Raw genomic sequence first — 131,735 nt, 5'->3', positions numbered from 1 at the left:
CCCTGAAAGTACTTCTAAAAAGTTAGTGATTTTTATGCCCATTTCAGTTTTTTTTAAGTTTATTTATTTATTTTGAGAGAGAGAGAAAGTGCAAGCAGGGGAGGGGCAGAGAGAGAGAGATAGAGAGAGAGAGAGAGAGAGAGAGAGGGTGAGAGGGAATCCCAAGCAGGCTCAGCACAGAGCCCGGTGGGGGGCTTGAACTCACGAACCGTGAGATCATGACTCTGGGCCAAAGTCAGACACTGAACTGGCTGAGCCACCCAGGCACCCCTGATTTCAGTTTCATTTTAAAAAAATTTATTTGTTTTATAAATAAACAGCTAATCAATTCTCTATGTAAACCCTCTCTCTTTTTTAGAAAAAATATTGATGTCCCTTGTGCTCTGAGTGTATTATTTGGAAGACTCAGGAAGCAAAGCTTACCTCTTGGAGTTTTCATTATCCATCAGGAGGGACTTTATAAAGAAATGCAAGGGGCTGAACTCTTGTATCCCCCCACCCCCAATTCAGATGTCCCCCCCCACAAATCCCCAAGGATGGTATTTGGAGGCAAGGCCTTTGGGAGCCGATTCAGCTGCGAGGGGGGCGCCCCCATAAATGGGGTTAGTGCCTTGTTATCAAAAGAGACACGATGAGATGATCTCTCTCTGCACCCCGCGAGGACGGGGCCAGAAAGCGGCATCTGGAAGCCGGGAAGAGGGCCTTCGCCAGAACCCAGCGAGGCTGGTGCCCTGAGCCCTTCCGGCCCCCGGAACCGTGAGACAAGGTGTTTGGGTAGGCCACCTCCTCTGCAGCCTGGGCTGAGATGGAGAACATGGCCTGTAATTGTCAAAGCTGATCCCGCGTGGTCTGCGCCAGTCTGGCCAACTGCGTGCGACGCGCGTGCTCACTCCATCCTGGGGCCTGCTCGGACACCTGTAGCTCCCGCAATCCCAGGAGTGCCTCTGGAGACCCAAGAGCCAGCTCTTCCGACCACATTGGCTTCGCGATGCCGTGGCTCATGCGGGGAACAAAGGGTGTTCAGCAAAAGAGCACTTCCAGCGGCAGCTAATTAAACCGAGAAGGAAGCCCAGGGGAGATGAAGGAGGGACAGCATTAATCCAGAACCTGGCAGTGACATTGGCATGCATAGATGAGGCCTGGACCCCAAGGGCCCTGCCTCAGATGCTGCTTTCCTGATCTCTTCCAGCTGGAAGTAATCTCCCTTTGGAGCTCCCTCAGCACTTTATCTGCTCGTCTCTGGGGCACTTATTACTGTCTGCCTCCAGTGAGTTATTTCTGAACCTGCCTTATCTCGCCTCTTGGACCGCTAGCGTCTCAAGGGTTGGGACTGTCGTAAACACCTGCTATCTTCCTGCCGAGGGCCTTTGCACAAGGGGTTATCAGTTAGCTGAATCCAGTCCTTGTTGCCTCCGACTCTGTCCCCGGATTTCGGGCCCGGCGACTTCCGCACCAGCAGGCTGGCGCCCTGGAAATGGGGCAGCGTCCGCACGGGCTGCCATCTTGGAAACTGAAAGCCCCCTGGAGGAAGTGCCCTGGGACGGCTGTGGTGGTTTATTGGCCCCCTTCGCCATTCCTGCCGTGCTCCGCACTGCTGCGTGTTCAGTGTCTTTCCATCAAGTACTCCCCCCTCTGCTGTGTCTTCTCCCAGCTGATGGTCATTCTTCCACCTCTCCTTGTTCAGTGCTCACCTTGCTGGACACTTCCTCTCCCTCAACCTCCCGTCTTCTTGGCCAGGCTTCTCCCACGGGGTCCGGTGGCCCGCTATTCGCTGGACGTGGTGTGTGGTTTTTAGCCTTCATCTGACTTGCGTGTCTGTGTATTTCACCCCGCTGATGACTGATGACTGATGACTCTCTTCTGGAAGCCTCTGCTCCCTTGGCATCCTCATCAGACTCTCCTTGTTCTTCTCGGACGGCAGCATCTTTCCTACTCCTTCTCTGAGTCCTTTTCCTGTTCTTTTTCTTCAGCTCTTCGTGTTCTCTGCCCATTGCTCGCCTCACACGCCCAGACGCTTTCTTTCCTTCTGCAGGGCTTCAGCCACCACCTGGACGCGGACACCCCTCCAGCCTGCAGCTGCGGTTCTAGCCTTTTCCCCGATGTCATTTCACATACGCGTTCCCGGTCGTCCTCTGTTTATTGCCAGAAGCTCCCCACACCCTGGTGTCTGAGATGCAAGTGAAGACTGACCTTCTGGCATCTCCCGCCACAGTTAATGACCCCCCGCCCCCACCCCGTCACGTGGCTGCCCATCCTGGACTCGCCTCTGTCCTCGGCCCCGTCCAGTCCAGTGACCAGGGCTCCGATCGCCCCGGCGCGGTCAGGTGGGCTACGCTGTGTGACAGGTGGCCCGGAAGCCTCAGTGGCTCCCCGTCTCGAACATTTGTGTCTTGCCCGCGTGCAGTCTGACGTGGGTGGGGCACGACCCCAAGCGGCTCGCCTCCAGGTAGCCTCTCAGAGATTGTTCCAGCTCTAGGCCTGCCAGCTGGAGCCCACGCCTCTAGGATTGCTGCGGAAGGGAAGGAGCACGCCAGGGGACCCTGCCAGACGCCGGGGAAAGGCTCACGTCACCTCTGCCCCATCCCACTGACCAGAACTCAGCCCGTGGCCCCCACGCTCCCTGCCAGGGGAGCAGGCGATGCGGTGCCTTGTGTGCTCGGGGGAGGAGATGAGCCGGTGCCCGCGGCGTCTCCTCCGCCTGCCGCCCTTCCTTCTGCCTCTGCCGCCACCCTCACGGCCACGGCCCTCGTCTCGGCCCGTGTCATCTCTACCCGGACCCGGGGGCACCCCTTGCGGCAGCAGGAACGTCTTTCTCTTCCGCGGACACCCCCGCCTCCTGCTCACGCTCTTGCGGAGGTGCGACTCCCGTGCCCCGGGGCCTCCGTCCATTCTCTCTTTCAGCATCGACCCAGGCGGGCGGCTCTCAGCCCCTCCGCTCTCAGTTCCCACCGCCGTCCCCGACGCAGCTTTCTCTCCAGAGGCCACGGGCTCCTCGCGGTTCCCCAGATGGCGCGCTGTCTTCTCAAGTGCCCCACCTTTGCCTCCCAGCGGTCTCTCTTCTGGAAGGTGGCCTCGGATCCCCATGCCGGAGCCAGCCCACAGGTTTGCGTGCTCCGCTGCGGCCGAGACAGAGGCTCTCTCCTCTGGGCTTCCAGAGCCCTTCCCAGCCATGTAGGCGGACGCTTGTTGCGTTTTTTTTTGGGGGGGGAGGGGTCATCGCTTCGCAGAGAATCTGACCCTACCCGCTGACCGAAGGTGACCCGGGCTTCTGTGTGCCAATCCCCGTGCTCGGAACAGCGTCACAGGTTTTGACTCACTGGGTCCTCACGAGCACCCTGTGCGAGAGGGACGACTGCGGTTTCTATTGAAAATCATGGTGGGGAACCTGAGGCACAGAGAGGTTTGGGAACTTGCCCCAGGTCACACAGCCGGCAAGCGGTGGAGGCAGGTTGGCTCCTAGTCCGCAGGTGTGGCCGCGGCCTCTGTCACCGACTGAGCTCTGCGCTCTTTGCCCACAGAAGGCCGGTCGCTGACGTTCGGTCAGACGCACACGTGGGCGAGTTCTGTTTTTGGGTCATCTTCAACCTCCCCCTCTGCCCGCCTCCACCCTCGCGCCTCTCGGAAGTCTCCCTGTCTTCACTTCTTGCTCCGATCCTGTAACTTAAGAAGTAAGAAAATAAATCCACGAGACTTTCATTATGTTTTATTCAAATAGATGAACGGTCTTGTCTTAACAGCGGGCACCCCTCCCCTTAGACGGTCGCCTCAGGGATGTCATCGCCGCCCAGAACGTTCTGGAAGGCTTCTTTGGGGTCTGGTTGCAGAGGTAGCTTACCGGTCACACAGAAGGGCCATTTCCATGACTTGAGGATCGCCGTCTGCACAGTCTGAGCGACATCCTAGGGATTCTCCCGAATAGATGTTACTAATTAAACGTGCTTCACCCAACGTGTCGTTAATTTCAGTAGGCGTGCCCAAAGTGATGTGCTTTACGGTTCCCATTCCCTAAACGGCTGCCATGTCATGGAGCAGCCGAGAAGGGCACTGTAGTCCTGTCCCGGGGCTGCCATAACCAAGACCCCAGACTAGCCGGTTTGAGCAGCAGAGATTGGTTTCGTGTGGTTCTGGAGGCCGTAAGTCCAAGATCCAGGTGTCGGCCGGGCCGGTTCTCTTGAGCCCTCTTTCCCTGGCTTGTGGACGGCCACCTTCTCGCTGTGTCTTTACTTGGTCTTCCCTCTGTGTGTGTCTGTGTCCTAATCTCCTTTTTAAGGATACCAGTCATACTGGATTAGGGCCCACCCATATGACCTCATTTTACCTTAGTTGACTCTTTGAGAGCCTTGTCTCCAAATACAGTCACATTTGGAGGTACTGGGGATAAGGACTCAACATTGGAGTTTTGGGGCAACACAGTTCAGTCCACAGCAGGCAATGACCGAAGCTCGCGTCCAGCACCTCCGTGACCTTGGACCAGGTCCCGCCTCCACGGGTTTCAGTCTCCTCATCACCCGCGTGGGGAGTCAGACTAGATCACCCTGGGTCTTTACAGCCTCAAGGTTCTGCCATGGCCACTAATGGCATCATGTTAGGATGACACACAGCTTTGGTGCCACAGGCACCACCAGGGCTTCGGCATTCAAGGCCACCAACCCCTGGTGTGCTCTGGTTTCTCAACAGCTGATGACAAACTTTGTTATCTCTGTTGGCAAGCTAAGCATTTCTCCTGGGCTCTGAAAGCCACAGACACCATCTCCGCTGGAAGCATCCCCAGGGAAACACTGTTCAGGCTTTTCTGGTCCGTTCGGTCCTGAGATAGAAGACCCTGATCACCCACCGAAAGAAGGAAGGAAGACGTCTGGGGCCTTCGGAACGGAACAAGGGCACTTTCTATCCGGGGTAATTCTATATACATGCACTGGTAAAGATCACGGTCAAAGCAAACCAACCAGTGAAGGAAAAGCAGTCAGCAAGGGCAGCAGGACCCTTCTCGTGGGTGCCAGGGCAGACCTCCTCAGTCACAGTTGGCTTTGGCTAGCTTGGAGCCCGTCCGCAGCTTTCCAGGTCTCTGGAGTCAGCCAGGGTAGGTGATGCTCCACAGACGAGCCTGAAGCTTGCAGCCCATTCTTCACTGAGTAGCACTGTGGCAGGCTCCTGTAGGGTATGCCAGCCCCGGTCCTGCGTCCTAGGGCAGCAGCTGTGTGGGACCAGCTGGCCTCCTTCAGCCAGCGGGGCACTGACGGGGAGATAAGCAGGTATGGGTGGGAGGAAGGGGCGCTCTGAGCAGGACCAGGTTCTTCCACCTCGAGTGGGATCTTCATCCTTCTGTCCACTTTGAGAAGCTGGTCTGCAAACCTAGCTCCCCGTATTCATGCAGGCAACCAAGCTTTCCAGATTTCTGTTTCCTTCTCCGAGACATGGCAACACGGACGCCCAGGAGAATAGTCGTGAGGCATGTGATTTCCCACGGGGAATGCTGAGCTCAGCGTGGCGGTCTTCACGATGCACATGGACACCCCACTTGGGGGTGACGCGCATTCTCCCTCCCACCCCCTCCATCACGCTGTGAGGTCAGTGCTGCCCCTTTCTCTTTACACGAGGGATACTGGAGAAGCAGGGGTTAACGCCAGCCCTGCCGGGGTCACACGGGTGGGGGTGGGGTGGGGGGAAGGTTGCGGGAAGAGCCTGGCCTGGGCCCCCTCGCGCTGCTCTGACCTTCTGCAGCTCGGGGACCAGGCTCCATTCACGGTCCCAGCGCTCACGACGGTCCTGCAGAAACCCTGCCTCCGGCCCTGGACCGGCTTGTCAGACGTTGGAGCCTTTCCAGAGCCATCACGGGAGCCTAGAGGGTTTCAGTTCATCTGAGCGCGCCATCGCGAGATCCGAACTGACGTGCTGCGCAGGGGTCTCAAGATACAGCAAAGACGTGGCCTTATTGAGGTGTCTTCTCTTTACCACACGTGGGAGACCATTTCTGCATCATCTGCCTAAAAGAAACTTGCTAAAAACTCAGACTGATTGTTACCCAAATCAGGCCAAATTATTTGAAGCTCTGGCGTATTTTCAAAATTTGCGAAGGCCCAACATCCTTCTCTTATTGTAGGAAACAGTGGAGTGGCCACGGGGTGTAAAATTAGGGCTTATGAGGGGTTGACCAGGCACAGGGCCCAAGAGGTCTGCCTGGACTTTCTCATGCTAATGCAGGCAAGTGGCTCTAATGGCCTCAGGATGGGTCTTCGTGGGGGAGGAACCTCCCATAACGTCTATCTCCTCAGACTTCTTTCTTTCTCGATTGCCTACCGGAGTTGTCATACCAGTTAGGGAATTCTGTGTGTGGTGTTGTCACAAGGAGAGGCATTCAGGGGGATTTGTCCTTGATCTTCCCCACAGAGGTGGATCCCTTCCCAGGACAAAGGGCAGGTAAACAGAAGCTTAAAATGCACGTGACCTCGCAGTACCCAGTTCAGGCTGACAGGCCTGCGGTGGGCGTAGCAGAGTTAGTTATTGGGACAATGACACCATGGCACCATCATTCCCGCAAACATGAGGGCTGCCTCCTCTGCGCCGGGCCCTGCGCTCCAGTCTGAGAACGAGTGACTTTGTCTGGGGCCGATGCAGAGAGCTTAACCCCATGTAGGGGATGCCATGGTGGGCTCACTGTTCCCGTCCATCCGTCCAGCTCTGTGCTTAGCTTATCCACTTCCTCCAAGTGAGGACTCTTGACCCCTTGCCGGACTCCAGTGCACGTCCCTAACCTCTGCCCATGCCACCCACTTGCCTTCCCACTGTGTTCCAGATCCCGTGGTGACTTCTCTTGGGTTCCTGCCTCCTTTTCTTGCCTCGCCTTGGGTTCCAACGCCCCCATCCGCCGCCAAGCGTTGGTCCAGCTGACCCTCTGCCTTAGCCCTGGTAGCTCCCTCTTCTGAGAACTTTCCTGCAGCCTCGCCATCCCAACAGCCTCCACTGGTCACCTCCACTGCTGTCCACTCTCAGGCCGTGCTACTCAAAGATGGCTTCGAGGGTGTGGTTTCTCACAGTCAATCATGACACTGACTTTAGGTTTCTTTTGGAAAGGGCCCCAGGGGTGGCCAAGCTTCCTGGCTGGCATCGCCAGGGCTCCAGGAAGCACCCGCCCCCATCACGTGCCCCAGCACTGGGGGTCACAGGACCAGTAGCCAGAGGCCTGGGCTGCCGGCCCTCCCTAGCGCCTCCCGCCACAACAATCCTTCTGCTCCCCAGGCCCAAGCCCCCAGGCCTACAAGCACACCCACAGAAAGCGGGGCCTTCTCCATGGCCCGCTCTGTGCCTCAGTTTTCCTCCAGAGCAGCACGGCACTGCAGCAGACCCCGAGTGGAAAGAGTGGTTGTTGGCTGGCAGTCAGACGAGTTTAAGAATGACGGCATTTTTTCTTTACAAGAAATAAAGGAAAAGACTGTCTTGCTAAATCAACAAAGCTGCTTATATTGCTGTGCATTTGGCCAGGCAACTCCTCGTTGACTTGTGATGGGTTTTGGCTCTTCCAAACCCATTTTCCTCTGCAATCAAGACGATTTATCATTGAAAGCATTCAGCGCGTCGACGGCCAGGTAGAGGAGCTCACCATCGGCCGGCAGGGTGGGTTGCGGACACGAGGGCAGAAATCACCCCGGGGGTCTCGGATCCCAGCCCTTTCCTTCTGTGGCTGAGTGCTGGGAGGCCTCGGCCCCGGGAGAAGGGCTCCCCGTTGATGGTGCCTGGTGCTGGACAAGAGCTCCCGCTGAAGGACTCGGCCCAAGGGGGACGCCTCACTGATGTCCCTTATGAACGATTCTTATGCGAGATGCTGTCTCTGGTGGCCCCTCCTTGGGAAACGTGGAAGGGCTCATGGAGAGAGGGTCCCACTGTAGCATCTGCAAGCGTGGGGGACGTGCCGGGAGGGAAGCAACGTCCACTTCCCTCTGCCACAGTCAGGCTCGCAAACCTGGATGGATACGACCAGGCATTTCCTAAACGCAACCAAGAAAGAGTGGCTTTGAACTTTACGGGGCATCTTTATGGCATCGCTCATCACGGCGCTGGAGAGGAAATGGCATTCAGAATTTCGTTTGTGGGCAATATAGAACTTAGGCGTCTGGCTTGGAGTCACACAGGCTCAGCGAGGGAGGTGTAGGCTAGAACTGGGCATCTCCTGACCTCTCCTCCTGGTTTCCCCCGCTCTCTGTGTCCCTGAACCGATGGCCCATCTGGTGGATGTGTTCATACGTGAACGACTTTTAGGCGAACTGGGGGAGACTTGTTCTGTATGCTGCTTCGGAGCAGAAAGCTTGACCATCTGTGCGAAATCACAGAGAGGTGACTTCGAGCCCGGCACAGAATCCCATCAGCACCGCCCCGGAGCTGGGGGAGCCGCCTTGTGGGGTGGTGAGGGGGGCTCCTTTCTCACTGGGGGTCGCCACGGGGGCGGCAGGGCCATCTGCCAGGAGCACTTCGGGGCCAGGGCTCCTGTCGGGGGTGGCAAGCTGGACCCGACCAATGTCATGTACACCCAGTCTGTCCCAGAGCTGCCGGCCCGCCGGTTTTCCCGCTGTCGTCTCTGTGGTTAGGTTATTGAAGCCGACTTCCCTCCTGGAGTCAGTTCTGGGTTAAATGGAAGAGAAAGTAAGGGACCTTGCCCTTCAGGGAAAAGTGTCTCTTGTTCACCAGGAAATCTGTCACCTCTGGTCCGTGGCAGCCTGCCTACCTGGCGCTGTCACCTAAAGGTGACGTTGGGCCAGGACGGGCTTCGAGTGGAGGTTGCAGAGCACCAAGTGACCCGAGAGCAGAGGCAGAGCTTCAGAGGGTCACAGGGTTGGTTACCTGCTCACAGCCCAGGGTAGTCTGCTGAGAAGAGCTGACCTGAAACTTTTCTTGGACAACAGGAAGGGATCTTTGCTCAAAGCTGGAGACAGAGGACAGCGCGTGGACGGGCTCCCTGCTGGGAGGCCAAGAGCAGCACTTGCATCTGAGACACTGGGCTCCCGAGGTTACTCAAGTCCAGAGGGTAGGTTTATAATAATAATAATAATAGTAAATTCAGGTTGGGCAATTCCCGCTTGACCGTATATCCTAATCGCGGATTAGTTTAGTGTATGTAAACCTAGTGTTTGTAGACATAGTCTCCATTTTCTTGAAGCCAATGTGATTTTTTTTTTTTTTATCCCCAAAGCACCAACGGATCTGAAATCTCTGTGTGAACAGTGCCTTGTGTTATTAACTCAAGGAGAGGGCATTCCACTCATTCTCTGCTGAGGTCATCTTAATGCCTCCCCTCCCCCCCAGTGCAAAAGGTGCTTTTATTATAGCACAGGGACAGGACCCATGGGCAGAAAGAGCCACACTGATCTAAATGCTTTTCTAGTGGCTGTTGGTGGGAAATTCAACAGTACTAGGGGTAAGAGTCTTTGCAACTACTACCTGGGTTTATCTCTCTCTCTCTCTCTCTCTCTCTATCTCTCTATCTCTATATATCGATATCAATATAGATAGATAGATAGTTGAGATGTAATTCACACACCTTAAAATCCACTCCTTTAAAGCATGTGATACAGTGGTTAATATATTCATACAATTGTGCAGTCTTCATTACTATCTAATTCCAGAACATTTGCAACATCCTCTGAAGAAAATCTCTTACCTATAAGCAGTCACCCTTCCTCCCCCCACACCCTCCAGGCCCTGGCAACCTGGCAACTAATCTACTTTCAGTCTGTGTGGATTTGCTATATTTCCTATAAGAAAATCATATAATATATGGCCTTTTGTGTCTAGTTTCTCTCACTGAGCGTAATGTGTTCACGGTCCATCTGTGATGTAGCGTGTCAGTTATTCATTATTTTTTTTTTTAATTGTTTTTTTCAACGTTTATTTATTTTTGGGACAGAGAGAGACAGAGCATGAACGGGGGAGGGACAGAGAGAGAGGGAGACACAGAATCGGAAACAGGCTCCAGGCTCCGAGCCATCAGCCCAGAGCCCGACGCGGGGCTCGAACTCACGGACCGTGAGATCGTGACCTGGCTGAAGTCGGACGCTTAACCGACTGCGCCACCCAGGCGCCCCAGTTATTCATTATTTTACTGGCAGAGAATATTCCATTTTGTGGACATACCATATTTTATTTGTCCATTCATCAGTCGGTGGACATTTGAGTTGCTTCCACTTTTTGACTAGCATGAATCTGCTGCTGTACACAATCCTGTACAAGTTTTTGGGTGGACCGATGTTTTCAGTTCTCTCAGCTAGAAACCTTGCAGTAGAATTTCTGGGTCACAGGCTAATGAAGTTTAGCTTTTGGAGGAACCGTGAAACTGGTTTCCCAAGTGGACGCACCATTTTACATCTTCACCAACAATGTCCGAGGGCTCCTAACTCTCCTCCTCCTCCTTCTCGTCACTTCCTATTGTCCATCCTTTTGGTTCCAGGATCTAGTTGGTGAAAGGGAGTTTCTCATTGTGGTGTTGATTTACGTCTCCCCAATGACTGATGCCGTTGAGCAACTTTTCGTGTGCTTATTCAACATTTGCATGTCTTCTTTGGAGAAACGCCTATTCAGATCTTTTGCCCATTTTTAAGTTGAGTTACTTTTCCTTCTATTTTTGAGTTGTGAGAGTTATTTGATGTGTTCTGGTGCTATCCCCTTATCAGACCCATGATTTGCAAATATTCACTCCCATTGTGTGGGTTCTTTTTTTCATTTTCTTGTGGATGTCCTTTGTCACACGAGTTTTTAATTCTGTTGAAGTCCAATTGACCTATTTTTTTCTTTGCTTGTTTGTGCTTTTGGTGTCACCTGTGAGAAACCATTGCCTAATTCAAGGTTATGAAGATTTATAGCTATGTTGTCTTCTAAAGAGTTTTACAGTCTTAGCTCTTAACTCATAGGTGTTTTTATGCTTAAATTACTATGTTCAGCTCTGGGAACATGTCTTCCATTTTCAAATAATTTTTACTGTATAAAAGAAAAAAAGTTAAGAAATTAAAATTAAAAAATATATATATATTTAAAATTTTTTTTTAATGTTTTTATTTATTTTTGAGACAGAGAGAGACAGAGCATGAGCAGGGGAGGGGCAGAGACAGAGGGAGACACAGAATCCGAAGCAGGCTCCAGGCTCTGAGCTGTCAGCACAGAGCCCGACATGGGGCTCGAACTCACGGACTGTGAGATCATGACCTGAGCTGAAGTCGGACGCTTAACCGATTGAGCCACCCAGGCGCCCCTAAAAAAATATATTTGAAAGAAGAGGTATCAGACTGTAAGATCGATTTTTGTAATTCACTTTTTATTCATCTAGTATATCTGAAACATTTCTCTACATCATAGCTTTGATTTGAGTGTTCTGTGGTTTGGATAGATATGTTTTGTTTTATCCTTTCCTAGATTCTTCTCATCAAAAAAATGGAAGTAGTACAGCAATGAATGTATGATAATTTCCTTAGAATAAATACTCAGAAATAGTTTTTAAAGAGTAAACTCCTATTTCCAGCATCCTAATAAAACAAGTATAACAACGGTTCCCTGACGGAGAACATTCAGGAACAAAATAAAGGACAGTTAGATAGGTTAAAAAAAAAAAAATGAACTTAATACTGTGTTCATTTTTGAGAAAGTGCCTTCTTCACCTTGTCTAATATTCACATATTTTCTGTAGATTACCATGCAATAATACCAAGAAACTTTTATTTGTTACTAGTTATCATTTTAATCACTGTGTAATATTCTATTGATTTGATGTAACATAATTTATTTTTGATGTACAGATGTTGAATATCTAAGTTGCATTCAACTTTTAAAAAAAAATTTTTTTTAATGTTTATTTATTTTTGAAAGAGAGAGAGAGAGACAGAGTGTGAGTGTGGGAGGGGTAGAGAGAGAGAGAGACACAGAATCTGAAGCAGGCTCCGGGCTCTGAGCTGTCAGCACAGAGCCCGACGAGGGGCTCGAACTCACGAACTGTGAGATCATGACCTGAGCTGAAGTCAGCCGCCCAACCGACTGAGCCACCCAGGCGCCCGCATTCAACTTTTAATAACTAGAAAACACCACAGTGAAACATATTTGATATCTGTGTGCACAGAATTTTTTTCTTCTGATTCGTTTCCTTAGGGCAGGTTCCCAGCAGATTGATTTCAGGGTCAAAGGGTTAGAACATTTGGAGGGTCTACATATGGTTCTGTTGCTTCTGGAAAGGGTTATAACAATTTTTACTGCCTTCAGGAGTTTATGAGAATCCAGTCACCAGGCAAGCACACCTCCACTCCGACAAATGTTTTAAAATGTTTCAGCAAAGAGTCCAGGTGAATGATTCTTGAGCTAGGGGAGGGCAAAATTACCTTCTATTTTATTGCTATTTTCAATTTTAAAATTTAAATTGAAGAACGATTCTTTGTGGACTGCATATTTCACATGCCTCCCTTTCTTGTTTGCAGAGAATGAAGTTTCAAAAATTATCTTTAATAAAACAATATATGAGGCTATGCTATATTAGTAGGATTGATGTTCACGGTCTCTGAACTGTGAAATGTTGAAAGTGCACAGAGAGAGATATGACATAGCTTCTAAGTGAAAAAAAAAGCCTATTTTTTTTTCATGCAGTGTTCTTCCAGAGACGAAGATTCTCCCCATTTTATTGTTTTGTAACCAGCCCACGCCCTCCCATCCCCCACGATGGCTATAGATGGCTCACCATCACTGCCAACGTGGATCTTTGGGGATTTCTGAGTGTGACGAGTGTGAAAATCATTTCGCAGTTATTGTAAATTCCCTCAGCTGCCTGGGTCCTCATCACCCGAGGGAGGTGGATTCACCCGCTGTGTGATGTGCCCACCTCGGCCACCGGGAGGGCCGGGGACTCAACACCCAAGCCCTTTAATGAGAATCCGCTGCTGCCCTGAGAGCACTTGGTGCCTCGACTGTTCTGTCAGTCGTTTATAACGATATCATTTCCTTGGGGCAGGTTAGCCCAAGAGGGTGTTTGTGCTCTGTCTCTCAGAAGCAGAAAACCTGCTCTTCTGTGGTCGCTGTGGGACCCTCCCATCAAGTCAGGGTGGTTTGGCCACGTCAGCCTGGTGGGTTTGGAGGAGAAGTGGGGGGTGGAGGAGGGGCGCTGCTCCCGGGGGAAGTTGGTGAGAAAGCAAGGGGCTTTCTTGGAAAGTTCATGACAGCCGAGGGCAGCCTTCCCTGTCTGTAGAAGCCTGTGAGGACAACCGGTGCGTGTTTGGTGACCGATGCTGCTTTCTCCGGTTGTTGAGGCAGCCCGGATCCTTTGCCTCTGTTTAGAGGCGTGTGGAGGGGAGGGTCCTGGCCCTAGGAGTTTTGATGCTGAAAAATGGCTTTGGTGGGATCCTGCAGACCTGACTGAGGAAGAAAACTTTTCACCTGGAAACAGATATGAGCCCTGCCCCCGGGATTGGTCCCCATGAGCATGGCGTCTCCCTGGGAGATAGCGAGTTTCTGGGCTGAGGTGACCCAAGGGCACCTCCAATCTCTCAGCCTGTCTTTCACTTGTGCACCTGTGTCTGTTTGAGTCTAGGCCCTCCCCGTTGCCCTGGGTGGACTTGAACTCTGGCTCCCCCCACGTGGTCTGCCGCGGGGAGAGCTCGTGGCCCAGTTCTGGACTCTCTGAACCCGGCCCTCCCCCACCTAGGGGGCGGGAACGTGGGCCTTTCTGGTTCTTCCTCCGGAGTGGGAAAGAGCAGGATGTGTTTTCCTACAAACCAGCTCACGTGTAGGCACGTGATGCCTCCGTGGATCCTCCTTACCCGCGCTGGTGACAGCAGTGGCCAGAAGACTGAGATGGGCTTCTGGGAAGGCTGCCAGGAGGAAGCAGACACAACATTGCCGGGAGAGTTGACTTGTCTCAGACTCACACCCTCATATCTTGCAGATGGCACCATGGCCCTGGCTGTCTCCCCAGTTAGAGACCACTGAAACCCCACACCCTGTGGGTGACCCTGTCCTGGCGTCTGCCCTGTGACACCTCTGCCCACCCCTCCCATTTCTGCTCCCACCCTCCGGGAACCCTCTGGGTTCAGGCCTTCATCATATATCGCATAGGGACTCCCTTCTTTTTTTTTTTTTTTTTTTTAAACGTTTATTTATTTTTGAGACAGAGAGACAGAGCATGAACAGGGGAGGGGCAGAGAGAGAGGGAGACACAGAATCGGAAGCAGGCTCCAGGCACTGAGCCATCAGCCCAGAGCCCAACGCGGGGCTCGAACTCACGGACCGTGAGACCGTGACCTGGGCTGAAGTCAGACGTCTAACCGACTGAGCCACCCAGGCGCCCCGGGACTCCCTTCTTAATGAAGGATGCACATTAGCACTTTTCTCGTTAACCGAAAGAAATCAGAAGAGCAGGGAGAGTGGTCCCCCCAAGCGCCTTCCCTGGGAACCAAACTCCGCAGCTCGGCATCCGGCCTCCAGAGCTCTGAACTGTGTCTGTGAGCATCTGCGATTTATCTTGACTTATTTCGAGCATCTGTTAGCAAGATGTGTGCTAAGGTATGAGAAAAGCCTAAGAGAGGTGATTTTGGGAGTCTGGGAAAGCTCAACAATTTCTCCATACACATTAATGGTAATTGTCTCTTCGCTTCATGCCGGTTTAGCTTATGGAAGTTTTCGCAGGAAGGCTTTACTTTCGACAGCAGGGCAAAGCCGTATTTCCGTTGTGTTTTATATATTGCACGTTTATCACGCGTAGTGTGTTTACCATGTATTGTATCCTCATGGAATATCGTGTAGCCATGGTATCTCGCATACTGCGTATCGACTGTGTACCGTTCGTTCCTCGGATGCCGACTCATGGCCATGCGGCAGGGCTCGCGAGTGGCCTCTGTGTCAGGGCTCGCCAACCCTGTGCGCCCCGTGTGTTGGGCTGAGTGGCTGTTTTCCATCCAGCGAAGCCTGTTGCATTCACCTGCCCTGGGTCACGGGTCGGGTTACGTTGTCTCCGTTAGGCCTGAGGGTCCCCGGCCTGGGCCTCCCTGGCAACTTCCTTGCCTGCCTGTCGCTCCTCCTGGTTCTTACGTTCCTTGACGTGTCTGCTGTCTCGCCTTCCAGGCTCAGCAGAGACCTGCCTTTTCTGCCAGGATCAGCTGCAGGTCTTTTCTGGAAACGTGCAGGCAGTTACACAGCACGGGATGGCTCACACAGCGCCTCGGTGGACTTGAGTCCATTCTCTTGACCGTCGTCCCAGGGAAGTCTGGTTGGCGTCTGAGGCGGCCAGACTGAGGGGGCTGAGGTTGGCTGGCTGGAGCAGGGTCACGCAGCTCCGGTGAGGCGGGCTGGGGTCTGACCCATTCTTCCGCCTCCAGAGCCAGGCGATTCCATGGCCCCTGGGATTCACGGAAAGGTCTGCATTAATGCCCCTGACTGTGGAACGAGATTTATCTCCATGACCCTCACTAACCTGCTAATTGTGCTCGGTCTTTATGGGCCACTGGGGACATTCCTCTGAACTTGATTCTCCATGTGGTCTTTATCTCAGTCGATTTTAGCTTTAGCTCTGCTAAAGGGATCCCGTGGGGGATCCCTCGTGGTCCTGTCCGGTCCTCGATAACCTGCCGACGTGCTGGGGCTCAGGGCTCAAGAAGGGGAGCTTCCTGTCGCGCCCCGTCCTCCTGTGCAGCGGTTCCCCGACCTGGAGATCCACACCTCACCCCTCCACCCGCAGCCTCCCTCCAACACACCACAGGCGTGGTGCCTGCAACCTCACTCATTCACGAGCACACATGGCACTCTTCATGCTCATGTGCTTGTTCACAGTCACCACACACGTGCTCACACCCTCATTGCACAGGCGCTCACACCAAGGGCCAGTCACGGTAAACACGCTCACGCACAACCACGTACCACATGACGCACCAGTGCTGGTGCGCCTGTGGTCCACACCTTGACACGCACTCGCTTACCTTTTGGTCACTAATTGGTCCCGGAAGCGGGGGACCCCCCCCCCCCCCCAGCATGCTCCAAGGATGCTCTGTAATCCAGGTTCCGGAGGAAGCCCCACTGCCCTCTTCTCCAGGGCCCGTAACTCCCAAGTGCCAGCTGTCTCCAGATAATCAGGTAGTTTTCCTGGTAGACTGATGGATGCATGCTCAAGGTATCCTTGTCTTTCGGGTGAGGGAGGGAAGCGGGAGAAGGAGGAGAGCTGACACAGGAAGCAGGACAGCCCGCCACACTTGGGAAATGCTCCTGGCAGTGCGTGAGGTTCCCTTGGGCAAAATTACGACTTTAGTCTCCGATTTGGGCATTGCCCCGCCCCTTCCCGACGCCTCCAGTTAGTCTGAGCGTTTAAATTCCTTTTCCTTATCGAGTATTGCAACTTCTGGACACATGACTGCATGTAGTTTGGCGAAGGTGTCAGTGTGTGTGCATCCCTGAGGGCATGGGTCTCCGTGCAAGGTGCGTGTGTCTGTGTGTTTGCCCCGTGTGTGTGTTTGGCCTTGTGCCGGAACTATTTGGGAAAAAAAGAAAAGGATTCTAGGGTGTCTGATGAAAAAGTTCCCGGTGTGAACACTCGGGAATACTCAGGAGCTGTGGAGTCGTGGTGTGAAAGGTTGACCCCTTTCTCCAGGCTGGCGCTTCACCCTTCTGACTTGGTCTGTGACGATCTGGAATGGGCCACGGGGCCTAGGATGTGGTGGGGGCCCAGTGTCTTCTCCTGTCCCCTCCCCCCTGGCTTGGAGGAGTCTGGGGGCTGCAGTGGGGGCTCCTGTGGAGCTAGGGGGTGTGGCATGCTGAGGACTGGGCCCAGGGAGGAGGCGAAGGGCCAGTCCCCAGGGATGAGGCTGAAAAGTGTGTCTGGAAACGAGGCACAGAGCCGGGCATCTGGGCTGCAGGCCCCTGCGCAGGACCATTGGAACAGCGGGGAGCACACGGGTGGGCTCTGTGCAGCCCGAGGGGGAGCAGGGAGGAGCGGTGAGCGGGGAAGTGGGTGTCAGCAGCATCCACGTGGCCAGATTGCCGTCTGCACCACAGCGGGCGGGGTGGGGGGGGCGGGGGTGGCGGGGAACCCCTCGCAGGGAAATTCCAGCCCAGAAAGCAGGCACAGAGAGAGGCTGCAGGAGGTGAGAGCCGGGCGCTCCCAATCCGGGGTATGTGCTCACTACGCTTTGCTAGAGAAAAGAATATTTGGAAACCACTTGTCCTGGGAAGGATGAGAATTAGCTTCTAGCACTTTCGAATTGGCTTGCTGGCCGAATGACTCATCGGAACAGATATGGGTGAGGAGAGAAGGGACACGTGCAAGGGGAAAATTTCTGACGTGGGGTGGGGGGTGAGCTTTTCGCTCACAAGACCGTGCTCAGCAGCTTAAGTTTGTAATCAGATGGGAGGACGTTGGGCATAGAGTCGCTGAAGGCAGAGTGTGGACCACGTTGTAAGGGACCCTGGTGTCCGGTTCTGGATCTCGTGGTTCTGGATGGGGATTTGCAGTGTGACAAGCGGGCACAGCAGGGATCCTTTCTCAGGCCCTGGGGCCGTCTAGTGACAGCTGGTGACTCCATGACTCACGTCCTTTCTGCTTTCTGCTCATTTGCATGTTAGTACCCGCGTGTCTTTCCAAGGAAAACACATTTGTTATGAAGACAAAAAACAAACTACCTGTTATTTACTATTTAACATTTTTTTTTTGGTATGTGAAATCTCAACGTGCATCTAGAAGAGAGTCATTCGAATAAAGAGAAACATTAATTTTTTTTTTCTTTTTTTTTTTTTTTTAATTTTTTTTTAACGTTTATTTATTTTGAGACAGAGAGAGACAGAGCATGAACGGGGGAGGGGCAGAGAGAGAGGGAGACACAGAACCAGAAGCAGGCTCCAGGCTCTGAGCCATCAGCCCAGAGCCCGACGCGGGACTCGAACTCACGGAATGTGAGATTGTGACCTGAGCTGAAGTCGGATGCTTAACCGACTGAGCCACCCAGGCGCCCGAGAAACATTAATTTTTATGAAGGCATGGGCTGGAGGGCAATTTTAGTCTTGGGTTCTTATTTTATTCTTTATTTTATGGTTTTTTTTTTTTCAATAAAATAACAGCAGGAAAAATAAAAATTTGTTTTTATGGTGTATTTTTTCAAGGGTTTTCACCGGATGGAGAAACAGGCTTCATTGTTTCCAGCTAGGCAGAAAGGAAGAAGCCCACATTGTAGCTTGGGCTAAATGACATCTTTTGAAAGTTTAAAAGGGGCAAAAGCCATCGCCAAATGTCCTCCTGGTTTTGGTGGGTAGATGCACTTTCGGCCGTCTACAACCCTTCGTTCCAGGCCAGCGGCTTCCTTAGCAGTGAATGAACGTGGCTTCCCAGCCAAGACGACACTTCTGGGCTCCTGGCAGCTGAGGTGTTCTCTCGAGAGGAAAATGAAGTTAAGGGCGTTTCCGGGGAGAGCTGGGGGGCTCTCTGCCCCGCTGCAGGGGAGGCGCTGGCCCACTTAGAACCCCACTGCATTCGGCCTTCTCCACGCTCCTGGCTAGGGATCCAGCCCACCTGGGTGCCACCCAGCAAATGAAGCTACTAAGCGTGTCTCCTCAGAGCGGGCAGGAAACAGAGGCCTGGACACATTCCGTGGATGGCCCAGACCCGCTCTTAAAGTTATAGCCACATTGTTATTTATTGAACAGGAAAGGGAAATACATCATGTCCTCCAAATACATGGCCATGGACGTTTTTGGTCAAGTGTGCCGTGGCCTGGGGCAAAGCTTTACCTGGGGTGGGGCGGGAGGGCAGGTGGAGGTAGGCAGCGAGGAGGAGAAGGAGAAATAAGCTGAGACTGTTTCATCACACAGGTCAGCTGACACTTGAACCCCTCTTGTCACCTTGCAAAGATCTCCCCTTTCTCAAGGTGGTGCCGAAATCGGGATTTACCATGGGCTATAACCAGTGCTTGAATCAGTAGGAGCAAACTTCTCTTTTACTGAGGCATGGACGTGTGTGGGGGACAGCCCTCATAAGGACTTTTAATCCACTCTTCTAATGAGGGCAGCCACAGAATGCTCCAAAATGAGATGAAAAATATGGAGGCGAGAGATAATTATTCATTAGTTTACTGGAACTGCCATAAAACTGAATACCAGACTGGGTAGCTTAAACAACAGGGATTTACGGTCTCCCATTTCTGGAGGCTGGAAGTTCAAGATCAAGGGGTTGGTTTCTCCTGAGGCCTCTCTCCTTGCCTTGTAGGCGGCCACCTTCTCTCTGCCTTCTGTTCCATCTTGGGATGAATTCTCAATGTGGGACGAGTCTGCATGGACCATGGGCCCTGCAGCGGCTTGGAATTCTCCCCCTCTGGCCTTCTAGGTTCTTCACAGATATGATCGTATGCATCTTTGGAGAGACTCTCGTAGAATTATTGCTTTTTTCTCTTTCAGCAGTGTCTGGGTGATGGGCCATCAGCCAAGGATGGATTTTTACTGGGCCTTCGGAACCCTGTGCTGATTTTGGTCACCTGCACAAGGTGAGAAAGGACCAGGTGCTATTTAGAAGACCGTGGACGGGAAGCCGAGTGGCTCCCCAAGGCTGAAGTTAGTCAGCAGCGGAGCCCAGAACAGAGTCAGGTCTCTTATCGCAGCCCCAGAATCCAGCATACCCGTCCCTTCTGAGAACCATCAATCCCACCTTGCCGACACCTGATAAGCAGGGAAGCCACTCAGGCATGTGAATGAGGGGAGGCTGTCGCTCAGGATTCAGCCAAGAGCCCTCTTCTCGAAGCTCTGTTCCTGTTACATTCTGCTCCCCACCTGCCCCCTCCCATGGACTCTTGGCTTCTAATGATAGTCTTTGTATGTGTCTGTCTGTCTGCTAACTGGTGATCTGTCTGACTCAGGGCCTCTGTGCCGTGGGGAAATTTGTGCATTGCAAAACCCGCCCAGCTGGGCACGACAGCCCTTGTCTCATCTATAGTGTCAGACTGTAATCCCCTGAATTCAGGAAAGATTTAGGGTTCAGCTTTCTGTGGGTGACTCCCAGCATGTTGCTGGGCATATAGGAAGCTTTCTGTATGCTTGTTGAATAAATGAATGAATGAATTTCAACATGGAATTTTGGATATGGTAAAGAAAAAACAACACTTCTTTCTTCTGACAGGTGCAGACATCTCTACGATGTCTTTGACTGCATGGCCTTGAATGTTGTCAGGGATGGGGCACCCACTCACCAAGTAACAATTTCCCTACTGGGAAACATGGGCACTAAAAACAATTTGTTATAGCCGTTGAACTTTGGTTCCTTCTCTTTTACCCTGTGCTCTTAGTTCAGGGCAGGACTTTGGAGGTCCCTCATGTAGGGGTTCTCAGAAGGGAGAAAGAAAATGCCTTCTGGGTGGGGCCCAGTAGGGTGGAGAAGTCAAAGATCATTTGAGAAAACTAACGCACTGTTATATATTTTGAAATTTGGAAAATGAGAGAAAAACCCTATTATTTTAACGATAACAATTATTAGCAATAAAAGGATGAGAAATTATAAGGGGAGGGACAAGGTGGGGGGGGGGTGATCTGTCATGAGGTGGAAACCGATTTCTCAGAGTTCACCTGGTTATGTTGTTTTGAGTTTTGAACCACATGAATATTACCGCCTGGGTGGAGTGGACATTAAAATGTTAAAATGAAAATCAGGACAAACACAATAAAAGGAGACGAATCTTACTCAGTTGGGATGAGAAGGACATAATGATTCCCTAGCCCATCCCCCACCCAATTGCTTTTGGCTGCCAAAACGGGGTCCCTTTTCGTGAAGGTTACCAGACACTTGGGTGATTAGGTCCCCTCTCTTTGGGGGAAGAACTGGAAACTAAAGAGGTAGTGTTCAGTCCAGTTACCAAACAGTCACCTCCATTTCTCTGCCTTTCGGACGCCCCATGTGCATAGGGATTTCAGATGCATAGGGATTTAGTAGGACACAGTTTGGCCTGAAAATGTCTGTGAACCCCTCCATTCAATTCCTTATGAGTTATTACCTTGGAGCTGACATCAGGTGTAGGTATTTGCTCCTCAGCTATGGAGAGAAACATTTGAAAACTTACTTCTCAACTTCTCTGCACCTACATTACATGACAAAATGAAACACCAGTCACTTGGGAATACGCAAAAAGGATGCTCATTTTTGACTTGATTGACTCATACTTGCAAATCAGATCAAGATGCCAATTTCTTTTCCAATTATATTGGCCAAGATGAGAGCGTTTGGTCATCTGCAGTATTGACGAGGTCGTGAGATAGGGTTCTCAAACGCTCTCGGTGGTAGTCCCCAGATTTGTGTAAATTGATTTAGATTTCATTTTATTTGGTGGCAATTTTACATTAAATATCAACTTCACAAGTGCATATATTTTGAGTCTTCCTTTTATTTTATTTTTTATTTTGGAAGGAGAGCAAGTGAGCAGGGAAGAGGGGCAGAGGAAGAGAGGGAATCCCAGGCAGACCCCAAGCCTGATACTAGGCTTGATCCTACAACCCTGAGATCATGACCTGAGTCGAAGTCAAGAGTCGGACACTCAATGGACTGAGCCACCCAGGCACCCCGAGGCTTCCATTTCTAATTCTAGGGATTTATGCTGCAACTATACTCTGACAATGTGAGCACAGGTAGGTGAGCAAGGTAAGAGCTTGGTAGGTAAATTCTGATACACTATAGAACAGAATATTATACTGCCACTGAAATGAGTAAGACACTTTTTGTGTGGAAAATATGACAAGATAGGCTATTTGACGTAAACAAAAAAGCACAAACTAGTGATGATGATATACAACTATTCTTTGCACAGAGATATTTGTACGTGTCTGTGTAGATGAAAAATTTCTGGATGGTTGCATAGAAAACTGTAGACAGTGATTACATCTAGAGAGTGAGGGGCTCTACGAAATGAGCCGGAAACTGTCTTGAGATTATATAACATTTTGGAGTGACCAAATTTGTTCTCTATGGGCACATGAAATTTTTGTTTTGACAAGGCAGCCCCTCCTGCCACCAAAAATCTAACCCCTCATAAGCCATTCTGAAAATCAGATTGGATAATTCAATTCTCAATTCAATAAACTTTTATACACATGGATAATGTTCCAGCCACTGGGTAATGTATGTAAAAAAAAAACTGCTTCATAAACTGTTAACCACCATAAAAACTGAGAGCAACGATTTATTTTAAATAGTATGGCTAATTAACCAAATATTTATAAGAACCAGCTTCCATTTATAAGAAGGAACCTTCTAGAACATCGAGATTCATTGCAAATAAGCAGCCATTTTATCAAGTGCGGGATTTTAACAATACAGAATCACAGCCTTAAAAAAGCACATACCTAACAGCTCCCTCCAAAGCCGTCCAGAAAGCCAGAAAGCGGTGTGAAGAAATTTTAGGAGCTTGGAGAGGCGGTACATGTCACAAGGCCTGTGATGGGCGGGAGGCGAGGGGACAGAGAAGGCTACGTCGCACCCATCTGTGGGTCACAGGGCAGGCATCCTTTCTCAGGGGAGCCATTACACCACCTTCATTCTCTGACTCATCCTTACTGTGACTTCTCAGCTTGTAGAGGTTTAAAGGTGTTGTAAATATTCGTCATTCCATTAAATAACATCTGGTCTGAGCACCCACCACCTCTGACTGCAGTGCTGGGCAGGGGGGTGGGGTTGATTTCCATCTCCCTGGACACTCCCAGGGCACTGATGGCATCAGGCAAGTCTCTTTAGCTCAGATTTCTTCTGTAGCCAGATGGCCTGCCAGCTCTGGGCAGGTTTCTCCTTGGATTGTAGGAAATGGGCTATAGCGTGTGTCCTAATGGTCCTACGAGGCTGCGGCCGGTGCGTATTCCAACCTCGTCCCCCAGACCAGCGTGAGTCCACAGATCAATGAGCCAGCCATCCTGGCTCTTCCAGGACTATTCCTAGTAGGTAGAAGAGGATACAATTTCTTAGAGTCCAAAAGACACTACACTGCCCTTCGGGGTTTCACACGGCCGTCCTTCCTCCCCCTTCCTTGCAGGAAGCAGTCAGTGTGCATGGCCCAGCTGCTTCGTGCTTTGGAGGAGGGAAGACAGGCTGTCCTGCAGGCAGGATGGCTACTGAGATCGGTCTCACCGGGCGATGCTCTTCCTGGGGAGACAGGCCTGGAGCCATGTGACTTGGGCTCAAGTCCCAGCTCTGGTGCTAACTAACACCCTGGGTGGTCCAGGCAGCCTCTCTGTGCCTTAGTTTCCTGTCTGTGAAAGAGGGATAACAACAGTGAGATCACCCAGTGAGCCAGGACAGGAAGAGCAGAGGGGACCGGACTTTGGTTACAGAGGATAAAGGGAGCACGGAGCCGCGGGCACCTTTCTTCTTCTCTCCTTCTAGTCATGCTTTGGGTTGCAAGACTGTTCTGGTTGATCTGTTTTGGAGGCTTTTGACCTGAGGGCCTGTGGGACTCCGTGGGGCTCTGGGAAAGTCAGGGGGGTCAGTGTGGACCCTGAGCAGAGGAGGGTGAGGAGGGCTGCTCAAGGCCAGGAGCTCTAAGGGGAGGGGTACGAGGCTCTGAAAGGTGGACCCCGCTTCAAACGGGGCTCTGCCTTTGACTGGCTGGCTCTCCGGGTTCTGGTTTCCAAATCTGTAAAACGTAGATGGCCTTACACCAAGCTGGTTCAAGAACTGGAGAGATTAGGCATTTAGTGCAATGTGCCAAACTGGTATTTATCACGGAGCTGTTGGCTCTGCGACTGGAACTGGGGGAGGCGGGCGGGACTCAGGACGAAAGCCCTGCTTCGGGGAGGGAACCAGAGGGCTTCCCCTGGTTGTACCTGGGCCCTGCAGCACCCAGGCTTGCTGCAAAGCCCTGCCATTGTTCCGTGGCACTCATGGTTGGGGCCTGCTACGGCAGGCTGGCAGCTATGATGACATTTGTCACTGCTGGAGGACACCTTGAGTGAGACAATGAGCTGGGACCGGGGAGACGGGGTGGATCTGGGAGTACAGGGTGTCTGTGCCGTGGCGGTGCCGCTGGTATATCCTGCCTGGCAGCCTTCTAGCAGGCAGAGCCCTTAGGGGAAAGCCAGGTTCCCCAGGAACCTGGGGAAGGGCCCCCCCCCCCCCCCCAGGAAGGCCAGTGGGGGAGGGGAAGCAGAAGTTGGACCGCTCACTTCCTCCCCTCTCTGGTGCGCACTCAGCATGCTGTACTCCTTGGGGTCTCGATCGGGTTCACCCCAGAGTAAGGCCGGCAGCCTCGGAGGGTCAGATGTGCCCTTCCAGCTGGGCTGGGCGTCTGCCTGGGGCGGCCTGGTGTTCACACCTGGGGTCCCAGCCCCAGAGCAGGCCTCCGGGCAGCCAGGGAGACCCTGCTATTCCTGCCGCACCGCCAAGTGCCGAGTCTGCCCTCACCCCTCGTTTTCTCACTTTACGGCAAAAGTGGGTAGAGTTGACAAGGTTTTTGACCTTCCAAACTCCAGTCTTTGGGTTTTGCGGCACACCCATCCCAAATTTGGGGCGGCTTTAAGATTTGTGGCTGGCTGTCTTGAGCTCTTCCATGCCCTGTCTTGGAAATGAGCTGTTCTGGCTCTGGAACGGGTGATCTGACCCAGGACTGCCTTCGAGGCCCCTGTGGGGTCCGGCCTGGCCCCTGGCTGACTCTGACTCCACCCACGTCGGTGTGGACGGCTGCTCACCCCGCCCCCACCTCGCCCAGGCTCTGCCCCACCCCCTTGCTGCAGCCCCTCTCTACTCTACCCTGCGGCTCTCAACTCCTAGGCTTGTTCTGAGCGGTAAACGAACCAACCAGAAGTCCCCCTGGCTCTGTACCCATTGCTCTGTGTTCTGAATTTGGTTCGAATCCTGCCTCCTGGACCCTTGGCACTGTGACCCCTGTGGCTTGCCCAGACCTACTCCGGCGTCCCCAGGGGTCCAATGTGAATTCGACTTTAGGAAGAGGCAGGCAAAGCTGGACACCTACAGAGGGGTGGACCGTTACTCGCTGCCTTCCCTCCTGCCCCTCGGCCTCTGAGACCTGCCAGCCCCTTTCTTGGAGCCCAGCGTCTCCTCCTGTGTTGCCAGCAGCTGAGGGCCAGGCTCCTGTTTGTGAGCTCAGAGCTGTGTTGAGGACAGGGTGTGGGAATACCATATGATTTCACTCATATGTGGAATTTAAGGAACAAGCAAAGGGAAAGAGAGAGAGAGAGAGGGAGAGAGAAACCAAGAAACAGACTGTTAATTACAGAGAGCAATCTGCTGGTCACCAGAGGGGAGGTTGGTGGGGATTTGGGTTAAACAGGTGATGGGGGTTAAGGAGTGCGCTTGCCGTAATGAGCACCCGGTGATGTAGGGAATCGTCTAGACCGTAGACCTGAAACTAATACGACACTGTAAAAAAATAAAAATAAAGTTACACTTACAAAAAAAGTAAAAAAGAAGTCTAACTCCACCCACACACGAAAAACATAGGGGAAAATAAAAAAGAAGGGATGTGGGAGCTGGTATCATGGAGGAAAAGCTTCTTCTAGAAGTGCCCAGTGCCATCTCTGGGGGACCAAGTTCCGCACTCCGTCGCCAGGAACCTGATCACTTCCGGGGCGCCTTCAACACGGCCACCTTTCCTTCTGTTTCTGAGCACGATGGCTTCTCAAATGTCAGTATCTTCAATTGTCACCTTGCACCGTCCATGTCAGGTGACTTGCGGCCAACTTAGAAGTGGAAATTCCAGACATTTCTGTGTGGTTTGAATAACAGTAATGAAAAAGGATCCTAAAACAAAATGCAAAAGGCCCCAGAAAACCCAAACGTTCACAGATCCCCAAACTCAGTTGTGCTTCTCCTTCCTCAGGAAAGCGACGGAGTCTTGAGCTCTTGCTGCTGAGGTGCGTGACCGAGGGCACGTTTCAGGTGCTCTGGTGCCGTGCGGGTTCGTGGCAACGGCGAGTGGGTCGCTCCGGTTCCAAATGGACCGGGAAGGTTGCAGCTTGTATTAGTCTCTGGACTAATACGAGGGTTCTCGGGAGAAACAGAACCAGTGGCTGATAGCAAGGGTATGTGTGCCTACATCAACAATTTTCTCACCCGTAAAACAGGTAACACTACTTTTTAACTTGTAGGGTTCTTATAAAGATTAAATTAAATGATGGATGATGTATATTTGATATGCTAGCCAACACTGGCTGGGTGTTTCCCAACAGTCCTGGACACTGTTCTAAGTACTGTACAGACTCATTTAACTCCTTCCCACAACCCTATCAGGTAGATATATTATTATTATTAATAATAATTTTTTAATGTTTATTTTTGAGAGAGAGACAGAGAGAGAACTGGCCTGTGTAAGCTGGGGAGGGGCAGAGAGAGAGAGAGAGAGAGAGAGAGAGAGAGAGATCCAAAGGATCCAGGGGATCCACAGCAAGCTCCATGCTGACAGCAGAGAGCCTAACTCAGGTCTTGAACACCAAATATCACCTCCACATATTTTTATTTTTTAAAAACAGTTTTATTGAGACATAATCCACATCATATGATTCATTGCTTCTTGGTAGATTACATTATCAGCTTTGTAAAATTGTGATAAATCATACGTAACATAAAAATGTCCATTGAAACCACTTGAAGTGACAATTCAGTGACATTAATTACATTTACAGTGCTCTGCAGCCCCCACCACTATTTCCCAAACTTTTCATCTCCCCCAAACAGAAACTGTGTGACTGTTAAGCATATTATACCCATTTCATGGATGAGAAAACCGAGGCACAGAAAGGTGAGGAAACTTATCCAAGGTTACTCAATAAACACGTGGTGGAGGCAAGGTTTGGCTCAGGTAATCTGGGTCCAGAGCTTGTGTTCCGAATCTCCAGTCTGCACTGGGTATCCGATAATGGCTAATGTGTACTGACAGCCCGGAAGTGCCCCCGCTTTTCTTCATTCCTTACAGGAAGGCTACAGATAGCTATTTATTGTCCCTATTTTACAGTTGAAGAAACTGAGGCTCAGGGAGGTTGCCTAAGCACAATCATGGTGTGTGGCAGGCAGAGTTGGCCTGCCTGCCCTGAAGGGTCACGGTCTTCCCACCTTGCAGCACACCCTTGCGCCGGACCAACGGGGTCTTACGGCTCTACTGGTCCTCTAACACTCAGCACACGTCCGGTGCCCCAAAGACCAGCGGAAATGCCCTCCAAGACTGCACTTGGGAGGCAAGCCCGGCGGTTTCCAGGAGCCAGAGGACAACGCAAGGCAGGGCGGAGGAAACTTCAACCGAAAGGCAGGGCCCGGGGTTCCTACTCTGGGTCACGAGAGTCGGCAGGGGAAGGCTCAGTGTGGAGCTGGAAGTGCGCGCGGGGGAAGGGATGCGAGTCCTCTCCATTCCATTCCACAGACGGTCCTCTAGGAGCCCCAGGGTCCGGCGGCAGGGCGGCCCCGAGAATCTGCCTGAAGCACAGAGAGTCTGATCAGCCGTAGAGGTTTGCACAAGTTGCGAGGGTGGGGGTAGGGTTTTGGGGGAGTGTGGAGGTGGGGTGATTAAAAGAGAGAAAAATTATATCTGGGTCCAGGAATAACGAAAGGCCTCCTCTAAAAAAGTCTTGAGCAAAGAAACGGGATTTAAAAAGAGGTGATTTTGAGTTTCGGGAGATGCCAGGAGGCAGGCACCGGAGTGCGTAGGGCGGACCAGGCTAGGAGGTTCACCAGGTGGAAACCCGGGCGGGGCGGGCGGCGCAGCGAGCGCGGGGTGGGCGGGGCCTCTCCGAGCCCCGCCCCGGGCCCGCCCCGGGGCCCGCCGCCTCTTCCCGTGAGAGGCGGCGGGCGGGTCCCGCCGCGGAACCTGCGCCTGCGCCCGCGCTGCGGACGCGGCGACCGGTTTTTCTGACCCAGCTGGAAGGGCCGGCGCGGGTGGCCTCGAGTGCGTGTTCCTCTTGGCCTCTGATGTCTGCGAGGGGAATTCAGCAACAGGGACTCCTGTCTGGTGCTCTGACCCCAGCTTCCTCAATCCAGGCTCTAGAGAGGCGCCCTCAGCCAAGCCCCGGGGTCCCGCGGGCCGCGGACCCTCCCTCCCTTTCCCTGCTCTGCACCCCGGGCCGGCGCTCCGTCCTGGGCGGATGCCCCTCTGCGCCCTGTGGGCCCGCGCCGGCGCTTGTCCCCGTCCCGACCTGGGTTGGCCATCACCCTGCGTTGGGTCGGGTAAGCACCAGTCTCCCCACCCCCCTCCCCCCAGCTCTGAGACCGCTTCTGTTTTAAGACCCGCGCGTCGTGAGGCATCCAGGGCGTGTTACGGGACGAACGCGTGAGTGTGTGATGCCCGCGTGCCTCGGGCAGAGCGCCCCTTCCCCATGGCCGTGAGCAGGTGGAGAAAACACCGTCAGGGGGCATCTTCAGGGCAGGAGTGGGGCCTCCTCCCCGCCAGGCCCACATCCCACAGCGCAGGTGTGTCGCCCCTAGCCTGTCCTCTGGCATTGAGTCCCCAAGCTGGGTGAGGCCTGGGGCGGGGGAGGAGGAAGCAGCTCCAACACGCAGAGGAAAGGCTCTTTCCTACCGATTTGGGGCTGGTGGGGGTGGTGGCAGCCCGGGCCCCCGCGACTCGGGACTGCCTGCCCTCAGAACAGGAGCTGGGGGACCTTTGACTGGGACAGTGCCCTGTATTTCAGGGCTGCGGAAGGCAGCTCTAGACTTCTTCAACATTCCTGGAAAATGACCTCAATTTTCTGGAAGAGGGAAGGAGGATCTGGTTCTTGGAACATTCCCACTTCTTCACACAGATGCCACTCACTCAGTTGCACGTGAAGGCTGGGGCATCTGTGGTCAGCACTGGCCACCGCCCGCGGTCAGGCTGTCCCCAGCCAGGGAGCCCAGCCCTGGCTCAGCTCCTGCGGTGGCGATCCGTCCAGCGGCTCTGCGTGGACCTGCCTGCTCTCTCATGCCTGTCCTGAGCCTCCTTGACCGGAAGCCGGTCAAGCAGGCCAGTAACGGCCCTGGGGGCTTCCTGGGGGAACTCTGTTATGCTGTAAATGGCGTCCTCGGGCTGCTCTGTCCCAGGGCTGACTGGCCACCTGCCACCCATCTTTCTCTCTTCTGCCACTGTGCCTTTCCTGCGTGTGGCCTCTCTGACCAAGTCCTGCTGAGCAGGGAAGGACTAAGAGGTTAAGCAAGGGCAGGAGGAAGGTGGGGGTGGAAGGGCTTGCCACCTCTGGGCTCTGGGACCATGTTGTGACCAAGGAGGATAAGTGTCAGTGGATCCGTTTGGTGTCAGAAAAAGCAGGCGCCCTGGCCCTTTTCCGGAGGTGCTGGGATCCTTTCTCCATCTTTCCCTCCAGCAGGTGCCTCTGGCCTTGGTGTTATTCCTGCTTCCCTCCAGGGTGTCCTCATCCTAGAGGGCCGTCTGGGGGGTCCTCTGGGACCTTGGGTTGGCGGTGTCTCGGGGCCGCAGTCCACTTCACCTGAGCCCTTTGTGGCACGTGGCTCTCTCACAATTCCCCAGCGGGACTTGGGGCTTTGTTGCTGCATCTGGCTGTACCCGGGAGGCACTGACATGTCTGTTCACCGCTTGACCCGCAGGGGCTGTGTTTGTGCTTTCTGGCATTGTATTCGGCCCCGAGCGCTTACTGGACACTCAACAAATGGCTGTCCCTTCTCTGGCTGCTGTCTGCTAGCCCTCTCACCAGCCTGGGCTCTGTCACTCGGCCTGTCTGCTTTAAGGAGTACTCAGTCTACCCCAGCATGCTCCCTCTGCTTGAAGAGCGGGTGAGTTCTCTGAGTGTCTCTCCAAGCCCCGTCTCACATCCTCTCCCCCTCTCCTGGCTTTCGGTTCACAAAGGGCTGCCCCAGGTCCTCCCATGTACACAGAGGTGCTGCAATTTCCAGAAGAATCCTGGGGCCCGAAGAACCCACCCAGCAGGCAGTCGGCCCCATCACCCCGCTGGCCATTTCCTGGCCTCCCTAGGCCCTTCTCTCTACAAGCCCAGCTCTTGGGAACCCCGGCTCTTCCCTGCCAAAGGGGAAGGCCTCACCCCCACCTCTGTGACCCCAGGACAGTTTTGTTCCCCCTGCCTCAGCAGCTCTCCCACCTCTGGTAGGGTCAGCAGATTCTCTCCTGCCTGTTGGGCACCCTGCTCCAGGCCACATGATCTGGGCCACGTCACAGCTACCCACATATCTGTTCCGTTGCAACCTGTGACCTTGTTCTCTAAGACAAGGCCGTAGGTTTTTCTCATTTGCCCCAGAGTTACCTAAAGGGCTGTAGGGTGGTAGGCAGCCCCCACACCCTGAGGGCCAGGGCATGATCTGATGTGGTCACCCAAGGTTTCTCAAGGGAGCGTCATGAAAAATTTCTGAGTTCCACATTGTCGCAGAACAAAATAAAACCCTAATTGCTTCACACCCTATACCACCCTACCAGGGACAAAATCAGAGCTTGCACTGGGGGGGCAGTGATGGGTGCCTTTGTCACGGGGTGTGCAAAATTGCGTGCCTGCCCTTTCCCCTGCCTAGCCCAGTTCCCTGAACCCTGGGACGTATGGAAAGTCACAAGTGTTTTTTCTCGTGCTCGCTTCGACAGCACGTAGACTAAAATGGAAGCAACACAGAGAAGATTAGCGTGGCCCGGGCGCTGGGATGACACCCAGATTCACGAGGCGTTCCGTATGAAAAAAATAAAGTCACAACTGATTTTTCTTTTCAAGTCTGTTGACAAGTTGCAGAGTTTGCCTTCCGAAAATGGATGCTCTGTTCAGTTTAACGCATTCGTTAAATAAGTAGAATTGCTTGAGTCCCTGCTATCGTGGGGACACAACAGGGAGCAGGGCAGACGCAGACCGCCCTCCCCGTCTTTGAATTCGGCTCACATCCCAATTCTGCCGTTTACCGGGTCACCTTGTGCAAGTCTTCGAATCTCTCTGCGCTTCAGTGCTTTTTTCCTATCAGACGAAGATGGGAGTTCCTGCCTCGCTGTATTTGCCTGGCAAGTAGTAGGTGTTCAATAAACGGCCGCTATTCTCATTGCTCTTTTCCAGGCTGGAAGGAGAAAGGTGTCCTCTTTCTGCTCATGTGGAAATTGCCTGGGAAGCTAGTAAGCTGTTGGCTCTGAAGGCAGTTGGCTGTCCTGAGTTTTCGAGTCCCTTGGAAGGATTCTGGGGAGTTGGCCGATTGGCTGCAGGTACCTGCCAGGCTGCGGGCCGTGCCGAGTGACCCGGAGTTGGGGCTGTTTCTAATGTCCTGTTCTAATTTCTGTTTCTCTGTGTGCTTTGTAATTGGGCCACTCTTTCAGTCGGCTAGAGCAGTTAATGACCTTGAGAAATGATCCCAGCCCTGAATATAGAATCCTGCTCTGTTGAAGTCACCCACTTCCTTTGTGGGTCTAAACGTGTTTGTGTTTTCCCTCTCGGGCATGCCTTCTCTTCTGCTTTGATGCCCGCCTCTGTAACAACAGGGCTCGGAATTATTAATTCCTACTGCGCAGTGAGGTGCAGTTTTATTACACAGAAAGGGGGAAAATATAATTGCTGTCTCGAGTAATCATTTTCTGAAGGCTGCAAGCATAACCTTTCATTAATATTTCATTCGCGGCCAGGGTGGGTAACTTGAATAGGCCTAAAAATATTGTCCCCTTTGCATGGCGAGATCAGGAGCTGGGAGCCAGTGGCTCTTCAGTTGTTTGCAATTATTTCTAAAATTAAAAATGTTTAACCCATTAACCCATAAAAAAGCAGATGAGAGACTTACAGAGACACAGCTTTTTACTGATTGGGGGAAAGGTGCAAATCCCAGGCATAACGCATCTCAGCCCCTCCATTTGGGGAGTCATCTCACTGCCCTCGCGGTGGATTTGGGGCACGGGGTCTGGGGGCCAGTGACTCACTGATCGAAGTGAGGCCGTCAGGTCATGTCCTATAGGTGCCGTGAGGCCGGACATTCGCAGGTCACTGGGTTTAAGGATGCCGTGGGAAGTGCCATGGTCTTTGATGTTCCCTGGAGAGAGGCACTTGAAGCCTTCAAAGTGTCTCCCTGGAGAGAGCCAAAAGCTGATTCTCAGGTTGGGAACTGGGGAGACTCTGCTCTTGGGGCAGAGAGGAGGCAGGCCAGTGGGGAGGGCAGGAGCTGAGCAGGTGGAGGGAGCGTTTCGGAGCCTCAGTGACTGCTGGCCATTCTGGGCAGCTTCCTTCAGCTTCCTTCCCAGTCCTGGGGAGTCCAGCTGGTTGGGGACCCAGTGATGGCTCCTGGGTGACTAAAGTCCCTGCTTTTCATGTCCTCACATATTTCACAGACCCGAGCTCATCTGACGATGTGAACAGCCTCCTGAGACCTGCAGGAATGTGATGACATCAGTCCTTGTCCCCCTAGCTGGTCCACTTTAGCTCATGGGATCCTCTGACGACCTCCCTGGAAGGAGACGCTCCCTTACAGATGGGGAAGCTGGGCCTTTTGGCTGAAGTCATTGATTCCTGAGGTCACATGGCTGTAGGTGAGCTGGGATTACTCAGTGGCCTGGCCGGGTGTGGGCGCCTGTGGATCCTGGTGGGGGTGTGGGCTGCTCAGCGCTGGGTGACCACAGCGGGACTGATGTGCGAGGCCACCGCACTGTGGGTTCTTGCCCGCCGGGCCTCCCTCCACGTTTGGGTTTGCAGGGGTCCTGACTCCTAACTCCGGGTGTGTCCACGTGAAGGGGGGAAGATCACTAAACTCTGTAAGCATGATGGGGATTTTTAAGAACACCCTTGCTCAGGTCTGGGGTTGCTATGTTTCTGTGTTCTTGGCTCACTGTGTTTTCCTGGAAAAATAAATAAATCAAAAACACTGGCCAATAGGTTTATTGCCATATATCATTCGTGACAAAGATGGTTATCTTTCTTAGTTACTAATCACCTTGGGATTTCTAATGTTTATTTATTTTTGAGAGAGAGATAGAGCATGAGTGGGGGAGGGGCAGAGAGAGAGGGAGACACGGAATCTGAAACAGGCTCCAGGCTCCGAGCTGTCAGCACAGAGCCTGACGCGGGGCTCGAACCCACAAACTGTGAGATTGTGACCTGAGCCGAAGTCGGACGCTTAAGCGATGGAGCCCCCCAGGTGCCCCAGTCATCTTGGGGTTTCTAGATGTGCTCACGTTTGGGCCCCAAGATGTGGTGTTGTCAGGGGCTCTCTCTTCAGGAGAAAGGCCACAGGGTCCGTAAACCCTGAGACCGGGCTGGGGGCCCTGGGGGAGGCTGGAGAGGAGTGAGGACTTGAGGAGCAGCCGTGAGATTAGTTTTTCTTTTCCTCTGCACCCGGAACAGGGCAGAAGGCGGCAGGACAGACACCGATGGCGGCCCCCCTGTTCTGGGTGCTCGCTGTTGAGCCCGTTTGACCTGCTGACCTCGTGTTACACACGAGGAAATGGAAGTCCTCTGAGGCGAAACAACACCCAGGCGCCAGGTGAGTGCACAGAGCAGGGTTCGAAGCCAGGTCCTGTCCCCGCCAGCCCAGGGGAGAGCTGACCCCACAAAGCGGTGGCTCCTGGCCTCTCCCTCTGCCGGACGTTTCCCCTCTTCCTCCCTTCGCTCCGTGATTATGTGGCTCTGCTCCTGCCAGATCCGGACCTGCTGGTAAAACCACTTCTGAAGAGGTTTAGACAGTGACTGCATTTCGTTTATTTCCCCCCCCCCCCGTACTCATTCCGCTTCATAAACATAAAGTATTGCTTACCGAGAGCCTGAGTTTTCTTTCCTAATCCCGTGCCCCAGAAGGAGCCTCAGCTGATGGCCTGGTGTGTGATGGGCCGGACTTCTGTTTCCAGGCAGATATGAACCTTTAAAGATATATGTAGATCTCTACACGCAGAGAACTTTTTATTTATCCAGAACGAGTACCTATAAGCAGATGATTATAGTGATGCTTGTGAAAGTCAAAGATTGCCAGTAGCCTTAATAGGGGTTCGGTTCGATCTGTGATAGAGCCTTCCAGAGAATTACTGTTTGTCTGGTAGAAAAAGGGCTCTGCATGCACAGCCGTGAGAGCTGTTTACAACATGTCATTAAACGTGAAAACCGAAGGACAGATTGTCGGCATCATGCGGACACGGCGTCCTGGGCAGCTTCACATGGAAGCGTATCCGGCTTGGGCAGCCGTGGCAGACACAGTCCAGAATCCCCTGGGCCGACTTGACAGCACGGTCGGTGGCTGGATGTCTGTGGCCCAAGCTGCCTGTGACACCGGGACGCCTCCAGCGAGCCCTGGGCTCCCCTCCCCCCGGAAGTTACTCGCCGCCGTGTGCCAGAGAAGTCCTGTGGAAAGTGCTCGTCGGGCAGGGGCGGGGAGGGGCCGAGGGCAGGGGAGACCGTGGTGATCCCCAGCTTGAACTGAACCCTCCCTGGAGGGCAGCGCCTCAGAACTGTTCCATTTGCACACAGGCAGAAACCCAGGCCCGGAGGGGGAAAGTGCTGTGTCTGAGGTCACATGGCAGGGCTGTGGTGGGGCTCAGCAGGCTCCCCAGAAGCACTCTGGGTGTGACTCTGGCGTCTGTGCTGGGGTGGGGTGGAGGGGGCTGCCGCAGGTCTCTTCCAGCCTTCCGTGGCATCTCCTCAACTTTCCTCTTCCTCTCCCTTCTCCCTCCTGTCTGCACCCCCCTCAATGTGGTCTACATACCCCCTTGTCAGAGCTGAGGAAACTGGGGCAACTTGTTGGGGAAATCGGGGCAAGCAGATCCTGGGTGAGAATCTGGTTTGATGCCCCTTGGATGTTCCTGGTGTGTGCTTTGTGCCTGTGTGTGTGCGTATGGGTGTGTGTGTGCACATGTGTATGTATGTGCGTGCGCGCGCGTTTGTCCATATGTGTGTGCGTGTGTATAATGCTTTTACATGTGTGCTGTGTGCACGGGTGTGAGTGCCCATATATGTGTGCGTGTATGGTGTGGGTGGTACATGCCTGTGTGTGTGCTGTGTGCATCTGCGTAAATGTGAACGTGCATGAGTATGTGCACACACGCATGCTGCGTGTTAGAGGAGACAGGGTGACTCCCAGCCACAGCAGTGTTGGAAGTGACCCCGGAGCAGGGGCAGCCCCGGGCCGCCGCGTCACCCTTCCTGCAGGCTTCCACGGGAGTCGTGTCTCCAGAGCCCGTCCCTCCCGGCAGAGCCTGGGGCTCCGGGTGAAGAGAGGCGCACGCTCAGAAATAGTAAACCACTGTTTTCTTGCCGGCTGTTTGCCCTTATTAATTCAGGTAGCAATTACCCATTGCGAATATTTGGCGACTAATTAGTTTTTCCTGTGGAGAAGGCAGAATGAGGGATGGTTTGCTCTGACCCGATCCACTTTCTGGGTTTCCTGAGGAGGGGGCTGGAGGGACGGAAGGAGGGAAGGGACAGAGGCTGAGAGAAACCTGCCCGGCGCCTGGGATGCCCCTTTGGCTGTTGGGTCTTTGCTGCAAGTCTACAGTGTGATAAAAATAACCCACCCAGTTTTGGTTTTGTTCTTGCTTTCATGTTGCCTGGCCCATTTCCCCTGCGGGTGCCGCTCCTGGCAGTTTGCCTGGTGATGTATCCGTGGTGTCAGAGCAAGAGTTCGAGGCCGCTTGCTAAGCCGGCGTCACCCCCTTTGGGAGTTGTGCCCCCTGAATCCACCAGGGGACCAGGGACCCTGCGTGCAGGGACGGCACGCCTGCTGAGAGGAGGGGCACCGTTGTGGAGGCTGGGAGGCCGAGAGGTGCACCTTTCGGGGGGACAGGTTGGGAAAGACAGCCACGTGTCCTGTCTGCCTGAGCTTAGCTGTGAGTTGACTTGGAGGTTGCCTGTAGTCAACATCTGGCCTTGGTTCATTTCGCCTTTTTAGTTCTTGAACTTTTTGTTCCTGGGGAATCGTCATCAGGGCCTGTATTGCTTGTGTGTGTGTGTGTGTGTGTGTGTGTGTGTGTGTGTGTGTGTGTGTGTGTTTTAAAGTTTATTTATTTATTTTGAGAGAGAGAGAGAGAGAGCATGCATGCAAGCTGGGGAGGGGCAGAGAGAGAGAGGGAGACACAGAATCCGAAGCAGGCTCCAGGCTCCGAGCTGCCAGCACAGAGCCGGACGCGGGGCTCAAACTCACGAACCGTGAGATCATGATCTGAGCAGGAAATCAAGAGTCGGATGCTTAACTGACTGAGCCACCCGGGCGCCCCAGGCCCTCTCTTGTTCTTCGAGGCACCTCTCAGAAAGAGTTCCAGTAGGCAGGAGGGTTTGTAAGTCAAGTCGGAGCAGCCTCCTGAAATGGAGCACGTGATGGGCATGAGTCTAGTTTGGGGAGGTGGTAAGTAGGTAAGTCAAACAAATATTGCTATACCTTCTCTGGGGACTGGGGAACCATGGCACCCAGACTGTGCGGGGGGAGGGGGGCGGGACACAGATCTGGGCACTGCAGCCCAGCTCACCAGAATGGGGAAGTGGGGGGCTTCCTCTGAGCCCCTCATGTGCTCGCTGCCTGCAGGGACACGCGTGGATGCACGAGGTCCTGGCTCTCCATCCAGCACTGTTGTGGTTTGTGTCCCTGAAGGGCACTCTCTACCCGCCTCCCATTTCAAATGAAAATTTCTGACCGGGATCGGAAGGCCTCCCGGCCACCTTCTTCCTGCAGCCGTGTCGTGGGGCCTGGTCTTGGCCGGGCCTGCCACCCTACTTCCTCGTTCTCAGCGGCCACCTAGGGCGGGCATCAGCACTTACGGCCCGACACCGGCTGGCTGCACTGGCCCCGCCCCCGCACAGCTGCAGAGGCCTCCTCCAGCCCCACCGTGCCCCTGACCGCTCCGCACGTGCTTGTCTGTCTGTCTGACACAGCTGGGCCGGCTCTGCTGATGCAGGAATTTGGCTCTGGTCATTTGCACAGTTGCACGGCCGCCTCACAGCTTTCTGTAGTTCAAGGCCACAGACCTTGTCTTCTGCTGTGTGGGGTTTCCCCGGAGTGCCAAGGCTTGTGCTCTGCGGCAGAGAGCGGCTGATGCCCGGCGACCCATGCGGGCTGGTTTCCCCAAACTGTGGTGGCTCCAGTTCCTGCTCAGGGAAAGTGCCAGGGCCTCGGAGTCAGGCTTGGCTCTGTGTCCCGCTTCTTCCAGTTAGGTGCGACCTTGGGCAGCTTACGTAATCTGTTTGAGCACCGCCTCCCTTGTGATGCCTGTGTCTGTGGTGTGTGCTACCCGCATAGTTGGCATCAGAAGGAGCCGGACGCTCAGAGTTCCCGGTGAGCAGCCTGGACAGGTGGCCCTGCGGGCTCCCTTTAATTCCCCAGGAGCCTGTGGGGAACAGGCCATGGCCCCCTCCTCCCTGAGGCCCAGGCCGGGAGTTGGAGCGCCCTGCGGGAATGGGTCCGCTTATAGCCTAGGGTAGGGCGACTCCCAGATGGGTTCCAGGTTACCCGAGGGGTGACGTTTAAATAAGCCCCTGCACTGCACCGTATTTCCAGGCGGGGATGTGAAGCGGCTCGGGGCCCAGTCCAGCTGTCCCGATGGCCACAGACGGGTTTCCTCCAAGGCGTGAAGCTTCCTACACAATCCCTTCAGCTGTCTTGGGAAATGCAAAACACCAGGTGCAGGACTGTCGGTTAGAGTTTCCATTTACATTACCTGGGGCTTTTCTGCTCAGCTTCCCCCACCGCCCTCCTGCAGCTAGGACTTCGCTGTTCCCAGGCCAAAGCCACCTGAGGAATGTGCCAGTCAGCTGGGCTGCTTACAGCGGGCGAGGTACCTTCCACAGGGACTTTTGACCCCGAGAGTCTGGGCGGCACAACGGCTTTGGAGGCAGGGATCCTTGGTCCAGATCCCTCTCATTACCTGGGCGGGCTGGGACAGCCATCTGAGCGTGGAGACTGTAATGCTTCCTTGGGGGCCGGGTGAGGCTGAGGTAAGCTAAGGAACAGAGACGTTTTGGCACAGGGCTTGATAAGTGACAGCTGATAGGATATTAACAGCAGCCACCCATGCCAGGCTTCCCAAATGTCAGCTCTGCGGAGTGCCTGAGAGCATCCCTCCTTCGGAGGGCGCAGCGATCTTAGAAAGCATGATTGCCCCCATTTTACTGATGGGGAAACTGAGGCACAGAGAAGAGAAGTAACGTGCCCAAGTTCACAGAGCTGGTAATAGGCAGAAGCCCACATGTGCACCCAGGGAGTCGGGCTCCAGGGCCCGTGGGGTCCCCATCCCTCCGTCCATGCAAGATGTCACCACGCTTGGAGGCTGCTGGCCAGTTTGAGCCTGGTTGAGATTCTCTCTCTCTCTCTCTCTCTCTGCCCCTCCCCGCTCGCACACTTGTGCGCTCTCTCAAAAGAAATAAATAAACATTAAAGCAAACTTAAAGAAATTGTTTTCAACATTTTTTTTACATTTCTTTTTTTTCTAGAGAGAGAGAGCGGAGGAGAGGGGGCCAAGGGAGCCTGACATGGAGCTTGATCCCATAAGTGATTGAGTGATCTTCTCACAGTATCATTTCACCTTTCCCAGAACATCATATAGTTGGAGTTCTGCAGCACATGGTCTTTGCAGAGTGGATTATTTCACCCAGAAACATGCATTTACGTTTCTTCCACATCTTTTCATGGCTCGCAGCTCATTTCTTTTCGGTGCTGAATAATATTCCGGTGTCTGGAGCGTATTTATCCATAAGCGCAGCTACCGAAGGACGTCTTGCTCGCTCCCAAGCTTTGGCTCTTAGGAATAAAGCTGCTATGCACGTCATGTGCAGCTTCTCATGTGGATATGCTTCCAGCTCGTTGGGGGCAAACACCGAGAAGCACAACCGCTGGGTCACAAGGTAACGGTCTGGTTTTGTAAGGGGCCACCCGGCTGTCTCCCAGAGTGGCCGCTCCCCTCTGCACTCCCTCCAGTGAGCGTTCCTGTTTCTCCTCGCCCTGGCCCAGCGGGCGGTGTCCTCGGGGCTCCGGGGTTTGGTCTTTCTGGTCAGCGTGCAGTGGGGTCTCCTTTCAGTTCCAATGGATGTTAGCTTTCATTTCTAACCTTACCTAGGTTCCCCTGCTGTTTCTTTTTATGCTTTGCTTATTCAACAAACCTTTCCGGAGGAACTTTTCCTTTGAAGTGGGTGGGTTAATGGGCACGACTCAGTCCTTTCTCATTGCCTGTTAGAATCTGCCTTGTGCCTTGTGTGGGTGCGTGTTGCATGGGTGATACCTAATTATAAGGATGTATCGGTGAAAGGGCTCTGCAAACAGGGTTCTGGCAGAGGTACTGGGGGCGGTTGGGGGCATGAATCACTGCAGCATTTACCTGCTCCTTGAGGGTCCAGGCAGGGACCCCTCCTGCCTGTTCTCTGCTTGTTGTCAGCCCTGCAAAGTGCCTGAGCCCGGGGGGGGACACTCAGGAAATGTTTGTTGAATGAAGAAGAGGAAATCAAAGAAGGCTTCCTGGAGGAGGTGGCCCTTAAGCTGAGGCTGAAACGGAATTCTTGTTTCATGAGGGCGAGCAGAGGGGAGATGGCAGGGGCCAGACTCAGAGACGTGGAAGGTGCACACAGCTTGCAGATCGTAATCAAGCAAGAGGTCTGGTTGGGCTTTGTTTTGTCACAAGCTATGTGTTTGGGGCAAGCGAGTTCCTGGAAGAAAGTAATAAAGATCCATCTGTTTGTTCAATAAACATTTACTTGCCATATACCCTGTCTGAGGCTTGCGGGAGGCTGACACGAAGCTGTGGGCAGCGCTGGCAGGCGAGTGGGGGAGCCAGTGGGGCTCCCGTGGTGTCCTGGGCGTTGGGTGGGAGTCATGCAGGGAGAGGGCGTAGGAGGAGGGCGTCGGGCCAGGGTCAGAAAGGAGGGCGCCCTGTGGGAGCGGGTGTCAGAGAGGGAGGGACAGGCGCAGCAAGGAAGCTGGGGATGCAGGAGCCTCAGTGTGGGTGCCCTTGGGAGGGCCCTGGACGTGCCACGTGGAGGTTGGCAGGCGTGCAACGTTTTCAGGGCAGTGTGCTCATGTCTCACTGAGCTAGGAACTGCTTGGTAAAAGTGCAGATCCTTGGTTTCGACCTTGGTGCAGAATGCAGAGATTTTGACCCCATGGGCCCAGGCATGTGCATTTTCATTTTGTGGGCATGTTTTTGGCACCCCAGGAAATTCCGATTCTGCTGACCCTTCGACAGAGCAGAAATGCCTCTCTCAGGGCCTCGGGAACCCCTGCAGCGCAAACCCATTAAGGTGCCTAACCTTGCCGCTTCTGTGGGGGCCTGAGGCTTGTGTCTGGACTGCCTGTTCTGCTGTCAGCTGGCCCCTGGGGACACATGGTCCCGGAGGCCACGTGCAGGGACATCATATCGGGGCCTGATTTCCCTCCTTGGTCAGGTGACAATCTGACAGCTCATCTTGATTTCATCTCATTTCACATGTTGCCTGTTCAAGAAGCAATTTCAGGTGGCTTATAAGGCATAAAATACATGAATATGGCATAAATTAAAAGTGGAGAAAGATAGAAAAACAGGGGACGAAACAGAGTGAAGAATAATGACACTCAGTTATCGGGCGTCACTTCCCTGAAACCTGTTCTAATTTCTTGCAGGGTTTACGGCTACTTTGCGGGCCGTGTGGAGGATTAGGGTTTAAGCTGCCAGTGCTCCTTCCGCTGCAAAAAGCCTCGAGTCTCTATAGAAGCTAAAGCCACCAAGTCCGTACTTGATTTGTTTAATGAAATGTGCTTCTTAGCAGGCGCGCGATGTCGAGCGAGTATTGTCTGGCGGTGAGAAAGTCTGGATGCCGGGCCCGCAGTGCCGAGCGCTGCCAGTGACTTTTTTGTGCCGGTGAATGCGGGGTCCCGCGGCTGCTCGCTAAGCCGGCCCTGAATGCACAGCAGCTGGCTGCAGGGCCGCTGGGCTCTGTCCCTGACCCAGGGGGTTCCCAGGTCCCGGAGACTCAGGCCTCGGGTCAGCTGTAGGCGGCCACCCCACACTCCGGGGCCTTCCGGGAGCCAGCGGGACAGTGGGCCCCCATCTTTAGGGTGTTGGGTTCTAGGGGAAGCATCTGTGATAACATTTGCTTCATGGAGAGAGAAACCCCTGGTCCAGTAGCGTTAAAAGCCTCCACTCTTCTGTGATCTCCGTACCGCAGACCTGCCCTCCCCCCCAATTTGCTTTTGTGTTCCTGGTGGTAAGAATACACTTGTGAGCGAATGAACCTCCCGGCTGACAAGGTCAAGCAAGCTAAGCTGGATCCGCCAGAGCAACAGCAACCTCCCTGTCCCAGCCTCTCCAAGGAGGGCGGGGCCATGCTGTGTTGTCTCCGAGGAGGGCGGGGCCATGTGTGGTTACCTGCCCAAACATAGGATTTTTTTCTTTTCTTTTTCTTTTTTCTTTTTTTTTTTTTTTTAGGTTTGTTTATTTTGAGAAAGTGAGTGAGGGACCAGGGGAGGGGCAGAGAGAGCGAGGGAGAGAGAGAGGATCCCAAGCAGGCTCCTTGCTGTCAGCGAAGAGCCCGACCCAGGGCTCGAACTTACCAACTGTGAGATCACGACCTGAGCCAAAACCGACGATGGGCCCTCCACCGACTCGGCGCCCTGAAACATAGGATTTCTGAGATCTGTGGTAATTTCAGTCAATGTTCTTGGAATAGAGAAGTTGATTCTTTAATCCAGTGATCTTTCTTGTCTCCCCTTCTTGAATTTCCTCAGGAGCGCTATGCCAGTGCAGCATCTGCACCGTGTGTGTGTGTGTGTGGGGGGGGGGGGGGGTCGCGACTTTCTCTGCAGAGTAATGATTAAGCAAAACCAAAGGGCAGTCTTCTGTAAGGGCGCTGTTGACAAATATTTCGGTTACATAACCGTGAACTGAGGTTGCAAAGTGTTGTATCCCTAGGTCCTTAACTCACCCCTCCCGCCACTGGCTCGGGAGCTGGGCCTGGTCCCCTGGTTGACACCACCTTGTCCACAGGGGTGGCTTCTCTCCTGGGACACAGTCTTCACCCCTTCCCTCTACGCTCCCTCCTAGTGTGGCTTTTCCGGGGCTCTTCATGCGGGTTCCTGCTGCAGCGTCCTGAGGCCCTGGTGCTTTGGCTCATCTTGGCTGGTGAGAGCCTTTGGCTGTAGGGAGGAGCGTGCGTGCGGGTGTCCAGCCCAGGGCTCATCATCTTGGCCCGCGAGGCTCCTGGCTGCCAGTGGGGAGGATGAGGCAGGGCTTAGGTTGGGCTGCTGGTGCAGTGCCCACAGGGGGGCCCCAGGAGTGTGGCCTCAGGAAGTGTCCCCTCTGTGCAGCCCAGGGCTTTGGATGAACAGGGGCAGGTGAAGCAGTGGAAGAAGAAGGGTGCTCGGCGGGTGAACACTGGGGCTGCTTTCCAGGCTGGGGATCTATGGGTTGTGTGGGCAGGGAGAAGCAGGGGCTGGGAAAAGCGAAGGGCTGGTAGAGGCGGGGGGGGGCCAGGAGAAGTGGGGGGCCGGGAGAGGTGGGGGCAGGGTTGGGCTCACCTGGGTGGCAGTCACCGTGGGTCCCAGATGGGTCACCAGGGAAGCGGATGGGAGCTCAGTCCTCCGTGGGGTAAGAGCTGGTCTTACAGCCTCAGATGGCAGGTGGTTGGCAGAGGCCCAGACCAGGCTGGTGGGTGACCTGGAGGGAGCATTCAGCGGGGCACAGGGCTGGGACGTAACCCTCCCTCCCTCCTTCTCTGCTGTCCCTCCTTCCCTCACTTACTCATCGCCCACTCTGTGTGTCATGGCCTCGCGTTAGGCACCGGGGAGGTGGAGACTGTGGCACGGCCCACACTCAGGAGGTTTCTAGCCCCTGACTTCCTGGGGTAGGAGGGTCCGTAAACACCAGAGGGCCAGGCCCCAGAATTTCCAGCAGTCTGTGTGCCTCAGGAAACAAGGATTCGGGGTGTTTCTGTAGTACCTTCCAGCAAAGAGTGACACCCCCTGATCTGGGTCCCGCCTCAGCCCTTGCTGTGTCAGGACCCCGGCTCGGGAGAGGAAGTGACCTGCCCCCGGCCCAGGCAGCGTGCCCCAGTCTTTCACAGAGCCAACCTGCTGCCCATGTAGACGGGATACTGACACAGAGAACATTCTAGAGGATCTGTAAGAGAGGACTCTGGGTGTCAATGGGGCTTTATTCAATGTGATCTAAATTATGAGGCATAATTAGATGTATTAGGTTAACTGTATAGAATTACTGTTTTTACAGGGCAAAGATGGTCAAATACGGTTTCATAGGGTCTGGCTAATGGTTGCAGGGAATATAAAGAGAACTCATATTGTATTTTAGAATATATTAGTTGCCTCATTCTGACTGAGGCAGTGCCTCCAAGGATACCCGTTCGACAGTATTTCTCGAAGAGTAACCTGAGGATCTGTTTGGGGTTGGAGTTGGGGGGTCGGGCTTCGACAGTCAATGTTTGAAGGCATAGCCCCATATTCTCCTGGGTTTAGAGATGTCCTGTGACTTGTTAGTTCATTAGCCACGAGTATATTCAGCCTCTGTTCCAGTCTGTGTGATATACTTTAGTATCTTTTGGGATAAGCAGTGTTTACCGTCTGCTTTGAAATGTTATTCCTTTTTTGCCTCTGTATTAGGGTTTTCCAGAGAAGCAGAATCAGTTAATGTGTGTGTATATTTATCTGTCTGTGTCTATGTCTGTGTCTATCTCTACCTGTATCTATCTCTATCTCTATCTCTATCTCTCTCTCTCTCTCTGTATCTATCTATCTGAAAGAGTGAGCAAGCAAGCAAGAAATTTTAAGGAATTGGCTCACATGATTAAGACTGGCAAGTCTGAAATCTGCAAGATTTCAGTCTGATGGTGGGCCATCAGACTGGAGACCCAGGGAAGAGCTGACGTTGTATTTCAAGGCCAAAGTCCCTCTGCTGGCAGATTTCCCTCTTGTTTGGGGAACATCAGTCTTTGTTCTATTCAGCCCTTCAACTGACTGGATGAGGCCCACCTACATTATGGAGGGCAATCTGATTACTCAAAATTCACCAATTTAAATTTTTTTTAAATGTTTTTATTTAGTTTTGAAGGAGAGAGAGAGACAGAGCATGAGCAGGGGAGGAACAGAGAGAGAGGGAGACACAGAATCCGAAGCAGGCTCCAGGCTCTAAGCTGTCAGCACAGAGCCCGATGCGGGGCTCGAACCCACAAACTGTGAGATCATGACCTGAGCCAAAGCCGGACACTCAACCGACCGAGCCACCCAGGCACCGCTCAAAATTCACCAATTTAAATGTTAATCTCATCTGAAAACATCCCCACAGGAACTTCCAGATTAATGTGTGACCACATATCTGGGCCCAGCCAAACTGGAAAACAAATAACTATCACAGCACCTAAAATGACATCTTTCAAATAGCCAGAAGTTCCTTTGGTTCTAGAAGGCCGATATAATTAGTATATGCAAGGTAGGTTCTAGATCCCATGGGGTGACAGGAGTGCTTAAAAATGATCAATAGATAGAAAGCCTGAGTTCTTTCTACCAATTAATTGGTAGGCATGGGATAGCCATTCTGTGCCCATCTTGGACAAGTGCACGCATTACATGGTTAATAACATATGTCAGAGTCTTCCTTATTGCAACTCAATTTTTTTGCCAAACCCACCCTTCCATCCTCTTCCCCTCCTTTCCTCCCCTCCCCTCCCTTCTCACTTCCTCCTTCCCTTCCTCCTTCCTTCCTTCCTTCCTTCCTTCCTTCCTTCCTTCCTTCCTTCCATATTTATTGGGCATCTAGCATATTCCAGGTACTAGGCCAGGCCCTGGGAGGTAGGGGGGGGGGGTCAGGAATGAAGACATCCTACTATCAACAGTGGCTTAGAGCCTGAGAGGGGCTCCTGGTGTAGAGTTAGTTTCCCGAAGGTTTGAGGTCAGCCTTGGAAATCAAGTTCCTTTCCCTTTCTCCAGGGCTTCCTCAAAAACATGAGGTCTTAACACGCAGCCTGCAATAGTCCTGGGTGGTCCTGGGGGGCAACACCGTGTCTTTTTTATAATGCGTCTTTTCTTCTAAACAGAGGGACCTTGCCCTCTTTCCCAAAAGGAGGGATGGAGGGCCAGCACCTCACCTGGCAGCTGGTTCGAAGTGCAGACCTCAGGTGCACTCACAGCAGCCTACCCAGGGAGCACCTGCATTTTAACAAGATCTTCAGGAGATTCTTGTGCACGAAAGCCTCACATGTGCTTTCCTAGTCCTCCTTTCCCTCAAAGACACAAAGTTCCCTTTAAGATCTGGAAGAAGTGAAGGTCTAGCCAATGGACTCGCTTCCTCGGGAAGATTCTCAACAAGTGCAAGAGGTGGAACTTTATTCTGAAACCAAGCAAAATAAAGCGTCCTCTTCTCAGGCTCCCCCCGAGGGGGAGACGCTGTGTCTCTGCACCTGAGCTGTCCTCTGGAGGGAGCTGGGGCAAGATGCTTCACTTCTCCAAGACAGTTTTCCCTTCTGTAAAATGGGGATGAGAAAAAAGATCCTCCTTTCTGAGTTGTTTGGAAAGTTCACAGATCCACACGGGGTGGACGGTGTGTTGGGAGCCAGGTGTGGCTTATGATGTCACTGCAGTGGGGAGGGCTGGAGCCGGGCTCCTCATCGCTAAGTGGGGGTAATGCCTGCTGCATGGGCTGGCCCAAGGATTAAGAGGCTATGCATGCACGATGCCAGGGTGACAGCTATTATTTTCATAACAACTGACTTGTGTAACTGCCCTGAGCGCATGGCAATCAGCCGTGGCTTCAGGGAGGCCCTGGTACCTGAATCATCCAAGGACAGGTGGGGGCAGGTGGAGGAAGAGGCCACTTTGGGCTGTGGCAGTGCCTTCTAGATCATTCACAGAGGCACGGTTTATCCCAGGGCACTCAGGCCTAGATTCCTGAGAGAATCCGTAAGAAGCACTGAAGTTGACATGACATGTTGCTAAGTAGATTTCTTTTAAAAGGTGTTCTCTCTCTGAGGTAATGACAGATGTGAGTGTTGCTATGGTGACAGGTTGTCTGTTTGGAAGTACACAGCACAACGGTTCAGGTGGCTTGCCTACAATTTATGGTCGTAGAATGTAAGCAAGGCCCCTTTTGGGAAATTTTACCAAGGGGTCTTCTCCTTCTGGGTTCCGGTTTCCAAAGCCGAGTTTATTTTGTGCCTTGGGTGACTGCGCAAGATGGGGAGACCATTGCATGTATTTAGAAGGACAGAATCTATGCACACCACACGGTTGAAAGTTCAGGGCTTTCCAGGAACTGAAGGTGATTGAAAAAAGTCCCACGTGGAGCTTAGAGCGTCAAAGGGAAGCAGAATCTGCAGCGAGCCTCGAAGTTATTTTAATACGACAAGCGCTTGGGGAGTGCCCGCTGTGTGCTGAGGGTCCCATGGAGGTGGAGGGTGGGTGATGAGGTACGAGTGAGCCGCGGTCCCTGCCCTTCAGAGGTCAGGGCAGAGAGCCCAACGCAGAGCGGACTGGGCTACAGGCTTCAAGTGCTATGGACACAGCTGGGTGTTTGGGGGCTGGGACCAGTCCCAGTGTGAGGGCCGTGGTCTGGGGACTGTAGCAGGATCTTGAAGGATGAGCAGGGTTCCTGCAGTGTCCATTTATACAGTTGCCTATCATTTCATCCTATGGAAACACAACATGTGTTTGGTTTTTTTTGCGGGGGAGGGATCTCCTCTTCGAGGCTCACCTAGGCTGCTTCCAAATCATCTCTGTTATGAGCAGGGTGGTGAGCACTGTCTATGCCTTTTGAGCAAGACAGTTGAAATAGGAGATACGTGAGTGTAGGCAGTGTGTTGTTTTGTTTTAAGAAAGGCAGACTCCCACCTGCAGCGCCTCATTTGGACGTGTCTGGGGTCTTGGAAGCTTGTCTACCCTACGTTCTCCTCCCAGTGGTCCTTGAGAGCTTGCTGGGAGGTCCATTGGTAGGAGGGGAGCACAGTCACTCATATACCCTTGCCCCAAGAATGGTCCTCCTGTGCTGGGGACGATCATCCTCTTCTACCGAGCACGTAGCTTCTGGAGGGACACACATGGGCGGAGGGGGACACCCGCCTAGCCACCCAGATCAGCCAGATCAACTCTGGAGATCAATGGGGTGACAGATGTCGCAGCCAGAAAGCCCCAGTATCCTGTTCCAGAGAAGCGTACCCCCAGGTCTCCCCGTCTGCCAGGGCCTGGCCTGCCAATGTTTCACCTTGAGCAGACGCAAATCCTCGTCTTGGTGTTTTATGGCCTCTGCATCTGTTCTTTGATTTTTCTGTATTGTGTCTCTTTTGAATGAGAGGAAAAAATGCCCGTTTATGAGAACAGAAAAAAAACAAGTTTCAGGAAGTGCGGCTCATTTCTTGGTGTACCAATGAATGGCATCTCGTTGCTGTCCAGCAAGTGGTCTGCTGTGGTTTGTTCACCAGGACCATGAGCTGTCACCAACACCGTCCCGGGAACTTTCTTCTCAGGCGCCGGCTCTAAGCTCATCCTCTTGGGTTATTCTCTAGTTGCTTCTATTCTCTTTTCCCGGCACAGCCTAGAAGGCAGCCACTCTCTCTAGAATCCAGACCCTGCCCTGCTCTTCTTCTCCTACTGGATCTTCTGATCACAGATCCACTGATGGAGGAGGGAAACTGTCTGAGGACAGCCCCGCTCCAGTGACGTCATTTCCTGCCTAGTATTCGGGACTCCTTTTGTTGGAATTACGAGAAACACGTGACACCTGTAAGGGGCTGCCTGGTACCTTTCCTGCGACAGTTTCCAGCAGGGATGGGACAGGGAAGGAAAGGAGATCGCCATCTGTGGGCCTCTATCAGACGTGGACCCTGGCCTAGGTACCCACGCACCAGCTAACAATTGGCTTTGACCTCACATCTGGGCTGTCTTGCGGCACTAAGTCGCAGACTTGCCAGCTGGCTTGTACGATGGCCGGTCAACTGTGTATAATCCCACAGATGTGGACCCAGCAGAACCACCCAGCTACGGCTTGTCGCTGAGCGCACAACTGGGCTTGGACAGAGTCAGTTTGGATGACAGCTGTGTGAAAGGTCACATAGCAGTTTGCACATGGGCAGTGGGCAAACTCTCACAGTCCAGGGGCTGGGCTAGCTGTGCAGGCTCAGACAACAAATCGCAAATCCCTCTCTCTGGGGTAGACTCACATTAACCACGCTCATGGCACTGATGTCTATGCTGGATGTCAGCTTGTTATTTTACAATGAGAACTCCATCTGTCGAAGGGTCTAGAGGGCTGAGTCCTCGGCTTACCCTATTCTGTGTGGAGAAATCTACCTGGCAAACGGTTGATCTTAATCCAACGGTTGCCTGGTGACTGTGGGATCAGAGCCAGGGAGCAGGTTAGCAGATTTGAATGCTTAGTGACATTAGGTTTCCATGCATTTCTTCCCCCGATGTGTTGTGAGAGGCGCTTGCCATCGGGACTGGAGAATTAAAACCCATTCCTCAGACAGACCTGTTTCTCTTCTGGCTCCCTGTTGTTCTGGGTTTCTGTGGCTGAAAGCTTCTCTGCTCTAAAGAATCATTTTCTTTCGTTATGAGACTTGTTTCACAGGCTGTCTTGACTTTCTCACTCTTTCACTTACATCGTGGCTGTTCTGATCTCCAGGCTAATGGTGTTTCCTGTAAAATTGCCCGAGTTTCTCAGCACACAGTGAAAAATGACTTCTGGGGTTTCACTGGGGTTATGTCTGCCCATTGGTAGTTCTTTGTTTTGGGGGGATTGGTTCTTAGTTCCTCTTTTCTGACCTTGCTTGTCGCTGCTCAGCCTGTAGGAAGGCCTACAAAAGGCTTGAGTGGGAAATGTGCCTGCCCCTGTACAGGGCTGTGACACCAGCGTGAGCAGTTGTAAGGGCAGATGCAGCTTTATCGGGCTTATTCTTTTTAGGCTCCTCTTTAAGATGAAAGTACAAAATGTAAAATGTAGTATTAGGCACAAAAAATAACTACTTTTTTTTTTACATTTATTTTTTGGAGAGAGGGAGAGCAAGCAGGGGAGGGGCAGAGAGAGAGGGAGAGAGAGAATCCCAGCAGGCTTCACTCTGTCAGCACAGAACCCAACGTGGGGCTCAATCTCATGACCACAAGGTCATGACCTGAGCCAACAGCAAGAATCAGATGCTTAACTGACTGAGCCACCGAGGCACCCTCAAAACGACTACTTATTTAAAAAGGGCCTAGGTTAGTAAGGACCCTGAGTTTTATGAAATGCATGAAAAATTGACCTCTTCCAGAGGCTGTGGTACAGATAGGGTGGGTTTGGGTCCAGAGAAGCCTTGATCACAGACCATGGGCACTCAGGATAGGGTCTTAAAAGTTCCTGTGCTTAAGCGTAAAAAGTTCACATTGACAATATTTACACCAATAACGCATGGATTTGCTCTTACACAACACAGAACAATCCAGAGTGAAAAGGACATAATTCTCCTCTAACTAATTCTGTTTCTCAACCTGCCTTCTGTAAGTAATCCCTATGGACAATTCAGGACGCACCCCGCCCCCCCCCCCCCCCCCCCCGGGCCTTTTTCATAACATACGCAGAGGCACATCTACCTTGTTATTTCAAAGGATGTGTAGTAATCCAAGCCAAGTGTACTTGGCCAATCACTTATTGATGAGCATGTGGGTTTATTTCAATTGGTTGCTTTTACAAACAGTGTGGCAGTGATTGTCAAAAAAAAAAAGAGCATGTTTTTGCACATCTGGATGTATGGGGACATTTCTGCGGGGTAGGTGACTAGAAATGGCAGGTCAGGTGAAAGTGGGCGGGATTGAACGTGCTAGATTGAGTGAATCGATCTCCAGGAAGACGACCCCAATTTACGCTCCTACGATGGTATAATGGTACTTCTTTCTCTGTATGCTTATCGGTATCTATTTTTAATCAACATGATGGGTGAAGAATGGCATTACTGGTTTTTTGGGGGATTCTGCTTCCACATGAATGTATACGATTGTCAGGGAGTACGTAACTCACTTGACTTGGGCTAACCCCAGAATGAATGTATTATCTTAAAATCGAGAAAGCCAGAACATCCCATTGAGCCAACGTCCGAAGTATGTACAGGTTCTGGACACTTCCGCCCACCTGCCCTGTTACCACCTGGTGGGTGCCACCATCTTCCTTGGCCTGGGCGACCGCCGTAGAGCCCTTCGCTGGTCTTCCTGCCTCTCGTCTTGGCTATTTTCAGTGATGGCCGTCAGATCGTCCCGTTACAACTCCCGGGTTGGAGACCTTCCAGAGCTCCTGACCTCCCCTCCCGCCCATCAGTGAGTGTCCACCGAGGGCTTTGGCACTGGCTGTTCCGTCCATCTGGAAGGTTCTTCCCCCAGATGTCCACAGAGACAACTACCTCACCTCCGTCACACCTCTGTTTAAATGTCATTTTCTCAGTAAAGCCTTCCCACATTGAAAATGGCAAACTCTTAATCTCTCTGGCTGTGTTTATAGATTTTATGGCACTTTCAAACATATTATATAATTACTTACCATTCTGTGTATTGTTCATTATCTGTCTCTCCCAGCTATAACGTCAGATTCTTGAGCAGAGGGCTCTTCCCCCACCCCCTTAATTTATTTAAACAAACAAACAAAATACTAAAAACGGTTCACCCAATTCTCCCAACCCCTACACCCCACCTCTGGCAACCACCAATCTGTTCTCTATGAGCTTGGGAATCTGAGTGTGGATTTTTTTTAAATTAATTTTTCCCCCCTAAGATGCCACATGTAAGAGAGATCATTTATCTTTCTCTGTCTGACTTTTTCACTTAGCATCATGCCCTTGAGGTCCACTCGTGTGGCAAATGGCAAAATTTCATCCCTTTTCGTGGCCGAATAACATTCTATGACATAGATATACCACAGTTTCCTTACCCATTCATCCATCAGTGGACACTCAGATTGGTTTCCATGCCTTGGCTATTATAATAATGCTGCAAAGAATATGGGGGTGCATCCTTTGAAGCTGGCGTTTTCATTTTCTTTGGATAAATCTGCAGACGGGGAATTGCTGGATCATATGGCAGTTCTATTTTTTTGAGGTACCTCCATACCATTTTCCATAGTGGCCACACCAATTTATATTCCCACCAAAAAGGTGGCGGTTGCGAGGGCGCCCTTTTCGCCACATCCTCGCCAACACTGGCTATTTCTAGTCTTCTTGATGATAGCCACTCAAACAGGGGTGAGGTGATGTCTTATTGTGGTTTTGATTTGCATTTCCCTGATGATTAATGATGTAGAGCATCTTTCTGGGGACCAGCGGGCCATCTGTAGGTCTTCTTTGGAAAAACATCTATTCAGATCTTCTGCCCATTTTTAACTGGATTTTTTTTCTTTTTTGTTGTTTTTTTGTTTGCTTTTTGCTATTGAGTGGCCTGAGCTCCTTATACTCAGATATTAGCCCCTTATCGGATATAGAATGTGCAATCAGTAGGAAAACAGCAGCAGGCAATGTTGACAACCTTCTCTTGTGACAGAAATTCAGATGAGTGCTAAGGTCACTGCAAGGTGAGGGTCACCAAAGTTCCTCAAGAGGGAAGGCCCGGGTAGGACAGGACTCAGGTTAGAGCACACCTGAAGGACCTCGTGGACAGAAAGCCAGCGGCTGCTGGGTACTCCCTGGCCGCGCCCGGTGGTCCAGGCGTCACCTGTGAGTGCGTGCTGTGTGCTTTGGTTCCAGGTGTCAGTACCTATCTTGCAGGTACTTCCTGTTTGAGTCCCCTGTGCCGACTCCGCTCCTCTCGGAGTGTCTGAGTCAAAATGGTCAGCAGCCTGTCCTCCGCCCCGCCTCCCCTTTGCCTTGATGCCTGTCCCGGAGCACTGTGCCTCGTGGGATGGGGTCTGGCCCTGCCCTGCAGTGGGGGAGAGTCCCTCACGGCTGGTACAGGAGGAGGCCCTTGCTGGGCGGGCTGGTGCGCCCCCTTCCCGGCGTGGGGGCTGTGCTTACTGGGGTGGCCGCTCCCGCACAGCTTCCCCCAGATGCAGGGCATCCCTGCTTCGTGCTCAGCTGCCGGACCGGAGCCTGTGGGCACCCCCCCCAGGTCACCCGTACTGTCACCCGTGCCCCCGCCGGAAGGTGATGATGGCAGGTCGCCTGCCGCCATCTCCTCCCGGCCCCGCAGGACTCGGGTGTCGGGGGCCCTGTTGCCCGGGCCTCTCTCTCCTCACTGACAGGAGGGGGAGGAGAGAGCCAGGAGGGCTGCCCATAGTTGAACTTTTCTAGATTCCTAGACACACTGTCACCTGAGACAGGGGCCACGTGCTGCCTGGGGGGTGGGAAAGCCGGCGGGTTGCGGAGGCCCTCCCACCGAGCGCAGGGCCCCTGGCCGGCCTGTCTGCCGAGTGCCAACAGTTGCCTCTAGTGAGGTCGTCATCAGGAGCTCGCTGGGTTCCCATAGCAGCACCGCCAAGCAGGCCCATTGTACAGCCGAGGAAACCGAGGCAGAGAGCAATCGGAAACCGGACCCACTCACGTGGCGGAGCCATGAGAGAGCCGGGATTCCAACGCGGCGACCTGGCTCCGGGGTCCATGGCCGGGAACATCCGTCTCGCTGTTGTCCCACACCTCAATGAAAATGAACAAGGGAGAAAGAAGCGTACTGATTTTTTAAAATGTTGTTAAATGAAAAGGAATTAAATGATCAGAATGGCTTCGTGTGGCCCAACGTCACGGGTCATCGGCGAGGGGCTGGGTTTCTTGTCCAGGCTTTCTGCACAGCACGGTGTTGATGAAAAGGACAACTCACTGCCAAACCCAGTTGTTTCAGACCTGAAAATAAATGAAATGAGTCTATTTCTTTAAGAAAAATATCTGACAATATTTGTTGCCAGTTATAAAATTGTAATTTTCAAGCGGCACCTGGGTGGCTCGGTTGGTTACGTGTCTGACTCTTGATGTGGCTCAGGTCATGATTTCACAGTTCATGGGTTCAAGTCCCATGCCAGGCTCCGTGCTGTCAGTGGGGAGCCTGCTTGGGATTCTCCGTTTCTCCCCCTCTCCCTGCCCCCCCCCCCGACTTGTGCTTTCTCTCCATCTCAAAATAAATAAACTTAAAAAAATTGAAACTTTCAAGTGAAAATTAGAATTTTAGAAAACTTGTATCCACTGCTGTGAGTTTGATAGCTTCCTAATTCAGAGTTTTCTGAAGAGCTTAAATGGTTATGTTATTGCTATGATTTATGGATGTTGTATAAGGAGATATGTCAACATATCACACATGCTCATAACTCAATGAATCAGTATTTCCCAAGTGTTGAATGCATGATGTTGCAAATGCTTGACCAGGTAAAGAAATATCCAAAATATATTACAGTGGGTTTCAATGCAACGGTGTTTGAAAAATTAACTGATATGGTTTCAGATTTGACAGTGCAACTAACCTTCAAGAAAGTACCAAACAGGTGCCTGGGTGGCTCAACCGGTTAAGTGTCTGACTCCGGATTTCTGCTCGGGTCGTGATCTCTCGGTTTGTGGGATCGAGACCCACGGCTGGCTTTGTGCTGACAGGCTGGAGCCTGCTCGGGATTCTCTCTCTCTCTCCTCTCCCTCTACCCCTCCCCCACTTGCTCTCTTCCTCTCTCTCCCTCAAAAGAAATACACACATAAAAAAAAAAAAAAGGAAGTACCATATGTTGAGTTTTGGTGTACTATCAAAGAAGAACATCCACAATGACGTGAAAAAGCCATCACGACGTTGTTCTCTCTTGTCCAACTATATATTTGAGGCTGACTTTCCTTCACGTCCCTCAACGAAAACAGCATAATGTGCACATTGAAAGCAGAAGCAGATGTGAGGATACAGCTGTCTTCCATTAATTCAGACACTTAGGGAGCTTGGGAAATGCATAAACTGTTGCCATTCTGCTCACTGTTATTTTTGCTTTGGAAAATGCAGTTATTTTCTTAAAATGTAAAAATGTATGCCAATGTGTGATGAATCTATATTGTGATTTTTGATACAAATTGAAAAATATTCAAAGATTTTCTCAGTTTTAATTTCCAGTACAGTAAATATCTTCAAATACAACTCACATGAACACAAGCTCCTTAGGGATGCTCGATAATTTTTAAGAATATAAAGTGGTCCTGAGATGGAAAAGCCTGAGAGAAGGTGCTTTTTAGAAAAGCCAGCCTTAGTTTAGAGTAGTCAAGAGACTTCCTTCGAGGCCCCCGGTCGGGGATGGCAGTGCCCTTCCCTGTCAGCTCCCACTAGCTCTAACTTCTGCCTTCCATGCAAATGGCCTGGACCCCATCTGGTGTGGCTGCGAGAGCCCTAGGCGAATCTCCCCTGTGGCAGGCTATTAATTTTTTTTTTTTAATGTTTATTCATTATTTTTGAGAGAGAGAGAGAGAGCATGAGCAGGGGAGGGGCAAAGAGAGAGGAAGACACAGAATTTGAAGCAGGCTCCAGGCTCTGTCAACACAGAACCCGACAGGAGCTCGAACCCACGGACCATGAGATCGTGACCTGAGCCGAAGTCAGACGCTTAACCGACGGAGCCACCCCGGCGCCCCATGCGGCAGGCTGTTTAAAAGCAAAATGTAATGTGGGCACCAGCGTTTATTTCTGAACAACGTGCGAAAAGAGAAGAGCAGGATATAAAGTTCAAGAGTGAATGTGTAGTGAGTAATGTGGGTGTCATGTCCCGCGGCCGGGGAGCTGGAGGCGGCACCTGGAAGCCTTGGGGGCCACGCCGACACGGGGAGTGTGGGTGCGATGCTCCCAGTGCGCACCGCGGGCCTGCTTCACGTCGGCCTCTCACATCCGCACCTCCGTCTGCTGCCTGCCTGTCTCACCCTGGACTGTTGGACCTCGGGACCTCGCACGCACCGCCTCAGTGGCTCCACAGCTATGGCAGAGGAGGCCGTTGTTCACTGTTGACCTCGAGCATCCCCGTGCTTTCCTCCCTGGCAGGACGGTACCGAGTTTATGTCCTTCGATTTTGAAGTGGAAAGATGTCCTTGGATTTCTGAGCACTAAAGAAAGAACGAGTGAAGCACCTTTGGTGTGTTTTATGCAGGAGTCCTATCAATGAACATTCTTCGTCTTCTTCACCATTCCCGACCATGTTTTCCGTGTCTGGGCCCTGCTCTGGATTCAGGGATGAATCAGACTCAGCGGATGAAAGTGCTTAGTCTAACTGGGATTACCTGGGCAGCGGGAGATATGTGGGGCCCGGAGAAAGCCGTCTCTTAGGACATGGGGTTGGGTGGTGGCCAGCGGTCATACAGAAGGATGTTGGGAACGTTGTGCAGGTGAGCCGGAAGGCTGAGTCCAGAGTGCCCCGGCGGGAGTAAGCAGGTAGTGGTGATGAGGACAAGGCTGTAGGTTTAGGGAGGAAAACTCAGACAACTTTTCTGGAGTGGTTTCCTTGCTTTGATGAGTATTTTTTTTTTTTTTAAGTTTATTTATTTGGGAGAGGGTGATAGAGAGAGAGACAGAGAGAGAGCAGGAGGGGCAGAGAGAGAGAAAGATCTCAAGCAGGCTCTGCACTATCAGCACAGCTTGATGAGGGCTTTGAACTCACGAACTGTGAGATCATGACCTGAGCTGAAACCAAGAGTCAGAAGCTCAACCGACTGAGCCACCCAAGGGCCCCTTGATGAGTGTTTTTATTTAGCTGACCTTGTTGAACACGCACTGCCTTCCGCCAGGCCTGGCCTTGGGTTGCTGGAGGAGTCTTGGAGAAGTTCATTGAGAAGGTGGGGCATGGACTTGGCCGTGAAGGGTGGCCAAGATTTGAGTAGGTGAAGAGGAGCAGGAAAAACACTCAAGGCTTAGGAAATGGGGTGAACGGAGGCACGGGAACGGGAAGATTCAAGGCACATGGACCAGCTTAACTGGACCACCGTTACGTGGGGAGCAGGTTTGGGCTGCAGAATGGAAGGTCTTGAACTCCAGGCTTGAGTTCGGAGCCACGGATGGCCTTTGAGTGGTGACCGGGCCTGTGTGCGAAGGGCTCTCGGAAGGGACGTTGATGGCGGTGCTTGGAAATGACGGAAGGAGAAACTCTAGCCCTGGAGCCACAGGGTGCCTCCTCTTTAACGGGCAGTGGGAGAGAAGAGGAAAAGATATAGAGAGAAGCACTCTAGGAGGGCCGCCCGAAGTCGTATGGCGAGGGCGTGGGAGTGAAACCTGCTGCCAAGTTTTGAGCCCGACGCCAGCGAAATACAAATACACTTGTGTTTCCTTACATAGCCGAGTGCGCCGCTGATCTTTAAGAAGTGCTTGTCTTATTTGGCACTTAGTTTCTGGGAAGAACAGGAGGAAGAATTCTCTCAGGCTGGGAATCAAGTTTTAGCTCACTTCGAGACTATTATTCTTACTTAAGAACACACAGTTGGGATCTCTGGGGTTAGGAACCGGGGGGGGGGGGGGCGTAGATAATGAGCTCACGCCTCACATTGTTTGTGGACGCCTGTCTCCTCCGCTAGCCCGATGTGGCGGGCGGCCTCTGAGGTGGCCCACGGCCCTCACTTCCGGTGTCCGTGCCCTACTGCAATCCGCTTGGGTGTTGGCCAGATCCGATGACCTTGCCTCTCGTCAAAAGACAACAGACAACGGCAAAAACGACGAGATGTCGCTTCTGTGACTGGAATACAAGTCAACGGTGACCTCTGTCCTGTTCTCCCTCTCTCCTGTTCCCTCGCTCTGAGCAGAGTGGCTGCTGTGGTGTGAGCTGCCCCTTGGAGAGGCCCACGAGGCAAGGAGGTGAGGAATCCAGCAACAGCCAGCTGAGACCTGAGGCCTGCCGGTCACCGCGAGAGCGAGCTAGGAACCAAGTCTTCCCCCAGTCTCCCCCAGAGGGGACACGGGCTCTCATCTTACTGCAGCTCAAGAGAGGCCAAAAGCCAGTCCCAGATTCCCGACCCGTGGGACCTGCAAGATGACAACTCTGTGTTGTGTCAGGCTGCTAAGTGGGGGGACATTTGTTACACAGCTGTAGATAGCTAATACACTCAGATCCTCTTGGTGGTGTCTGAGAGCACTATTGGAGGCCAGGCTGCATAGGTTCAAGGCCTGGCTCTGCCGTTTACAAGCTGCCCAACCTTAAGACAATTACTCCCGAGTGTCCCAGTTTCTTGTCTGCAAAATGAGAACAAGAATAACACCTGTGTTGTAGGGTGATTGTGAGAATTAGGTAAGACAGTCCTCATAAATTGATCAGAACAGTGTTAGCGCTCAGTAAGTATTAGCTGCCATTGTTGTTATTTTCTGTTCTTTAAAGGGGAACCTGATGCTAATCCCTCCTGCAGTTGCTATTGTACTGCTGAGCCCATGCTGACCTCTCCTGCTTGGAGTTTCTGTGGCATCTTGTCTGTACTTTATGCCCTACTTTTCCATTTAAAGCCCTCGGTCTTATTCTCTGATCGTGTCAGATGTCGACACTCTTCCTAATGCTGAAGGGTCTCCAGGACTCAGCAGTGCGCTTGACACAGAAAAGGGGGTTAGGGATTAAATAAGGCAGGCAGATGAAGAGGGAAACAGGATCAGAAGTGACCTCCTTGAGGCCAGGGACATGTGGAGTTATTGGTTACTGTGCGACCAGGGCCAAGCGCTGCCCCAGCACAGAACGGCATGAAGCCATCTTGTTAAACTGGTGGATCGAGCGCGCACAAGACCGTAGACCCAAGACGCGAGACGTGCTGTACCGCACGCACGTGCACAACGGGAGAGGCCAGCACAGGGGGAACGTGGAGGCGCGTGCCGGGGTGGTCCCGATGACACAAAGTGGGTGCCGGACAGATGTCTGTCGCATGAATGGACACGGAACCCGAGGTGAATTCATTGGTGAAAGTTCACCAAACTGGCTGCAGTGATTGGAATCTGGATGATGGGGAGAGAGGCTCATCATGTGAGAGGAAGTGCAGAGGGGGAAGCCAGAGGGAAGAGCTGGGGCCTTGATCTGGGGCAGTACCCATCCCCCACTGGCCCTCCCCTCCCTGATGGCCTGGCCTGAGAGTCTGGTTCTTCTTGGCAGTCAGCTCCACACGGGGCAGGGCTACGTGGAAGTTTGGCAGCAGGTGGGGAGAAGGCAGAGAGCCCGACAAGCAGAGAAAAGGTGCCAGCGGCTTCTCCTGGGCACACGGTCAAGTGAGGATCGACCTTGTCACCCTGTGCCCGGAGTGGCCACAGATGGCGAGACGGTGAAGGGGCTGACCGTGCTCCTCTGTGCTGGAGCTCTGGGCGGGCACCGCGAGGCGACTCTGTCGCCCGGGAGGTGAGGCTCACTGTCAAGTCCCACCACAGGCCAGATGGCCTCCTGAACCCCCACTGCAAGTCCCTGAGTGGTGCCTGCCATGGCGGCCGGCGTGGCTTGTTCAAAACCCTCAGGCAGGAGCTCCGTTCCCTCATCCACGCGTGTTTTCAGAGCATCCACTCTGTACTGGGCCATCCACGGGGGCAGGGCACACCTAGATGCACTCCTGTCCCCTCTGCTCTCACCATCTAGGGCAGGAGGCCGGGGGCCAGCCTGCCAGGGTGTGTGGAAATGTCCACGGGCTTCTAATGCCGTCACAGTGGCTGGGAGGGCCACAGGCATTTGGTGGGTGGGGCCGGGCCCTCCTGCCAGTTCGCAGACAATGCCCCAGGGTAAAGCATTACCCTGCTCAAAATGCTGGTCTGCTCTGGCTTTGGGGACTCCTAGCCCAGGGGGAGAGATAAATGTTAATTAACCACACATGTAAGTGAATAGTTCCAAGCCTATTAACAGCTATGACAAAAATGATACAGGAAGGCCGGTGGGGTGGGGGGGGGGGGGGGATAATACAAGGTATCTCCTGTGTGCGGGTAAGGAGCAGAGGTGGCACAGGGAAGAAGGAAGGTCTTCCCGCGAAAGCAGTGCTTAGGCTGGAATCAGAAGCACGAACGGGGCATTGGGTTGGGTTGCAGGGGTGGGTGCAGGGGCAGATAAGAGGAACATCGTTTGGGAAGAAAGGGGAGAGACAAAGAGAAAGAGAAATAGTCTGAGGCTAGTTATGCAGGCCCTAAGAGGCCACATTGGGATTCTGGTCTGTGTCCAAGAGCGTCCTGGGTGAGGGGGACCTGACCGCGTCTCAGGTGTGGGAGCAGACGGCGGACCGGAGGGCGAAGCGTGGAGGTGGAAGGACAGCTGGGTGGCTGTAGCGTTGCCTGGTCCCCGAGGTGGTCCTGGCTTACGCTGGGGGGGGTGGGGCGAAGACAGAGGACCAAGTGGATGCCAGGATGCCAGGCGGGAAACAACTCGGGGTACGTTAGTCCGGGGCAAGGGAAGGGGTGATGGCAAAGAATCCATGGGGGTGACCATTCAGGAAGCTGCCGACTCGGGAAGCAGAACAGGTCCAGGGAGGGAGTCAGGAGCTCGGGTTTGGACGGGCTGAGCCGGAGGCGTCTCTGACCGGGCCGGAGGGGCTGGTTCGGACTTGCGCTGGTGTTGCTGTGGGGGCCGAGGGGAAGCCCGGACTGAGGAATCCGGGGGAGGCTGGGATACACACAGAGCAGCAGAGACCGTGGGAGTGGGCGAGCTTACCCACACGGCGGTGAGCAGGGGCCACGTGACCCCGTCTGAGGCTGGAGGCACCCTCATTTATCGGCCAGGCAGAGAAGGATGACCCAGGCAAAGAGATGGGGAAAAGAAGCAGGAGAGGAACGAGGGACACACATGTCCCTGAGGCTGAGGGGTCAGCAGGTCCTAATGGAAAGTTGAGTAAGAGGATGATTGAGAAACGTGTCGTGGATCGGAAAGCGGGGCCACCGGTGACGTGGGCAAGAACTGACGTGGTGGCTTGACGGGGGCCGCGGGTGGACCAGTGGGCGGGAGGACAGGAAATGGAGGCGGCCTGACATCCCTTTGAAGAAGTGTCGGAGGGAGGAGAGAGAAAGCGGCAGTGAGGGGGTGTCGGGTCAAGCGCAGGCGTGTCTGTGTTTGATTTGGGGTGGGTGAGCCCCTCACGTGCTCCTTCCAGACCAGAGCTGGCCGGGAGAGCCCCGTGTCTGACCTCAGTTACATCATCTAAAATAATAGCTCATTAGGTACAGATCATCACCACCAGACAGTTATCCTCATAACGAGCGTGGCGCGACGGCTGTCCTCGCTTCACATAAGAAGCCCAGAGTGGTTCTGTAACGTGCCCAAGGCCACACAGCTGGTCAGCAGAGCTGGGCTTCAACCAGACACAGTTAACCACAGGGTAAACTGAAGTGTCCACGTCTTAACTCTTACACGTGTCCCCCTAAGCCTCAGGCTGTCCCGCGAGCCTCATGTGGGGCGGCTGGTATATTCGTCGCCAGTGATGTGCCGGTCAGTGGACCTCATGGCAGCTGAGCGCGCTGTCTTCCCAAGTCCACGTTCGGAGATCGCACTGGCCACGATGGGAGCATTTCCATCACCGAGGTTGGCACAAATCACACTCTGTTTCAGTCTCTGGCAGAGCCAGCGTTAGCGTCCCCCCGGAGGACACGAGGGTGAACTCTGCAGAAAGCCACCATCTCGGGCAAGCCTTCTGTGCTGGACAAGCCACCTGAGGGCCTCCTGGCTCCCTTGGAGCGCCTGCCCCCAGCGGCTCTGCACTTGGGGGGCCTCCCACCCCTCAGAGGCCACTTGGCCTAGGCTCTACGGGCTGAGCTCTAGGGGGGGCGGGCGGGAGAGAGTCGGGGCCTCCAGCCACCAGGCTGAGTGCCGCCTTCGCTGCCGGTCACACGCGCGGCCTGTGGGTCCCTTCCTGTCACCTTCTTCCCCTCTGAGTGTGCGCCCGCACGGCGTCAGCCCAGAGCGTGCCACTCTCACTTGCCAGAACGCAGCATGGTTTAAGTAAGGACACGTGAGAGGGGAGAGAGGCTGAGGACGCCCTCATGCCTCAGGGAGTGAGCCCGGCCCTCCCCAGCTGTGCATTCATTCGGAGAGCACCTGCCTGTGTGGGGCTCCTGGTAGGGACCCTCTACCCTCCCGGGATGATGCGACTACGCTTTATAGGTGAACAAAGTGAGGGGAAGCGGGGGAGGTGCCCCAGAGCACACGGATGGTGAGTGGCAGTTCTGAGATTTTCTCCAGCCCCACGACAGCCTCGCTTCTGCGTTCTGCTGCCCCGGGGCCTGCCTTGTGTGCGCTCCAGGCTCAAGGTCCTCGCTGTGGCCCTGGGGCTCCTGGGGTCAGCGCTGTCGTGGGGCTTGAGCGGGGCTGCGTCCGCCCCGCCACCTGCCTCACACGAGGCCAGGCAGACAGCGGGTGCCCGAGGCTTCCCTTTTCTGCCTTCCACGCCTCGGCCACAGAGGCTGGAGCCCCGGCCCTGTGTCCCAACCTGCAGCTGGCCGCGCCCACCCCCACGTGACGGACTGGCCCATACATTTCCCCATTCAGCTGATGGTGAGTGCTGTGCTATTTTAAGCCCACATGGAAGTATTTTTTTTTTTTTTTTTTTGTAAGGACCATCTGCTACCGGCCCCAGCCCAGATGATACAGTTAGAACCTACCCACAGCATCCTCTCCCGCCTTCAGACAGTTCCAGGAACAAGGGTGAGTCAGTCGCCCAGCTGAACTCCTGTCTTGCTACCCTGAGAGCTGGCCTCAGTGCCAGCAGACGGGCCGCTCCTGCCAGAGGGGCAGGTGCCCCTAGCGGCTTCTCAGCCCCTGGAAGGGCACCCCCGCTCCCCCAGCACTGCTGTCTGCAGGGAGAGCCGAGGAAGGCCCCTGGAGAGCTCCAGCCAGCCCTTCTCAGCTAAGCCCCACCCCCTGGGGCTGCAGTCTGGTTCTCAAGTTCCACTGCACATATGACAGCTTCCACCGCAGCTCCTCAGGAAGCCTGCTGCAGAGAAGCGAGGTCCAGAGGTCTCTGGAAGGACCCCTGGGTCTTTTCTGGGGAGTGCAAAGAGGCTGGGCCCCTTCTCGCTGGGCGGGGTGGGCCCGGCCCAGGGAGGATGTCATTAAACACTGACCGCAGGCACTCAGCTGGGGGCTTTGCTCGCCTGCCCTCCTTCCCTCACCTCCACACCTCCAGGCTCTCTGTGAATAGAGGCTATTTCACCGGGCGCACAGCGCAGAGACTGCACTCAGGTCGTGACTCTGGGTGCTGCCAGGGCAAGGTGTACGTAATCCCCTGAGCCTCAGTCTGTTCGCCTGTAAAATGGGGGGAAGTGTGACCTACTTCCGAGGGTGTCTGAGCAGTCAAGAGTGGGAGGGACCTGGTACAGCACCTGGCTATTATTTTCTCTATCATGAACTTCAGAGGGTCTGTCCTTTGAATGGCCCACAGTGCTGGGGGACTTTTCGACAACGTGGGCCTGTAACTCAGCACTTCCCCCCCCCCACGCACTCTCCGTGGGCCTGGCCTCTCTCCTCCTGCCAGCTGGCTGTTTTTGCTGCAGGGACCCAGGTTTACGAAGCACATGGGCTTCAGCAGACTGGATCCCAAGGGTGTGATCATCAGAACCACTGCCCTCCCCACCTCCGCCGGTGACAGAAGCCCCTGGAACTCGCAGCCCCGGGGTTTTCTCAGTGCCCCTCTGTCCCTCTGACCCCGCTGCTCCTCCCCGGGGTGGGGGCCCGTGCCCGGCTGGCCTCGCCCTTCACTTCCCCGCGACCCCCCAGCCGCGTCGCCGAGCATTATCGGGCGTGTGCAGCCGGCGGTGGCCCGGGAGCGCCCCGGGAGCGGGCGTGGGGCCGAGGCCCGCCGGCGCCGCTTCCTGTCCCGGAGTCAATCTGCTGCTGCTCTGCGGAGTCCTACAGTTTATCTGTGGTCAGTGCTCCTACCCATTTCCTGCCAGCTGCTACTGGTTTTCTAGCCCCGCGGGCTACAGTAACTGGGAAGGGGCCCGGGCTTCGTGATTCCCCGGCGCGGGGCTGACCCGGTCCGAGGGGCGCAGGGGGACGCCCCGCCTCTGTGTCCGGGCCTTCCCCGGGCCGCGCCGGCGCCGCCGCCCAGAAGGCCCACACACTCATCGCCAACCGAAAGCTGGCGTGCATGCCTGCGCGCGTGCCCGCGTGTGCGTGCGTGTGCGCTGGCAGGGCTTCCCCTCCCCGCCCCCCCCATCCCCCCCTCCACCCCCCGAATGTGCCCGAGCCAAAATCAATGGTAGCGTGTCGTGAGAAGTCAGAGCGTTCCTCTAGGCTGGGCTTCACCCCTGTCACGGGCAGCCCCGGGTCCCCGAGGCGTAACTGTGGTGCGTTTGCAGGGCCCCGGATTGGGATATCACAGTCACCCTGAAAATTTTACTTCCTGGCATTTCTATAAATGCAGAGCAAAATTCCCCGCTGTCACAAATGACTCCTTCAACTAGAAAACGGAGAATGGGTTCATGAATTTTTTTTTTTTTTTAACGTTGTGGGCCAGAGTTTCGAAGTTGACCAGGATGTGGGGTACGCGTGTAGTCGAGTGTCTTGATTGTCTAGAGCATTTCTTCCTAAGGATAAGCTCAAGGCGAGGGAGCGGGCGTGGCGGGGGGCGGGGCCAGGCCAGAACCTGCTGAGGGAGCACCTGGGAGCTCTGGAGAAGTGCAGGATCTCCGGCGCCCCTGCAGGCTGGTGGGGCCAGAACCTCTGACGCTGGGGGTGGGGGTGGGGTGGGGGGGGGGGGGCAGGCGGTCTGGGTTTTACTTGGCTCTCCAGGTGGTCCTGTTTTGCATTCAAGCATGACTTTCATAGTAGATTTTATTAATTTTCTTGACACATGTGGTTTGTGAAGAAGGAAAACAGTCCCCCAGTGCTGAATGGAGCTGTTCATTCGGTGCCTATTTCTTGCCTCCTCCCGGGTCGACTGGGCTCTGTGCTGGACCCAGCAAGGCACTGCCTGGCAGCCGGAGCCCAAACCTACTCTCAGGGGTCCTGCTCTGGAGGAGACAGGATGTCACCTGATCTGGAGAAGCTCCCTCTTCTGACCTGGGCCTGGGGGGCTGGGGAGGAGTGAGCAGGGGCTGACTGGAATCGTAGGTGATTTGGGGATGATTTCATCCATGGTGGGAATTAGACAAAGGGGCGGGAGAAAATGGAGAGAGGGTGGTGGTGGTGGTGGTGTGCAGAGAATGGCCTTGGGGGGCTTGGGACTCATCCCAGGTCTGAGAGCGTACAGTGCCGGAAGCTCCGACAGGGCTCCGTGCTAAGCCTCAGTGTTCTCATCTGTATAGTGGGTTTAATGATACTTCCTTTGCTGACTGCGTTGAGCCTTAAAGGAGGTAATACGTGCAGAGTGCTGAGCACAGCCCTCTCTAGAGTCTAAATGGACAATGGTGATTATTGCATCTGAAGACCCTGGGGCACCATCGAAGGGTTTTTGTCTCGTGAGTGACGTGAACACCGTAATCACCCCAGGAATGCCTCGTACACTTAGGCCAGCAGAAGCTCTCTGTTGAGCCGAAGATCCATATACCACTAATATTTCAAGCTATAATCATGTTTAAAGTGTGTCTGAGAAAATATCTTAAATCCTAAAAAGCATCCCTCCCTTCTCTCCATTGCCATATTTTTGGATTCTGAAATCAACAAATGCAGAATCTGACCACTTTCCAAAGCAACGTGCCTTTGGACTGAGCACAAAATTACCGAGCAAAGCTTTACTTTTTTCCTCTCAAAAAGACACAATGCCCAGAAGACAAGGGAACCTTGGCTTTGGAAACCCGCGCTTCTTGGGGGTGGCTGACAAGCCCCACTGCGCACGGGCACGACCAGCTCTGGAAGGCCCCGCTCTGGTGACCTGCTCTCCACACTTGCTGGCGGGAACAGCCGTGGGCAATGCCGAGGAAGTGAGCCGAGCAGGATTTGTTCTTTCAAAGACGGACGCCCCCTCCGTCGCCCCCCAGGGAGCAGAGCGGGAGGTGAGCCCTTGGGAAGCATCACCGCCCCCAGGACCCTCTGGGGAAAGCCCCATTTCAGCGCAGCTCAGCACAGAAGGCCTTTATCCTGCACAGGAATGCTGGGCGCCCTGCTCGCTCCGGTCTTCAGCGGGGGAGATGCTGTGCATTCAGCAAATCGAGCTCCAAGAACGAGGGCCCTGGTCCCGCAGCCACGCAGGGCTCTGCTCGGCTGCGTCTCCTTTCTGGCCCTAGGGTTGGCCCGACTGTCTGCCACCGTCAGAAGGGGGGACGGCATTTCAGGTGGGGCACCTCGCGGCACCCGGATGCCCACATTTGGACGTGACACGGGCGACCAGGTGCATTCACAGGAAAACGCGTGCAGCTGCTGCACCCACATCAAAAGCGTGTGGTCCAAGCGTGGGAGTCCAGGGCGACGGGAGTGCTATTCCCGGCACAGGCACGGACTTCCTGATGCACAGCCTCCCTCTATCTCGGTTTCTCCATCTCTAAAACGGGGCGAGGTCGAATTTTCCTGGTTCCACAAAACCTCGTGGGCAAGCCACTTCCCTGGGAGGACCCGGGGCACCAGGGACACGCCAGACCCTGCAGTGTGCTCCCCGAGGTTTTCTGAGAATGTACCGGACACGGTCTGCACTGTGTTTCTTCGAGGAAGCGAGGCCATGAGAAGCTCCCTGGTTTCCAGGGCAAGCTTCTCGGTGGCTCTCCCAGATCCGGTCTGGCGTCTGCACTGCCTCGCAAGGGCGGCTCCTGACCCGCAGCCTCGCTCTGCCTCTGAGGTGAACGTGCTCGCAGCCCAGAGCAACTTCGAGTTCCCCAGCGGGGCGGGCCCCTTTCCAAGTCCCGGGGCCTCTGCAAATGCTCCTCCCTCTGTGCACTGTCCTCCCTTCTAGTCGACTCGGCAGACTCCTCTTCATCCTTCAGAACCCAGCTCCTTTCCATGCCCTCTGGGAAGTCTTCTCCGGGCCCTGCTACTCCCTCCACCCTCAGGCTCAGCAAATGGGGGCAGTGCCGTGCCCGGAAGCCTGCTCCCCGCCCCCACCCCCAGGCCGGGCTGGCCGGAGCGCTGCCACCTTCGGGACTCCTGCCCCCTGCAAGGGGGCCTGGAAGTCTGGGGTAGCCCAGGGCCTGTTCTTAGGAGGGGCTGGTGCCCGTGGGGGCCCCTCTCTGTCATTTAGCACAAATCCACGTGGGGTCCTTGTTTGCCAGAAGCCTAGGGGAGGGCGGAGGGCCACCGGGTGCCAAGGATCCTCCTGCCCTCAGGAGGAAGAGGTGGCCGTGAGAAAGGCTGGCCCGACTGCACAGGAGATAAAGCCTGGGAAGGGAGGTGCTGGCAGCCGGTCCCCTTCCTGCCCCAGGCTGACAGCTTGTGACATTCAAATAGCTCCCTGGGTCTGGTTTTTCCTGTTCCTGGAATTGCTGCAGCATGGCCGTTTCTCCGGGCTAGGTCAGAAGTGGCCGTTGTGTGTGTGTGTCTCAGTTCACGGAAACAGGAAATTCGGGATTTGTACGAGCACCGAGTCCCACGCTGCCTTATTTCCTAGAAAGGACAGGGCTGATGGCCCCGAGCTGGACCCCCACTGAGGTCTGGGCTTGGAGGAAGGGGCTCGCTCCTGGGTCTGACCTGGCTTTGGCCCATGGCAGTGTCTGATCCCGGCGTGTCCTTTTTCTTCTCTGCTAGGATGAGGCCCAAAGCACTTGCCTGCCAGCCTGGAAGGTGCCGGTGTGGGTGCTGGGCTGGCTCAGTGAGGTCCTGGACTCGGCCTCTTGCCATGTCTCCGAGTTCTGGTGGCCTCTGTCCCGGGAAAGGCACCGCTGATGGGTGACATGGGCCCAGAGTGAGGGCAAGGCTATCCTGGAAGGGAGGGGGGTTACTGCGGGCCAGGAGCGGCTGGACGGCCATGGAATTCGGTGGCTGGGGGGCTCCTGGGATCTGTGAAGTGGCAGGTTCCAGACGGTTTAAGGCAGCGGGGCAGCTAGTGTCCTTCACAGTGGAGGAAACTGAGGCCACAGAAGTTGAGTGACTGGCCCAGGGTCCCGTGGCTCTCAGCTGCTGACACCACCAGCCCCCACATGACGGTCTGAGACGTCCACGCTCTGAATTCCTGGAGGCGCGTGTTCCTTCCCTCCTCGCTGAGGGAGCCTCCCCTCAGTGCAGGCCGCGCGGGCCTCCCTGCTGGGGCATCTGGGCCAGAAGCCTCCAGTGTAAGCGCAGGGGTCTGGCTTCTCAGGTCACCATGAGGGAGCCGGCCCTGTGGCCCCTCGGGGTAACGAGGTCGGGCTTCCTGGGCTCCGCAGAACAGGTCATGGAGCTTGAACTCTTTGGACGTATCTCTGTCTCTATCTGCTAATCTTACTCTGCTCAGAAGAAACATGGTTTGGGTGTCCACATAGGAGGTACCCTCATGGGACGGGGAGGAGGCCTGGAGCAGCCCGGGGTGGGGGTGGGGGCGTGTCCTCGAGTCTGGGTTGTGGGTTCTGGGCCTCTCCCTGGAGTCTGTTTCTCTGGAGCTCCTGGGACCCAGACCTCAGATGTCAGGTCTCCCCACAGGCCTTCCCTCTGGAGGCACCTCCGCCTGAGCCCCCCCTCAGTGCTCCTTGCTCCCGTGGTTGAGTGGGCGCCTCTGGGAGGGGAGCTGGGACAGAGCCTGGGGCGGCCCGGGCCGGAACAGCTCACTCTGCACAGTCTCCCTGCACCAATTTCCCCCTTAGCTTGTTCCACTTTTAAAAATAGCTAATGAGGAAATTAATTTTGTCACCCAGATGTATTCGGTAAAAACATGTCAGGGAGAGATAATTAACCTCTGCACTGATAAATCCTTCCCAAATTAATGAAGTTAATATTTGTAGATATTGGGACATTCATTTGGGGAGAGGGTCCATGAAAGTAGGGGCCCCCAGGCAGAGAAGGAGAAACAAAGAAAAGGGGGTAAGAAGGGGAAGGGGAGAGGGAGAGGAAGGGAGAGAAGGAGAGAGAGTAGGAGAGAGAGAGGCAGAGAAGAAGGGAGAGAGAGGGAAGGAGAGAGGGAGGAAGAGAGAAAGAGGGAGAGAGGAAGGGAGAGAGAGGGAGGAAGAGAGAGGAAGGGAGAGAGGAAGGGAGAGAGGAAGGGAGAGAGAGGGAAGGAGAGAGAGAGGGGGAAGGAGAGAGGGAGGGAGAGAAAAAAGAGGGAGAGGGAGGAGAGAGGGAGGGGGAGGGAGAGAGGGGGAAGGACTGGCTGAGCAACACAGAGAGAGGGAAGGGGAGGCAAGAGGGAGCTTCTAGGGAGCAGGGGAGAATGTTAAACTTTCGAGGCATTCACCTGCTGTAGGCTCTGGGCAGGAGGAGGCTTGACAAAAGTGAGTCACAGAATGAAGCATTGGGATGTGTTTAAGATAAGGAATGTTCAAGCCCACTCTGATGGGGTCTGCTCTCTGCTTAAGGGCTCTGGATTCTTCTTCTCATCCGAGGAGGCCTTGGGGAGCCCAGGCCCCGGGGAGTGGCTCACCAGCAGGAGGGGCCAGGCCAGGGGTGGGGGGTGGGGGGGCTGGCTGGTTCCCGAACACCCATCCCATGTCTCCTTGGAGAGTTCCAGAACCCTGACTGGAGGCGCCCCCAGGTTGAACCTCCCACCCAGCGAGGACGCCTACTTCGCCTCCTGCCCCTTCATGTCCAGGAGTCAGGCTGCAGACGACAACCCCTTAGAAGAGGCCAGCCTCTGCCTGGGTTAGACCTGTGCTTCCCAGGCTGGCGCTGGGGAGAAAGACAGCTGAGCTCATGTTAGCGAGCGGAGCGGTCAGGGGGTGCGGGCAGGCCGGCTCCCCCGTGGGCTGCCCAGCCAGGCCCTGGGCGCTTGCCCCTGTGGAGATTTGGCCCCCATCCGAGGAGCGCCAGCTTGGGAAGCAAACTGTGATGGGGCACTCGGGGAACTCAGATTGAAACGGAAACTTCTCGGGGGACTTCTGGCTTTGGAGACGTCCGCTAGAATGGCCGAGGGGCTGTGTGAGCTCTCGGGGTTCGGCCACCTCTAAGACTGAAGTCAGGCCGCTTCTGGGGTGCTGACTGGCAGGAGGCACCCGTGGAACCTGGCTGGCGTGTTTTCCCAGAGGGGGAGACCTGGCTGTCAGACGCCAGCCAGAGACGCTGCTCTGCTCTCCTGCGTTAAAAGACCATGTCTTTATTCATTTCTCCCAAGTGCGTAAAATGCCAGCGAGACACAAGCATTCACCGTTTAATCCTGTCCAATGACCACTTCTGGGAAGGGGGTTCAGGACCGGGGTGGGGGGGGTGGGGCCTGTATTGCCGTGGAGTTTCAGTCGGGAGGCAGAGAAGAAATGCGAGAGACACGTTCGACGGGGAGCCTGTCCAGAAAACCCAGAGGAAGCGACGATGACCAGCCAATGGGAGGTCCCCGAAGGCTTGGGCCGCCATCTTGGGAACCCGAAAGGCCCTTGGGCAAGAGCTAATGGTGTGGAGGCCGAGATCCCGAGGGACCTTGCAAAGGAGAGGCCTGCCGCTCCTTCTACACTTGAAAAAGTGCCAGCGAAGCTTGTGTCATGGGCGCTACGGGCACAGACAGAAGACAACCAGATATGAGTTATCTCGAGTTGGATTTATGATGACCGGGTCCTCACTAATCTAATCTTTGCAGGCAGAGTGACAGGCTTGCAGATTGCAGGGAACCGATAGATGTTACCTATCTTGAGTTCGGTTAGACTGTTGCTCTGCTCTGAGTGACATACGTCCCCCTGCTCCCAACCAGGAAACAGGAGGGATATTTGTCCTGATCTCTGGGTCCCAAGTTGAGTAGGTCAGAGACGTCAAGGGCCCACCCGACTCAGACAGGGTCTCAGAGTGACCTCTCAGGGCCCAGATGGTGGCTAACACCCGGACGGAGGGCAGGACACCCAGCCGGTTTTGCAGAGGGCCCAGTGTGAGCCGGGAAGGCAGGGGGCCAGGCAGAGAGGCTCTAGATCCGTGTGGACCGTGGGGAACTGCGAAGTGGAGAGAAATAGAGCCGAGGTACAGGGGCCAAGGGCAGAGCAGGGCTGGACACACAGGGCGGAGGGCTCGCCTGGGCACCGCAGGGTCTGGGCCTGTTCATGGCAGGCTGTTTCCCAGCACTGAGCAGGACCGTGTACCGTCTCATTCTGTCTCATTCCAGGGAGAGGGGGAGCCCGGTGACGCCTGCCAACTTCCACAGCGGGCTCTCTCTGCCTCCCACCTGCCTCCCACCCCCAGACCGCTGCCCCCAGAGATTAGTAAAGGCTGGAAAATTAGAAGCAGGAGGGAAGTTTGGGGGAAGCTGAGTCTGAGGGATGATGGTTACGTCTGCAGGAACACGAGGGTTTTTGCAGAATGGGTGTCGAGTGGGTGGTTCTCTGTCTTCTGCTCTGGGCAGAGCACAGGAAGCTGGCTCAGGCTGCTCGGGCCCAGGGCTGGGTTAGAGGTAAGGGGGGGGCGGAGGGGGGGCGGGATTCGCCAGCGGGGTTGGCTCTGAGCTCATTAGCCATGGGAGCTCCCTGGAGGACATTCCTGGCAGTGGCTAGGTGCCGCCTTCCGGTGGGTCGGTCGTGACCCATCCCGTCTGTGACAGGTGCATTGTGCTTCTGGGAGTCCCTCAGGCTTGAATTCCCGCCCAGCTACCCAGCCAGCCCCAGTCTCAGTTTCCCCATCTGTGTATTAACACGACAGCTTTATTTTTTTTTTAAATTTTTAACGTTTATTTGTTTTTGAGAGAAAGAGGGGGAGAGAGTGAGTGGCGGAGGGGCAGAGAGAGAGGGAGACCCAGAACCCGAAGCAGGCTCCAGGCTCCGAGCTGCCATCTCAGAGCCTGACATGGGGCTCGAACCCGCGAACCGTGAGATGATGACCTGAGCTGACGTCGGACGCCCAACCGACCGAGCCACCCAGGCGCCCCTGAACACGACAGCTTCCACCTCGTGGGGTTGCCACGAGGATTGGAGGGAATAACACATGTAACACGTGGGTTTTTGGTTCCGCAAGACCACGTGCCTGCTGCTGCCCCAGTGACACACGCGTCTGCCAGCAAGTGCCCTGGGTTGGGATGAATTGAGCGTGTTTCGGGGAGCGCCCTGCTGCTCTTTGGCACTCACCCACTTCCCCGGCACCTTCCCGAGGCGCAGCAGACGGCACCCGTCTGCGTGAGTAACTAGGTGAGACCCCCTCGGTTATCTTACCCCCTCTTCTGACCTTTCTCTGGGAGGTGAGGGGAAAGAATCCAGCAGAGCAAGGTCGCCGTCTGGGTTCACTCCCTCCAGGATGCTGACTCAGGACGACTCTTGGGGAGCACCCGCCCCCCACCCCCACCCCAGGAAGGGAGGTTTCATATACCCCTGGCGGCTCCAGGCCTGGGCTGTCCCTGCTGCCCCCAAATCCCTCGGCAGGGGCCCCTCCCTCTGGGCTGGGCCCGGCTGGCCTTAGGCGGCTCCGCGGACCCCCAAGCCAGGCTTTGCTACTGTCAGGGGTTAATTAGCAACCACGCAGGGCAGAAGGGTGGGTACAAAAGGGGAAAAAGTGGGGAAGTGGCAGAAGTTGAAGAAACCTCCCAGAGCTCTGTGAGCCGGGGAACTAGTTCCTGATTGCTTGTTGAGATAGTGCCTCTGGCTCCCCTTCCACCCTGCGGAGAGCAGGGGGCCACTGACTCAGCTCCTTCTTCAGGGGGTGACCATGGCCAGGGGTCAAGTGCATTTCCCAGCTGGCCTGGACTGGATGCCTCATACTCAGGGAGGTCAAGGGACGAGCGCCCTGCTGAAGTTCACAGGGTCAGCGGTGCACCGCGGCGTGCGGGTTGGTGCCCGGAACTCGGCCCCGCTCGGGTCGAGGAACCTTGGCGAAAAGGTCTCAGTGATCCAGACCTCCCGCGTCCTCACCTGTAAAACAGGTGCCATTATAGCTCCCGGGCACTTGTGTTGGTCGCTGGGGCAGCCGTGACGACATAGCTCAGAGTGGTGTAGCCGGCAGAGGCCCGTGATCTCCGGCTTCTGGAGGCTGGAAGTCACTATCAAGGTGTCAGCACGCTCCGTTTCTTCGGCGGCTGGGAGGGAGGCGCTCTCCCCTGGCTGCCGGGGGTCTGCTGAGCTCTTGTGTGCCAGGCTGTCCTCCAAGACCTTTCCATGTCCCCTCACAGCCCCTAAGGGCCCTGCGCCTGCCTCCCCCTGTTGGCTGCCAGCCCTTCCTTGGTGCTGACTAAGCTCCAGCCCCAAAGCCAGATGCTGATTCTCAGGCTGCGGGACGGAGTCCTCCCGCTCCCGCCCGGTTCTGCGTCCTCCCTGCCCCACCGCAGCCGGACCCGGATTCCCAAGGAAGAGCGTTCTTCTTGCTGAGCCTTAGGGACCAGGCAGGGACTGACGGGGGCTTCTTTTCCTCCGGTCTCTTTTGAATGAAAAAAAAAAAAAAAAAAAAACCCGAATGTGTCGCCCAGTTTGCGTGCCTCTTGGAATTTGTCTCTGCGGCCGGCTGCTAATCTTACTGCCGTCCTGAGTTGTAATTAGTACCTGGGAAGGACGGTGGATGGATGTCCAGGGCTGGCGTGTGTTCAGCGCGGGGATTCCTCCCGGAGGCATCCAGAGCATTCCTCAGAGACTGCTGCTTTGTGGGGGAGGGGAGCCACCGGTCCACCAAGGAGATCATGGTCAGGGGCCAGGGGCTGAAGTGCACTTTGGTCTCTCCGTCGTCTTGGCCAGACGTACAGCATCCTTTTCGGAACTGCTAGGGCCGACCTGACCCTGTCACTTGGAGCGGCCAGAGCCAAAGCGGAAGGCAGTTTCCCTTGGACGAGGAGGGTGGGCACACCCCGCAGGAGGGGTAAATTAGGCCCAACGGGGCCCCTCCCTGGCCTCTCCCATCCCCCCCCCTTCTCTCTCTGTCCCTCCCTCCCTTCTTTCCTCTCTGTAGCTGTCTGTGTCTCTTTTTATTTTTTTATCTTTAGCCCATTCTTTCAGCCTCTATCTGTCTCTGTTTCTCTATGTCCCTCAGTCTCTCTCGCTGCCTGGCGTCTTCCGTGCATGTGTCTTCTGTGCTCCCAAGCCATATCCGTGCTCCTCTTCTCCACCCTGTCCTCGGGTGCAGAGATCTGTGTGGGACCCTGAGTGGGTGCCTTCCACCACGAGGGAGGGGACGCTGTGAGAGCTGTTTCCGTCCCACGGATGAAGGACAGCGGGAGCCCTCTGGAGAAATCCTTGTCCCCTACAGGCCCGGCCGCCAGGATTCGGCCCAGCATCTCAGAGAAGCCCGTGGCCCGCTGGGCACCAGACGCATGCCCTCTCCCACCACGCGGTTCTGTCTTTAAGTCTTTTAGTGGCGGAAGGGGAACAGATATCCTCCTTCCTTTTCATTTTGAGGCAACTTGGATTTTGTTCTCGTGTGGAACAAATTAGTCTAAAAAATCGTTATGGTTTGAGTTTCAGCTGTGCTCCCCGTGTAAATATTTTAACCCAAATTATCAGAAGAATAATTACAGCCTGTGTCAGCGGGGCTCTGAAGGACGGCTCTGTTCTGTCTCTGGTGGCGGGTGCCCGCACCTTTCAGGTCGCCTTCCGAAGCCGTGCTTCCCCCTCCCTCTGCCGCCTCTGGTTTTCTTTCCCTTTTTCCACTTCCCCGATCTCAATAAGACATAGCCCTGGCTTGCTGGCTTGCTTTTTTTTTTTTTTTTTTTGCCAGAAGGCAGCAACCTTCATCAAGCTCATAACTTGATGAGAGCTCATAACTCCCCAGGGAGATAGATAGGCTTTGCTTGTTCCCATTTTACAGATGACTGAAAGGAGACTTGAGGAGCTACCCAGCGACTCTTGGCGGGTCTTGCGGTCAGGGCAGGGCGGCCGGGACCCACGCACGATCGTGGCAGGTCGGAGCAGCTGGCGGCAGACAGAAGGGCTGGGGGGGATGTGTGGACGTGCGTGGACGTGCACCCGCGTGTGCAGTGCGTGCGTGCACGGGAACACACGTGTGCATCCCTCTAACGCGCCAGGGTGCGGGTGCCTGTGCCTGCGGTGCCTGGGGCTGGCCCGGGTCGCAGTGAGCCACACGGTGGCTGGCGATGTTGCAGGAGCCAGTCCTGGGACCACGTACGGGGCGCCAAGGACACGGTGCTGAGTCTGACCGCTGTCCGGCAGGACCTGGGGAGACACAGCTTTCAGTGGGAAAGTGTGTGGTCAGGAGTGTGTTTTGGAAGGCTCACCCCGAGAGCAGTTTGGAGCGTGGACTTGGGGGCAGTAGAGAGAGGGGAGGTGAGGAGGCCAGAGCACAATGCCTGGAGAAAGCCAGTGACGCTTGGTGGGGGCAGGTGGCCATGGGGGGGACACGGCTACTCAGGACAAAGGAGGCCGAATTTCCAGGACCAGCGAACGGGCTGGGCGAGTGCACACGGGGCTCCGGTCTGGCGGGCATGAATGTGTGTGCACTGAGACCCTTCCCCAGGATGGAAGGGAATGTATAGAGGGAGGAGAAGTGGGCTTGGGGGCGAAGGGGCTTTGAATGCAAGACTTTGAGGACCAGAGGCCCTAATTCTCTCCATTCTACTGTCCCAAATCTAGAGGAATGGGAGTGAGCAACCCATCCCCGGAGGTATTCAAGCCTAGTCAGAGGGCCTCTTGGTGGGGGTTGTTCAGAGGGCCTTCCTGAAGGTCTGGGAGGGCAGGCGGAGGATGTCTTAGCTTGGACCGCCCTCCAGAGCACAAATTGCTGAAGACCGTGGGGTGTGACAGCAGAAATTCTCACAGTTCTAGAGGCTGGGAGTCCAGATCAAGGTCTGGCAGGGTCAGGTTCTGGTGAGAAGGTGACAAAGAGAGTGCTCCGGTCTCTTCTCCTAAGGCCACCCAAATTGCCTCTCCAAAGCCCTATCTTCAAATACAGTCGCCCTGGAGGTGAGGGCTTCCGCGTGTGAACTCTGGGGGGCACAGCTCAGCCTGTGGCAGTCGATCAGCCCACCTGGTCCCTCTGGCTCACCACGCTGCGGCCCTGCTCAGCCTGAGCCCCTGGTGGCTCAGAGGAGGGGGAGAGAGCCAGCAAGCGGCGGCATGGCCCTGACCTCGGTCACGGTCCTCGGGGCCTCGGGTGTGCGTGGAGAGTGGAAGAGCCACCTGTGTGCGGGCCGGCCTCTGCCTGTGCCCCTCGGCTTTCCATCGTCCTGCGGAAGTCACCTTGGAGCCGACGACCTGTTCTCCACGTCCCGTGGCTGCCGCTGGCGCATCTAATTCGTCCTGCCCTCCAGCTGACAGCTCTCAGCCCCTCTGACTAAATGGCGGTTTCCCCCCAAGTGCTTCCCTCTGGCAAAGCTAAATATTAATTATCTCGCTTTATTTCGTGATTATTCATGGGCGCCAGCGTCACCCCGTGACCGAGTGAGAAGGCAGCACCGGGAGAGGTGAAAAAGTCGTGTGTCGTAGTGAACGGCCCAGCAGTCCTGGAACGCGTCAGAGATGGTTCGTTGCCCGGGGATCCCGGGCCTGTTTGTTACCGGGCGGCCTCGGAGCCGTGCCTGATGCACGGGCCGCCGTCTCGGGTGGGATTTCAGGGCCCCAGGGAAGAGACACAGTTTGCCCAGGCAGGAAGCGGGGGGCGGGGGACGGGGGGCGGGGAGGGGAGACAGATGTCACCTGGAAGGGCCCTGTACGGCTCAGGAGCTAACGGGTGAAAACCACCCACGGGGCACCCAGGACACTGCTGGTAACACGGCGGCCCTGGAGGAGAAGATACGGCCCACTGAGCGTGCCGTGCTAAGTCTAAAACCAGACACATGGCAGGAACCAGCCCCGGGGGGTGTGAATCTGGGTATACTGGCGTGTGTGTGGGGGGGACATTTGGCACACCGGGGTGACGGGGAGTAAGGGGAATGGTGAGCTGTGACGAAAGATCCATTTCTTCGTATGACACGCCTTCTCGGCACGTGGAGTTCACCACACGTCCGCGTATCAACTGAGACACAGCTGGCCGGGGTCCCGCCCCAGCCCTCAACTCTGGGCGTGCGGTCCCTCCGAAGGCCACTGGTGTGGAGGTTGCCATACAGCCCAGAGCCCCCAGCGTGGCGGGTGGAGAATGCGTCGGAACATTCTGATCATCTCCTAGTGACAGAGGTCATGAGGTTGTCTTAATTAGAATGGTATATAAATAATGTCTAGTTAGGCACCGTCCCACCTTTTCGAGACTTGTCATAGATTCAGATGGGAAACCTTTCAGCTTCTCTGTGGTGAGCCTTAAAATTCTCCATTAGTGTCCCGTCTCTCTCTCTCTCTCTCTCTCTCTCTCTCTCTCTGTCCCTCCTAGCAAGTGACAGGGCAGACCACATGCTCACCTTCCACGTATGCTCAGCCTGTGTGCTGGCCTGCCTTGGCCCATCTGCCATGCAGAGGGAGAGGCAGAGGGAGGGAGCCCAGGGGGAGACGGGAAGGGTTTGGAGAGGGCCACACTGCCCCTTTTGCCCATGGGGACCCTTCTCTTCCAGAAGACAGTGTCATTGAGGACGGGAGGCTCACAGTAGGCTCCGGGACACCTGACCTCCTGCCTTGGCCCGACTTCCCTCTCCAGGCTCCCCTGTGAATGCCCCGTGTCTCTCTGACCCTTGGTTTCTTCATCTGTGAAACAGAGCTGGTTTTTGAGTGGAGGTCAAAGAGGGAAGGGAAATAGCACAATGGTTCTTAAACAGAGTTTCTAGGAATCTCACTTTTCAAGATGGAGGGGAGGGTTTTGCTGCTAAAACCTAATGGTAATATCTCCCCCTGGGTGGTAGATGGAGTGACACAGTGTCCAGCGGCAGCGTTGGAACCCCATCTCATGGACTTGCAGGAGACTTGGCCCCTCTCAGGCATCTCTGAGTACTCTGCTCACTCCTGCTCACCTCCAGCCAGGTTGCCACGCCGGGCCTTTCCCCCTGGGCCCTCGGACCAGCTGGTCGCAGCATGTGTCGGCCCCACCCTTTCTGCCCCGCTCCAACAGTGACAGAGCCCTCCCTGTGTCCCCCAAGCTGCCATGTTCACCTGACCTCACCGACGCTGACGAGAAGGTGAGGCCAGAACCCGGCTCTGCTTCTGCTCACGTTCCTGGTCTGAGGCTGGCCTTTGGTCTCCTCACCCCCTCTTCCTCCTGGCTCGTGTGGCTGGGGCAGGCCTCCTTCCTCCAGACCGAGTGTCCCCTCCCCTCTTGCTCCTCCTCCTGCCCCTGCCTTTGAGACTCGAAGATGGGCCTTAACACCGTGCTCTGAAGAATCTGCATTTGGGGTATTTTACCGTTTAGGGCTTCCCCCAAATAACGGGGAAACACTCACCTCGCATCTGCATGAATGAAAGGCCAATCTAAGAGAAAGTCAGGGTTCTTTCTGAACATCAAACGGATGCAGTCACCAGAACGGACAGACTGCCTGGAAACCCAGTCGCCTCCTTTGTGTCAGGTCTTCTCACACAGACCAGGACATCCTGTTTGAAGTTTCTCTTTCATAAAGATTTTAAATTGCGGCAAAATACTCAAAATGGCAAAATTCACCATCTTAACTATTTTTAAGGTGTGCAGATCAGTGGAATTAAGTTTCTCTGCCATAATTTTTAATAGCTGTTACTGGTTACCGCCTGACAGTTGTACTGTCTTCTCTGAGGTGGGACAGAATAACATTTGAAGTCGAATATCCCTGTGCCCTCGGGTGACAGTGGGCACCCGTCTTGGGGACACGTCTGGAGCCCTTCCCAGCCGAAGTTTTGGATTCTGCCCCGATTCGATGTCGGCCCAGAATCCTCTGCTTATTAGCTCTGTGGCTTTGGACGGGTGTCTTTGGTTTTCTTGTCCGTAAAATCTAAACAGTGAGACTTCCCCGGAGAGAGAGAATGAGTAAGAGAATAACGCCCAGAGAGCAGCCAGTGCCGGCTGGTGGCAGTGAGAGGCACATCTCACTGAGGCCGCCCTCGGGTGGTCACGAGCAGTGTCTTTGCCAAGCAGGAAGTGCTGAACAGGCCGGATCCTGTTAGAGCAGGTTAAAAAAATGAAAGTAACTCCAGCAGGAAGAGACTGGGTGAAAACCAGCCCGGCCTGAAGCCGATCACTGACCTCCTGCTTCGTGAAGTCGATACCGACTATCCATTTCCTTTCTGAGCCTTCACCTAGTAGGAAAGTCCCTGCAGGTGTGAGCTGGGACTTACAAAGAAGGTCGGGAGATAGCAGCCCTGGAAAAATAATTCCACCTATAAACACCTGTGTTAACAAGTGCTGTATTTGTACAGCTCTTTTCTTTTTCAAATACTGTTTACACACACCTATTCTCTTACCCGCTCAGGTGTGGGTTGCATGGCATCTGGGGACCCACTGGCTGGGGGCCAGCCTGCCTGGCAACGCGCGGCTCTGAGGCTGGGCCTTCCTGCGGCCTGTTGTGGCGCCCCCGCTCCTGGGGCGACCGCCTGGAGCTCAGCCAAGTCCCGACGAGCGAGCGTGCATACTGAGACAGACTTGGGGCCCATTAGGGGACAGTGACCCCAGCTGGATAAAAGAGGACACCTGCTCCCAGGTCGCTTTGCATTTTCACACGGAGAGGAAATCTGAACCCAGCAAGCACCTGATTACAGCCCCGACCCAGGACGCGGGAATGGGAGTCACCAAGGACCAAGAGCGAGTGGACGGCAGGAGAGGAAGCCGGTTCTGTGCAGACGGGTCTGTAAGAGCTCTAGATTTTGGCTAGAATCCCATTGGATTCCAGGGAAGCCCTTGGACGAACCCCCGTCTCAGCCTGGAGAGAGGTCTCCGCCGTCGTGCACGGGAGCCTCACCGTCTTTGGATGCCTGGTGCTCGGGCCCGGACTCCACACGAAAATCTCTGCATCAGCGTGATGTGGGGGCGGTTAAGAACAAGTACCCTGGTGGGAGAGCCAGACGCCTCTGCGCGTTTATTCACTATAAACCTTTCATCTAGAAAAGCTGTGCGTTTACACACCCCCCTTGCTAACAGCTGACAAAGCCACGGCGTGTTTGTCTCCAGCAGGCCCCAGCGTCCACCCATAACTGCGAGCTGAACTCCGCAGGTTGTTGGGATTTCGCTAGTTTTTCCCGGGTCCTTTTTCTGCCCCAGGATTTCCCCCCGGGATCCCTCATGACATTCGGTTTCATGTCTCCGGGATCTCTTCGGCCCCGTGACAGTTTCTCAGACTCTCCCCGTTTTGGATGACCTTGATGGTTTTGAGGTCAGCTGTTTTGTAGAACGCGGCTCAGGTTGGGCTTGTCTGACGTCTTTCTTTTCATGGTTTGTCTCGGGTGAAGGGTTTGGAGAGAAGACCACAGAGGTGAAGTGTCATTTCATGATATCATGTGAAGGGAGCGTCCCATCAGGTGCCGGAGACTCTCGCTGTGGCCTTTGAATGCCTCTGCCAGGGGTCTCCGCTCTCAAGTCCCCCTGTGCCCCTTCCACGTCGTCCTCCTCAGAGGCAAGTCGCAGAGAGCAGTCCACACCCAAAGCGGGGGGCTGGTTCCTCTCCAGGGGCAGTACTTACAGAAATGATTTAGTATTGTCCTGCAGGGTGAATCCTTTCTTCTCCACATTGTGTATCTACTCAATCGTTTATTTATGGGGGTGCCGTTGATACTTATTTCCAGCTTTGTGCCACATTACCTATTTTGTTCCTCACCTGGGACAGTCCAGCTGAGGCTCCTTCAGGTTGGCTCCTGTGTTCGGGGCACGCTCCCATCCATTTGGTTTTCAGGGGCTCCCTTGAGAAGAAAGGAACTGCTTCGCTCGACACCTGCTGGCTTCTGTTTTGGGCGCTTTATTTGCATTTTCACTGTTTAATAATAACCACTCATTTCTTTCCTTAACACACTCTCTCTCTCTTCCTCTCCGACCTTCAGTTTTCACTCTTGTCCTAAGAGTGGCGTCACGGGGTAGTGAAAGGAACACGGATGGAGAGGCAGGCGGTCAAATTTATCCCAGTTTCACTCCTCACCAGCTGTGTGACCTCGAACCCCAGCCTCCAGCCTCCGATCTATGAGGTGGAGACACCACCGTGCAGCTCAGAGGAGGGCTGTGTGTGCCTGGGACCCGTGCAGACCGTGCCCGGCACGTGGGAGGTCCTCACAGACACAGCTTTGCCTTTCCTGTCCCTGGCTCTGTCACTAATGACTGTGTGATCTTCTCAGTGCTTTGAAGCTCAGTTTTCTTATCTGTAAAATCGGGACTGGACCAGATGGTCTCCAAGATTCCCTTCCTGACGTTGCCTGTGGGCTCAGGTGCAGTTGGTCGGTGGGGGGAGGCGAGGGGTGGGAGGGGAGAGAGAACAGGACAGAGGCAGCGCGTCCCGCAGCCGGCCCCAGCCCCAGCCCCAGATCAGAATGAGCTTTGCAATCTACCAAGCAGAGAAGATGGCATTTTGCACTAAATTTTACACTGAAAACGTACCCTGCACGTCTGGGCGGAGCCCCCCAGGTGATTCAGCACTTAGCGTACCTTGGCTGGCTGGGCACCAGCTGGAGATCATAAGCCAGTCCGGTCTGCCAGAACGTGAGGCACGTTTGCTCTCACTCGTGTACAGATACGCACGTCTGTGTCATTCGTTCTTAGATATCGGGTCTTTTCAGCTTGCTGTGTCCTTCTCTCCCCACAGTGGTATTTGTCAGCTTCTGTCGGAAAGTGGGATTTGGGTTGGGGTATGAGGTTGGGTTTCTGGTGTGAATTTCCGAGGTTACAGGTGCTGAAACCAGGCTCCGGGGCCTGGCTGTCGGTGGGGTGTGGCCGCCCACCGAGCATCCTGTGGGAACTGGGTCTCAGTAGTGATGTGGGCCCGTTCATCAGAGCAGAAAAGGGGCAGATTGGGAGGGCAGGCCCTGGAAATGGCGCCCGGGGGTGCCGGGCAGTGCCGGGGGGAGTGGAGCAGGTGGCCACGGCTTGTTTGGCTGCGAGCGGATGGGGGTGGGCTGCAGAGAGGGCTGCTTAGAGTGAGCCTGAGTCTCGGCCCCAGAGGAAGAAGGCCAAAGACACTCACCCAAGCTGGGTCTCCGGTTAGCAGGAGCCCAGGGCTTTGGCCAAGGTGGTGGGTGTTCCATGGTTCAGGGCTGGCAGGGGGGTGAGTGAAGGGGAAGGGGAATCGAAGTGTGAGCCTCGGTGTTGGTGGACCCAGGGAGAGCGAAGGAGGCCTCAGAATTTCCAGTCAAGGGGGTGAGTGGGAACAAGGACAGGATCCAAGGGGACAGGTCTACTGGCCTCCCTTCTAAACGAACGATTGCACAGATTATTGTACATTACTGGGAAGATGTCTTCCCACATGTGTATAAGGATGCATCTACTAGGATGTTTGAGGAGGCAGTGTTTGTAATAGGGTAAAACTGAGACAAAGAGAGTGTCCATCAGCAGGGGATCAGGGTTTATCTGAAATATGTATCTATACCGTGGGATACTCTGGGCATATTGCAAAGAATAAAACAGGCCCGTAGGAATTGATATGGAAAACACTGAAGAGATGCATTGCGGAGGGGAGAAACCAAGTGCAAAGCACAGAGTATCTTATTCCAATAAGTGAATCTACAAATAGTGCTTGTATATCATATCAATTAGGATGGGTTTTCCCGCAAGGAACAAAAGACACGACTAATACTGGTTAAAAAAAATAATAAGGGTTTATGTTTCTCCTGTAATCCCACATCTGGAGGGAAGTAATTGCGTCTTACCTAGGTTTTCAGGGATCCAGGTTCTTTCTTTCCTGGGCCACCTGCATGAAACACGTTGGCTTTTAAATCCTTCCACTTATTTCCTCATGGTCCTAAAGTGGCTGGTATAGCTGCCAAGTTCACATTCAAGTTCACGGAATGAGGAAGGGGACTGGTCAGTGCCAGATGCAATTGTCTTTTTTTTTTTTTTTTTTTTATTAATCTGGGCATCGAGAGCTTTCCAGATGCCGCCTGGCCCCTCCTTCCCCTGCCATGGGCCAGTTCAGTCCCATATCTTGTTCGGGACAGGGCCACATGCCCTTGCCCAGTTGCAGGGAAGGATGGGAGAGCAAATGTCTGGCTTTGTAGCCACTCCAACAAGGAGAGAGAGTCCGAAAAAGCAGTTAAGTTGGCCAGCCCATAGTGTTAGCCCTGTGCATGTAAAAGGCTTGTTGGTCGGGTCCCCAGGGGTGGGGGGCTCTTGATAGTAATAGCCACTGGGGCACGGGCTGTGGGCTCAGAGAGGGGAGAAGCAGCCTGTTTTTTCATTGTATATCTTCTCACACTCCGACTTGTTTGTTGCCGTGTGTATATATGGATTTTTCAATTATGAAAGCATAGTTAATTAAAATCAAACTAAAGCATAATGAAATGTGGGGGATGAATATGCCCAACTGAGACAGTTGATTCAGGAGACAGTCGGGGTGAGCCCTGAGGCTCCTGCTTGTGGGGGGCTTGGGGGCGCGGCCCAGGCCTGGGTGAGCAGGCCGCTGATGGGGGGGTGGGGCGGCGGTGGTGGCCGCAGACCCCTGTGCTGGGCATCTGGGTGTGGAGCACGGGGGTGGGTCTCACCCAGGTCAGCACCAGCAGTGAGGAGAGAAGGGAGGCAGGGGCAGGGGGGCTGGGAGAGCCAGATCCCCTCGTCTTCTGAGCATTGACTGGGTGGGCATTCATGGCTTTCTTGCTGCCTCTTCTTCTAGAGGGCAGTGTTGAAATTAACTTCTGAGGAAAGTCCCTCCCTGTCTTGCCATCGAGACTGATGTATGTTTCTAATTCTGCTCACCAGCTGGACACATGTCTTTGATGACACAACTCCAAGTGGAAATGGGAAGATGATCCGAATCAGTCCTTGAACCCAGTGACCGAGGTGAAATTGGGAGAGAGTGAAGGACCATGTGGTTTTGCTTTTCCTGAGGGTGATCTCACTTCTGGTGGGCAAAGGGGGGCATTTGTGGCACTGCACCTGTGGGGGAGGGCCAGAGGGAAGGGGAGGCCAGCGGCCCCAGTAAGGGTCAACTCTGTCTTTCCCCACCTGGTGAGTGATCTGTCATGGCCCTACATGTCGTGTAGACTCGGGACAGGACTTCTGTGTGGACCAGAGAATGGAACACTCTGACCTTGACCTGGTTTTGAAATCAAGTTGCAGAGTTTTGCAGGAGAATGGTCCCCCAGCTCTCCATCGATCTATCTATAGGAGGGGCTTCCCCATCAAAGTCTAAGGTGGGATATACGTAGTTTGAGCCCTTGAAATTTCCCTTTAGCGAAGGATCTGTCTGTACCAGTGGGTATTTGATTTGCTTGCGTGTCAAGAGAACGCTCAGCATCGCATGAATCTCGATGCTCGTGAGCTGAAAAACCAGTGGAGAGTAAGTAGTGCTCCAGGACCTTCCTGGCAATGTATCGGGACTGACCGTAGAGTCCAGGAAGGGTTTTATAGAGACTCCAAGACTTTTCTGGTAGCCGTTCCTTAAACTACAAAGTACACGAACTGCCTGGATCTGAGGACATAAGGGCAAGTGTGTCAGTCAGAACTCTCTGCGGGAAACAGAAACCGCTACAGACACGTTAAGTGGAAAGGGTCTTAATACAGGGGATTTGGTGTTTAGAAAGGGCCGAAGGAGCAGGTTCTAGGCTGGGCTACTGACAGGATCCTAGAAGAACACAGAGCTGGCCATCGGGAGAGCGGCTGCCTCTGAGCAGGGCTGGAAGCACGATGTACTGCGGCATCTGATTCCACTGGAGAATCACCCCCCCCGCCACACACACACACACACACACTGAAGGCTGCAGTCCAGGGCTCAGGAAGCCAGATCAGAACACCCAGGAACTGGAGGACGGATACTGTAAAGTTGCTGCTGATATCTCTACTGCTTCTTTGACAGCAGCGGTGAGGCTCTTACAGGAATATCGTATCCACCTCACTCCGCCTGCTGATGGTGTCCTTTGGTGCGAGCCAGTTTGCATCCAGAACCTAGCTGTGAGGAGGCCTGCGAAATGCCTTCCAGTTCTTGCCTGGGGCAGAAGGAAAGGCCGAATGGGCCATTCCAGAGAGTCCGGCTCCCGGGGCAAGGCCAACAGGTATTGGATGGCTAGCGTGGATGTGTGCAACATTGATTCTCTAGGAAAAGTTCGGCTCAGACAGACCTCATGCTTTGGGTGGGTACGTTATGAAAAGCAACCATGTCTCCCAGTTTCCACCTGTGATGCTAGATGCTTCCGGTCTTAGCTCTCACCGTAGTTTCACACGTGGCCTTGAGCAAACCCCAGCTGCCCCAGTTGTCAAATGAAGGTGTGTGACAAACTCGAGGGCGGCTTTGAGCTCTGAGGCGATCCCGCACGGTATCTCTTGAGCTCACACTTTGGGTCTTGAGCTGAGCAAGTCTTATAAAACACTTCTGTGAAGAGTGACTCTTTGTTCCTGGGTTTTCCAGACCTCAAGGGCACTTCACTGGGGGGTTTTCTGAGAGCTCATGGAGATCAAAGCAAATTAGGAGGAAGAGAACTTGTGGAAAGCTTGGCAAAGCCCGGGCAAAAGTGGACTGTTGCCCAAGCAACCGTGTCTGCTGTTAAATGCTAGGCTTCGTAACCTCCAGGGCTCTGTCTCATTTGCTGCTTCCATGCTATAGCCTCTTTTCGCAGACGAGGACCCGTGGCTTGGCCAGCCTTGTGACGTTGGGGTGAGGCCGTAGGGACACACGGCAGTGGAGAGAAGAGCTGCCTTGGTCCCATGATATGTCCACTCAACCAACAAGGGTAAAGGGCATTTTTCCCCTTGGAAGTCTGTCAGTTCCCAGCCAGCTCCTTGGTATCCAAAGGAGGAAAGCGGGGGGCTGGGGGGGAATCAAAGCGTCGGATGGGATCCCTCCTACCTGTCTACTGCTGGGCTCCAGTGATACGCCAGAAGCTGTTTAACAACTGACCAAAAGAAGAAGGAAAAAGCCCGTGTTTGACCATTTTTGTGGTGTCAATACTGTCGTCCTGTAGCATCTCAGGCCGGCCAGCGAGATATCCCCGAACGCACATTTGGGAAGCGATGGTCACGCTTGGCTTAGCGATCTGGTGAGGGCTGGCCTTAGCATGCCACCGACTTCCGTGGTCCCCCTCATTCATACCCGTCGGTGAAATCCCCCGGTATTCATGGAGGGGCGAAGAGCAACCAGCCTGAGGCTCAAGGAGATGGGGGAGCACAGGTTGCCGAGCCCAAGGGGTCTTGCCCTGAGGAGGCAGAGGTCGCCCTGAGGTGGAAGATGGTCTAATGTCACATGAGGTGACTGTTCTCCGGAAGGAATGGTTTCAGGGCCCCACCCTAACCATTTCCTGTCCGGTGCCAGTGACGTCAGATCAGGGACTTGTCCAAGGTCACATAGTAAGTAAGTGCCCTTCTCCAAAGCTCTCGCCTCAGCTCTGTAGATAAGCTCGTTGATTGGACGCCTCGGAGGGAGTGATGCTTCCTTGCGCAGTGGGCCAGAGGGGAAAATGCTGACCCGAGGCCTGCGTGGTCACTTCCCCACGCCCCCAGCCCTACCGGAACCGCACTCTCTCTCACCCGTGGCTTGCTCCTCCTTCCTTCCCCTCTTCCAGACCCAGGAAGGAGCTGGAGTCCCAGGACGTGCAGAGGACGTCCAAGGGTTGCCCCTGGAGTTGTTGGAGAAGCCCTGCGGAGACCCCTTCCAGCAGCGGGGCTGAGCCGGGCTGGCACGGGGCACAGATCACAGATGCCCCCGTGGCTTTTCCTGAAGGACTCCAACAGGAAGGGTCCCTCCCCCCCCTCCCCCGCCTCCCCCGTCTCTGTTTCTAAGCCTCAGGCAACACTGCATCCTTGGGAATATCGCCTCCGGGACCCCACCTCCCACCGCAGGTGCATCCGCTGTCTGGGGGAAGATGCCCAGGATCAGAAGAACTCAGACGGGCCCGCAGTGCAGCTGGCGCTTCTGAGCTGTGTGACAAGGAGCCTTTTGCTCCACCTCTCTGAGCCTTGTTTTCCTACCCTTAGCCAGGAAGCAAAGGGTTGCCATTTTTACTGACATTGATTGTGAGGAGGAAGGAGGCACCTTTGTGAATGCTGAGTGAGCTCATCGAAATGCAGCCGACCCAGGGTGGGAGCACGGTCTCTCAAACCCTAGTGCCGAGCACTCCTCCCTTAGGGCACTCCTCCCCAAACCCTGTGAGGAGTCATAGTTCTTAGTAACCCAGCCTCCAGATGATCTGATAGTGGCCGAGGGCCGTGCCACCTGCCCAGAGGCCACAGAGCCAGGCCACAGCCGGGTGGGTGCTCGCCTCACCGTAAGCTCTCAGGCCACCCAGGAGGCCCTGCCCCCTCCTTCCTGTCTCTCCTCCTTTTGCCGTGTTTGAGGAACTCGGCTCGAGAAGCAGCGGCCACAGTCCTGAATGGGCCCTTTCTTCCAGGAGGACACCTGGATGGAGGCTGGGGCATCCGGAGGTGGCACAGTGACAGCAGATGTACAGTGGTTTCTGTTTGCTCCTTGGTTCTTGAGTTTTTCCTCTGATAACATTCACGGAGGGCCTGCCCTGCTGGACATTTTCTTCCCGCCCTGAGGGCTGTCCGGGGCCCCGGCTGGGGAGGAGGGGGAGGGGCAGGAGGAGGAGGAGCGGGAGCCTGAGCACACTGTTCCTGAAGGTATTTAGAGAGTGGCGTTTTCTCCACAGGACCTTCCTTTTGGGCTGAGGAGTTCTGAGACATTTGCAATGTAAAGGGCGGCCGTCCCTCCATGACGCAGGGGGGACGAGATACCATCGGAACAAGGGTATATTTAGAAGACAGGAAATAAGCCCTCCGGCCTGCCCTGATGTTACCACAGGCGTTTCTCGCCCTGCGAGCACAGCAGCGGGCGGTGTTGAAGGAGGCCGCAGAGCGGAGTGAGAGGAAATGGCTAGGGCCTTCATGCTAATGCATCCTTTTTTTTTCTTCCCTTTTTCTCCTCCCTCTCTTGCTCTGTCTCTCGGCTGGCTGGGGTTGTCCCAAGGTGACGGGGAGAAATTGCTAGGAACTGAGTCATTTTGCTGGATTTTTTTTCAGCTGAGTCCCTGATTAGTAAACCTGTTTCAAGAATGGGAAAATGCACAGGGCTATTTTTAAGTGTTCTTAGCACCAACGTTCCTAACCAATTGCCTTTCTGCCTTCGAGTGTAGACAAACACTTAGCAGCTGCATGACCTTTGGCTAATTAGACTTGCTGAGCGCCAGTTTGCTCATCTGTAAAATGGGGTTAATAGCACCTACCTCAGAGGGCAAAGGACGCGATGATCTTGCGTGCGTGTCCTCCCCGGGCCCCCACCCCCGGGCGAAGTGCCTCTTGTTGCTGCTGGGGTAAGGCTGACTGTTCCAGGACCCGCGTGGGGCCTGGCTGAGTTCCCCATGTGTTTTGTGCAGGTGTGTTTACGAGTTTCCAGTCTATCTTTGGTTAGCTACTGGAGGAACCAAACCAAAACTTATACTTAGATCATCAACCGGGGGAAACTTGGCGAGTTTGTTGAGTAAACGGGCATTTGCCAAGCCCCTCTGCGCTCGCCCTGGGAAGGCCACTGGAGACAGAGGCAACACGGCCGGGGCCGGGGACTCTGTCTGGGGTGGAGACAGACACAGGAATGATTACAGTGGCAGTGTTGAGGGAGAGGTGGGTGTGGAGGCAGCCAGCTCAGCCTGGGGACTTGGGGAATGGCTTCTCTACAGAAAGTCCGAGGGTACCCTGGGGTGCAGCGGCATGAGAAAGGCTGGGGCAGCTGATCAAGGAGTTTCTACAGGTATGCTCAGGGCAGACACATTCTCTAATTTTTTTTTTTTTTAACGTTTATTTATTTTTGAGAGAGAGAGAGAGTCGGAGAGAGAAAGACAGAGTGCAAGCGGGTGGGGGGAGGCAGAGAGAGAGGGAGACACAGAATCCGAAACAGGCTCCAGGCTCTGAGTTGTCAGCACGGAGCCCGACGCGGGGCTCGAACTCGTGAACCGTGAGATCAGGACCCACGCCGAAGTCGGACGTTTAACTGACTGAGCCACCCAGGCGCCCCCAGACACATTCTCTCAGAACAAGACGCGTGGGATACGCTACCTTCCAAGAGAAACGCATCTATGTGTCTAATATAAGTACCAGTTACTGTCCGGTTAGTGTTTGTCGAGGGCTGGGCACTGTGCTCAGGGCTCTGCAGGGGCTTCTGTCTTCAAAGCAGCTCCGTGGCGTCAGGACCGTAACCATCTCCAGTTTACAGATGGGGCCCAGACACACGCTAAACTTTTTACAGCGGAGAGAGGGCGAGGTGGGATTTGGACAGAGGAGGCCTCAGCCGCTGGGTGAAGGGCCGGCGTGAGGCTCACCTGGGCAGTGTGTGCCGAGAGTGTGGGATTAGCCTCGCCGTGGGATGCCCAGCTGCTTCACAAAAATCCTGGTTAAAGAACTTCAGCAGAATTACTGCTCTCCTCCACGATGTAACTCAGTGTGTCACATCACACGCGTTTATATTATGCGGGAAATAGGATACACAATTAGCTATATTATATATCACATGATTGCCGTCTTAGTTAATTCCCAGCCCCGCGGCTTTCTTGCCAGAGGGTCAGGGTTGAACTGAAATTAGTCCGTGTGGCTACCGGTTAGCATTTTCCATAAGTTCAGAGAGGGGGCCCGTGGGAGCTGTGGTTGGAAGGATCATAGGCGAGTCTTGACACTGGGGAACGGGCATTTGGATTATTCTCGAATGACCTGGAAAGCCCAGGTGTGATAGTCTGAATGCAGTTGAAGCATCGCACCTGGGGTTTGGGAGGCTGGTGTGCTGGGGAGGAGGGCCCCTGAGGTGTTGACCTGCATCCCTCAGAGCAGCTCAGTGTCTCGTGTGTGAAGTGAGGAAAAATCACGTTCCCCTGTTAAGAAAGAACAAAAACGCCAGCACAGAAAGCCATGTGCCGGGGCGATGACAAGGGCCACGAAAGAGTGATGGTTCTCAGCTGGGAAAGAGCCCCCGTGCACTCTCGGGGTGCCGTGATTGTGGGTGACGGCAGGGCTGAGGCATCTGGAGGGTTTGCGGAAGTTCTAATGTGCGCAGAGGCCCCAGTGGGTTTGCAGTGTCTGAGGTCCCCCAGCCCCTGCCCAGCTGCCGGGCTCTTAGGAAAAGAGGCCGAGGTGGTGCAGGAGGCCTCTTGGTGGCTCAGCCCTCGGCCTTGGTTTCCTTCTGTGCTCTCTAGCCACTCAGAGCCCCTGCGGGGGACCAGTCAAGACCCCGAGGCCCATCCTTACGTTCTACTCGTTGTCTGGAACCCACTGGACACTCCACGTTTGGTGACAGGAGGAGCAGTGAGGCGTGGAGAGTGCCCGGAAAATTCTGGCTGTGTGGCCTCAGACAGGCCGTTTAAACTCTTAGAGCCTCAATTTTATCTTCTTTCCAGTGGGGATAAAAATATTTACGGCTCTCAGTGCAGAGAGAGGTAAACCACATGAGATATTTACGGAACGCGCCCAGCACAGCGCCTGGCATACAGAAGGTATTTGATACGCAGAAACTATTATTAATAAAACACAGCAGTTTGGGACAGCAGATTTGGCTTCTTTAAGGGAGCTGTCTGGGGGAGAGTTTTACAACCTACTGTACTGCTAAAGAGACAACTAAATTCCTGTTTACATATAAACCTAAACGCTCTTATTCTAACTGTGCCACCACCTTAAAAGACATATATTTATGCTTTCGGTTTTAACTGTTCATATGTTTAAAAGTGGCACGCACTTCCAGAGTGATTATGCTAATGTACATAAGGAGTTTAACAATCGCACTGACTGCACTAACCATCTATTTGAACTACATTGTGCAAATAAGATGTTATCTTAAATAAGCTCCTAATATAACCCAGTAATCACTGTAATGCTTTTTGGTGAAATTGTGGTGTTATTACTGAATTTAGCCACGAGTCTCAAGTACCAAACCTTTGAGGAAACACCAGCAGTGCCCGGCTGCTGCGTTCCTGGCCCCAGAGGAGTCGGATGGGTCTGTCCTCGTAGGCGGGGGAGAGCCAGGGTCGGCTGTTATGTGCACGGTCCCGGGACCCGACCCCCACAGCAGCAGGTGAGCCCGTGTGAAGGATCGCACCTACCAGAGGTAGAGCCGCCTTTCTCAGAATCCTCACCAAAGAGAGGAAAAGGAACTATAAACATCACGCCGCGTACCCATTCCTGTGACGGCAGAGGCAAGAGTGGGGCTCGGCCTGACTCACCTAGTGGAATGCAGACCAGAAGGGACTTCCGCCGGCTCCCTGCCCTCTCTGCAGGGCAGACCCCACCTGCCTGGCCTCCTGATGCTCACAAGGAGGGTGAGAGGGGGCCGTGGGACCTTTTGGGGCAGGTGGATTTCTCTGACTGGCTCCAGGCTGAAGGGAGCGCTCAAGTCTTGAAACCAGGAGTTCGTCCTCCCATCTCATTAATGAAACGGGAAAATAGAACCTCAAGGTACAAACGGAGGATTTAAAAATATAACGACCTTCCTTCCTTCCTTTTTAAAATTTCAATGGTTGGAAGCATTTAGGTTCAAAGAAGGAAATGAGAGCCGAGCCAGCAGAACGCAAGGGATCACATCAAACGCCCTTCCAGGAGAACTTCGGAAGCCTTGGTTAGCCAAGGAGTCTGAAGGCAAGTTCAATGCCTGGCGGGGACATTTCAGGGCGGCTCTCGTGCAGTGCAGGTCCCTGAACTTTCCACAGGGGGAACAAAGCTTTGTCTGTGTGCCGTGGAGACAGTGCTGATCTGGTCAGCAGACCTAGGTGAAGAGTCCCCGTGGCAGGTCACTTAACCTCTCCGGGTCTGAGTATTCAGGGAGGCAACGTGCTGTCCCAGGGACGCGTGTTGGCCGCCTATTAAACGATGGGCGCCGTGAGGCACTTCGCACACCTAAGGCGGTCTTGGAATATCTGCGGGAGCTAGAGCGGAGAAGACCTTGCCTATGTGACCTGCTTGTCAGGACATACGGAGGAAGCTAACATGATACGTAGAGGCTCACAACGACTCTGCATAATGTTCACTTACGTAAGGAGTTGTTAGAAACGATCCCACGGTCAAGTGCCTGATGAACTTCCTTTGCACCTGGAGAAAGTAATCCCGGGAGTGGCTATGGCACTTGCCCCCAGTCAGTCAGTCAAGATGCCGAGAGGCTTACGAGTGGGGTCTCCCTGTCCGGAAGGCAACGTCCTTTCTTCCTTGCCCTACCAGCTTGAGGAGTGGCACACGTTTGCCTTCTCTTTTCTGATTTTATGGGTGAGCAGCTGGGAGTTCACAGGTGGAGTGTTTACATCATGAACAAAAATGGCGCCGGGATCTGGAACCTTGGGGCTTCTCTCTCTTTCTTCTGGAATGCAGGGTGGCCTCACCTGCACCCGTCCGTCCACTCAGGAGGACACTCCTGCAGAGGACAGTGAAAGCCGGCTGGCTGGCCGGACCTATCGAGGGGCGTGTCTGTCTGCATCAGGGGTGCCTCTGTGGTCTTGAACCCTCTAGAAGAACTGCGATCTGCTTTCCTTCACAAACTCATAGACATTCAAAGAGGCCGGCGGAGTTTGGTGTGGAGGCGGTCTCAGGCAGAGGACTTATACCTGTGATTTAAATTAAATTATGGCTGTAAAATTAAACTTCCGAGGCATGTACAGTGTGTGTCCTCAGGTAGCTTCCATGTGGCGGGGCCGTTTCTGTTTGCCCCTTGTCCTCGCCCCAAGGTGCTTACTGGTGCAGACTTCGCGACTTAGGGATTTAGTATTAACTTCCCCATTTTACAGGTGAGGATATTGAGGCTTGGAGAGCTTTAAGCACGTGGCTTGCCAGAGACTGGAGCTGGGCAGGGAGTCTGACCCATGAGCCTTTTGTCTTCCAACCCAAAGCTCTTCTGCAAACGAGTGGGAACTTTCTTCAGGCTCCAGTTCAATTTACAGGGCCGTGGAGAGGAGAGAGAGCACGTCTAAAAAGGTGGTGGGAGGGGCAGAGGCTACAGGCTCAGGGCGAGCACTGGACTCTGGCCTCTAACACCAATTTGCTGTGAGATCTAGGAAAAGCCTGGGCTTTCTCGTCTGTAAAACAACAGTTGGGGTGATATTATGGTCTGATTTGTGTACCCCACGTTCATATGCTGAGGTCCTCGCTCCCAGTACCTCAGAATGTGACTGTATTTGGAGAGTGAGTTTTTAAAGAGAAGATGACGGTAAAACGAGGTCCTCTGAACGGGCCCTTGTCCGGTAGGACGGGTGACCACGTCAGAAGAGGCGATGGGGACACAGGCACACACAGAGGGCCGACCCTGTGAGGACACCGTGAGAACATGGCCATCTGCAAGCCACGAAGAGAGGCCTTGGGAGAAACCATCCCTCCCCACACGTCGATCGTGGACTGCCAGCCCCCGGACCTGTGAGAGCCGGACCTCTGTGGTTGGAAGGGCCCAGGGCGTGGTGCTGAGCTGCGGCGGCTCTGGCTGGCTAACCAGACGAGAGGACGCCGTACGTACAGATGGAAACGGCCGTGTAGGGAAACCTCGTTCCCCGCTGCGGGTTACGGCAGACCCTCGCACGATCCGTGGTTGCGGTTAGCTGGGCGCTGAGCAAACGAGACTGAGGTCTTGAGCTGACGTGTGTGTGTTCAGGGGACACCCTCCGCGCCCTCCCTCCTCACCGCCAGCACGCTGCCCTCCGGCTTCGTCTTAGCCAGTTTTGTCCAGATGTGAGACACAGAAAGCACAGCGACCCAGTAAGTGGTGTCGAAGGAGCAGGGAGAAAGGTCGGAAACGGTCTTCCACGGCCAAGGCCGGCCGGCCTCGGTGGAATGAGCGGCCCTCCCGGTCCCGTCGGTGGGGCCGGCGCACACACGGCATCACCTGTCCGGGCCCCGCACCCCGCAGGTGGGACCCTCGGGCCGGGGGAAGCGTGGGGTGCCCAGGCGGGGCTGCTCCTGGACCACCCATCCCTCGAGCGCCACTCGCGATTTTTACCGCGGATCGTACTCCGTGTGGGGAGCAGAAAAGGAATAAAACTTCTCTTCAGTTTCAAAAATGCCTGAAGCGGAGACAACAACCCGGGGGAGCTCCAGAAGTCTCCTCTGAAAGCAATTGCTTGTTTGTAAGGCTCATTCTTGGCTGTCTGCAGCGTTTTTAGAAACAGACGTTATCATCCGCCCATTGTGAGAGAACGACAGCCAAGGTCAGAGAAACACACACGCTTATCTCGACTCATCTGAAAATGACCCTCATCACCGGCATTGTCTGTGTCCCGCAGAAGCCCGGGCGCCAGTCTCACGGGGCTCTCTCCAGGTGCGCCCAGGTGAGGGCCGCAGAGGCGGGGGCCGGGCAGGATGCGCTCTGCTGCCTCCCACGGAAGGTGCCGGGTGACTCTGTGGCTGCTGAACGCCTCCCAGACCAGCCTGGCCTCAGCCCGGACTTTCTAAAGAACGGGCTTCGTGACCGGTGTCAGAAGGAAGCAAGACCAGTGGAATCGGACGAAGGCAGCTGCCGACCATGACCTGGGTTCAACTAGGTTCTGCAAACTGTAGCCTCCGATAATTGGGAGCCCACTGCGCGTGCTTGTCTGCGGGGCCTACACAGCTCTGCAGGGCTTGTCATATTGCAGAGAGGACGTGGAGGGGCACAGGGGTTTGGGGACCCACGTGCCCAGAGTCACACAGCCAGAGAATGGGCAGAGCTGGAATTCACCTGTTTGTGGCAAAGCTGAACCCCTTCGTTCGACCCAATGCCCGTGACCTGGGGGGCTTGGTCCCTGACTTGGGACCGTCACAGCGGAGCATCAGGGTTCATCCAGAGAGCCACGGGCGTGGGGCTGGCGGGAGGTAGAACAGGGAGCACAGGTCTTTGAACAATGAAGTGCATGTCTAATTAAACAAGTCGTACTCATCGCTGCAAATTTTAAAATGCAAAAAGAGTAAAGAGAAGAGAAGAAAAAGAAATTGCTTGTATTTCCCCAACCAGAAGTTTGCTGCTTTATGCTTTGGTACATCTTGTTCTGGTCTGGTTTCTCCTACACAGTAATTTTCTTACCTGGTTGCAATTGTCTCCTGGCTGTAGGCCTTGGTAGACAGGATCCAAATTTCTCTCATTTTCCATTTTGTTCCTCTGACCTTTTAGTGCTCAACAACAAGTGGTTTTATTTTTATGTATTTTTTTAAGTTCATTTATTTATTTTGGGGGGGGGGTAGGGGCAGAGAGAGAAGGAGAGAGAGAATCCCAAGCAGGCTCCCTGTTGTCAGTGTAGAGCATGATGCAAGGCTCGAACTCAAAAACCTAGAGATCATGACCTAAGCCAAAATCAAGAGTCGGACGCTTAACTGACTGAGCCACCCAGGTGCCCCTCAACAAGTGGGGTTTTTTTTTAACTTTTTAAAATGTTTTTATTTATTTTTGAGACAGAGAGAGAGCATGAGCAGGGGAGGGGCAAAGAGAGAGACTGAGACACAGAATCTGAAGCAGGCTCCAGGCTCTGAGCTGTAGGCACAGAGCCCGACGCGGGGCTTGAACCCACAAACCGTGAGATCGTGACCTGAGCTGAAGTCGCACGCTTAACCGACTGAGCCACCCAGGCACCCCTACAAGTGGTTTTAAAAACAGTTGTAGAAAAAGAATATAAGAACAAAACAAAACAAAAAAAAAAAAAGAAAAAGAATATATATCCAGTTTCGTAGCCTCTTGCTCTCATTTAAAATTAAATGTGTTTTCCCACATTTTCACTGTCTTTTTCCAACTAGCATCTTTTAAATAAATGCATATAAAACATAATTTAATGTACATCGCTGTTTCCCTACTGTTGGACATTTAGGTGTTTTCAGTTTTTCAGAATACAGTGTATTCTTAATAAATAACGAAGCAATGAACATCTTTGTACATAAAGCTTTATTTCCATATTCTGGGGTATTTCATTTGGATGGATTCCCGGAAGGGACTTAACGGACCAAAGCATACGAGTGTATCTTTTTCAGAGCCTTTGATACAGATGGCCACTAACAATTTTTCAGAGCACTGTGTCCGCGTGGGCTCCCAGCAGTAGGGCAAGAGGCTCAGGCAGACAGCCTGGGAGGTCTGAGGTCTACACAGCTTCTGCAGGGCTGCTTACCCCGCAGGAGGGGAAATGCAGGGGCAGGGGGGTTGAATCCTGGCTTTGCTACTTACTTGCAAGGGACTGTGGTCAATCACTTAACCTCTCTTGGCCTCAGTTTCCCCATTTGTAAAGTGGACATGATAGTGTGTAGCACCCGGGGCTCAGGTGTAATACTTGGGGCTTAGGAGGTTAGTCCTAAGAATGCTGTACTTTCCTGTCCACCTCCTCCGCCTGGGTGGAATCTGAGCCACAGCTTCTCGTGTGTTCCAGTTCTATGACTCAGTTTGCGGTTTGCTCCCTGGCCTGAGTACACAGCCTCACTGTTCTGTTACTCGTGGCTTCCAACGCTCTGTTTGCCAAAGGATCACGTCCAGAAGCACTCGGAAGTGAGCAGTGTAACTTCTTTTTTCTGGTTAGATAGATCAACATCAGAACCATCCCCAGAAGTCTCTTCCCAAAGCTGCAGAGGCAAAGGAAGAACTCGAAGAAACACATGCTGAATTGCAGCCCCCGGTTGGTGAGGGACAGGTCATAGGAAGGGACGAGGCCAGCAGAGGGTCACTGCACAAAGGGAATACACACCTGGGGAACGAGTTCATTTCCCACCCTCATCCCTCTTCAGCTTCCCTTCTTTCCTGTGTGCTCCTTTATGCAGTGTGCACTTGTGGTGGGGACGTGAGGACTCAAAGGCTCAGCCCTGGCTCTTAGGGGCTCTGGCTCTCAAGGCTGCCACTTGGCAGGCAGGTGGGCTCTGGGGGACGGGGCGGGGGCTGGGCCCTGGGGCTGGATGCCTCAGGGGACAGAGATGCTGCCTGGTCCAAGGCGGGGCGGGGCCGGGGGGGGGGGCAGCCAGGACTCCCCGGGCCCAGGAAAACCTCTCTCCCAGATCCAAAGGGGGTGGCAAATTCTCCTGCTGCAGCTGTGCTGAGAACGTGCGGCACTCTCCGTATCCGGAAGGAAGCTGCTTCGCTGCTCGAACACATCTTCCCATCTCGGCGGACTCCCGTGCCGGGAGCGGGGCTTTCTCAAGTCAGAGCGTGCGCTGACCATCAGGGGGAGAAGGGCTTCCCCTTTTGGGTCTGTGCTATCGAGGATGGGGAACCAACTAGGTGTTTCTTTCTCCTGTCCTTCTGGGACTACACTTGGCCGTCTGTAAAAACGCACAGGTGCTGTGGCTTGCCCCAGCGTTAAAGAAAAATATCAGTAAGTGCGTGTATGGAGGGCACTCCACGTGCCAGGCCCTGGGCTTGCACGCTGAAACCCTGTGCTCTAAAGAAGCCCGCGGGTTAGGGACCACACGTCGCCGTTTTACAGGTGAGGATCCGAAGCTGAGAGATGCCAAGTGGCTTGGGCCAGATCACACAGCTGGTAAAAGGCAGACAGCAGGCCATCGATGCTGGGATGCACGGTCCTAACCACTCCTCTGTGCACCTGCGACGGAAGAAAGGGCACGGCAGCGTGTGTGGTGTGCCTGGCTTTCAGGGAGTTCTGCATTAGGGAGCTGGAGTTGTCGGGCCCCGGTCTGGAAGCCTCCAAATAACGTTCATCTGGGCCAGGCCCCGGAAGCAGGTCTGGGTCAGAGGCACAGGCCGACGACTTCCGAACGTCTGAAGGAAGATCGACACAGAAAGGGATTAAAACGGTGATTGGTGGGCTAAGACGTGGAAGGGAGGTTAGAGGGCGGAAAATAGCTCACGGAGAAATTTAGCACAATAGAAATGAGGGGCCCTATTAATAATGAGATCAATGGTAAATGTGGAGTAAAGCCGAGAAATGTGCTCGGGCCAGCTCGCGTTCCAACGGCATCACGCATCCGTGGGAGCCTGGGGCTGCCTTAATTCTTCCGAGTCTCCCTTTATCTTCAGTTGGAGAGGGTAAGGCAATGTGTAACTCACAAGGTACTTGTACAGATTAAGGAGAAAATATACTTGGAGGCACCTAGACTCACTGGCACACACTAGGGGCTCAGTAAGTCGTATTTCCTTTCCAACAGTGAGAACTAAAAATGGAATAATCTGCCTCCGTGGGTGGGAGACACCCCACTGGGGCCTCAGATAGCCTCGTGGTGGGCTAAGGCATGAGAAGGATACTGTGATACGGCCCCTCCCCCCAGCGCGATGGCACAAGGACAGTGCAGGGGAGAATCCCTGCCCAAGGGCTGGGGGATCGCTCCGGGCTCTCGCGGGCAGCAGGGGGGCTTCTGCAGCCCTCTTGTCGTCTGCCTCCTGCCTGATAAGGACGTTCACTGTGTTGAGGACTCGGCTTGAAATCCGCCACACTAAACAGAGGGATGGTGGGCGCGGTGGTCGGAGTGGGGCATGTTTCCTGTGGTTAGGATCCTGGTCAGGGGAGGGGCAGACGTGGGGGACCTTCCCTGACCTTCCATCACAGCCGATAGCAAAGCATGCGAACCGGGTCCTGCCCTGATGTCAAAGCCCTGCTTTCTATTTGGGGAGGAAGATCTATTCCCATCAAAAGTCAACAGCAGTAGGGGACGACTTATGATTGAGCAGCATCAGGTAAGAAGTCTGAGTGGTGAGGTTACTGGGGCCGGGGGTGGGGGGCTCTGGAGGGGGTACAGGGATGGGACCGCCAACACCCGCTGTGTGTGCTCCCCGCTTCTGTTGACGCCACAGGAGCCCAAGACAGCACGTTGGACAGGTCGGGAGCGCTGAAAACTTTGGCTTGACCGCGGCCACTGGAAGGGGTGACGGTCCTCCTGCTGACTGTCACCTGCTGAGCACCAGCCACGCAGCACGAGCTGTGCTAGGGGCTTGACACACACACGCTCAGCCATTTCCCTGAGGAAATGGACACAAGACGAGGAAGCGGATGGCTCGGTGCAGCGGGCCAGCAAGGGGTTCTGGGACAGAAGCACAACTCCCCGTTCTCCAGCCCCCCCTCCGGCTGCCACGTGGTGGAGACTTCCTCACGCGTTCTAGGTCCGGGGAGCAACCTCCCCGTGGGGGGGTCAGCCATTCCCTCTGTGGCTCAGCATTTGCCCTTCCCTGAGTGGCGGACTTGGAGCCATTGGCCAGAAGCTGGTCCCCAGTAAGTGCTAATGGTCTGGAGGACTGTCTCATTCCACCCCCCCCCCACCCCGCCCCCGTGGTCATGGTCAGTCCACAGTTTTCAGCGCTCCCAACCTGTCCAAGGCACTGTCCCGGGCTCCTGTGTGTCAACAGCACGATCGGCTGTTTCCGTGCCCAGCGGGTTCCTTGCAGGAAGGTGGGCAGTGGAGGCCGAGTGAGTGACTTCTGCAGAAATCCTGCAGGTGATTTGTGAATCTCAGAGGGCTCACAGGGCCCAGCGCCGGCCGCCTGCGCTCAGGGTTATCTCTCCTGGGCTCAGTTATGACGGCCAGTCGCTGTCGAGCCGACGGTTCTACACAGTAAGCGTGGGTGTCGGCCAAGCGAGACTGTCCCTGGCTCTTCAGGTCTTCCCATCTCTACCACGTCCTGTCTGCATCTTCTTTCATCTAAGGAGCAGGAAGTGTTAATGTCTGCTGATAGGTTCGGTTAAGTATGTGTGAGGTCCCTCCACTTTGTTGAACATTTATGGAGTGTCTGCTACTTGACAGGGGCCATGGGGGAAAGGAAAAGCTCTGAAGAGCTTGCAAAACACTAAGAGAAATAAAATTATTCATTATTCTGACATAAAGTAGAAGGCAGCTGAGTCCCTTATGAGGAATAAAGGTTAGGGACGTGGATCTCGGTTTCTTTGCAATGGAGGCCACACAAAGAAGCTGGGGGGGGGGGCATTTAAACTGGATGCTGTGAGAATGGGAAGGGCTCTCCTGGAGGAAGGAACAGCATGGGCAAAGTGCAGAGGTGGACATGGGCCGGGGGTGTGGGGGACCCTTGGGCTGGTGCATTACGACAGTGTGGTGACAGCTCATGGGGGGCCTGGAAGAAAGACTGGGGTGTGGACTTCATTCTCTGAGCAAAGAGCAGGAACTGAAAGGTTTTGGTGACCGTTATGGGTTGCCTCGCACGCCCCTAAAAGATATGTTGAAGCCCTAGCCCCTCAGTACCTCAGAATGTGACCCTGATTTGGAAATACGGTCTTTGTAGGTGTAATTAGTTACGATGAGGTCACGCGGAACCCGGGTGGGCCCCTGACCCAGTATGACTGGTGTCCTTATAAGAAGAAGAGAAGACACGGACATGAGGGGAGGTGGCCACATGACCATGGAGAAGGAGACTCCGGTGTTTCAGTTTCTGGCCAAGGAACGCCAAGCGTGTCTTAGCTCGCTCGGGCCGCTCTCATGAAACACCATAAACTGTGTGGCTTGTCCACAACAGAGGTTGATTTCCCACGGTTCTGGGGCTGGAAGTCCAAGACCGGGGTGCCACTGTGCTCAGGTACTGGTGAGGGCCCTCTTCTGGCTGGCCCTGTCTCCTCGTGCATCCTTGCAGGGCAGAGAGAGAGTGAGCTAGCTGGCTGGCCTTGTCCCCTAAGGACACCGATCCTGTTCATGAGGGCGGTACCCCCAAGGCCCTGCCTCCAAATATCATCACACTCGGGCTAGGGGTTCAATGTGTGGATTTGAGGGGGACGTCAGTGCTCAGTCCACAGCACTGGGGATGGATGGCCAACCCCTGGAAGCCTGAAGAGGCAAGGAAGGATCCTCTGCTGCACATTTCGGGGGGTCGTCGCACTGTTGACCTTCATTCTGGACTTCTTTCCCTCAGAACTGTGAAAGAATAAATTTGTGTCGTCTTATGCTCCCAGCTGGTGGTAGGGGGAGTCTGTTGGTGGCACTGATGGCCTGTTTGGCCTTGCTATCTTAGCCCAGGGCCCCCTGGGCATGGGTTGCTCCTCAGCTCACTCCTGACCTCCAGAGTTGTGTGTGTGTGTGTGTGTGTGTGTGTGTGTGTCTGTGTATGCGTGTGGGGGTGCTGTTCACTGTTTCCACCCAAGCCCAGCTGAACCACCCAGTTCTGATGACGTTATGGGTCGGTGGTCAAAAGCTTGAATATATTTGTTGGTGTTGTTTTTGGGGAAAAGATACGGGCTTTGGGAAGAAAACGATATCGTACGAAGAAGAGAATTTAGGGGCAGAGTGCTAAAGTCCCTATGGGGGGAATGGGTGCTGAGGCCAGGGAGGAAGGGAAGGGGGAGGCACCTGTCAGTCAGGTGCAGGGACCGAGGATGCCATGGCCTGCGTGGGTCTGGTTGGGGAGAAATGCCGTGTGCTTCTGGCTTTACCTGGTTAAACTATCGTCTGTGTGGCTGTTTCTGCACACGCTAGGAAAAGCAAACAGGGCTGTGGGGCCGGCTTCAGCTGATGGCTGCAACCTGTTTGAACCTGGCTTGGCTGGCTTTGCGTGAGTCCAGGCCGGTAGCTGCATCTACTGAGAGAGCGTTGACATGGCTTTCCCGTCGCCCACTGTGTCCTGTGCAGCTCTTCTCACTGCCAACACCGTCCCCCCGCCCAGCTCCTTCATCAGCCTGTTTGTTCAGAAGAGGTGAAAGAAAAAGTCACCCTTACTGGATACCGATAGACTGGCTGCCTGTGTCCTGCACACTGAGGACATTGTTCAAGACGGTGCCACCTCTGTAACAATATTGGTTCTGTAGTGTTGCCAAGATTTCTGAGTTAGCTATCAACCGGCTCTCCTTGGGCAAACCCAATCTGCCTTCTGACAGGTTTAATCAGCGTGCAATCCCTTTAAGAAACTGCACACAGTATTTGTGTGCACACTTGCTCTGTGCCCTGCTTGCCACCGGCAGCCCCTGGGGTAGGGGTGACGTGACGCTGTGAACTTGGGGGCAGAAGTGGGCGATCAGAAAAGGCAAACAGAAAAGGGCGGGAGAGCTCTTGCTTGGACGGGCTGGGAGAGATGTCGTCTCCCAGAGATGCCGTACGGATGTGTCTTTAGAGAAGACCTTCAGCCAAAGATTAAAAGGAAAGGTGTCCCATCGCTGGAGGAGACCCACTGTTGGTGCTGGAACCTTTGGCGTGTAGATGCTGAGACCGTCATTAAGGAGGATTTTGAACCACAGGTATCTACTGGCCTGGAAGGGAAAACTTGGTGGTATTTCCTTTGATGCAATCACCTTGGAAGATGGAGTGTTGCAATTCTGAGGCTCTCAGCAAACTCCACAATCTGTTTTTGGTAAAATAATTTTATACAGGTACGGAGGTTGACAGGTAGAATTTCTCTGAGAGTGCGGTTATTTTAGCCATTAATCCACATGGGATTAGAAAAGATTGTTTTCAAGTTCTGAAAATAAATAAGGAGCTCAAAACGTAAGCAAACCTTCGGTTAACATTAAAACAAATGAAGCATGGACCAAAATTAGTAATAAAATATGCTGGACCTTTGAAGCAACTGATTTGATACTCAGCGTGTACAAAGGACAATAATTTGATAAAATTATCAGATACATTTCCACGCGCCTTTCCTGACTCTCTCGCAAGTGTCCTAAAAATGACTGTCTTGTATTACGGACTTACAGTAGGAAATTAATAGAGACACGTGTACTTGGGGCAGGGGGCTGGGAAGTTAGTGTTTGGGCCGCTCTTCTCTGCTCTTGACTTACTGAGTGACCGTGGCTGAAGCGATTAACTTCTTCGGGTCTCAGCTTCTCCATCTGTGAAAGAGGACTATTGAGTGTCAGCTGCCATACAAGGGAGTAAGACAAATGAGCCAGCACTTGGGAAGACAAATAAGGAAAAGGCTCAGAGACCTTCGGATGAAAAGCAGTAAGGGGAAGAACAAATGGTAACCCCCCCCAACCCCCCACCCCCCCATTCCCCATGCCTCTGATTCTGGCCCCTTCTCAGGACTGGTTGGTGCCTCATTATCTGTGGTGCCATGTTGATTTGGTCTGTGACTCAAAAATACTGAAAGCCGACATTAACTCTAGATAACGTAACTTGAGCCACGTGAAGGCCAGTGAACCCAGAAAAAGAAAACTATCAACCGTATTTTAAAAGGATGGCACACGATGTTTCCAGAACTGCTCATAAATTCCTGGTTTGTGGCAGCAAGAACACGTTTGAGAAATTAATGCTGGGGTATCTCGAGGCAGCTTTATAATCGTGTCAGATCTGCACGCTGTCCCCGATTGCTGAAACTCTTCATGGCTGATAAGGTGCTTGTTACAGAAAATGGGAACTAAATTCATAGTCAGCTTCTGTAGAGCCAATTTACATGTTGTGCTGCTGGAGCTGAGAAGGAAAGGAAATGTGCTTGAAGCCAAAATTGGCTTTGTGGCTCTGGTTGCCTCGGCTCAGCACCACCTGCCTCCAATCAAACTGTCCAATTACAGGAAACAATTGTTTTCTTGCTTTCTGGGAAGTGAAGAAATTCATCCAGTAAAGGTCTGATTTCTAAATGTTTCTCCCCCTTCCCCACCAGCCCCCCCCCCCGCCGCCCCTTAAAAAGAAAAAAGAGCAGGAAAAAAAACAAAAAAACAAAAACAAAAATCCAAAACATCAACACTGTTTTGGGGGAGAAAATGTTTCTTTAGCAAATTGCTTTCCAAGCTCAAAAATCAGGACGATGCAGTCCATGCATTTTGGTGTTATTGACCAGACACCTGATCTATAATTACCTCGTATAATAACGTTATTAGCCATTCAGAAGAAAGAGTCTCCCTTTTAAGATGCGAGGCAGTAATTAAAGGCTGTGAATTTCGCAGGTGAAATCTTGCAGAAAGTGCAGTTTTAAAGTCAAAGAATTTAGTGATCCACCTCTGGTTAATTAAACTTTCTTCTCAAAATAAAATCTTGTATTTGAAACAATGAAATCGGTGGCAATGATACTATTTATCTCCGAGCCCAAGCCTCGTTTCTTTAAGCTCTGATTTGACTTGCTAAAGCTTACTTCTCTGAGATGGTTGAGGACTTGAAGGAGAAGAGACCATCGGATGCATGTAGATGATATTGAGCATACACAGAGCACGGATGTAATTATAGAGCATGCGTTCCTCTGGCAGGTGACATTTTAATGGAACTAACAAGCAAACGTCACTTGATATGTTTCTATGTCACCTCCTGAGTTTTGCTTTTTTTAAAAAATAAAAACAGAACTTCTCAATATTTCATGATCCGGTTAAAATGTGACCTCACGAAAACCCCTTATAGGTACCTTTTCATATTCGAAGGCATTTTTATCTTTCTGAGACTACCTCCCCAAAGCTGACTTATACATTGGATTTGTGCCACATCTGGGATGCCCCGAAGTTATTTCAAGGGAATAATCCCACTCCACGCCATGAGTTCTCCTGTGCTTGGGACATTGGCTCCTAAGTATTCCTGTTTTCCTCCTCCAGGAAGCCCCCCGGTCTGATCAGCTCTCAAGTCAGCTCTCTGGTCAGCCCTGGTTTGGCCTCCGTCCCGGGCGGTGGTTTCAGACCTGCCCTGCAGACCAGTCCCCTGGGAATATGAACTTGTTGAGGACCAGCCTACCTTTTCCATTCAGAAAAAAACGAATAGGTGGATGGTTTCCTCCTCTTTTTCTGGGTATTTCCTCTGAGGTCCCTTAGAGCCGTTTCCTTCTCACCAGGAGTCCATCCTTAACACCTTTTCCTTTCATTCCAAACACTGCCTGGGGACCTTGTGCCCTCTCGTGAGCCCAGTATACCTTGTGGCCCCCAAACAGCCAGGCAGAGGTCTTGGGCGGGGGCCAAGCACGCAGGCTCTAGAGCCTGACCTCAGGGTGGGTGCAATCACCTGAGTCTTTGTTTTCTTACCTCATCGGGGGTGGGATCCCGGCAAGGTCAAATCGCTCTACAGACCTCGGCTCTGCTCATGGGTCATGGCTCTGAGGTCCCGGCTGCCTGCAGGCCCACCTCTGCCACCAGCTTCACGCGGCCCGGGGACCCCCCCATGGCGGGCAGGACCTGCTGCTTGCTCCTGTCAGAGCCACTGGGAGGTGAGTTTCTCCGGGGCCGGGGCTGAGTGTTACTGAGCCTCGTTTCCCTCGTGTCTAGAAGGCTCTCAGGAAATCTTCACTGAGTGGATGTTTTAACAACAGAGTCTGTCTCGTCCTGCACGATGCTCTTTATCCACAAGAATGAGTTTCGGGTACTGAAAATCTACCGCTCCACGGTGATCTGGTGACTCAGGGGCTAATTGTGGGCATGGGGGCTTTCCAGCAACCTAGTTAGATGAAACCACATAGCAACCTTCCCACCCCACGGGGTGACCTATTTCTCAATTTCTGTAGTCTCAACATCCATTGCCGCAGGAATCTGATGAGGCGGGGCCGTTTCGCCGCCGGTGTTTGATGAGAAAAGGGAATTGAAATGGAGGTGATTGATTTGGACCTTGAGACGCTGATAGGAAGTCATCCCGTTCTTTCCGACCGTGGGAGCTGCTCTGTGTAACGGAGGCTTCCCGTGACCCCTACTAGGCCTCCCGGGTCTAATCTGTCCCCACGGGGCGAGCGGGGTAGGAAGGCTGCCGGGTCTTACCGAGCAAGAGACTGATTGTCTGGGCTCTCGTAGCCTCTCTGGGTGAGTTTCCCAATTAGAATGAAAAATCTCTAACAATTCTGTTTCCACCCAGATCCTCATTTTGCTTCGTAGAGCTGAAGTGAAAATTGAACTCTGTGAGTCTTGCCTGATGGCGTTCATCTATGAGGCAATCGGGCTGGTGCGTGGAGGTCCTCTGGGCCGCTGGGCAGAGGTTCCTTCCTCCCCACGCCCAGCGGGACCCAGAGGGGGGCAGAAGCCGGCCGTGTTCTCTCTGCCTGCTTAGCGGTACGCAGCAGGGGAGATAGGTTTCTTTTTCTCCCTTGTCCCGTCGGCTAACTCTTACCATCTTAAAGTGCCCCCCCACCATGTATCCTTCCCTGACGATCCCCACTCCTCCCCAAAGTACGTGGCCCAGATCTCACCCCTGTGACCTCCCTCGTGCCCTGGATCTCCCCAGCGGGGAAACTCCTCACATTGGGTGTGGCTCACTCAGCCTGCCACCCGCCTGGCAACTCCTGGAGGGCAGGAAGTGGGTCGCTGACCACTGACCGGGGCACAGCAAGAGGGACCACTCAGCACACATTTGTGAGGAATGAGAAAAGCGTGTGATAGTAATTAGCCCTCTGCCCGGTGGGCTATTAGAATCTTCCAAGGATTGAAAAAAGCACGCAGAAGCCCAGGCCCTATCCTGGGCCAATGGAATCAAAATCTCTGGTGCCAAGGCCTGGGCATCAGCATTTAAAAAGTTTCCGAGGGGGTTTCTGCTGTGAGGCTAACTCAAAATGGCGGAAGCCAGGCTTGGGTCCCTGACTGCCTGGGCCTGTCCCTGGCTTCTCTGCCGACTGTGGTTTTCTCAGTTATAATGGGGAGGCCTGTGAGGTGAGGTTGCTGGTTTCTAAAGTACCTCGAAGAGACTAGGCATCCAGTGACCTTTAACCTCGTAGGCGGAAATGCTTGGCACGCTTGGGTGTAGGCCTATAAGCCTTGGAGTTAGGCAAGGCCTGGTTTGAGCAAGTTACCAAATATCTGAATCTGGGTAGGCCATTTGACTTCTCTGAGTCTCAGTTGTTTCTGTGTGAAATGGGGATAATAATATTGCCTGCATCACGGAGGCGTAAGGATGAAATGAGCTAAGACATTCTAGTAATAATGTTTGCTCGGTAGCTATTTATTATTGTTATTATTAGGTCATTGGATATGCAGGGGAAGAGCATAGGGTGAGTGCTGATTGAGTTTACGGAAGAAAACACAGGCAGATAATGCATACAAATTGTGTTAATTCGGACCTCCCTTCTAAACATCCCTCTTTAAGCCTTGAACTTTAAGGAAAAGCTGTGTGCTTTGATTTCTCACCTTCGTAGGTCAAAATCGATTAGACTTTGTCTCTATTATATAATGCTGGGTTTGTGAACCTTCCAATACGTTTCTGGAGTGGAAATACATTTTCATCTGCTAATTTCTGTTAACAAGGCAACAAGCTTTCTTAAATAAACAATTATATTTTTAGGGAAGTGTAAATTAAAGCAGTATTCTTAATTTTGCTAAACTTGTCCTCCCTCTGACTGTAATTTACTCTGACGATCTCAGTGTTCTTGTAGTTGCTGAATTATGCCGCTCACAGCTAGCCCTGGGTCCTAGCTGTTAGAGCATTGTGATAGAGATTCTGTTTGGGACTGAGGCCTGTGGACTGGGAGGCAGAGTTTACAAGCTGGTAACTGAGCCCCTGGCAGCCCCCCGGCCCTTCATTCCCTACCAGGGTTACTGGAGGTAAGGACACCATGATCCAAAGGTCAGCGACTCAGCCTTCTAGTATGCGGATGAATGGGCGAATGCATTCCAGCCATGAAAAACCAGGGAAATGTTTCCAAATTATGGAGGAAAATTATGAACATTAATTCATAAAAATGATGGGTATCAAACTGGCTCAAAAGCTGCTACCTGAGCGAGACCGTGAGGCTCCTCCCAGAGTGCCCCCCAAGTATTTCTGGCATTTCCCCAAAGTCCCCCCACAAACCAGGTCACTTGGGGTCACCGACGTCTCTGCCATCGAGGGCTGCCGCTTGCGAACAAATAAGCTGGCGTCTTACTGCTGTCATTGTCAGCTTCCAGAAGGCCACTGTCCAAGACGCAGTGCTACCTCCGGGGGTCTCCCCAAATCTCCGGGCCTCAGGGGGACAGCAGGTGCTGAGTTTCCTGCAGAGATGGTGAACAAGGCACATGTGCTGCCCGGTGTCTCCCCATGCATCCAGGGAGTAGTTCTGGGGTCCCCTTCCTTGGGGTGGCCCCCCAGGCTGGTCGGGGAAGGTACTTGCAGTCCTCCCCACACTGGACACCTTGTTACAGAGCACAGTCCCTGCGTGTGCACGGATGCAAACGGGTACAGATGTGTGAGTTCAGAGGAGGGAGTGATAGGTGAGGTCCTCACTTCGCCAGCTGAAAATTCCCAGGTACGTAAGTGAAATCCAAACCGATCTCATGAAGCAACCGGCAAAGGTAGCATGACGTGGTAATGCCTTCCTAGAGAGCAACTTGGCAATATTGATCAAGAGTCTTAAAAATGTTCACAGCCTTTTACTCAGCATTTTAACTCCTAGCAATTTCTTCCTAGGAACTCTTTCGATGTGTTCGTAAAGATCTATGTTTGAGGATTTCATTCTAAAATTTAATCTCACTGACATAGGTATAAAATTGGAAACTAACAACCTTCATGTCCAAAATAGAGGAATAGCTAAATATATTCTGATATGTACATATATATTTTAAAATATTTTGAAGCCATTAAAATCATATTGAAGAGTAGTTCAGGATATAGGAAGATGTTTATTCTGGAATGTTACGTTTAAGCTATTGCATATAGAATTATCAGTATAGTGTGAGCCAATCATGTAGAAGCATGTATATATAGCATATATTTTTTATGTGTGTGTGTATGTGTGTGTGTGTGTATCATCATAAAAAGACTAGAAAGAATGCCACCAAGCCACGGAGAGTGGCTATACCTGCGCAATGAGACAACTTAGAATTTTTTTTCTCTTTTATAAGTAGTCTGTTTTCGGGGCGCCTGGGTGGCTCAGTCGGTTAGGTGCCTGACTTCCGCTCAGGTCATGATCTCGAAGTTCATGGGTTCAAGCCCTGCGTCGGGCTCTGTGCTGACAGCTCCGATCCTGGAGCCTGCTTTGGATTCTGTGTCTCCCTCTTTCTCTGCCCCTCTCCCTCTCCCCCTCTGTCTTTCCCTCTCTCTCTCTCAAAGCTAAATAAACATTAAAAAAAAGTACTCTGTTTTCCCCTAATTTTCTCTACAGAACATGTATGACCCCATCTCAGATGCTGCAGACTTTGCCTGGGACCTGTGTGAGTCTGAGCCCTGAGCCCGGGAGAGCCATTGTCCCTGTGGGGTCCTGCGGCTGGCAGACAGTAGCAGGTAAAGGCATGGGCTCTAGGTTCAGCTAAGTCCGTGCTGGCTTCCCAGCTCCGCTGCTTAAATACCTTCGGACTTGGATGGGTCTCCTCACCTCTAAAAACCTTAGTTTCCTCACCTGTCAAATGGGGATAACCATAGCACCTGCAGGATCATAAGGGAGATGATATATAACAGGGGCTTATTATTGTCCCTGCCATGTAATAGATGCCCTGTAACTGCTGTGTGTGTATGTGTGTGTGTGCAAGTGTGTGTGTATGTGTGTGTGTGCACCTGTGTGGCTGGGTGTGTGTTTTCACCTGATAAATGGATCCACGGTCATTTTCACCGCTCTCTTCTTCGAGCTTTGCATGAATTTATGTAAGAGCTGTGTTGTGTGACCCCCTGGGCCCATGCCAGGTGGGGCAGGTGGGGGTCTCTTTGTGCTGAGGAAAAGAAGGGGGTCAGGGAAGGGTGCTCGCCATCCGCATGCGGACAGAACTGTTGTCGCCCTCTTCTCTCCACAGCGGAGTGGAGGAGGGCTACCTGTCCACCCTCCGTACCCACTCTCCTCCCAGCCATGCGCTTGGACCACGGCTTCCCTGGGCCAGACACACTTTGCTAGGTAGAAGAGCCCAAAACAGTTGCGAATGCCATTTCCCTCCCCCCAACAAGGAAATGATGCGCTTGAAAGGAAGCCGTGTAAGGAGTGGATGAGGTCCAGGTGTTTTCCTGGAAGCTCGGAGCCTGCCGTGGCCCTGCCGTGGCCCTGCCGTGGCCCCTGCCCTCCCTTTGCCTCCGGTTCCCTCCTCTGGACTCGCCCTGCTCAGAAGCAGCCGTTCACGGACCTGACCATACCCCTTTCTGGAAAGCACTGCTGCGGCTGTTAGGTGAGCTGGCGGGAAGGCAGGGTGTTCTGGGCCCGGCTGCGATGCCAGCCGCGGAGGCCGTGATGGAGCTTCCGGGCCATCCTGGCAACGGGCGCGCGTGCAGTTTACGGCGATCCCGCGCTCGCACCATGGGGGTGATGCCGGCGAGAACGACACGGCACGGAGCCAAACGCAAATTGTTTTAAAACACACGAGCGAACTTGGTTCAGGTGGTGCCAGAGAATTCTCGATTTCAGCGGAGGGTGATTTTGTGCACATTTACTGCTCTCATCCAATAAAAATGCAACTGCTCGCGGAGACATTGGGTTGCGGTTTTAGGAGACGCTGTCAAGGAAAGGCCACAAATTGAACCCAATTTGCCACACTGAGTTTGGTTGCTTTCTTCAAAGCGCCGTCAGCCCTTCAAATCCGCGAGCTTTCTTTTTCTCTGCGAAATGGTTACTCTGACCGTTTGGAATAATTTGAGTAAGCGACGCTCAACTTGAGCCACTCAAAGAGCCCGAGTGCCCTCAGGTGAGGCCTGTCAGGTGTGTGGTGTGGTTCCTGATCCCAAGGAGTTACAGAAAGACAGCCTCGAATGGCAGGGTGTTCATGGGAAAACGTGGCATGGGCCGTAGGTCCCACCAGGGGTCAGGGAACGAACGGCTGGGGTCACCCACCGTGTAAGCAACACCTGCTCCATCCCGAGCTGAATTCACAGTGTACGACCTGCGTAGCTGTAGAGAGGGGGTCACGCCAGGGTGCATCACGTCTGCACTTAGAAGGGTCCTGCCCGTGATCGAATGCTCCGTGTCACCGTTTTGAAACACTTGGTCACCAGAGGCCTGGAACTGTGTATTTGCATTTTGTGCCAAAGCCGTTTGCTTTTCTTTCTGGACACACAGCTCGACCCCATCGCTCACCGTCTCTTGCAGCCAGGAATGGCCACGTGACTAGGTTTAGCCAAAGGAATGTGAGTGCCGTTTGCGCGCCTGGCCCTCCCCCAACACGAGCTTGGTTCAGGGGGGTGCCAGAGAGTTCTGGAGCTCAGCGGAGAGTTACTTGTGCACTTTCACAGCCGCCAGCCAGCCACGATGCAGCTGCTCACGGGGTCATTGGGTTGTGCTTCTAGAAGCTGCTGTCAAGGAAAGTAGACCAGGCTTCCCCCCCGTGGCTCACTGGGCTGTGTCCCCCAGGGGGCTGTGGAAGCCCGCGCTGAGGCTGGCGTAGCCGCTGCTGGCCTGTGTCTGGGCGTCCGGATAACTGTGCGGAGCAGGAGGCCCCCTCCCTGTCCCGGGCACTCGGAGCTGCTCAGGACTCTCACCGGAGCAAAAAATAAATGTCTCTCGTCAAGAGACTCCAGACTCAGTTCTGTGTTTTCTGTAGCCCCACCTGCCGCGATGCTTCTTTTCAGAGGAAGGAAGTCTTTCTCAGAAGTCTCCCCGCGACTCCCTCCCCTTGGATTGTTGTTTGGAATTCAGCCTCGTGGCCGTCCCTACACCGATCCCCATCCAGGGCAAGGGCCCTGCCACCATCCGCTTGGATAATCAGGACTTGCTCCTGGAAGGCCCGTGGCTCTGCACAGCTCAGCACAACTGGGCTTTTTTTTTTTTTTTTTTTTTTTTTTTTTTATTTTTGGGACAGAGAGAGACAGAGCATGAACGGGGGAGGGGCAGAGAGAGAGGGAGATACAGAATTGGAAACAGGCTCCAGGCTCCGAGCCATCAGCCCAGAGCCTGACGCGGGGCTCGAACTCGCGGACCGCGAGATCGTGACCTGGCTGAAGTCGGACGCTTAACCAACTGCGCCACCCAGGCGCCCCACAACTGGGCTTTGAACAGTGGGCAATGAGAGACACTTGCCAGTGGGAGAGCAGCCAAACAGTATTTGCCACAGGGCAGGAAAAGGAAGGCTGTGGGTTTTCTTTTTCCCAGCTTTATGGAGATAAAATCGACTTATAACATCGCATAAGCTTCAAGTGCACAAGGTGATGATCTGATCCACGTATGTGTCAGGAAACAGTTACCACAATAAGGTTAGTGAATACATCCATCACCTCACACAATCACATTTGTTTTGTGTGGTGAGAACATTAAAGATGTACTCTCTTAGCAACTTTCAAGTCTATGTGCTTTTTTTTTTTTTTTAGGAAACAACAAATATTCAGTTTTGATTTTCTTAGGTGAGAGAGTGACCATTTTATTTATTTATTTATTTTGAGGTTTATTTATTTATTTTTGAGAGACAGAGCACCAGCAGTGGGGAGGGGCGGAAAGAGAGAGAGAGAGAGAGAGAGAGAGAGAGAGGGAGAATCTCAAGCAGGCTCCACACTGTCAGCACAGAGCCCGACACGGGGCTCAAACTCACAGACCATGAGATCATGACCTGAGCCGAAATCAAGAGTCAGACACTTAACCGGCTGAGCCCCCCAGGTGCCCCTATTTATTTTTTTGAGTAACAGATCATCCTGTGTAAGTTCTCATGAACTGGGAGAGGGAGGTGAAAAAATGATACATGTTGCACTGGGGAAGAGAAACCTGCCCCGTGACCGTGACATTTCTCTGAAAATAAGAACGTTCCGTGTGGCTCTCCAACAATAACTTCTAGCGTAAGCCCTCCATTTTCCCACCTCGAATGGTCACAGTGCCACACAGGGACAAAGACTGCACAGAGCTCCCTGGGAGTTAGTTAAAATAGGCCACCGGGCCCAGGGTGGGGCCGCGGTGATTGAGTGCCTGTGGAGTTGCCTAAGCCGTCGGACAAATGACTCTCTGCTTTGGTCCCCTGGCCAGAACGGGGTGACGCCCCCCGCCCCCTGCTACCAGGGAGGCCGGAGAGCGAGGAGCATGTGGTTAAGACTGGCTTAGACCAATCACGGCCGTCACCCGGGCCTGTCCTACGGCTGCTCTGAACCGAAGTGGGATTCTTCTAGCAAGAAACAAGGAAGGAATGGACATCGACTAGGCAGCAAATCGTGTATGTCACGGTCTGCAAAGACGTCCGGGAGAGGTTTATAAAAACAAGGCAAGTGAGGTTTAAAAAAAACATCGCCTGCCCAGGGGGTGGGAGGGTCTAGGTCTGGAATACTTCTTGATACAAGCAAAGCCGAGATCAAGGTGAAAACTGGAGCACAGCTGGAATCTGAGCTGATGCTGATGTCCAGCACGGAATCTAACATTCTTGCTGTTAGCGTTTGTCCTACTGTTAATCCCGTCCCTGTTATCTTTCTCGGGTGTCATTGAGTCTCTCTAGGACAGGCCGTGAGCGTGGCAGATGGCCTGTCCAGTCAGCTAGAGCGCTGGTGAGCAGGGCTTGACCTTCATATTTGAGCTCTTTAGGCCCGAGTGTAGCATTTCACGGGCATCCCCGTGGCCTTCCTTGTGGGCCTTCCTTCACTGTCTCTGCCTCCCTGGGTCACAGGAGCTCTGTGGAGCTCTGTCCCCTCGCCGTCCCCACCAGGTCTGAGCCTGGAGAGCAGCGCCGCCCAATAGATGTCCCAGGTGAGCCGCACCCCTAACTTCAAACTGTCTAGAAGCTGTGTTTTAAAAAGTAAAAAAGAAACCCGTGGAAATAAATTACAGACTGTATTTTAGTGGGCCCCGTATAATACAAATGTTGGTTCAATACCCAATCATAGAAAAATTATTAGTGTGCTACGTCTCACTCTCTTCCAGCCCACGTCTTTGAAGTCTGGTTTGTAGCTCACACTTTACACGTGTCGGTGCAGACTAGCCACGTTTCAAGTGATCAGTAGCTGCACGTGGCTAGTAGCTACCGTGTCAGAGTGCAGTCGTAGAGGACACGCGCGGTTCCCTTCACCTCAACAGTAGGCCCTTAGTAAGTGCTGAAAGAACACGGGTGGCCACACTGTTGGGAATGGGTCTCGCTCAAACATAGATATTGGAGAGGTAGACCAGGAAGTCTTGGAGTAGTGTGGGTGGCAGTCAGGACCACGGACTCGTATACCCAGCCCTAGGTGTGGCGTTATCATCAGGTGGGCCAGATCAACCCGTTCGGCCTCTTTATGGCCGCGTCTCGTCATCTGCAGAGAGTCACAGCCACATCTATCTTGCAAGCCGCGAAGAAGATCAAATGGGAAGGTGTACTCAAGCTGCGTATGTAGTACCTGGCACGTAGGAAAGACAGGAGAGGCAGTCGCTGTATTATTTTAAACTAGATGTTCTGCGAGTCACGTGGACAGCTCGGGTTTTCGTGGCAGCAGTGTGGCTTGGCCGGAGCAGTGCCGATGTAAGGTATGGTTTCTCCCTGCTTTGGGAATTATCCTGGGGAAACCTTAAAGCGGTTCTTCTAATTGTTTTTCTTTTTGGCCGGAGCCGCCAAAAGTCACATGCCATCCATGGGGCTTGATAAGTATGGGCAAATGCCAAAGGGGGGTGGCCCTCGCCCTGGGAGCTGCTAACTGTTCATTGTCTGTCCACAGCCTGAGGGTTCAGCTTCCCCTGGGAACTTGGTGGTAGTCAGGCCCTTTCAGAGCGGGGTGAGGACCCGGGTCCCTATGCCTGCCGTCTTCTGCTCCCACCGGGCCAACCTCACATGCCTTACCCCTCCTCCCTGCCCTCCTCACGATGCCCATTGACGTGTTTTGTCGAAATTGACTGTCTTGAAATATGGTTGTTTTAAGCAGTGGAAACAAGTGTTTCCTTATCATACCCAGTTTTGAAAACAAAACAAAAAAAAAATGGGCAAAAGAAGCCACATGCATAGTGACATTAAGAAAAGGAAAGGCTAACTTTATTAAAAAGCTTCTTTGTGGTATCAGGCAGGAAGTGAAATGGCTTTAAATGGCAAACATTTCTCAATCATTTCATGCACCAGTAATCTTGGCATTCTTTTCTGTCCCCTTGAAGAAAAAAAAAAAAAAAAAAAACAGTGCCCAGATATAACCCAGACAAGAGAGGGGGAGGAAATTGAGTCAGTGCATTGTCATGGAGTCCCTCGGAAGGCCACTTACCCCTTCTGCGAAGGTTCGCGGGAGGGCCAGTGATGGACGCATTCGTAGAGGAAGGTGCACTTTCTGTTGTATGTTTGAGCCTGGGCCACCCAATGAATTGCTTTCTTTTCGTTGGTTCTTCTGACCAACTGGTTCTCTCAAATCTGTCCCTGGTGGAAATACCAGAAATGTCAACTTTTGGATTTTACCTTGGAAATCCATGTTCAGAGGATGGTAAAACCCCAGCCCCCACATACAACATTTACTCCTCTGGCCAAATGCCATTGTCCTTCTTTCTACTGTAAGTTACTCTCTTTGCACAGAAAATAAAAACGCAGTGAAGCATGAGCGGCTAAATCTTTTCTTGAAGAGAAAAAAAGTTGCACTTCCTTGGTGAGTACCAAATGAATAGAAATGAAAGGGGGAAACCAGGAGATTTATAGCAGATATACTCTTGCTTAGTTGCACTTTTTAAGACTTATTTATAGATGTCAAACAGGATATGGCACATGGGAGGTGTTCAGTGAATACTCCTCAATTGATTACAACACAGAAATACATTTGAAAATCTTTAAGGAAACAGGTAGACTTAAAAAAAAATAGCAGTTAATTTTAATCGGTAACAAAAAATGGTGGCCGGATGAAGTAGGACATCAAGTCTGCCCATTATAAAATAGCTCTCAAGTGTTAGGATTTTAGGATCTCCTCTAAAAATTCTCAGGATGGTTTCCAACATCTTTTTTTTTTTAATTAAAAAAAATTTTTTTTAATGTTTATTTGTTTTTGAGAGAGAGAGAGCACAAAGAGGGGAGAGACACAGAGAGAGGGGGAGAACCAGAATCCGAAGCAGGCTCCAGGCTCCAAGCTGTCAGCACAGAGCCCGACACCGGGGCTCGAACCCACAAATTGTGAGATCATGACCTGAGCCGGAGTCAGAGACTTAACTGACTGAGCCGCCCAGGCGCCCCTCTCACATCTTCTTTTAATCTTTGCACTGTTCTGTCCTATCAGGTGGCAGTCATTCAGAAAATGTACTAAGGAAGTAGAAGTTATGTCCCAAGATGTGGCTGGAACTCAACAGTTTCTGGACTTCCAACACCATTCTTTCTCATCCTATCTCCACATGTGTCCTTCCAGCAAAATCACCCTGTCCTTAAACCTCAGAGTGGAGGGGTTGGTTGCCATATCACCTGCTCCTACCCCTGGTATGGTACTGGTCCCCGGTCCCCGTTAATATCGTTGTTTGCTTAGTGTCTGTGTTTCTCATGTGGGCGCCTCAAGGACACAGGCCTAGAATTATTTTCCTTGACATCCTGGTCACTCCCACGGTGTCTGGGAGGTAATAGTTAACAAACCCTGTTGAATGAACGAAGAGCAGATTTATTATTCTTTGGCGTTCAAAGCTATTACCTCACTTTGTTGGTGGTGTTCTTCGTGGTATATTTCTCATCTTGCTTCTTGTCCTTGTCCCCTTTCTCCTGAAGATAACTAATGAAGCCAGACTTCTCACCTTGCAAAAGGTTAGTCCTATTTCTAAAGCCATTTGGTGGGCTCTTTTGAGAGGCTTGAAATGCCTCTTGGATCCCCGGGGAGACTCTTAGGTGAGGGGCTGGCCGCTGTGGCTGCAAACCAAAAGAGCTTGCCCTTGAAGTTAAATGAAAAAGGTCATTGTGTCCCTTCTCTTTTAATTTTAATCCCCGTCATTGTCATCGGTCTGGCAGGGAACTATGCAGGTTGGGGAAGCCTGGTTTCTCTGCTTCCCCGAACTCCCTGTAGCCAGACATAGTTTGTGATTTTCCTCTCTTTGTTGTTGTTGTTGTTTTTATCCTGCTTAAATGTACTTGAAATAACCTTCTTGAATATGGCAAGGGGCGGCCGCATAGTCCCAGCAGCGGGCAGGGGTCTGCCCTTATGCTGGCGGTGCCGGGCTGATTTCAGCAAAGTGCTTTTGTGAAGCCCTGACAGCAAGTGGGTTTTCCCAGGTGGTGCTGTTGTATAAACCTTCTAAACAATGGCTGCTTGTGGAGCCCAGTAGAACTTGTTGGGCTCACATGTCTCCAAAAGTGCTCACGGGTTGATGGCCCGGTTACGGTTCTTCCTTGTTTCAATCCGTCTGATTATTCTAATCATCAGACCCATGATTCCCTGTTTGGTAAGGCTCCAACCGTTCAAGGGAAGTCCTCGTCATCTGGGCACCTGGTTTCAGGGACAAAGTGCTCAGCTCCCAGCCGGGTAAGCCATTTCAAAATAACCTTTGTTCAGGGATCTGAAAGAGCCCAGTAACTCAGCAGTGAGGACCATCCTACTAGCTGGGCAGGGGGCAGGGATTTCAGCCGAGCGGGGCTTTGGCAGTTGCCATGGAGACTATCAATCGGGTTGCCGAAACCTGCTGGGAGGGGGTGGGGGTGAGAAACTACAAGACAATCATCTGCCTTTTGGCAATTTGTTAGCACCTAATGTAGCTCTCCGACTCAAGCCTTCGCAGGGGGAGCGTTATTTGGGGCACCTGCTTCTGGAAATTAAGAGAAGTTAAGATACCTCTTAACTTCTCTTAAGAAATGCATCTGATTTGTGCATCCGGGGGCCTTGTGATTCTTTTGAGGCCCTCAGAGCCTGACGCTGATTTTGTCGTACGTGTGTGCATGCGGGGTGGGGGGTGCTCTTTACCGTAAGTCCCCTCTTGGGGCCTGTGCACAACTTAGCGGCTGTAGAATTCCCTGGCTACAAAGAGGAATCCTCTTCTCGAGTTTTCTGTTCGGAAGCCTAGTAATTGGTCGCTCCAGTGTCGGGTGTTCAGCTAAGGGGCGGTAATGTCAGCTGTCCCGTATCGAGGACCTCCCGGGTGCCAAGGCATTGCCCACACCGTCCCATTAGTTCTTACAAAAACTTTGCAAGGAGGTCTTGTTAACTGTCTTTTGCAGAGGAGGAAGCAGAGGTCCAAAGGATGGAAATAACCTCTTAGAGGCCACGAGCTAATAACTGCCAGAACAGAGCCTTCACACCCGCTGACGGTGAACTTCGTGTTCGTCCACTGCGGTGTTGTCTCGGGGGATTTGATGAAGGCACGCCCTCTGTGGCATTGCTAACAGGCAGTCACTTGGGGGAACTGCTTCATCAGCAAATCCAACGGCCCCTAGGGATGGCCTTGTTTCAGTTCTCTGCAGCGTTCATCAGTTTGATGCACGCCCTTCCTTGAGAGGGGCGAGTCAGGACTGTCACCTGCTAACACTTGGTGGGGTTAAGGGGGGCCCTCAGCCATTGGCCACCCTGGGTCCTGCCGAGGGCCAAGTCCGTCAGTCTGATCAACTGAACGTGGGTTTCCAACTTTGCAAAATGGCTTCCAACAGAACCCCCCCCCCCCCCCCCCCCCCCCCGTGAAAAGAACTGCACTTTGGTTGTTCTTGTGGACACTCAACAGATTTGTCAGTCTAGAAACTCAAGCACTGCTACTGACCGAGGGTGAGGGTTCCGTGATGACTTGGGGCATGGACGGCTCTCCTGGGGAAGTGACTTAGACCACCATGATGCTGTCGCTTCCTCGTTAGACTTGGGTTTCTTGACATGGGCTCCTTTTCTCATGGGGAAGACTCCAGACTCTATGGACAGGTGGGGCTAGCTGGGGTCCGGGTAACCCTTTCCCTGGCTATGGTGTCTGTTTATGCCTCTTCGACCATGTCCCTAAAGAAGGACTGCCTTAGAAGAGCAGGAAAGGAAAAGTCGAAGTCTTCCTGGTTCATCATCTTATTTACAATATCTAACGACCCCTGTGGCTTGTGGGAACTCTTCTTCTAGAGCCGTAAGCAACAACACTGGGAGAGGGGGTGTGGCGGTGGCAGTGGCACCAGACAGACCTGGCTCTACCGGGACCGTGAGGGGGAGGTCATTTACCTCTGAACCTCACACTCCATACCTGCAAAAATGAGAAGAATAATGTCCCTATTGCAAGGATAAAAAATAATGCAGGTTAAGCACCTGGTAACAACCATAAGAGGTTGTTGTTGTTGTCATCATTATATAACAATCTTATCATACGAACCTCAAGTTTTCAAGGTCTATCTACGCTCATGGGCGTTGGAGGGGCTTAGCAACATTGTTCCCAGAAAGGATCCCACCGTTCTCTCCCTCCTGCAGTTCTTGGCTGGTCTGGCCGCGAGATGTGTTGAGTGACCAGCTTGTCATTACATTCAAATACAGACTGTGTCTCATCTGACTCTTAGATGGAAGCTCACAGTTGGTGGTGGAGCTGAGTACGAACACTCATCCTGGTCCTCATTCCAGGGGGATAGGGAGCGTGAGGCAGCAAGCTCTTGAAACTCAGTTTCTATTGATTTTGCACAGAGGTGGGGACTAGCAGGTCTCCGCTGTCCCTAACTGGGCCAGGGGACCGGGGCATGCCTTCTGGCCTCTGGCACACTGCATATTTGGTAGGAGCTTACCAACTTGCTGGCTTTCCAGTCAAGGCAGGCGGCATGGCTCAGAAGCACCCCTAGAGATACGGGCGGAAGCTCCTGATAAAGAGGACAGCCGTGGAGGAAGTGCTCAGAGAGTGCGGGGCTAGCAGGAAGTGGGAGCTGTTTCTAGCACAGACAAGGTATGAGAAATGAAAGTCAAGGAGGAAGTAGAAGTAGGATCCGTAGGTGCCTCGAGGACAAGGAAGTGGCTTTGTTGGCAAAGGTGGAAGGAGAAAACAGTATCTAGGCTGAGCGTGGAGGTGGGTGTGGAAGCCATTTTCTCCTCTTATAATGTGTGCGTGAGGGCTGGTGTTGGAAGCCCGGGGTTAGACATCTGGTCAACGGAAATCCTCAGTCAGCCCTCATGGAAGCCACTCGAGGAGAAATTTCACTCCTGAAGGCAAAGAAACACTGAGTTCAAAGAGGTTTGGTTGACTGGCTTGTGCTGGTGTTTTAGTTCCCAGGCAACGTGAGGTCCTGTGGGGCGTGCTGGTTCCTCTCGCGAGGCAGCTCTGGTTTGCCTTGACAATGAGGGACTTCATAAGGTGTACCGCCCGCTGAGCACCAACCAGGTGCTGGGGGTTTACAGATATTGAAGAATTTTATCCGCACAATAACACCACGGAGTGGGCAAATGCTATTACCCACATTTTACAGAGATGAGGCAGCTGAGAGTCACAGTACCTGGGTATCTTGTCCAAAAGTAGAGTTCAGCTGGCAACGCGATCTCAACCAGGTCTCTCTGATGCCAGAATCGAGACTCTTTCTGCCAAGCCGCCTGTTCACATACGGATCTTGCCTGAAACATTTTCTCCTGTGTATAAGAACAGGGAGCGTCATCAGAGGCCATATTTTGGGTCAAGGACCCCTTTGAAAATCAGATGAAAGCTAATATGTGAAAGTAAACATCCTCTACAACTTTAGGGGTCAAGGACTCTCTGAAGTGATCCATAATAAGCCTCTTACTGTCCACGGACCCAGTTCAGGAACTCCTGAGGTAAAGAGAAGGTAGCCCGGAGAAGTTAGAAAAGAAAGAAACTTCAACAGAAACAGATTTAAAAATTGAATTGTCAATACAACGTGTACATTCTGAATTTGTTGCCTGGCACTTAACCATCTAAATAAACATGGTTGTGTTACCTCACAGGATAAACGTCCTTCTTGTGTGCAATGTACATGTGAAAAGAGACAACCCATTTGAACATGGTACAGGTAGATCTTTTCTCCTACCGTGGGGCCAAAACCTAAAATAACTTAAAACACTATAGTGGGATGCCTACACCATAGGATCCATTTCCTTTTCCCTTCCTACACAAATATTTTATGCTTTGGGTAACCATCCATTCTTACAAGTCATGTAGGGGTGACTTCCGTGAAGTTATCCAGAATCGTCTTGCAATATTGTTGAAGTCATTTTTTTAATGTTTATTTTTGAGACAGAGAGAGAGAGAGAGAGAGAGAGAGAGAGAGAGAATGTGAGCAGGGGGAGGGGCAGAGAGAGGGAGACACAGAATCCAAAGCTGGTTCCAAAGCTGCCTGCACAGAGCCCGACGCGGGGCTCAAACCCACGAACCAAGAGATCATGACCTGAGCCCAAGTCGGACGCTTAGCTGACGAAGCCACCCAGGCGCCCCTGCTAATCTTGAAGTAATCTTAAGAGGACTTGCATCTCATTGGAATATAGTTATTTGTATATGTTTTATTAAACTTATTGTTTATTTTATGTCACTTTTAGACAATACTTGAAAATGCTCATGCCAGAGACTCATGAGCTACCAAAGATAGCAGGGAGCTCAGAGATCATCCAGCCCAAATCCTCCTCCTTTGCAGAAGGGGAAATTGAGGCAAAGAGAGGTTACACTGACAGTCTCCAGGCTACTGGTTGAGTTCGTAGCAGAGGGACTAGGGCCCTAGTGTCCCGACTTCTTTTAGGGCTCATTTCCTTGCAACATGTCTGTCCTCCAGGCATTCAGTGCCTACCTGTTAAATGTTTGGCCAGATGGAATTTTCTTCTAGCCTTACTCCCTCCTTCCTTCTGCTCCAATGTTCTGGAAAGGAGGGCATCTTTGGTCACAGAGGGAAGGCACAGAGGCTTTGCTAGCCAAGAGACCCCATGCTCCTGATGAGGGCCATGGCCATGGTCAGAGAAAGTGTGCTGGTCCAGGATGTATAGGTAAGACCTACCTCTGCCCTGGGGATGGGGCCAGAAATAATGGTCATCACCAGCCCAAGGACTGTGGGTGGCAGCTCTGGGGTGGGGTGATGTCCTAAGGGGCCAGAAAGTTCTGGCACGTGGGGCAGGGACAGGAGGGCTGTGGGCCCTAGAGGAGAGGACTCTCAGTGCTCCCTGAAGTAGACCCTGTGTAGATTGACAGGTGACTTGACAGCAAAAGTGAAACAATGTGGCTTGGTGTCTTATGCCTCTTGTGTGTTTGGGACCATCTGGGGTGGGGGCAGAGCCCGGCTATCGGCAAGTGTGAAGGCACTTGCGTGAGCACATTTTGGAGGCGCCATGGGAAGTCATACAGGGTGGGAGTTGGGGGGTCTCCCTTCCAAGTTTCCTAACCTCAGAGGCTGATGTGATTAGGTTCAAATTAGCCCCTTAACCTTTGGGGCTTCGTATTTTCAGACATTTCTCCCGTTGGATTAAAACCTGGCTTGAAATGCAGTGCAGGCCATCACCGACTGGGCAGCCTTGAATAAGTGAATCTCTTACTTTCTTCCATCCTAGATTTCCTTGCTGGCCTAATGGGGCTTCTTCCGGACAAGTAATTGGAAACAACCCACTTTAAGATTTAAACTCTCATTCAAATGAGAGGAGAAAAAGAACCTGGCTCCAATCAGGTCACAATATGAGCACGCCCAAGGAAAGAGTGTGTATTTGCCAAGGGGAGCGACAGTCCTGGAGGGGAACACTCAGGGGGCAGACCCTGGGGACGGTGCCCAGCCTGGGACCGCCCACCTCCAGTGTCAACAGGGCCCTGCTATGAGAACAGGCTCACCTGACATCAGGACACATTCAAATCGTAGCCAGTTCTCCATGCTCTCGCTCTGAGGTCACTGAACAAACTTCTGATTCTAATTTGGTTTCCGTGTAATTTGCCTCCACGGAGCAAATGTTTGGCCATAGGAAGTGAGTGCTGTGCCCTCGGTGGTCATACTTTGTTTTAATACGTTGACCCACTCTGGTGTCTGCACTCTGTTCCCCTGTGGGTTGGTGAACAGGAGTCAGCATGGCCCACATGCACAGCCTCTGACCCCAGTGCTGTGTCCTTCCACAACAACGTGTCATTCTCTTTCCTCCCAGCCACTGCCGCTGTCCCTCTTCGCTGACCACCAAGCGTTCTGAGGCAGTTTTAATTCCAAGGGAGGGCTGTGGGCTGTCGCTCATAACATAACCCCATCCTATTGTAGGAGGATCTGTGCCCACAACCTGAGCCGAAAGGCCTGGCAACACTCAAAAATGCTAACGAAGGAATGAATGCTTGGATTTATGCAGAAAGATGATGGAAGGCAAAACTCTGTCATTTGGAGGGTGTCCCTATTTGAAGTTAGTGGCGGGAGCTTTAGACATGGGGACTGGGGCTCTAGGCTGGTTCTTCCTTTGGTTCTCTGCACCATTGTGGGAATGTCAATGGGGTCCTTATTGGTAAAACAAAGTCGTTAGAGTTGGGACCTCGGTATCATGGGTGGGAAGGGACAACATCACAAAGGCTTCAGTACAAACTTAATACTAATCTACAAATTCCACGCAATTCATGAAACTTAAATAGAGAATTCTAAAGTTCATGTGCAAGAGTAAAGAACCAAGCTAATTTTAAAGGAAAAGAATGTGATGTGGGACTTGTTTTCTAAATAATAGGATTTATTAAAAATAAAAAGCTGTTGTGATTAAGACAGTACATTGAAGTTACAATAGGAAGTCAATCAACTGGGCAGGCCAGAAAACCCAGAAAGTGAGCCATACGGAAAGTTGATCTAGGACAGAGGTATATTTACAAATTACTGGGGAACGTCTGATTGAGACATTTGACCATCTATATGGGGAAAAAAATGTCACATTAGAGCTTTACCTCATAACATACAAAGAGGCCAATTCTAGTAAGTTAAAGATTTACATGGGAAATGTGGAAATAGAGGAGAATATCTTCTAACATTGCAGGGGGGAAAGCATTTTAAATAAGATACCAGAAACAAAAGTCATCATGAAACATTCATAAATTTTATATTCAAATTAAAATTTTGTACAATAAAGATGAAGACAATCATGGGGGGGGAAGATAATTGCCACAAATATAATCAATAAAATATAAGTATTAGGAACATGTAAAAGTGACAACAGTGTGACAGCTCCTCAAAGAATTAAACATAGAATAGTCACATGATCCAGTAATTCCCTTGCTGGGTATATATCCAGAATAATTGATAGTGAGGACTTAAATATATATTTGCACACCAATGTTCATAGCAGCGTAATATCCAAAAGGTGGAAACAGCCTGAGTGTCCGTGAATGGATGATGAATGAATGGATCAACAAAATGTGGTCTATACACACGATGGAATCTTATTTAGGCTTAAAAAATAAGGAAATTCTGGCACAAGCCACAACAACGGACGGGACCTTGAAGACATCAGGCTAAGTGAAGTAAGCCAGCCACAAATGGACAGATACTGGCTAATTTCACTTGTATGATGTGCTTAGAGTTAGTCAAACTCATAGAGACAGAAAGTAGGATAGCAGTTGCCAGGGGCTGGAGGGAAGAGGGATGGTGGGGAGTTTTTGTTGAGTGGATATAGAGTTTTGGTTTGGGAAGAGGAAAATTTTCTGGAGATGGATGTTGGTGATGGTGGCATCACGATGTACTTAGTGGCACAGAATTTGTACGCTTCAAGATGGTTCCAGTGGCACCTTTTATGTTATGTACACTTTACTACAATAAAAAAATAAATCAAGTGTGGTTACATGTCACAACAAGGACAAACCTTGAAAATATACTACATGAAAGAGGACAATTACAAAAGACCATATGTTGTAGGATTCCATTTGTGTGAAATGTCCAGAATAGGCAAATCCAGGGGGATAGAAAAAAGATTCGTGGTTGCCTGGGGAAATGAGGAGACTGGAGGTAGGGGCTAAAGCGCACAGAGTATTTCTGGGGGCTAATGAAAATTTTCTGGAATTCTAGAAATTGCTTCTAGGATTGATTTAGTGATGGACACCCAACTCTGTGAGTATACTAGAAGCCACTGGATTGTGCACTTCAAATGAGTGAACTGTATGGTATGTGAATTATCTTTTAATGAAGATGTCACCAAAAAAGTAAAAAAAAAAAAAAAAAAAAAAAAAAAAGAATATACAAATAACTCCTTTAAAGTAAGGGCAAGCAACACGGAGCAAAGTGGGCAATAAAAAAAAATGTGATTAGATAATTCTCAGGAGACTTGAAAGGACAGCAAATATATGAGGCCAAGTTCAACCCCAGAGACACGCCTGTGAGAGCGACAATGAGATTGTGTCTTACACTCTCCGATGGGCAAAAATTCAAGTCTGAAAGGCTGGGCGTTGGGGAAGATGTGAAACAGTGGGGACCATCACGTGCCACTGTGTTGAAGGCAGAGAACTTGGAAACACCTGAATGTGTATCCCGAGCTAAGAGATGAACAAATTGTCATATGTTCAAACAGTAGAATACTATACGGCAGGGAAAACGTACCCTACGTGGGCTGTGTTAATGTCGATGAGGTTTTCAAACAAAGCATGAAGTGAAAAAAATTAGCTATTAAAGATAAGTAGCACGTGCCATTTATATAATGTTTATAAACCGGCAATACAATATTCATATTACTTATAAAAAGGGCTTTAAGACATCCGCGTTGTTCTTTTCTCTTTTATTTTTTTAATTTTTAATTAAAAATGTTAAATTCCAGTACAATTAATGTACAGTGTTCCATTAGTTTCAGGTGTGCAATGCAGTGAGTCGACAAGTCTGTCCTTTGCTCAGTTCTAATCACAGTAAGTGTTCTCTCAGTCCCTCCACCTTTTTACCCGCTCCCCCACCCCCATCCCCTCTGGTGACCACCCATTTGTTCTCTATAGTTAAGAGTCTCTTCCTTGGTTTGTCCCTTTCTTTTTTCCCTTTGCTCGTTTGTTTCTTAAATTCCACATATGAGTGAAATCATATGGTATTGGTCTTTTTCTAACTTATTTCACTCAGTGTACCATTTAGATCCATCCACACTGCTGTAAATGGCAAGATTTCATTTTTTATGGCTGAGTAATATTCCGTTGCATGTATACGTATCGCTTCTTTATCCATTCGTCTATAGATGAACACTATGGGTAGCTTCCTTATCTGTATTGTTTTTTCAAAATACCTTTTTCCTTTGGGGTGCCCGGGTGGTTCAACTGGTTGAGCACCTGACTTTGACTCAAGTCATGATCTCACCTGAGATCACGTGGCTACGAGCCCCTCATCGGGCTCCCTGCTGTCAGTGCAGAGCCCGCTTCCGATCCCCTGCCCCTCCCACTCTGCACTTCCCCTGCTCACGCGTGCGCTCTCGCTCTCTCTCTCAAAAATAAATAAACATTAAAAAATCACTTCTTCCCCTCTCAAATGAAAGCCCTGAAGGAAATTTGTCAAAATGTTAGGAATTATTAAATCCCAAATGTATTCCTATGGGTGTTGTATTATTTGTATAATTTTCTGTGTATTTGAAATATTACACAGCTCAAAAAATATTTTAAAGACACTGTTATATAATCGAAGTCGTGTACATTATTTTGGAAAGTAGAGGCTTCCCCGCATTTCATTTAATGGTAACCTAACCAGCAGGTCTCCTAGACCAGGGGGTAAGTAAGCCATTTTTAGCATCTAGACTCACTCTGTGCCATGACTCAAAGAGCAAACACTTCTCAGTCACCCCCAGCGGGAGCAGCGTGAGGGCACGTCCCGAGTCATACTAAGCTTTTTTTGTGCCTGCCCTGGTACCCGGCATAAGTGATTGCCTAGTGGGTGAACTGCTACCTTGACATACTCAGATAGGAAATGCTGACTTGAACCTGAAGAATTGATTGGGGTTTTACAGAAATGAAGGTGTCGAAACCTCAATGGCTCTGCCAGCTCGATAACAAAGCTATGTCTAAAGATATTCACCTTCTGCTTGTTTTTCTAGATTGAAATGCAAACCTACATGCCACGGGGCCACCTTAGTAGGCTCATTTGGTCTTATGGAAGACACTTCCATTTTTAATTTTTAAAAAGAAAAATAATTTATATTGAAGGTGTACAACGTGATGATTCGATGCACAGGAAAAGGATTACTAGAGTCAGGCTAATTAACATCCCCCCTCAGAGTTGCCATATTTCTCTTGTGATGAGACAAATCCGGAGTCTACTCTCTTAGCAAGTTTCTGGTGCTCAATACAATATTATTAACTATAGTCATCATTGCAGTACTTTAGATCTCTCGATTTCCTCGTCCTACATAACTGCAACTTTGTCCCCTTTGACCAACACCTCCCCTTTCTACCACGTCTCCACCCCTGGTAACCACTGTCCTACTCTCTGCTTCTCTGTAGTTGGTTTTTATAGATTCCATATATAAGTAAGATCATGCAGTTTTCTTCTTTCTGTGTTTGCCTTATTTCACTTACTATAATGTCCTCCATGTTCCGCCATGTTTTTGCTAATGGCGGGATTTCCTTCTTTTTTTAGGCTGAATAATATTTTATTGTCTATCTATCTATCTATCTATCTATCTATCTATCTATCTACCTATCATCTATTATCTATCTATCTATCATCTATCTATCTACCTACCTACCTGCCTATCTGTAGGTGTATATTTATATACCATGATTTCTTTATCCATTCGTTCTTGGAAGATACTTCTTAACCATGTGGGCAACCACAACCTCTCTCAATAGTGTGAGTATTTTTAATTAAATGAAGTAATGCTCATCACAAGGCTATCTATACCCCTTTCTTAAAAATGAAAAAAACTTTATTACTTTCAGGCAACTTGATAAAGTAGGCTGGGGTGTGTGCCCCTGCTAGGCTGAGCAGAGATGTTGGGCTTTCATTGCAAGTGGGGGAAAGAAAGAAAGCATAGCAGCTTCCCTTTTGTTGATGTGAGTCTTTTCCTGACACGGGCAAGGGGGAGCTGACTGTTACGGACACAAGAGACAAGACAGTTTTGCTGGGAGAGGTACATGTGTGCACGCGTGTGTGCACAAAGGGAAGAGAAAGCAGTGGTTTTCCTCTTTAAACTAAATTATTTGATTTTGCCCTCATGAGCATAGCAAGATGCTGGCCACCGCCCTGGCGGTGAACGCACGACTGTCTCACTTCTGGTCCAGCAGAATAGCCCGGACACCGTCTCCACCGAGCGCTGAAGCATCAGGAAAGCCCGCAGTGCCTTTAATAAAAGCCCTTGCTCCTCATTTCTGTGCAGAAGAAGGAGTTTAACAATCATTACCTTAGCAGCTGAGATCCAGGCGGCAGATTTCCAAGTGTTGACGGCTTCAGAAATGTGTTTGCTTGGCCTCCAAGTAATGACTGAGAATATATTCAATTTAATGCTGAAAATCTGAAAATAGTGCCCAATTAGCTTAGTGTGGAAGAGTGTGATAATATTTTAATAATATGGGCTTTATGCAAAAATTTGCTTTCATCTGAGTAATTAGGGCTGGTGAAAGGTTTAATGTGTATTTATTGAGCACATAGTAATAACAGCACGTGAGCTGAATAACAAGGCAATATGGATGCATTAGGGGCTTTCTTTTCCGTTCACTGAAAGTTGAGTCCTTTTTTCATTATGTCTGTCATGCTGAACAATAAGATTGGTTCTCAATTGAAATTAGAATGTCTAAGTGTTCAGCCCAAGCGTATTAGAAAAATTACATTGGTAGAACACTTCCTTCCTCTTGAAATGCTTTTGGGAAAATAGTTTCTTAAATTGGCCTTGCAGAGCCTTTGACAATATTCTCAATGCTACAAAAGCCTTATTAAAGAACGCCACAAATCTTTGCTTTAGTCTAACCAGTGGGGAGTGATGGACGGCAGAAGAGAAGAGTATCGTTTAGTTTTGAATTTTAAAGCACTTTGTGTAACATGTTTCTTTCATGTCCGTCGACCTCCCATTTAGAAAATAACCCAGCTCTAGGAGAAATGGTTTCGTGGGATTTGGACTCTTGATTCCCCCGAGAGGGATTTTCCTCTGTGGATGTCACCTGGCAGAGAGCAGGCAAACGGTAGGTGGGGACCGACAGGATAAGGGGCAGTGTCTGGCCTGTGTCAGTGGCAGGACCCATGCACCGGGGGGGCCCCGGCATAGCCTGACTTGGGTGGGCAGCCGGCCAGCCCGCCCGAGGGCCCGAGGGCCAGGACACCGCATGGCTGCTTTAAACGGTGGAATCAATGTCAAATCCACAGAGAAGTCATAACGTGTGACCAGAATGACAAATTGGGGTTAAAAATTCAGAGCCATGTCTTTAGTTTCATTCTTTGACCTTAGCAGTTAACATTAATTTCTTTCTTAAGTAGGTGATTTCAATGCAGCTTATCAGAGGATTTTTTTTTTTTTTTTTGAGTCTCTGTGGTTCTTTTTATGTAGCTTTTTTTTTTTTTCTTCCCCTTTGCTTTTCCCTCACTAAGTGCTTTACAAGGCACGACTTTGAGAAAGTAGTCATGTCTCTAGGGTCCGTCCCAGCAGATCCTTGGAACCACATCCAGCAAGGAAGCAGGAATCCAGGCCAGGCTGGGATGGAGACAGAGCTCCTATGTCCCCGCCTGACAGCGTGTCCTGCCCACGGCCTTGACCGGGCTCTGTCTGGCTATCCTTACTCAGGGTCCACACTGGCTGCTGGGGAGGGTGGTGGGTGGGCCTCCGGGAGCCAGCTGGGTGGTTGGGTTCTTCCACCTGGCTTCTGAACTGCCTTCAGGGGCCAACCCATGCCTTCTCCCTTGACCCTCACCCGCAGCTTTTTAAAATTTACTTAGAGCACTTTTAGGGTCTCCTCTTACTTCAAACTGCTCCCCCACGATGGTCTCTATGTTCCTCATTGCCTGACCTCTCTCGCCATGGGTCTGCTGTCCTTAGCCGCCCCCTTGCTCTACTCCAGCCTCCTAGACACGCACCTTCTCTTTGGTTCCGTCCTTAACCGACTTCCCTTCATCCTCCACGTTTTCTCCCCCTGGGTTTTATCCACGACTCTGTGCCAGTTTTTTGTTTCTATGCGATACCCTTCTCCCATCTCCTGAGGCTCAGCCCCACATTTCTATTTTCCACTGGCTTTTCCCATCAAGACAAGTTCTCAGTCCTAAAACCGAAACCCACGTCCCATCCTTCCCTGTATCACAGCCCCTGGATCCTGCCTGGATCTTACAAGAGCCAGTCCCCGGTGGGGGGTGGGTGGGGGGGAGGACTTTCCACTTCCTCTCTCATCTACCCCTTCTTTCTGTTTGTCTACTTGCCCCTCGCCAGCACATCCCTCGTCCTTTGCAGAGACTTCAAAGTCAGTTCTCTCCCCTCCATCTCAGCCCTCTCCAGTCTATCCTGGGTACTGCGGATGTCATTCTCCCCAAAATGGGCACCCCTCTTCCCTGCTTGGCTTCCGAGCATATTAAGAACGGAGACGGTGAGTAACGAAGGAGGCATCTTTATTCCTGACGGAGGATATGACTCTGCATGTGTGAACCAAGTGGCTTTCTGGACAGACCTCAGTGTAGGCTGACCACACGGTGGGTAGAAAGCAGGGCAGTGCCTAAAGTCCTACAATTACCGGATGACAGACACACCAGCGGAGTCCCGCTCTGGTGGATTCCACAACCGGGTGCCTTCCGTCAACATTGCCCCGTCACCTTGATGAAAACTCCATTTTTCTCTGAGTCCCACCAGCCTTTTCTTTCACACTGCCTGTGTTCCATATTGTATTCTACTTGTTTGGGTAGGAGGTACAACGTATTGCAAGGAACCACCGCTCACTTTTTCCCCCTTGAATTCCTTTTTTAAGTTTATTTATTTATTTTGAGAGAGGGAGCGTGCGTGAGCAGGGGAGGGGCAGAGAAAAAGGGAGAGACAGAGCATCGCAAGCAGGCTTTGCACTGTAAGTGTGGAGCCCTCTGCGGGGCTCAAACTCGTGAATCATGAGATCATGACCTGAGTGGAAGTCAAGAGTCCGAAGATCAGCTGGCTGAGCCACCCAGGCGCCCTTCCCCAACCCGGCTTTGAATTCCTCAACTGGAATCCTATGAGAAGGTAGTGCAGTGACTGGAGTATGAGGTCAGGGTAGAATCTGTTCCCCAGTGACCTGTCTGGTCACAAAGGGACTGCCATGAAGACTCCATCAGTGGGAAGAACTAATCAACCGATTGGCAAGGATATTTGAGCTCCTTCTAGACTAAACTACACTTGCTCCTTTTGGGCAGGACCCAGAAAAAGAAAAAGACGAAGACATGGGCCCTGCCCACGAAGATACACATGGGGAGACCAAAACATCCCACGTGAAACCACGGTGAACACGACAGGACAGCCTTATAATTAAATGCTCATTTGAAGGACGAGAAGGGATGCTGGATTCAGGGGTGGGAGAGATTTGGGAGAGCTGGAGCAGCCTGGAAAGACTTCGTGGAGAAGGTGGGACCTCATTTCAGTTCGGAAAGACGAGCAGGATTTGGAGGAGGACAGAGGGCACTTTAGGCCAGGGCAACAAATATCCCAAAACACTGCCTTCATGTCTCAGAGACAGAGCATCTCTGTGGCGTTGTTTGTGTTGGGCACTCTGACTTCATGCTAGGGAGCCTCCACCACTGCCAAAAGTGACTTGATATTTATTCAGACTTTAAAATACATTGGCCTATTACATCAGGTATGAGGAATCTCATTTGGACAGTGACTAGATTTGAAGCGTTGGTTCTTTTGCAGTGTCGGTTTTGTGTGTGTGTGTGTGTGTGTGTGTGTGTGTGTGTGTGTTAATTCCATGGCGGATTCAGTGAATCGAAGTTAAATGAAAAGCTGACATTAATATAATTTTTTAACTCAATGAAATCTGAAAGTCTGGGAGCCGCTGATCTCAGAACACAGGGAGAAGGGGACAGTGAGGAAGGACAACTGGTCGTAGCCTTTTTAATCCTTTGATTTGTTTGCTCATGCACTCAGGGAATATTTATTACTGGCCCTGGAGCCCACGGTTCTTGTTTAATCTGAGCCACTGCAGACTTTTGAGGAGATGAGGGGGGAAAACGGTCCTGTGCTGCATGCATGCTGGCTTTGTGGGGTCCCCCTGCAGACTCATTTAAGGTGACCAGGCCAGCTCTCACAGGGGAGGGAGCCTTGGGGGTACAGGAAGAGTAAAGGGCTGAAGAAAATCAGGGAGCCAAACACACATACCTTAAGGGACATTCAAACTGAAAAAGTGTAAACATGGCAGGTCCTTCTGGCAATTGTGGGTCCAACAAGGAATGTTTACTGAGCGTAAGCCACATGTTGTGCCAGATAAGTCCTAGGTTACTGAATAACGATGTTGATTTCCCCAACCTAAGTTGGGTTTTAAAGACCAAATGGGGGGCGCCTGCGTGGCTCAGTCGGTTGAGCGTCCGACTTTGGCTCAGGTCATGATCTCGTGGTTTGTGGGTTCGAGCCCAGTGTCGGGCTCTGTGCTGACAGCTCAGAGCCTGGAGCCTGCTTTGGATTCTGTGTCTCCCTCTCTCTCTGACCCTCCCCAGCTCATGCTTTCTTTCTCTGTCTCTCTCAAAAATAAATAAATATTAAAAAATAATTAAAAAAAAAAAAGACCAAACGAAATCACAAAGTGATCAGAAGTCCCTGTATCTTCTGATTGTTTCAGGGAGTCAGTAGTTGAGAAAAACACTGGGGTGAATTTAGTGTGTCGATGCATAGTCATGCATGCATGGAGTGCAGTGGAAAGATGCCTGCATGACTGGGATTGGCGGGGCCATGACGTTTCTGGGGTGGGGAAGGGACCCATGCAAGAGCCAGAAGTTCAGGGACTCACTGGTTTTTGAAAATGCCATTTGTAGGCCTGGTGTGGTTTATGCCACTGATCCAAATATTATGCACCTCACTGTAAACTTGTACCTGGTCACGTCAGTATGGTTAGCAGTTGTGGCTCAGGTGGTAAGGTGGGTGGGATTTAATGCCCAGACACTTAATGCCTGGAGACGTGAGTTGGACTCCTGACATCATTTCAGAGTCAGAACTCAAGTATGCCAGCTTAGGGAGGAAGCAGGTCTGGTCACGGACTGACACTGGAGTAGGGGCTGATGAGTCACGCAGGGTGTGGTGCCCAGGTGACATGCTGCCTGCTTTCGGCTGGGCATTTGTGTGAACACGAGCATTCTAGGTTTATGTCCTTCCTCTGCTCCACGGTGTAATTTAGTAATGATTTGAGCAAGGTAATAATCCTCATTTCAGTATGAAATATGCCACAGACACGAAACTAACCTATGAGACCAGAGGAGCAGACGGGCAGATAGATGAAGTCAGTCTACAGCATGGCGGGTCCCCCGGTTCCCACCTGGAGTAACGGATCTGTAGAAAGGAAAAAAAAAACCAACAACACTCATGTCTTCTCTCTATCCCATCAGCTTGCTTGCATGCCACATTTAGAATGCATTCACTCCCTCAGTTGGAAATTGGGATTTTCTAGTAAGGCACTAAACATCAGTAAGTAAATATGGCAACAGTGGGGGCTACCCTGGGAGCTCAAAGAAATAATACAGAAACCAGGCAGAAAATGCAAGGTATTTTCCTGTGGTGTAACCCAGCACTTAGTTTTTTATGCTGATTATATAGTTACTATTCAGTGTTATTTCACATCTGGAAAATTGACTTTACTGTTCAGAGAGGGCAGACTGTAGGATGGGGTGGGGAAGGGAACGTTCACAGGCCTTAAGTGGAATTAAAACTGCTTGCTTACATCAAACAAGGAAGGTACCAAGAAAAACAAAACAAGCCAGAAAAGGTCCAGGAACCCAGTGAGACCCTAAATATAGTAGAGCAGGTAACAGAGGATAAATATTTCTAGCAGGTAAAAGCCTAGAAGGTAAATACCAGGTGGCC

The 131,735-nt window shown here is 52.7% G+C and overlaps 2 long non-coding RNA genes and 1 other non-coding gene across 5 annotated transcripts; all 3 read left to right on the top strand.

Moving 5' to 3' along the window:
• The first annotated feature begins 27,749 nt into the window (after positions 1–27,749).
• On the top strand, positions 27,750–109,848 carry LOC132688788 (uncharacterized). Of its 3 annotated transcripts, none has more exons than XR_009614707.3 (7): positions 27,750–28,123; positions 29,495–29,680; positions 30,949–31,091; positions 32,199–32,396; positions 33,208–33,346; positions 107,287–107,405; positions 108,057–109,848. It is a non-coding gene; the product is annotated as an uncharacterized LOC132688788 (long non-coding RNA). The 3 variants fall into 3 exon arrangements; XR_009614705.3 differs by having other exon boundaries at positions 107,909–109,848; XR_009614706.3 differs by lacking the exons at positions 107,287–107,405; positions 108,057–109,848 and adding an exon at positions 38,269–41,206.
• On the top strand, positions 30,479–30,585 carry LOC132672658 (U6 spliceosomal RNA). Its single transcript, XR_009607631.1, has one exon. It is a non-coding gene; the product is annotated as a U6 spliceosomal RNA (small nuclear RNA).
• Positions 58,412–85,237, top strand: LOC132688806 (uncharacterized). Its single transcript, XR_009614710.3, has 4 exons — positions 58,412–58,502; positions 61,221–61,310; positions 82,266–82,346; positions 83,365–85,237. It is a non-coding gene; the product is annotated as an uncharacterized LOC132688806 (long non-coding RNA).
• Positions 109,849–131,735: the final 21,887 nt, after the last annotated feature.

Source organism: Panthera onca, chromosome A3, assembly GCF_046562875.1.
Source record: "Panthera onca isolate mPanOnc1 chromosome A3, mPanOnc1 haplotype 2, whole genome shotgun sequence".
In the NCBI taxonomy this organism is placed as follows: domain Eukaryota; kingdom Metazoa; phylum Chordata; class Mammalia; order Carnivora; family Felidae; genus Panthera; species Panthera onca.
Note: the sequence above shows the minus strand (reverse complement) of the source record. Positions and strands in the feature narration are given on the sequence as shown.